General features: G+C 38.5%; 1 protein-coding gene and 2 long non-coding RNA genes across 10 annotated transcripts; all 3 read right to left on the minus strand.

Moving 5' to 3' along the window:
- Window positions 1-36,784: 36,784 nt before the first annotated feature.
- On the minus strand, window positions 36,785-40,307 carry LOC148126177 (uncharacterized). Its single transcript, XR_015742917.1, has 3 exons — window positions 40,065-40,307; window positions 39,620-39,741; window positions 36,785-39,166 (listed from the first exon to the last, which is right to left on the minus strand). It is a non-coding gene; the product is annotated as an uncharacterized LOC148126177 (long non-coding RNA).
- Window positions 40,308-40,504: 197 nt separating this feature from the next.
- Window positions 40,505-96,664, minus strand: ZNF644 (zinc finger protein 644). 8 transcript variants are annotated; one of them, XM_087930144.1, is made up of 8 exons: window positions 96,264-96,368; window positions 95,040-95,096; window positions 74,650-74,706; window positions 60,282-62,321; window positions 59,296-59,842; window positions 58,516-59,109; window positions 43,807-43,909; window positions 40,505-42,140 (listed from the first exon to the last, which is right to left on the minus strand). In XM_087930144.1, the coding sequence occupies exons 4-8, from the start codon at window positions 62,283-62,285 to the stop codon at window positions 41,948-41,950; spliced, it is 3,441 nt and encodes a 1,146-aa protein (XP_087786270.1). In that variant the 5' UTR covers window positions 62,286-62,321; window positions 74,650-74,706; window positions 95,040-95,096; window positions 96,264-96,368; the 3' UTR covers window positions 40,505-41,947. The 8 variants fall into 8 exon arrangements, with proteins under 8 accessions (XP_087786270.1, XP_026556097.1, XP_087786271.1 ...); XM_026700312.2 differs by lacking the exon at window positions 95,040-95,096 and adding an exon at window positions 55,914-56,036 and having other exon boundaries at window positions 96,264-96,367; XM_087930145.1 differs by lacking the exons at window positions 95,040-95,096; window positions 96,264-96,368 and adding an exon at window positions 96,573-96,664.
- Window positions 96,665-112,796: 16,132 nt separating this feature from the next.
- LOC113436019 (uncharacterized) lies at window positions 112,797-117,387 on the minus strand. Its single transcript, XR_003374012.2, has 3 exons — window positions 116,762-117,387; window positions 114,748-114,855; window positions 112,797-113,129 (listed from the first exon to the last, which is right to left on the minus strand). It is a non-coding gene; the product is annotated as an uncharacterized LOC113436019 (long non-coding RNA).
- Between the last annotated feature and the right edge of the window lie 23,592 nt (window positions 117,388-140,979).

A 140,979-nucleotide genomic window follows, 5' to 3' on the forward strand; every position in this document is an offset into this window, starting at 1 on the left:
CCGGGCCTTGAGCCATGAGTTTGACACCCCTGGCCTAGAAGAATAGACTGGAGACAGATCATCCCAGATAGGCTGTATTTATGTTGTCGCTAAGAGTCAACGTTGTCTTGACGGTACTCAAGGTACTTGAGCTGCATTCTCAAAGAAAATCAAACTAGTGGGAGATATTTATCATATGTGGAAATTCAGCTCTAAGATACCCTGAAAAGTAAAAACAACAATGGAAGAAAAATTTCTTTGAGTATTGTGCAGTGTCTAACTCAGAGGCCTAAAGTGCTCCCAATTCCTAATGAAGTCCAGACTAAACAAAGCCTTGTATTGCTACTAAGGGATTATAATCGCTGTTATTTATGATATCTCCCCAAAGAGACTCATCTAGCTCAAGCTTAGTGTTGCCGAAACATGGGGAAGAAACATTATAATAAACCCCAGATTCACTGAACTCAGAGACACACAATTTAGTGAAAATAGGATGTTTTCCTACCCGAACATCAAAATGATAAAATAGACCCAAATAATACAAAACAAATGCAAGGTAATCAGGACAGCTCAGCTTTTCCCATGTCATTATAGTTGTGTTTTTAAAATAATGGCATGGGAAAATACCCGAACAAAGCTGAATACCATACATGTAAGTACCCGCGAAAACTTAAGAAAACACACACACACACACACATGTGTGTATGTGTATACATACATACATATATATATATATATATATATATATATATGCCTGTGAGTGATGTGTGGACTTAAAGTTTTTTCTAAGTTCAGTGTAAGATACAGTTGTTAGGTTGCTAACAAGCCCATGGTTTAGCGATGTAATTATATTACCAATGTATGTTTATATGAGAGGAGATCTACTTGAATAAAACATTTGTGAGAATTTCTTCATCAATTGTCCCAGAGATATCAGATGTGAGGATTGAGTCTTTGATACAGGAAGATCTATCCTGTGTACAATTTTTATTTATTTTGTGTTTGCTTCTACTTAGCATTAAAGATTATTGCAGTCAACATTAAAGATGATTGCCTTGATTCATCGTTGACTGAACTCAGTTGCATACCAATAACCTCAGAAGAAGCTGTACAACTCCAGATGTATCTGTCAACATTCACTAGATATGATTTGGATAGTGCCTTTTGACCAGGGTGTATGGCTTTTAAAAACTGAAATACAATTCTGCAGGCATGATTAAATTAGTCATATAGGGTACTTTTTGCTTTCTTATAGGGCAGTGCACTTTACATAAAGCTGACCTTGTAATTCATACATTACAGTCAATACAAGAATGCAAGGACGTAGCCAAGCTTAATCAATATAATTTTGATCCTGGAAAAAAAAGGGTCTGTGTTCATTTCCAGGATCAATTCAGTACTGATAGTGACTTATAAAACACTAAACAGGTTTGGACTAGTTTATATCCCTATATCTAAGCCTGCCCTTGTTTTTAGGATCTGAGGCACAAGGGAGTATTTTAGGTGTCTTATTGTGAGTATGTGTAGATATATAGATATATGTGGCAACATGTGATGTAACCATAGCTGTAGGCATCTTTCAAATGTAGAATGTCATCGTCCAGGTAAAATTACAGGTGTCAATTCTGCTCACATTTGGCAAAGGGAATAAAAACAAGTCATCCCACTAGTAATTTGTGGTGCCCGTTGTAAAAAGTGGAGAGTTGGTTTAGTAGTAGTTTTAAAGGTTGTGTATATTCGTTCATTTAACAAGTAATTGCTTCTTTCACAAAAATGTGTACTGCTGCGGTAACGGAAGTTTTAAAATTTATAATAATTGTAAATAAAAATGTGGATTGCTCTATTTCAGAGTTCCCCAACATTTCCAGATTTGTGGACTGGCGGGGGGGGAGGGGGGATGGTTTTGCATGCGTACTTGCGTCCACCCCCCCATTTCCACAGCCCAGTTGCAAACCCTCATGGCCCTTAGGTTGGGGACAACCGGTTTTATGTTGTGTTTATTTACACCAGGGGTCCCCAAACTTGGCAAGACTTGTGGACTTCAACTCCCAGAATATTATTTTGAAAGGATGGGGTACAAATAATAGAAAACAATTTCACGAATGTTTACATTATGATCAAGCTATATTTAATCAATATAGATTGATCATACACTTGCCGGTGTATGTATATTCAATTTACAAACAAAGCATGTGTGTGTGTGCACGTTTATGTGTGTATACACACCGACAGACACAGACACAGACACACACAGACACACAGACACACACACAGACACACACACAGACACACACACACACACACACACACACACACATATATATATATATATATATATATATATATATATAATTTATCACCCTGTTTACCCCTTTTACTCCATTTAACACCCAGAAATTTAAGACTTGCCTACAATTAGCAATTCCTCGCCTCTTCTCCCTCTAGATTTCTGCAAACCAAACTCTTAATAAAGCCAATATTGTGTGTTGATTGTGGACAAGGTTTTAAGTTCTGGGTGATAAATAGGCGACAAGCTTTCATTAGGAAAGCTTAATTACAGCAGCTTCTTAGAAGCGGGGAAAAAGCTCTGTGGGCTAATATTTCTCAGGCAACTTCTCAGCCGAAAGGTGTTCTTTCATAGTTGCCAGCAGGGACAAAAATAAATATCCCCCCCTTCTTTCTTTTTAAAAAGGAGACGTAGGTTTCTTTGTGAAGCCTCTTAATATAGATTTAGTAATGAAGTGAGTGGAAGTTAAGAAGTGATTGGATTGGGCCAGGAAAGTGAGGAAAAAAACAATTTTCACACTTTCACACATTTGCTGATTATTTCTTTGCATCCAGAGAGCCAGAATAGTTTTATTTATATCATGTCATTCCTGGCATAGATTTAAGGCCTGATCCAGCACTGAGGGGGGACAGACGGACGGACGGGGGGTGGGTGGGGACCACAATAGATCAAAGACATTGTTTCAAAAAAATTTCTTTTAGCAGGAAGAATTGCTCTCATTTAATGCTGAATCCAACTGTTTGAATCCATTCAGAAGTAGAGAAATCTCTGTTCGCTCTTGTTTACACATAGGCCTACGTTATGTGCTCCTTTATATGTTCCTTTGTTGCCTGGTGCGTATGGGATCTGAATCCACATTAAAAAAGGTTTTATATAATCTGATTCAACACTCTTATTCATGACACACGCAAATCAACCCTTGACCTTGCATTGTTAAGTGATTAACATCTATATGTGAATCAGCTAGGGTTGTCTGTGAACAATTTGAATTTCCTAGTTAGTACACAAGCTTCAACTCGTTTATTTTACGCCGAGTCTTACTACTTATATAGGAAATAATTCTAGGACTGGGGCCTGGATTTCTGAAAGTTTAACACCTCCTTTATTTGTTTATTTGTTTGTTAAATTTATTTGCTGCTTATCTTGCCTTGGGGCTATTCTTGGTGGCTTGGCAAGATTACTAATCAGGAGAAATTCACACCAATTCACTGCAACATAGTCCCAAGCATTAAAATTGCAATTAATTGTTCACATAAAAGGTGGCACTCCCATTTGACTATTAATTAAACTATTGTCACGGTATATGGATACTGTAATAGGGTATTTTATTTAATCTCTGTTATTTTCTATATCACACACTGAAATTGTTTCTTTAGTTGTCTTGTATTTGCTGGGATAACCTACAAACTACATCGAGAGGATGGGGGAAATACATTCTCTGAAACCATGTTCATTTATATACAGGTATCCCAGGTATATTTATTCATGCCATATTTGTATGTTATTACTGCATTATGATATTATTGAACATTATTATTTTAGATGCAGTGGATTCTGCATAGATTTCAACTTACCTGAGGGAGCTACGTTTTTTCAATGCTTCTCATTAAATCTGATCGCCCAAGGTATTACAAAAATGGGTCTGTGTCATTGTCTTCCCTCTTGGTCTCAAAAGGCATCACCAACAGTTTCTGGCCAAGGTAGTCCCTAGCTAATTTGTTTTCTTGCCTACCATCTTGAACTGTCTCCCATCTAAACATACAGCTATTCACTCTATGGAGAAGATGGATGCTTTTGAAGATCATTCTAGTGGAGATAAGATACACAATGTTGACTTTTACTCAAATCTTCTGTTGAAGTTGGAGGAATTGTTTGTATGGTACTCTATTCCAGAAACCTCCAACTGTGTACTGCCATCCATAAGCGAGTCGACATTTCAACCCAGACTTCTTGAAGCATTCTTATTCCACCTCAGAAATCTTTCCCTAAGCTTGGAGTGAGAACATTCACTTATTTTGGAAAAAGGCCCAAAGTTCAGTAGTGGAACACTTATTTCATACTGGTGACTTATGACAAACCTCCCCAAATGCTACTTAAAACCCAGATTTGAAATTCCAATGGTCAACCATGGTCAGGGGATTGCATTTTGGACACTCCAGCAAGTAGCCTACATTTAATGGCCATTTGCAGTGTCCTGCTATCACATGATCACAATTTATGATTTTTAAAAAATTGGACGCTGGTATTTACTTCCCGTTTCTGGCAACAAAAAAAAGCCTATTGTAGATAATGTGGATTTGCTTAACAACTGTGGCTTTCACTTAACAACTGTAGTGATTCACTTAATATCTGCTGCAAAGATGGTTGCAACATCTGGCATGGTCAATAATGAACCATTTAACAACCGGCATGATTTAAGACTGTATTTCCAGGCTCAATTACAGTTGTATATTGAGGTCTATCTGTAGGCACTAAAAGCCAGATTTGATCCTTGAAGTATTCCGTTTGAGAATGGATCTGGTTGAGATTCTAGAGAGCTTCTGCCCTCTAAAATAGACAATAATAGACTACAGGTTGTAAAGCAGCTTCCTATATTTCTGATTGATACGAAAACGCAGAGCCTACCGTTATGGCCTTTGAAGCAACATGATGAAAGCCTACTATTATACCCTTTCCAGCGACACAATCCATAGAATAGAAGTTAAGTAAGGCTAGAGACACTTAATAACATAATCAGCACCCCACACTTTGGGTGGATCTCAAAAAAAAACTAAACAGAAATCGGCCTCTTTTAATTGGAAGTTAACAGAAAAGCTAAAGAGAGAGGTTACCCTGAGAAGGTTTCTTGTTTTAAATCCCAGGAAAAATTTCTGTCAAGAAAACTACACGGCCATATCATAACCAGGAAGTGAGTTCAACTCAAGGGAATCTTTACATTTTATATACCTCCAGTTAGAAGTAAAGTCCACTGGTTTCATTTGGACTTACTCTTACCGTCTCGGAAAGGATCTCATAAAACGTTGCCCTTGAATATCATAGGTTTGAGGCTGTCTTCCCACAGTCTTGTCACATTTTGATGGAAAAATAAACCTATCCTGTTCTTCACCTTTATATCATACAAACAGGATCAGGAGGGAAAAAATTAAAACCTTAATATATGTGTTGTTATGATTGTCTTTGGCAATTCTTGAGGCTGGTTATCATAGCTGCGGCAGTTAATTAGAAGTATTTCACAATTAGCTTGAATTATTCAAAAACCAATTATCTGACATGGCTATGAGGAATAGGAGAAAGGAGTCTTCCACTTTGGTGAGAACCCTGATCTTTGATAGTTTATCTGAAATATGAAAAGTCTAAGTTCACATGGGGGAGCAACTCTTTCATTCAAATTATGGGCAAGAAGCATCACAAAGCAGCATCTTGAGAGGACCAGAGTGGTCATCATTTTTGTTTTTAATCAGTGCACATTTGGTGAAAATTGGATGCCTGTAGTAAACATTGGACTGTAAATTCATGCAATATATTCGGTTATAGTAACTAGACAACCGTGAGTTCTAGTTTAGCCTTAGACAAGAAAGCCAGCTGGGTGACATTGGGGAAGTCATTTTCCCTGACCCCATGACGTCAAGTTTGAGTGACAAGCTGCTCCAGTCAATTCCTGTTACAACCAATGGATCAACACTCAGTTGAATGCAACCCCCTCCCCCCACCCCCCAAAAAACCACCAGATCCTGTACTTGCAGGAAAAACCACTATGAAGAAGAAGAAAAAAGATCCATAATAATAAATTAACAGCAAACATTAATCAATTAACAGTACTAATATGCTTTTAATGAGTTATTTTTAATATCAATTGATGTAATAATTGTTAATATTAATAATACATTAATAACAAAAATACAAATCCTCAAAGTCAAGTTGTACAAAGAAGCAGAAGCAACAGTAGATCATATCCTTCGTTCACCCAAGGAGATCGCACAAACTGATTAAAATACATAAAATAAACAACCACATAACACCATCACCAAAATAACTCACTGGAACTTCAGCAACCCATCAGCTTCTTACTGTATTCATTAAACACTTTGCAGTCTTTTCACCCTGCCCCTATCAATAATAAGTGCTTTTTGATAAGCTATGATTTTCAGTTAAATCTCCCACTTTAATTTTCAGTGCACTATCAGAAAGCAACACCGATGTCGTATTAAATGGGAAATTTAATTTATTTAGGCTTGTTACCACATTTTGTTTTGGTCCCAAGCCCATGTTTGCAAATCATGGCTTATATCTAACGATGATCGGTGAACCCAGTCAATTACTATTGAGTTATTGCACCGCAATTGAACAAACTCTGCTTCAGCATGTGCAAACATAGTAATTAAGAAATCAGGACCGAAAAAATATCACATGAGTGTGAACTACCACTTAAGAGCTGCAGAGCAAAGACCCATGATAGGATCAAGGTTAAGGACTATAATAGCTACAGTAAACATATTTTAATATGATGATTCTGTCTTTAAAATTATGCTTTCATCAGAAAGTACCGAACGACGCCGGCATTTTGGAGTTATTCTTTTCAGAGGCCTTTCTTGGGATGCCTTTTTTCCTTTGCTGCAGGGGACCTGAGATCTCCCCTGCTAATGCCTCTTGATCTGGTTGTGTAGTTGTAGCTGTTTACAGGAGTGTTTGGAATGAACCGTCCCTTTTGTTTATGATCTGGCAAACAAGCCTTGCTAATCCTTATATTTTATTTCCCTAACATATGGAAAAGCTATTTATTCCAGCCAATCACAATAAAGTGAAAGAAAAAAAAAACACCCCATTTTATGGAAAGATATATATCACAAGTTTGTTCATCATTAAAGATATGATTACCAGGGAAAAGCCTCCAAAAGTGGCACATTTATGATGCTGCGAACAGATGGGGACATCCATTTTCCTTGCAAATACTTTGGAAATTGCTCTACTGGTAGCCATATAAAAATGATATACAGATGCAGCAGCCACGGGACGGGACAAGAGGTCCAGATTTACACAGTAAAACCTTCCCAGGCACCCTGTCAGCTTTGATTGATCTGTCCTCTACAACAGAGAAACTTGTTGAGGTGCGGGAGAAAGCTGGCAAATAATTCAAGGCAAAGAAGCTTTGCGTGCCTCGCCCGATTGGGCTCCTGGCTACAAATCTTTCCTTGCAAAGGGGAATGGCTAATTTTTCTCTGACAAGAAGGTCAGGGTTCACGTTCTAAGAAAAAAAAAAAGGATGATGTGGGACATGGTGCTCTTTGAAATAGTAGGTGGCGTTGTTAGTGATGAAAATTGAAACTCGAGTCAGGTGCTCTGAGCAGCTTCAGTCCAAGATATTTGGCCACCTAGCGAAGACACGTAACTACCAGGCACAAGAGATTTCTGGACTTCAGATGGAAATGTATTTCAATACCAGCCAGCATAATCTATTACTTTCTGTGAGCTTGTTGGATGGAGAACAGATCTAAGGGTACTTCCAGCTCTTTCTCCCCAGAGGTGGTATTCAGCAGGTTCTGACCAGTTCTGGAGAAGCGGTAGCAGAAATTCTGAGTAGTTCAGAGAACCGGCAAATACCACCTCTGACTGGCCCCACCCTCATCTATTCTCTGCCTTCTGAGTCCCGGCTGATTGGCTGGGTCTTCTTTGATTGCCCTGCCCAGGAGAATGGAGCTGGAAAGCAGGTTAGTGGGTGGGGAGGGAATGGGGATTTTGCAGTATCCTTCCCCTCCCATGCCCACCAAGCCACGCCCAACAAGTCACACTCACAGAACCGGTAGTAAAAAAAAATGGAATGCCATCACCCATAAGTCCCTTAGAAACTTGCATGATCTTCCGTAATCACTCTCAGAGCCTCCTTTCCCCTTTCATGAAGGAGTTAGTCTTCTTAAAAACAAGCAAATCAAATCGTAGGGCTAGGTCAGCCTAGAAAATCCGATGGCCTTACTATTCCTTGAATTCCTGGGCAGGTTTGACTTCGGCTGGCCTGTAGACCTGAGTCTTGAGGGAAAGGATTCTGGGAGTCAAGAAAAACAAAGTTAAATTAATATAGTTAAAACAAAAAACTGGGCAACTTTTAGATTGCCATCCAGTCAAAATCAGGTGCTCTAGTTTAGGGACATGCACAAAATGTAGTTTAGTGCATAGAGAAAACCACGGATGGCTTGGACATTTGGATGGATTGTTCTGATAGAGTTCAGTGTTATCTGAACTGTTCAGGTTGATCTGAGCTTCAGTCTTAATGGCAAGAATGGTTTTCCTTTCTCCTCTCTCCCTTCCTATCCAAAGTGATCTATATGCCAACCTGATGGCTAATCTGTTTTCCTTTTTTCCACGCTACTCTTGGGCACCTACTCCACACCATCTTGACTGCATCTTTCTTTGCCTTTACCACTGTTGTTTATCCATTTATGCACCCACTCACTTTCCCACCAACCTATTACACTTTTTTGCCACATTAACAGATCACAGATCATCAGAGTTGGAAGGGACCTTGTAGGTCATCTAGTCCAACCCCCCCCACCCAAGTGGGAGACCCTACACCATTTCTGACAAATGGCAGTCCAATCGCTTCTTGAAAGTCGCAAGTGATGGCGCTCCCACAACTTCTGAGGGCAAGCTGTTCCATTGGTTGATTGTTCTATCAGAAAGTTTCTCCTTGTTTCCAGGTTAACTCTCTCCTTGTTCAGTTTCCATCCATTATTCCTTGTCTGGCCTACAGGAGCTTTAGAAAATAGCTTGACCCCTTCCTCCCTGTGGCAGCCCCTCAAATATTGGAAGACTGTTATCATGTCTCCTCTGGTCCTTCTCTTTACTAGACTAGCCAGGCCCAGTTCCTGTAACCGTTCTTCATATGTTTTAGTCTCCAGTCCCCTAATCATCCCGGTTGCTCTTCTCTGTACTTTTTCTAGAGTCTCAACATCTTTTTTATAATATGGTGAACAAAACTGGATGCAATACTCTAGGTGTGGTCTTACTAAGGCTTTATAGAGTGGTATTAATACCACCCTTGATCTTGATTGTATCCCTCTGTTAATACAACTTAGGATTGCATTAGCTTTTTTGGCGGCTGCTGCACACTGCTGGCTCATATTTAGCTGGTTGTCCAATAAGACTCCAAGATCCCTCACACATTGTCCCTTCCTTCCTTCCCTGCAACCCACATCCAATCGATGCATCTATTTGACCTCCCGTTCCTGCCTTTCCACCACTCACGACTTCGAGCACCTCTCATCCAGTCTGTTTTAGTGCTGCTGCACACAACTGGCTTTCTGTCTTCCCTTCTGCTTTCCATCCCAGAACACGCTCGCTCCAAATACCATACATAGATTCGTCATATATAACCTGGATCTCAGCTCAAAAGGATTCCACATGCTTTGGTTTGGGTGCAGATTATTTGATACTTACTGAATTGAGGCTTAGGATCCTGTAGGCACAGAACATTTTGTGCATTTGTAACCCAAATCAAATGTTGGGGCTAGTCTTCAGCCCTTGGTTCCTCCCCTCCATGCAGACATATATTTTCCATAGGTGTTATTTGATTGAAAATGAAATGCTGATGAGGTTGATTTGATTTGATTTATTGTATCTTCCAAGACTCAACAAGACCTACCAAAAAGACGCTTACTGCATTGAGGAAGATCCATGATGACTGAGGAGGACTGAGCACTGGGACAGAATCTTTCTCTCCTTTTGCATAAAATAAAAACCAAGGGGTTCTTAGTAGGAGCAATAAATAAACTAGCCCTTGTACCTGTTTCACTTCAGCTCTCCTCTTCTCCTCCCTGCCGCCTTTCTAGGTAAACATAGATACAGATAGCTCTAACCCCCCAATTGCCATTATCATATTGATGAAGTTCACCCGAGTGCAGTTTTGAGTTTAACGCAGACAGATCGGGGAACGGGAGCAGGGAATGATCTAAGAAGAGCACTGCATTCTTACCAGAGGGATGTTTCCCTGTTCCAGTTCATTGATGGAGTTGATTAAGTTTAAATGAAGCAGACACTGCATAAAAGTAAGGGTATTGACCAGTGGTGCAATGCCGGGCTGTGCTTGAAAAGGCCTGATACATGCAGAAAAGCAAGATTTGCTAAATGCTCTAATCTTCAATCAAATCTTACATCAATACAGACAAAGTTTGGTAATGAGAGATTCAATGAAGCATGCGGGAGAAAGAATTAATCCTCTTGGTCTAAACTGGGTTCAACTTTGAAGCCTGCTCCAAAAGGCAAGGCAGTTATCTAAATGCTAAATAAGAAACTTATTGTACTTTTCAGGGCAGCCTAATCTTTTTGTCTATTTCATCTCCATGATTTGTATGCTCATAGATGGCAAGTTGTCATGGTGATTATATCAAGGTACTCTGCAGCTCAGGGGCCTTTAAAAAAAAAAAGGCCACTGAAGCACAGGAGGGAACAAGAGCATCCCATCTGGCTAGATCAGCGGTGGTGTGTATACTGTGAGGATGGCATTGAGGAGATGGGAGAGGGCGGTGGAGAAGCGCTGTGTAGTAATACTGGATAAGTCCTTCTTGTTCCCCATGCTGCCTCAAGGAGGACAATGTGCTAGAAGGAACCACCCTACCAAGATCCTACTTCTCAACAGCTTTTCATCTTCCCTGAGTATAGTAAATCTTGACTCAGGATGCAGCTGGTTCTTAAGGATTCCAAGGGCTGGTCTTGTCCAATGCCAAACCGGTATTTCAACTGACCGGCTGACCCCACCCACCCTGCCCCTCCCCTCCCAGGAGTCTCCATGCGATGCAGGTAAGTGCAGGTAAGGAGGCTCTGGGAGGGGGGAAAACGGGCTTTCTGGAAATGGGCCTGTTTCCAGCTTCCGGTGGGCTTCCAGAGCCCAGGGGAGGCTGTTTTCACCCTTCCAGAGGTCTGGGGGAAGCCTCCAGAACCTTGGGAGGGTGAAAAATGTCCCTACCGGAAGTTCTGGTAGGCCACACCCACCATGGCCATGCCCATCCAGCAACTGGGCAGCGAACTGATTCGCTGGAATCCCACCCCTGCAATCCCCCAATCACAGGCATTTCTCACAGTGGTTTTTCTCAAGATTGGCATCTCTGGGACCGGTCCATCTGAGGATAGAGATGTGTCTAAATATCACTGGAGGAAATGGCCATAGCAAATAGAAGTACAGCTCAAAGGCAAGGATACAAGTTGGAATGAGAAAGCTCCTGAAATTAACTTCTACACCAACTTAAGACTGTTTATGAACCATCTCCAGAAAAGCCACGTAGCAAGGATTCTGAGAATGTAAACAAGACTCCTAAACTCCACCTATGTTTCTTCAGCTTAATATGAACCATGTTTTTAGCTGTATTTTTGATCCGCCAACAATCATGTTGGCATCTAATCCACCATCAACTTTAATCAAACCTGTCTGCCTTACAACATCTCAAACAGAAAGTGTGGTTTTTGCAGGCTTTACAACCAGATTTAAGGGAAGGGGGCCAGAAAACCAGCCATGCTGAATACACGGTCTTCAACTATTTCCTTGAGAGAAACGGAAGGAAAGATGGTGCAAGAAGACTGCAGAAGGGACATTAGCATCACCGAAGAAAGGCTGTCCTTTTAGTGGTGTCACATTTGATCAAATTTCAGGTGCCACATCTTCCCTGACTTTGTACCCTGAAACTAGAATCGTAATCCAGAGTTCCTTTAGACCAGGGGTCTCCAACCTTAGCAACTTTAAGACTTGTGGACTTCAACTCCCAGAATTCCTCAGCCAGCAAAGTTGAAGTCCTCACGTCTTAACATTGCTAAGGTTGGAGACCCCTGTCTTAGACTAAAACTCTGAGGGTGGCTGGGTACTCTAGAATTGATACTCCAATCTGTCCTTGTGATGTGGACAGACCGGGGAAACCTAGACTAAAAGGAAGTCGCAACCAGAGCAGTGCGTTGGGGAGGGACATTTTCCCTCCGTTTTGCTGAGGTCAGCCTAGGATTCCTTTGGGATCTGATCTGCTCATAGAGATTCCGCCAGTGCCTCTGCTGCTCGTGGAAATCTCTGGAAAGTAAACGAAATTCCCCACATTCAAAGAGAAAGAGCTGGCCAGAGAAGCAGCAAGAACTGGTGGGATGTGGAGTTCCATCTCGCGAGTCTTCTGGGCTCAGATGGAGTCGTCCGAGCGCACAAAAGTGGTGCCAAAGCTTTTATGTGTTTTACAAAAGTTGTTAAATTAAGGTGGGATTAAGGCTCCCTTCATCCAGGCTTTGGGAAAGGCATTGCTTTTAGACAGAGGCATGGATCTGAAAGCCTCGAGAGAAGTTAATCAAAGGGCTGGGGGGGGGGTGGGGGGGGCAGAAAGAAAGTAACATGTATAACTCTTTATTAAAAGAGCAGCTTGGAAGGAGGCCCGTAGCTGTGAACTTGAATAACAGGTTGAACTTTAATTTGTTCATTAACAGGATTTGCCCCTCGCTGAGAATGTTATGAGTTCCTTTAAAAGTCCCAGGGACAAAATGCAAAGCCACGGTGAAAGCGTCTGGCAAAAAGTTAAACGCCTCCTAATTCTGCTCATGGTCTTGTGAGCAAGTAAAAGAGACTGATGTGGGGAGGTGGAGGCAGAGGAGACAGGATCCGGGGTAAAAGCCCACCTCAACTGAAAGGGCCTCCTGGGTCGACATCTCATCCGTGTTCAAACGTTGCCCAAAGAGACTCATGCCAAATGAACCGGGCTCCTCCCGAAACAGGTGAGCTCCTTCCAGCTTCAGGCAGACATCCCACTATTAGACTTAGAATGACTTTATTGTCACTTTGAACGTACACTAATGGGCATGCATTCACATGAAATTTCATTGAATACAACCCTCAAAGGGTCACCACCTCCAAGATACGCTACATAAACACGACTAAATAAATAAATAAATACGCATATACCCACATAGCCATGTATATTATACAACACAAAGAAACAACACAGTCTATGTGATGACCCATAGTCTCTCAAAATAACCCCAAACATATATTAAAGTCCGGTAAAGCCTTCAACTTAACTTCACTGTTTTATTAGGCGCAGTTTAAAGTCACAAAAGTAATTAAGGAGGCAAACAGAAAACCAAAACAAACCGCATTGATGAGAGTTCTGAAGCAAGCCGAGATAACTAATTATAAACTCCAGGAAAATAACCGAGAAAAGTCCATGGGAAGAACGCCAGCAAAGATAAACCTCTTTCAAGGTGAACACTAATTGACTTCAGCAATTCTAACTGCGCAGTTGGAAACTTATATACATAGCTGCCACCTGCAAGCCATGAGGAGGATCATGGCAATCTCCTCTTGAGTAGACCTCGCTTTTCCCTGATCCTCTCCTCCCTACATGACCTAGGATGGAGAGGGGATGGGCCTGGATCCTCCTCTGACTCCCCAGCCGGCCTCTGCCCTTCCCCAGCCTCCTCCACCACCTCTGGAGCCACACTCCCACTTCCTGTTGGCTGTTCCTCCTCTTCCTCAGAGTCAGTCTCCACCAGGGGCATGACAGTCTAGTCCAGATGTGTACATGTACATGGCGAGAAAAACGGATCTAGAGAGTTTACCAGATGGATGGCATAGGGCAGGGCTGTTAAATTCCCGGCCTGCAGGTCACCCACTGACCATGCCCACACCTGGTTTAGAGAAGGGGGAAAAAGTCCTGATACGTCATGTGACACTGCCGTGACAACATGAGTTTCACACCCCTGGCATAGGGAACAAAGCTGTTACAGAATCTGGTAGCCCTGCTAGAGATACTTCGAAACCTCCTCCCAGAGGGGAGCAACCGAAACAGACCGTAAAGTGAGTATGTGGGGTCTCTAACAATGCTTTGAGCTCTAAGCCCATAGCGCTTACAAGCAGTATCCTGAATAACGGAAAGCGAGCTTCCTATTACCTTCTCCGCTGTCCTCATCACCCTCTGTATGGACCTTTTATCAGAGGCAATGCTGCCACCACACCAAGGAGTGATGCTCTCAATCATGCCTCTGTAAAAAGTGGCCAGGACAGAAGGAAATGCAATGCAAGAAATGCAAATGCTGGTTAGCGTGCTTCACTAAGGATGACGTGTGGAGAGACCAGTTCAAATTGTTAGTTATCTGCACCCCCAGATACTTAATACTGTTGACCATCTCTACAGCTGCATCCTTGATGCTGAGTATATGTAAGTAAATGGACAAGTTCTGATGCAGGAATGTAGCTCCTTCTTTTGATAGTGGAAGGTAGACTCTACAGAGAAATACGCAATGTTCCTGCTCCAAACATTCCTTTCAGATCCCCCATCTTATAGCTATTTCATAGACACAAAATGTTTCGGGATGTGCCCTTTAATTTACCCCCTACCCTGCTCAGTAAACATTTCAATCCTCTTCAAAAATTGAGGCTCCCTCAAGGCAACAAGAGTTTCCATCTTAACATGAGTGATGTCGTTTTCATTAAAACAGCCATTCAAATCCCGAATATCAGAAGGAAGAGAAATGATATAGCTTATGCTTGCAGATTGTGTATTTTGTCACACACACACACCATACAATTGTATCTCTTTGTGATACACAAGAATGGCGAATAGGAGATATTTTACAATTGAGGTATGCATATTTGTCACTATAAAGAGAAGATACAGAGACCAAATATGGCTGTTGTTAGGGAATATATTTTGGGAATGAAGAGATTTTTGAGGCATTGGGATATTTTCCTTTCTGGAGTAGCTTTTAGGGGTCATTAATTAAGGCTGTAATTGGGAGTAGAATATTGTATTAATTTTTTTTTGCTTGGGGAAGGGGTTTACTGTATTTTAATGCTATATTTTACACTTTTAATTACTCTTAACTGCCTCATGCCTTCAAGATGGAGTGCACAATAAAATCAGTGCAATGCCATAACTCTACTAACTTTAGCTATTATTTATTATTTATTACAGAAATATCTATACTGCTCTTCCGCAGGAATTCCCAAGGCAGCTTGTATTTACCACCAAAAAAAAAAAGAAAGAATGCAAACACACACTACAAATCAAACAACCAATATATATCTGAGCCATCAGAAATTTTAAAAGCTAACAACTAAAATAAAAATAAAGAATCCCGAAAGCTAAAAGGCATGGAGAAATTAAAATAAAATAATGTGCTTTATCCTATACCGGGAAAGCCGCAAAGAAGGGGACCCATGCAGACCTTCCCAAGGATAGAATTGTGCTTATTGGAAGGAGGACGTAGAGTGAGCAAAGGGTCCCTTTTCACTAAACCCCCAGAATCGACAGTGGAAGATCATTGCTGTGTCACTCGGCTGAGTTTTCTGGCAATGATCTTCCACAGTGGATTGTGTTAGCAGCCAAAGAACAGAGCCAGGGTTCCTAACTATGTATGTGTGCGTTGCGTGACCAATGAGGTTGTGCAGGATTTGCATCTAATATTTTTTAAATGAGATGTGGGTAGGTGGATCATCCGATCTGCAAAAGATGCTCAAGTATCCTTCCTTCTTATTTGGGGGAGGGGGGGACTAGGAAGCTGCATGGCGCGGTGTTGATCCTACTAGCAAACACTTGAGCGATTGAAAAAGATCACGTTGCATTCTCTCTCTCTCTCTCTCTCTCTCTCTCTCTCTCTTAAAAAAGAAAAAGAAAAAAGAAATGACATCATCTTTTCTCCTTTTTGTTTTCTTTTTTCTTTTCTTTTTCCACAGCAGGAGAGGCCCTGTCTTATTCTTCCCTTTAAAGTCCTGAGCGAAACACGGGTGTCAGATCTCTGATCTCATCTGCATGTTTGCATCGTAAACTGGGCCACTTTAAACTCTTCTTTCTTTTTCCCTCTCCTGTGCCACATCACACAAACAATCAATAAAACACGGGAGGTGCAAAAAAACAAAACAAACTCCACAGAAAGCAGGTGACTTTGTACTGATATGTTTGACTGTGAACTCAGAACCGGCTGTATTCAGTTATTGTTCTCTTCTTGATGTGTGTAGAGGTGTGTATGTGTGTGTGTGTATATCTGTCTTGTCGTCTGCACCCTCCCTGAATGGGAACACACACGCAAGCAGGTCACAATTAAATATACACATTTGGGTGTTGTTAGCAAGATGTCACCCTTGCATTCTATTCAGAGGGCAGCTGAAGGGGTGGATGATCAAGTCCTTCATACTTCATTGAGCTTACAGAGGAATTCAAACACACATACACACCCCTTTGATATTCAATTGCTTTTTTTGAGGCAGCTGTCCTTTTGCTGTGGTCTTCTTTTGCAACGCGTTACACTTCATTTTCGTCTTCCGTTTCTTACTCGTTGCAAATAAAAACAGTTGTTCAACTTCCCTGGGAGTCTTTCCTTTCTTCGTAAATAATGTTTTTTCTTTCTTTTCAAAAACAGCACAACTGAGAAGGGAGGGACACCTAGAAGTGCACACAGATGGGAGGAAAGACAACAGGATTCAGCGGCAGTCCTGGCTATCACTATTTTTAACCAAAGTGTACAACTTTGAAAACAACTGACAAATATTAAAGAGATATAAACTCAGTTAATATCTAGAACTGGGCAAAAGAGAGCAACATTTTTTTTAAACTGGCTTGCTACCAAATTTTTACCTAAGTGGAAGTAAGGCAGAGGTAGTATTCAGCAGGTTCTGACCAGTTTTGGAGAACCGGTAGCTGAAATTTTGAGTAGTTCAGAGAACCGGCAAATACCACCTCTGACTGGCCCCACCCCCATCTATTCTCTGCCTCTTGAGTCCCAACTGATCAGCTGGGTCTTCTTTTATTGCTCTGCACAGGAGAACAGAGCTGGAAAGCAGGTTAGTGGGGTGGGGAGGGAATGGGGATTTTGCAGTAAACTTCCCCTGCCATGCCTACCAAACCATGCCCACAGATCCGGTAGTAAAAAAAAACCTTGAATCCCACCACTGAACTAAATGCAATATACAATTTTTGATAAAAGAGTACCATCCATTGCTTCAAAAGATGGTGGGCGAGATTTGCCCCTTGCATTGATTTTCCATATTGCATTAGTTCTTAAGTTTGCAAAGTCTGCTGGCGTTTCCATGACTTATTTTAGCACAGGCACATTTCAGGTTCAATTGTTGTTTTTTGCACTCCACTGCTAGGATGAATCCTGATTCTCCCTTGCCCTGCTGAGCCAGAACCACTTCCTGACCTGGGGAAAATCCCTATTGATCTGGATTGAATGCAACAACCTGTTACAGAGGAGGAACGCCCCGAGTTAGGCAACCATGCTGTAGTGTAGAGGTATCCAACTTCGGAACTCTTAATACTTGTGGACTTCAACTCCCCGAATTCCTCAGCCAGCCCCAGGGAGTTCTGGGAATTGAAGTCCACAGGTCTTAAAAGGTCCCAAGGTTGGACACTCCTGCTGTTGAGCATAACCAAGACATTAAAAGAGAGAAGGGGCTCTTTGTTGGGAAAACTGGAAGTGCAGGAGGAATTCTGGGCCAGATCAAGATGTCTTCCCATCCGGATACTGACTCGGTGGTGTGTCAGCATGTGAATCTTATCTTGTCATCGGCAGCCAAACTCCTCCTCTTCTGGAGACCATGCTCTGCCGGGTGGGGGTGGGGGGTGGGAGGGAGAGAGAGTGGAGAAGAAGAATCTGGATGATCCTTGAATATGGAAGCCGGAGGGGAATTTACATATGCAAGAGATCAGAGAGTGGAGTGAGGAGAAAGGCTGAATTATTTATTTAGAAGAGCCTGAATCATCTCTCCATCTTTGTTCCAAAGGGAGGAGAAATGAAATTGCTCACTCACAATGTAAAAAGCACTTTTTAAAAAAGGAAAAAAGAAGAAGAGTAATTACAGAAAGGAATTTTAATGCAGCAGCATCCAATTAAATCAATTAACTCCCATCAACCCGCGTTTTCTTACATTTGAGCTTCCCAAGCAACTTTCAGAAATAAGTTGCCACACGGTTGGTTGGCTTTAAACAACCTTCCATGGACCTTGGGTAACACCAGCCATCCCTGTGGATGAGATGGAAAGGAAGACAAAATGGCAGCGAGAGCCTATTTTTCCTTTCTATGTACAGCTGATACTGCAAGGCAGAGAGAGAGGCATACTTTTTAATCCTACGCTTTGCTTCCTGAGTACTGGAACAATAAGCCAAATTCTAAAAACTGTACGTTAGTAAACATTTTTGAATAGAATGTTTCATTTCGGCTGCTGATAAAGAGGAACCAGAGGCTATAATCAGCACTAAAACTCTAAACTAGCAAAACAGGCTGTAATATTAACAGGTATAAGTAGCCTTTGGGTTTTCATTGTTAGATCTTTAGGAATCTATTTTAAAAAGCCCAGATAATTTGGATGCTAAATGTAATTACAGTTCCAACTGTACGGAGAAAAGAAAAAAAACAACCATACATTTTTTATACATTTTGAAATATATTTTAAAATGTTAAAAATGCACTGCCAGCTACTAAACAGAAGACCAGGGTATTGTTTTTTAATGATCTTTTTTTTTTAAAAAAAATGTTAAGTTTGGTTCTAGCAAGTCCTTGGAGGAATGTAATGTTAAGTGCATCTGCACTAGCAATTTAAATGATAGTTTTCATTGTCATGGGTTTCCTTGGAGGAAACAAGGAGTTGCAGTTTTTCAAGAAGGCTGAGAATTATTTGTTAAAACCCTTAGCAGATGTAGAGACCTTGTTTCCCAGGACGATATAGTAGCATCTCCTTTACATATCATGTCAGTGTGACATCTTATAATTATGGCATATCCAAATTATCTGAATTTCAGATGGTTAATTTTTTTTTTCAGATGTACCCAAAACCCTCTACAGAGTTCTCTGTAATATTTTTTCAACAAAAGCAAGACAGAAGAGAGGTAAGGAACTTTATAGCCTCCCAAATTAAATAAAATTCTATTTAATTCCATTTCTTTTCTTGAGAAGCAGAAAAACGTAAGACCCAAAAGCTATGCTTTAAAATTCCAGTGGATGGGTTTTGTATTAAACATGGGGAAGATCTTTTTAACCACATCTATATTCAGTCATGCAACAAAAGTGTAGAAAGAAGAGAGAAGATTTAGAAAAAGGGGAAAAATAATATTCATTTTTAAGGGGCAAATTTGGGCATACGGCTGCCTTCCCCTATTTAACCCGCTCCAAATACAATAAGATTGCAAATCCCATCATTCCCAGATAACATTGTCTTTGGTACAAGGTTGGTAAAGGCAGCTACAGATATGCCTAGGGATGTCGTAACTGGATGAACAGAATCCTATAAGTGTTGATAAGTCCAAGGCCATGTGAATTTGATCATTAGATATTTTCTCAAGAGATTTTTCTGAGGAAAATTAAAAAGTATTATTTCCCCTTTGCTCCTTTCCTGAAAAACAGGTCTTTCTTGTGCAGGCTAGCTAATTGTAAGAGTAGGGTTACATTTGATTTTTGTGGGGGTATACAGAGTGCTAGCCTAGCTCTTAATATTAGGGAGGGAGGGAGGGAGGGAGGGAGGGAAGAAGGAAGGAAGGAAGGAACCAGTGTTGACAAATTTCTCTTTCTATATCCCCAACGGTATTTAAGAAATATCCACAGTTTTGTTAATTTTACTCACTAAATGTATATTTTTGCACCAATTAATTAATGTAATAAGAGAAAATAAGCGCACCCTCCCCTCCTTCATTTATTCACGTATGCATATATGCTAAGTTTGCAGATACTTTACCTGTATTATCACTTAGAGGCAAGTAGGTAATATAAAACTATGCCAATACAAAATGTCAGTGAATTAGTTTGAAGATGAAATTGAGACAAGATATATTTCATGTGATGTGCGTGTCGTGCAATGAACCTTTAAAGTATACATTTGTGTTTACTACAACAGGGGTGTTTTTTTTCCTCTTCTTCTGGCAGAGGGAACTTCAGAAACTTCACTCAGATGTCCTGGTTTTCCTTTCTTCAAATACATTTCATTATGCCTGTACAAAAATAGCGCAACAAGGTTTGCATTTCACTGTGGTAGTTTTTATGAGTGCAGAATTCTAGCTAGACTGTATATATAGTTTCTTTAACCTTAAGGGCATTTTCCTAAGAAGGAGGAGGAGGAGAGAGAAAAATCCTGAAATCAATGCCCTTCTTGCATTTTAGAGAAGGATAATTTCTCATTAGCACAGCATGAATAATCAGAAGTGGAATTATGTGTTTTGGCAATTCATACTCATAACAGCAGTCTTTTGACTGAAGTAAATGTTAACACTAATTCAACAAGAGTTTGCCTGAATAAAAAATGAAGATAAGTGCCGATTTTATGCTATGAATTTTCTTCACCAGTTCAGGCATTCTCATATTTAATGGGGTAAATTCTGATTTAGTCATGTTTAGATGCTTATGGAGATTCTCAGTGATCCGGGTCATGGTGGCCCCAAAGTGCTTTTTCAAATGGCAATTAGATTCTATTTTTTTCTTGAAGAAACTTGAAGCTTCTTGGATGAGAAGCAAAACATCTTCAAGGAAAAACAAAGTCCATTTGCCCTTTGAAAAAGCATCTTTGGGACAATGTTTAGAATACCTCCACTGAAAACAGCATGGAATTAGGTTAATTACGAATATCTTGCTATTCCAATTTTAGTCAGACCAGCCTGTCCCATGTATGAAGTCTTTCTTTGGTAATAACAGATAACCCAAGGCTAGATTGATAAAATGCTATAATGGCAAACTATGATTTGTTGAATAAGCCACAATTCATTGAATCTATCCATAAACCAGGTTTATAATCCACAATGGTTTGACTCATGCTTTCTGAAACATAATCCAGTTTGTTTGATTTTGGAGTAGTAAACTATGCAAGCCTACCATTTTCTCGTAAGTGACCTTCACAACAGATTTGATTGTGTGTGTTGTGAAAGAAAGAGGTACAAGCTCGAATAAAAAGCAAGGAAGTACTAATTAAGAAAAGCTGTTATATGTTTCAACAATGATAACTTATATCTGATTTCTACAGAAAGTTCCTGCATGCATATTCTTTTTTTCCCATAATACAAGACTATTATCCTTTCAGCTCTTTGCAAGACTGCCCAAACAAATACCTGAAAGATTTATTTAATTCACTTCGAACTTTCAAACACTTCAGGTCATTCTTCGTCAGCCAAAACTTTCTAAAGCCAAACACATCTGGCATATTCCTCTACTATAAGCATGGTGAACTAAGTTTACCTGAAAATTTGTGTATAACTTATACACAAGTATATAGTTACATATAGATATTATGCACAGGTATAATTCCCTGTGAATTTGTGTATAACTTGAAGCAATATACTATGCGTTGTATCTTTTTATTTAAGAAAATCATTGGTTTCTCATCAAGTCTTTGGAGATTTTTAAAAAATGTGCATTCTGTATTAATAGCATACCCCTAAATATATTAGTTTACATACAGTCAAAATATTGTTTACTTTATGTGATGGAAGAATTAATTTCAGATGAAGTACATCTCTTGACTTTTCACTTTACTATCAGATTACATGCATGGGTTTTATTAAATTGTTTGTCTTTGATATAAACTAGCATCCTTAGGTATACTTTTAAAAATATTACTTATAAAGAAATAAGATCTGGAAAGAAACCAAAACAATTCCTTTCTAAGTGTTTAAAGGGGCTTCCTAACCCACAATTAACTGCCCATTTGTTTCCTTTTTCATCATTAAAAAAAAGGACAACTTAAAAATTGAAGAGTGGTGATAGCGGGAGAAATCTCATTCGAATTTTTTCTCTTGCTAATTTGCAATAGTCACTATCTCGTACAATCCTGGCAGTTTATAAACAATCCAGAATTTTTCTAAATCAGAGTTTCAGCCTTACCCATGCAGTTAACTGGCAAAGCCCAATCCTGTGCTTGCAAAAGGATGCAAGTAGAGCGCCCTCCTGTGGCCTTCGTCTGTAGCTGATGGTTGCTTAACGGTTGCCCATCCAGTTACAGCCACGTGGTTGATTTTAACAAAAGACGAGCAAGAAAAGACACAGCCGGCATTCTACAAGAATGAACTGCGATATCCTTTTGATGGCTGTAATTTATTCTGCATAGTCCCTGGACTGAAACGATCAATTAGCAGCCTGAAATGCACTGTGAAGTAAATTGTCACACTCCCTATTACAGGATGGTTATCATATATTTATAAGGTGCATTTTCTGCAATCAGAGCCAACAAGGTGTTGAGTGATAAAAGCAATTCTTGGGGAAAAGCGGGGGGGGCGGCAGATGGGAGAATCCTGGCATTGTAGAGGAAGATGAAATGTTTATGACAGTCTGATGTTGCACCTTCTTTCTATGGATGTTACATTTTACATTTAGGATTCAAAAGGAAAGTTAAAATGGCAGCCTAACTTCTTGCCAGGTAGAAATTTTAAGATATTTCAGGTGAAATTCTTGGTGAAGAAATCTGATTTTTGTTTGAGAAATTATGTACCTTTGAGAAAAAAAAATGTGATCAATCTAACCTTTTCAAACTTGTGTTGGCTACACACCATGGGCTTTATAGTCCAATGTATCTGAAGGATATCAATATGGAGAGCTTGGAAGTTACTGCATTTTTTAAAAAAATGTTGGCTTTTTTCCAGCTTATCGTACATGAACATCTACAAGTCAGTTAAACCAGTCAAGTGTTGGGTCAAATTGCAAAGCAATCCTTTATTTGAACAAAGCTGAGCAATACTAATGCTGATTAGAATAGCAACATTTTTCTGAAAGGTTCTGTAGCTCAGTTCTTTCTAAAAGAATCCCAGAGCAGCAGGCAAAAATTATACAGGCCCCTCCCTCTCCATAAAAAGAGCAACACATTTAAATCCTTACCCCCATCCCTTTCAGGTTGCCCATGTTTTTTTCTTCCAGAATTGTTGATTCCACAATTGTTATTGTTAAGTTTGATTCTTGCTTCAAGTTGGGTTTAATATGGCCTTGAATTCAGAGACTCATATTGCAGAGGGCCTAATTTGTGGCCTGGAAACCAATGTTTGAAATAGAAGCGTCGGTCAAACCAATTGTATTTAAATATAGAAATGTGGTCTGGAATTCAACGAAAACATTTACAAATTTCACTACATCCAAACTGGGGGAACCTGTGTCCGTCCTGATGTTGGCACATTGTACTTCCACAACTTTCACAAATAGTGAAAGATGCTTGGTTATTCTTCAGCTGGTTGTCAAGGGATGCAAGTTCCCCACCTCTGTGCTAATTTGTCGATTTAAATTCATGGTGGGTGCATCAATGTATGTGCTGTTTGTAAGGAAACCAAACATGGCCATTTGTTTGTCCAAATGGTCAAATCCTATCATGGCCAGAGAAAGTGACCAAACTGAAAAATCTCCCTTAAAACAAGGTACACTTTTGCTTCAGGTGGAAAGCAAACAAAAAGTGATTCTAGATTCTCTCAAAGAGAAACATATTATAAGTGGTAGTTTGTTTATCTATCAATCAACTATCCATATCTATGCATGAAGGGTCCCTGAGCTTGGTTGTATCCTTGCAGACATTTCATTTCCCAAATAATACTCGTCAATACTAGTCCTATCTATCTGTCTGTCTGTCTGTCTGTCTGTCTGTCTGTCTGTCTGTCTATCTATCTATCCAAGGGTGTGATTCAACCAGTGTAACAACCGATTTGGTGAGGGTTTGCTACTGACCTTCTCCTGCAATCCTGCACTCTCCATGTGTGTTAAACAGCTGACAGATGGCAATCCACTGTGCTGTGTGAAGCCCCTGAGCTTGAAAACCAGGAAATAAAGGTCAGAATAGAGCCCAGGCGGGCGAGCCCAGCAGCTGGTCATTGGAGCGAACCTGTTCACTTATAGATGATCCTTGGAGCTACCGGTTCAACCAAACCAGGCAGAATCGGTGGAATCTATCTATCTATCTATCTATCTATCTATCTATCTATCTATCTATCTATCTATCTATCTATCTATCATCTATCAACCTGTTATCTACCTATCTCCATCCCCCTCCCTCCCTCCCTCCTTCCCCCTCCCCCTCATCTATCTACCCATCTATCAACCCATCATCTAACTCCTCCCCTCTCTCTCGTCTACTTACCTACCTGCCTTAGGGAACAAGATCTAGTAGTAATTATTCAGATAAATAACTTTGTTGTTCTTTCTACCATGTTCCATCTGCCATAGGGGCAATCCTAAATTTTCTGTGACCATAAAAGCCATCAAATCTTCTGTATTTGGGGGAAAAGTATTTGTTTTGAGGTTGATATTTTATACAGCTGCCAGTGACTAAGGCGGCATTTTATACATTGGTGCCAGTGTCAGTCACCAATATGTTTTGCCATGGTTTTCTCCTACCCACTCAAAGTGCTTTGCTTGTGTGTCGTGGCACCCTATTTGTATGCTTTCGGTAACAGCTTGCAGAAGAAAATTAGTTTCTATCTATTTGCAGCTCCCTCAAGCTTCCATTCCCTTTGCACATAATGGGTGTTTTGAGATGTTTTCTTTAAAATAATTATACTATACTTTATTAACAGATTTTTATTGGCATGGGTAGGAGAGACATCTCCCACTTTTGAAGCCTTTTTGTTTCTACAGCTATTTTTTTAAATAAAAAACCTAGAGAGCTAGGTCCCTCTGCTTGGAAGTATTAAATGCTTTTGTGGGATCACATAGTGCAACAGTTATTGGTCATGTTGGCTGGACATTTTGATAGTGTAGCTCTAACATAGCTAGAAGTCACCAAGCCAAGGAAAAAGGCATTAAAGGATGTCTCAGTTATACGTGCCTTAACTTGTAGCGCTATCATTCAATAAACTAAGTTTCTGGAGGATTAACTTGTATGTACTTCTTAATCACTTGACAACTATATTGTACCATTTACACACGTGGATGAAATATTGAAAATTGTAGATTGCAAATGGAGTTTCTGTATCTTTCTAACAGTTTTTTTTCACAGCTGGCCTTATACATGCAACCAAGACAACTAATATTTACCTATAGACATAATAACATGCATATCAAAACTGCTTTAGGAGACATGGAACAAGGAATCCATTGAATAGATATATGAGAACTTCTGTGAAGATTCGCAGCCATCTAGGTCACAGTTGTCTCAATGGTGCTTTTTTTCAAAAGGGAACTGGACTGGGTTCTTTCCCCACCCCCCACCCCCCATGAAGCTTCTTGGATAAGAAGTGAAACAAGTTCTTCTTCAAGAAAGAGAGGAAAAAAACCCAGTCCAGCTGCCTTTTGAAAGAAAGCATCTTTGAGACAACATAGGAAAACATTTTCAGACTGGTACCTCATTGAACACCACTGTGGGAGTGGAATTATATATACAACCGCAATAAAATAAAAATAAAATAAAATAATCTGATCTACTCTAACATAAACTGTGGACACTTTTAGTCTTCTTTTTCATCCACATCATCATCTCCTCCTCCTCATTCTTGCATCACTAATATTTGGGGTGAACTGCCTCAAAATATGTAAGTTCCCTATAGCTATTTAATTGTAGAACTATCCTTGATGAACTAAATTAATGGTCATGACCATACCTTTTGATAGTTAACTCTAAACTATTTTATATCTGTCTACTATATATTGCAAACTAATTTCTCCAGAGGATCCCAAGTTATATGTAGCATAAATATATGCATTTATATTTATTCTGTTCTTATCACAAACTATCTCAGCCACTCTTTTCATAAAATAAAGAAGTCTTCAACATCTTTGTTTCATCTCAAACTTCTGATCGTTTTGGTTGTCTTTTTCTCTAACTTTTCTAGCTGTGTGATAACTATTTTTCGAGCTGGGGGGAACCTAAGCCAATTCCCAAGTCAGTTAGATTGCATACAATCATCAGAAGATTGGTTTTATTTTCTTTCTCTATTGAAGTAATCCCAACCAAATTGCTCCTACTGCTAATATTTTCCAGTGAGCTCACCACTTGAATTTAAGATGTGTTTCCTGAATTAGCACCAATTCCATTTCATATGGTTTTTGGTTTGTCACAATAAGCAAAGCTTGTGCTCCCTGATCAACCTGATGGAAAACTGAGGTAAAGAGTAGTTCTTTCACTCCCAATTGCTTAATACGTCCATATGGCAGGTAGTCAGGCCCACATTTACATAAAATGCAGATCTCATATGCCAGCAAACTGTTATTAAATTATTGGGTTTTTATATTATACCTTGAGTATGTCATCACTGTCAGTTGTTGAATGGGCAGAAGAGAAAGATGTGCTCTTCAGTGTACAGGAACTCTGGTTATTTTTAATTAGTTAGATACTTCTATCCAGTCTATCCATCAGCAGCTCAGGGAAGCATTGAAGATGGCATTTCCCCATTTCTCCCCAGAACCACCAGCTGACAAACCGGGCTGAGAATGATTGGCCCAAAGTCATGCAGAGAGCTTCAGTGACTATAGATAGTTGAATCTCCCTCCTCTTGTTGTTGGTATCAACCTTCTTGAATCAAGTGTATTTTAATAACAATAACTTCTGAATAGAAGAGGAGGTCAAAACCAATTCAGTGAAAATAGAGCATGCTCTAATGGACCATATAAGGGCCAAGGAGTAGACTGGCAAATAGTGCAACGTTTGCTCGCTCTTCTGCAACATCCATTTGCCCACATTTCCATTTCTTGGTCTCCCTAAGTATCTTATTTCATTTTTTTTAATCATATATCCTTCACCTGCTGTCTAAATGTTTTGAGGCTCACCAGTCATAGAAAGCTTAGTGTGAAAATGAGTAAGTGGCGGGGGGTGGGGTGGGGTTGGAGGGAGGGAAAAGTAGGGCAAATACCACTTTCCTAATAATGTCTCAAAGCATGTAGTGATATCATCAAGAGCTCTGGGAAAGGAGCTCTTAAAGGAATATCAATTAACATATTCATGGATGCTGAAGGAACACGGAGAAGCTGTAAAACAATAGCATTGTTTGCAGTAGGTATGGGTGCTCTTCAGGCAGTTGACCTGGGCATTCGAAAGGCATTCCTGCAAAGCTGGCTCAACCTCCAGCCTCTTTGAATGCTCACACCAAATTGCCCGCTTTCCTAAATATTCCTCTAATGGACTCATCAAGAGACACTGCCTTGCTCCTCCTGCCAACCACTCCCCCAGAGCGATCCTGCCCCCAACTCATTTTTCTCAACTCTGTAATCAAGAGCCCAATTTTGTCATTTGGAAGTACTAATTATCTAATCACGCCATGCTGCTGAAACGCACTTGTCTGCCCAATTAGCTAGGACAATTATTAAAATTCAGAGGCCTAATTATGTCTCTATTTAATGCTGGCAAACCCTGCGCTGCAGCAGTAATTAAAATCCCTCTCTTTTGCCTCTGCCTTAAGGGCAGTGGCTGATTAGGAACCTGTCAGAGGCGGTGCTCAAGCAAAGCAGCCGAGCATACGGTGCAACCTGACCCCACGTTGTTACGCGTGTCAACATATTAACCTGAATTCCCTTCAGCCCAAAGACTCACATGGGAGAGGAGGGGGAGGGGGACAAAGGGAGGATAAACTATGTATTGTTTTATTTTAAAAAGTTCTTTTTGATTAATACTATAAGAAACTCAAGATGAAGTTTGAACCACGGAAGGAAGTCAGAGGACTACTTCTCATTATAACTTATGAGCAAAGTGCTTCACAGCTCTAGATTTCCATTTTTATTTTCTTCTCCCTCCCCCAATTTCTCTTTTTTTCTTTCCTTTCTCCTTTCTTTCTCTTTGACTAGAAATTTCATTATTTCCTTCTCCCTCCATATTTTTCCTTCTTTCCTTTTTCTCCCTCCCTCCCTTCCTTCCCTCTCTCTCTCTTCTACTGTTAATTCCTGAGAGAAAGCCAATGGCACCTGAATGTGGAAAGACCCAGAACCGGAGTCATAAAACGTGAAAATATGGGTGTAACCTTTTAAGAAGTTTATTAAAAGTTTAAATCTCATATTAGGATAATTCCCTTCCTTTTATAGCAGCTGATTAACTTGAAAGTCATTATTAGACAAGGAGTCAGGCTGAATTAGATGGTGAACCTGTCAGCTCTTCAGCCAATGTTTGATCTCGAAGGAAGTTCCCTCAGGGCCTGTTTTAAGTCAGGATTTTTGAAAGGATCACATCTCTGGGATGTCGCAATGTACCTGATCAGAAGAGAAAATGCCCAGAGAACAGCCTTCAGGTGTGTGAGGCATGTATCAGATTCAGGTAATTCCAGAGTCGCCCTGGTACATGCCCTACATCTTCTCAATGGCCTTACTCTCAGGCTCTTTTGATGAATCCGCCTTCTGACTTGCTCTGTTGGTGTTGTCCTGTCAACATGTTTTCTTCTTGTCAGCAGCAATTGACTGGTTAGGTTCACCCTTGGACGGTAATTGTAACAGCTCATTGACAGGCTAGTGACCCAGCCAGACCCGATAATGGAAAACTATTGATTTTTATGGGGCTCAGCAGATCCGGAATGCATGGCCCATGTAATGCCATCAATTGCCTTGGAGTCTGATAGACAGAGGATCAAAAATTTTCTTTTTGGCTTGACAGTTTGCTGGTGAAAAACACAAACTGGACTTTGTAAGCTTGCCTCGGAAATTAACTAGCAACAATAAGTTCTCAGTTAAACAATAAAGATAAAGAAACACATTATTTTTTGCAAAGAGTAAGCAATGAAGTGGAAGGTTTCTCCTGTGCTACTTTGGGCAAAACATGAATATTTGTCAGAACATGCATAAAACAACCCTTTGGAACAATCAATTTAGCAGAGACACGGTATTGAAATTGACTAGAAGTGGTACACTGGATTAATTTGAACAGGAACACTTGGTAAGACAAAATTTACAGCCTATGAAGTTCCTTTTAACCGTAACTAATGGGCCAGTGCTGAAGCTTGCCTTATATTCATTGGAAATAACAATGGCAATTCATTGGACATAACAATGGGCTTGATCCTACCCCAGATAGGGTTGTTATTGTGGAGAAAATAGGAGGAGGATGGAATCTTATGTACGTTTGCTGTCTTGCATTGCTTACAAAATAATAAAGGTGGGATAAACATCAAATAAATAAATCACCTTGTTCACAAATCATTCTAAACAGAAACAAAACTTTCATATGAAGGTTGTCATTGTAATTATTGTTGTTATTTTAAAGTAACTATTTGAGTGAACAGCTGTGTATACTACACTAAAAGAACATGGAAATTGTTAGGGTCAACTCCATTGCCTCTTAATAATGTGCATTGTCTACAGACAACATTGCCATCTTTCTCCTGATTTTTTTCAGGAAAACATTAGCGGTTTATTGCAGTAGAGAATATCAGATTTTCTAGAATACACTCTGTAGACTAGAATAATCATCTTTTTGATCTTTGTGACCCTTAGATCTCCATTAAGACAAAAATAACTATGGTAGTGAACTTCCATTAGATGGGCTTGGGTGACGTTTATTCTCCAAATAACCACAGAGGAATTACAATGGCAGGTTGTAAGTTGATAATTGGTTTAGAAAATAACAATAGCAATAACACTTAAGATGTGTAAGATGCCCTACAGTGCTTTACAGCATTATCTGGACAGATTACAACACCAGCATATTGCCCCAACAATCTGGGTCCTCATTTTACCGACCTTGGAAGAATGGAAGGCTGAGTCAACCAACCTTGAGTCTGTGAGGATTGAATTCCAGCCTGTGGGCAGAGTTAGCCTGCAATATGAGTGTATCAACTGCACCTCTATAACAGACACAGACTTCAGAGGATAATTAGGACTGCAGAAAAAACAATTACTACCCACCTGACTTCAATTGAGGACCTGTATACTGCACGAGTCAAAAAGAGTCAAAAAAAATATTTATAGACCCCTCACATCCTGGACATAAACTGTTTCAACTCCTGCCCTCAAAACGACACTATAGAGCACTGCACACCAGAACAATTAGACACAAGGACAGTTTTTTTCCCGAAAGCCGTCACTCTGCTAAACAAATAATTCCCCCAACACTGTTCAACTATTACAAAGTCTGCACTACTATTACTATTAATCTTCTCATCACCCCTTATCTCCCATCCGCCCCCCACTTGTGATTGTAGGACTGTAACTTTGTTGCTTGTATCCTTACGATTTATATTGACTGTTTCCTAGTATATTTGATTGTTGATTGTACCCTATGACTATCATTAAGTGTTGTATGTTATGATTCTTGATTCTTAACGAATGTATCTTTTCTTTTATGTATACTGAGAGTATTTACACCAAGACAAATTCCTAGTGTGTGTCCAATCACACTTGGCCAATAAAAAATTCAATTCAATTCAATTCAATTCAATTCTATTCTATATTGCATTCTGACCACTGTGCCACCAGGCCTCATATAAAATAAAGAAAATAAGCTTCCAAATGTGGTCTCATTTACTCATTCAGATTGTCTTTATGTGTAACTAGGACTCACTCAGAGCGAGTAAGCTCTGAGAACATTTAGTCGCAAAAAACCTATAGCTTTTCCTTTAAAAGCAGAAAACTTTTCTCTAAAACAGCAGCCTTCAACTCTTTTCCCAAGACCCAGAACTTCCAAGAGACGGACTCTGCTCATGCGACTCAGATAGGAATTTCAGGATGCAGCTATCTGGACACACTTCAGCATGACAAACCATTATGAGACAACCAGGGTATTTACAGTCTTAACCGAGGGGAGGCTTTTCCTTGCTGGATTCACGTAGTGCAAATGGAGCTATGCAAAGAGACATCTGGCACAAAACCATTGTTGTTGGATCCGAAAAATGCCAACTAAAATAGAGGGTGAGCAACTCGTAGCCCCAAATCCTCTCTTTGATCATCAAAGCCTCCAAAAATGATGCTTGTGAGATTTGGCAGCAAATCATTTTCATTTTCAGAAAGATAATTGTTCAGGTTAAGAAAACAAAAAGTTAAATTTCCGGTTGGCTTTAAAAATAATGTATTTTGCTTTAAAACCTCTACTAAAAGCATTTTAAAAAGGCAAAATAAAATAAAATAAAATGTAATGACAGGGTTTCTGGTGATGTCACTGCCATGCCCTCTGCAACCCTCAGAGGCAATAGGCTGGCAAAAGGACAAGCTCCTGATGGAGGAAATATGTTCATTTGTGTCTTAAAAGATGGCCTATGTATTCATCCTTAACAGTGTTGACTGCTTATATCGGGGGATGAATTTCAGTCTTTCATGACGCTATTTACTTTTATAGTAGTGCTAGGTACTAATAGTAAAGGTTCTCCTCACACATGCGTGCTAGTTGTTTCAGGTCTAGTGGGCAGTGCTCATCTGTTACAAAGCTGAAGAGCCTGCGCTGTCTGAAGAAATCTCCGTGGTTATGTGGCCAGCATGACTAAACGCCGAAGGTGCCGGAAAGCTGTTACCTTCCCACCAAAGTGACCCCTATTCTTCTACTTACATTTTTACATGCTTTTGAACTGCTAGGTTGGTAGAAGCTGGGATAAGTAGCGGGAGCTCACTCCATTATGCGGTTCTAGGGATTCAAACCGCCGAACTGCCGACATTTCTGATCGACAAGTTTAGTGTCTTAGCCATTGAGCCACCAATGAATGGGCTGATCCTGCATATGACTTTTCATAAATACATCATGGTGAAAAGTGGAAATGCGAAAGATTTGATCCTCAAAAGTGCAATGCTTTAGAATTCAAAAATAATGTCAGGGTGAAAATTTGTGATAACAGCTATTTGTGAAGCTTGAGGCAATGCACATGTATCAGCAGAAGGGTTATTCAGAGGACAGATAGACCAGGCTTAAGTTTAACCCATTTTGGGGATTTGTTTTCTTGTTGTTGTTTTTTAATATGGCTGTAATTTTATTTTAGTAACTGCCAAGATTTCAAAGTGTATTAGATTGACATCACAGTGTTCATACTCTATTTTATAAAACAACACCTTGAGCAAGTGGAATTGTAAAGCCAGCATTTTTTTTCCACCCCTAATTAAATCATTTGCCATCTGCTCCATATTGCAAAGAAATTATGTTAGCCTGTAGGTATCTTAATTTGTTTGCTTCTGGTGGTGATAGTATGAGCTTATCTGGCATATTTCCAGGGGGGAAAAATCAGAAATTGCCTTGAATTTTTAATGAATATTTTGGTGATGTCTAAAACATTCATTATTAAGCTGTTTTTTTAATTTAAGGTTTCCCAGTAAGGATGGGATTAGAGAACAATGTCTAGCCTAGTAGGAATCAAAACTTGTCCCTGGCAAGGCAGTGGGAAGTAATATTTTACTTCCTTGGGTTCTTCCTTGTTTAGCCATGTCAACTATTAATTCAGCTGTGCCAGCAAAGAACGACAAGAGAGTCTTGCATGCAAACACATATAAATATCAATATGCAAGAAATGCTGGCCATTCAATATTCAAGTTGCAGTGCAGTTTTTTAATTGCTAATAGTGTTTCCAGCCAATATTTTCTAATAACTTTCAGTTGTCTTAAATTTCAAGAATATAGTTGTGAAGTTTATGATCTATATAGCTGCTTAACTGAGGGATGAACAGCAAATAAATACAGTAACAAGGCAGACAGTGAACTTGGTTTTTGTTGTTGTTCCCGTTTTTGCTACTCAATATTTAATTGTGTTTCTTACAGCTTCTGCAACGAAGTAGTTAGCTCTACATTTTATATATTACTGGCTTCTTCATGCAAAAAGGCATAAGAAAGGGAGTTAGAGTCAGTGGTGTTACACTACTGGCACAATCAGTTTAATTATTCTGGCACAATCAGTTTAATCTTATCAGTTCATATCTTATCAGTCTTTCCTTTTCACATTCCAATCAGAATGAGCAAAAATGAAAATTGTAGGGTTTTTTCCTAGTATAAATAGAAGGCTAAACTAGCTGTATTGGATTGAACATCAGAGAACATAATAATTTGTTTTTGTTAATTAAGAGATACAGCAACAATACAGTAATAGATAATTAAGAGGTACAGTTACAAGGGCAGTTACTTTAAATGTCTCCATATTATGCTTTTAACAAAACTCTACAAAAACAATTATCTCAAAATGTATTTTTTAACATCTTGTTTCTCCAATAAAATATCTTGCATCAGCAATAAAAACTATAGTTAGATATCTCTTAGCTTTCTTTTATTTTAAAGCTTTTGAGTGTCAGATGATCCAGATCCTGTGAATGGCATCTCAGTAGTAATAGTATTCTCTTTCTTTCTTTCTCTCACACACGGAAAGCATGATACATGATCTATGATCTGCAAGAAGATTCCATACAATAATAGCAATAGTACTCAGACTTATATACTGCTTTTTAGTGCTTTACAGCCCTCTCTAAGCGGTTTACAGAGTCAGCATATTGACTCCAACTATCTAGGTCCTCATTTTACCAACCTCGGAAGGATAAAAGGCTGAGTCAACCTTGAGTCAGTCAGGATGCTGGCAATCAGCAGAATTAGCCTGCAATACTACATTCTAACCACCGCACCTTCAAGAGAATGTTTCGTGTCCTATATTAGAAATATTTATAATGCAAACATTTTTCTAATTTCATATGATTCAGAAAAATAGTTCATTACTCTTAACTGTAAAGACGGATCAGCTTCTAGAAATTATACATTGCTATAAGCACTTGGTAACCTCTTTCAGATCCGGTTCTCTCATGTTTAATCATATCACTGGAAGAAGAGAAGGAAAGATTGAAAAGGGGCATTCATTGATCCAGTCAACTTTCCACTCTTCCTCCAGAGCAGGACTGAGCCCAAAATACAACCAGTCTTGCATAGAGATCAACTGTCTCAATCTCATCAGCCAATAATGGAAACTCCAAAACCCAGTTAATGGTTCCATTTTGTCAACTTAGCTCACCAAGAAAAAAAGCCGTAGAAATTGGAATGTGGATGCTGCAAAATGGGCATTAGCTGTCTATGCCTCAAGCAAGCCACATATCGCATAATTTAACTCAACTGTGCCACATATAAATTATAATTATTAACATTGGGTTATATTGTACAAACAGGTTCAGTAACTGAGGTCACTTGCTACATTTTATAAACTAAATTCTTTTTCTAGTGAATAAGCAAATGTCAAATCCTTGCTTTTCTGTCCCAAAGCAGGCTAGAAGTGCAGTAATGACAATTAGATGAAAGAGAGCAAGGTTTCTGACAAGAACTCCAAGGGAAAAGTACAGAACATATAAGAAAATATGAACAATAGGGACACTGAGAAATAAGGCTGGTAAGAAAGATCTAGCTTTGGGAAAGAGTTAGAATTCAAATCCTTTCAGGTGACATCATCATTATATGATGTCAGCTCCAATCCCTATTGGTAATCCAATAATATACTTCTAGATGCATATGTATGCAAAGAACTAGCCATTGAATTCATTATCATTTCGTTAAAAAAAAGCATTAATTCCGTCCTTTTTCCATCTGAACAGCTAATCAGTACTAGGTCGTTACTTCCCTTGGCTGCTACACAAGTCTCTCCATCTGAATGTGAGTTTCCTGACACCAAATCCATAAAAGGTGACAATAACTGCAAATGTGTGATTGCTTAAATTAATTGACATTCTGCACTGGCAATTGGATTTCAACCAGATCTAAGAACTATGTTTAGTTTATATCCTACAGCGCTATATCAGAAGATAGATTTTCCCCCTACAATAAAACTGATAAAACATGATATATTTATATGGCTAGTTATGTTTTAAGAGAGCCAATTTGGTATAATGGTTAAGGCATCAGGATAGAAACCAAGAAATGGTGAGCTCTAGTCATTGGGCCAGCCATTCTCTCTCAGCCCTGACAAGCAGACAATGGGAAGCCACTTCTGAAATCTTGCCAGAAAACTGCAAGGACATATTCAGTCACTAGGAAACAACTTGAAGGCACATTCACACATGCACACTCACTAACATACACACATTTTAACATCAATTACACATTTTAATGTCTAATTTCCTAATGCCTTAATTTCAATTACAACATCTCTCTTAAACAAAATGAGCTTTGTGTAAGTTAAGAATAAACTGGCATTTAATTATAAAAGGGCACTAGACTTACCTGTTCTATTCTCTAAAACAATGGATCCAACAGGAAAGAGCAATTCTTCTAGCTAGAAGGCAGGACTTAAATATTCTGTGGAAATAGCCCTGCTCAATTCAGTGGCCTATTAACTTCATCTACAAGAATAACCACTTTAACAATTATATATTAGCCAGTAACACTGAAGTGCAATGAAGAAAATGAGTTATAAGAATTGTGCATTTATATTGCATACAGAAGACAATTCTGCATGCTCTAGCACAGTGGTCACCAACTGTTGGTCCATGAGAAAAATTTGGTGGTCCACAGAGAAATGTCCCTCCCCCAAGCAATTAATCCAGGCTGTGCGGGAACACAAGGCTGCGCCGCCCACATGGCCAGGCCACCCACTGGCCCCCACCCTTCGTCCGAGCGCAAACCTGCAAAAAGCAGCGCAGCCCTCGCCGGCCATGACGAGGTAACAGCGACGTTGCAGCAAAAGGGGGCTGGCAGCACAGGCAGGCTGAAGCAGCGATGGAGATGGCCGGAAGGTGCAGGAATGCAGCACTACTTGCATTTGAACAGCGCTCCCGCACCTTCTATTTTGCCTCTCCTGGCCTGGGCTCTTCCTTGATGGTGGCAGGCTATAGGGACTGCCTGGGGCAGGAAAAGTACCGGCTGGTGGTGGTGGGAGGGGGCGGAGTCGGCAAGTCTGTGCTCACCATCCAGTTCAGAGGTCCGGAATGGGGCATCGGCCAGGTGCCCAGAGCCCCTTTCTCTTCCTCTGACCTGGGCTCGCTGCTGGTGGGTGGGTGGGTCTCCTTGGGAGATGCCCTTGCCAAGTGGGGAGAGCTCAGCACATGCGTGCTCCGGGGAAGCGTCCACAAGTCTTAAGTTACCAAGTTTGGAGACCTCCGCTTTATAACAACTAAGGTACACCAAGTATCCAGAGGAATCTTTCATGGAGGCAAGTGCTTCGTAAAGGTTCATGTCCCATGGCAAATTATTGTTCGGTTGCCAACACCATGGAAGTTGCAAAAGACAAATGTGTCTTCTCTCTCATGATTTCTAGCATCATTCTTTTGTTCTGTTAAGGCTTCACCTTGGGTATCAACTATCCTTACTGACCTTAGACCACTTTCCAAAATGAAAAAAAAACAAAACAAACGAGAGATTGGAAGTTCTGATCGTCATAAACACCCACATGCCTGCCCCAATTTTATAACCTGTTTTGTGGTGGTCATTAAGCAAACCCTGTGATTGTTAAACAAACCAATTATTAGTTTCATGAGCTGGTTTTGCTATAAATTGCAAGGAAATGGCCATGTTACCATAAACTCCTGAAATGTGGTCATGTGGCCAAAGGGGGGTTGAACATCAGAAAAGGCGCATATGTACCCACTTGAAGTTTTGTCAAAAGTTGCTAAGTGAATGGTCATAAGTCAAGGACTAGCTGTACAGCATTGATGAAAAATTCACCAGAACCATTCAAAATTTAACCTCCCCTTTACACTGTAACTACTGTCTACTTGTAGGTAAGCTGAGAATTTTAGGTGCCAAAATACACCCCCAAAATTGGGTTCAAATTATCTGCAAATGAGCTTATCCAAAAGTATATATAACCAGCTTTCCCCTTGGTTTTGTTAAAATCCCACTCATCCCCTAACATATTGGCACATAGGCCCATCTGTAGATAAGCAGGCCCTCAAATTTTTAACCACAATACCATGAAAAATGGGCCACCCATAGATATGTCAATTGTGAAAATTAAAACACAAAAATGTTGCACACATATACACACAATGCATTTTACTGTTGATAACAGAACCTTTGTAATCTGTTAAGACAGTTTCAGAATGTCCAAATACAATGTAAATTAGAGTTAGGCTTTAGCAATGCTATTACAATAAACTGTTTTTTAAAAAAAACATAAATTCCTTTCCTTTTATGAAATTGAACCAGAAAGGAAATAGGTGTTTTTAATGAGCCTGGAATAAGGCACGCACACCTGCATTGGATGAGGGCATTTATAATTGAGCATCCATTCATTTATGGATATTATCAGTTCATTATAGATCTAGTTGCATGGGAACATTCTACAGAGCACAATCCTTCGGCACTAGAAGAACGAAAGTCTATTCCTCCAGATGATGCAGAATTATATTTCCTAGCATCTCTCATCAATGAGCATACCCGTTGAGGCTGCTGACAATTATATTTCTATAATATCTGGAGGATAAGATTTCTCATTCCTACCACACATCACCAAAGCCGTTTAATGAATTGTACACTTAACATTAACCAAGAGCACAGGTCAGGAATTAAAATGTGGCCAGAATTCTACATTTTATAAACTCAGCAATACCAGTCATTTGATTAAAATAAATTAATTTTCTATTAACCTGTTAAATATTGCCACCTAGAGAATGCAGATAGAAAATATATTTACTCAAAATCTACCAGTTACAAAGGGTTTTTTAGAGCACAAGTATATATTTAGCTATATAGCTAATTATTTTGTATTGCCAAGTATGTTTACAGGAATGCATACTCCACCTTTCAATATGCTGAGAGTACTTCAGAGATGCAGATGAAGGAGGTTAAAATTTTGGAAGTACCAATTTGTTGTTATTTTGAATGGCCTAATAGACTGGAAAGAATGAATCCCTACTGACAAAATGGGATTGTGATTATGTTGCAAAGATAAAACTGGATACTACCTATGCTCCTTTGGGAGAGTTAAAATACAATTGTAAAAATCAAGTCACTTGAAAAATGTTGCTAAATTCCTCTGAAATGCTAGTGTATTTACACACAAACACCCAGCCAAATTAGGACGAGAAAAGCTCTAATATCCGTAGTAGATAAAATGGTTGAATGGGTAATCTATAGATTTGCATGCATTGAATAATTATGAAATATAATCACCATCATCAATGAAACTTGTATGCTGCCAAACTCTAAACAACTGTTTGGCTCATAAGAAACAAAGAAATTAGAATAAAACATTAAAAAAGGAGGGGAAAAAAAGACAAACAAAATGAAGTATATGCCGCCAGTTTGGACTATAGATAGTCCTCGATTTACAACCATAATTGAGCCAAAAATTTCTGTTGCTAAGTGATACACTTGTTAAGTGAGTTTTGTCCCATTTTACGATCTTTCTTGCCACAGCTGTTAAGTAAATCACTGCAGTTGATAAGTTAGTAACTCGGTTAACAGTCTTGGGTTTCCTCATTGACTTTGCTTATCAGGAGGTTTCAAAAGGGGATGACATAATCATCCTGAGACACAGCAATGGTCGTAAGAATGAACCAGTTGCCAAGCATCTGAATTTTGATCTCATGATCATGGGGATGCTGCAAAGATGTAACTGCGAAAAATGGTCATAAGTCACTTTTTTCAGTGCCATTGTAACATTGAACTGTTGCAACTTGAGGACTCCCTGTAGTTCAGGGCTGTCAAACTCCTGGCCCACAGGCCAGATGCATCATGCACTGGCCACACCCATGCCCGGTTTAGTGAAGGGGGAACGTCCCAATACGTCACTTGACGTTGCAGTGACAACGTGAGTTTGACACCCCTACTGTAGTTGAAGTTTATAGGTAATATTCAAGAGCAGCCCCATGCAAAGCATTGTTGTTGTCAAGCCACAAGTTGATTAGTTTATGAAAAGAGCCCTGTGATCTAGGAAAGGGCATAACCACCGCATCAGGTGGGAGTGGTGCAAAGGCCTTCCTAGCCACAGCTAACATTTGCTCTTCAAGCGGAAGCTGCAAGTTCAGGAAGACCCCCAAGTTTCATACCAACCTTGAAGGGAGAAATGCAACCCCATCCAAGATAAAAGATGGTGTATCTCCACATCTGGGCAGTTCAGACACTTACAGCCACTCAGTCTGGTAGGATTACATCAGAGATGGTTCTTCCCCATTCAACTTCCATGCACAAGGGCAGACCTGACAGCCTCACTTATGGGGCCTGTGGTAAAAGACAGGGTAGGGTATCATCAGCATACTGATGATACCAAATCCCCAAACGATGCATAACGTCACTCAGTGATTTCATATCGATGTTGGAAAAGAGGTGTGTGTGTGTGTGTAGAACCATGTGTAACCATCTCAACACAGGAGAGGCTTAGGGAGTGATCTCTCTCCTACAACCACCACCGATTGGAACTGGAGAAAGGAAGAGAACCATCATAAAATGGAGACTCCAATCTCCAATGCACGGAGCTGGCTCAGAATAATGTTAGACAGAAAGGCATAAGTGGACCAGAGCAAAAGTTACCTAGGTCCAGCAAAAAAAAAAAAAAAACCATGCCAATATCCACATACTGAAATTTTTAGAAACTGATATAGTGATATAAAGGAACCGGTTGATTAGTTGTTAGTTCTAGTTTTTGATCAGAATTGGAAAGCTGCCCGAACTTACCAGTTCAAAGCTGTAGTAACGTAACAAAATATATGAATTTTTGCTCTGTATAGACCATGCAGCATATAGTGATTGATAACACAGAGAAGCACATATGTTGCCATTAAATGTATTTGGTATTTCTGTAATGTAAGGGAGAAAAAATAAAATTTTCTTCCATTTAAAATTTAATTTGCTAAAGCACTGGGTCACCCGTAACTCTAGCAATTTTCTGCCTTGTAGTTTATACAATGGACAATGAAGAACTTTGTAGTTGTCCCACCCACTTCCCTCTTGTCCATATATATGATTTGTCTGCACTGTGATTTTTCATGCCTCAGTCATGTGAAACACTTTCCCTCTTGTCTTCATTGCCTGGTCTTAAAACCATTATCAAATTAAAAAAATGATTTGAATCAAATACATGATATTCATTTTGATAGGTCTATTACAGTTATTCCCCAACCTGGATTCCTTCTAGATGTGAACTTCGGCATGGCTGTTGTTGAGGATTCTGGGAGCTGATGTCTACCCAGCTGAAAACGGTCCAGGGTAGAAGGGTTGGTTTATTCTAATTATTGCAAGAAATCAAATCAAATCGAGCAGTATCTATTCTTCCTGCCATCTTAACGGCACTGCATTGCTGGAGTTTTATTCCTGTGGTTTCAAAACTCTTCTGGAAAAGTGGAATTTTTGGTGACATGCAATTCTGTAGAAGAATATGGGGAAAAGCAATTTATACAACACTAGATTCTGTACAGATATTAGTTCCCATATGAATGATATATTTTGAACATATTTCATGTTAAAACTTTCTACAGTATATATTTAGAAGAGATTAAATAATTTTAGATCATTTACGTCATGGAGAACAAGAATTACTTCACATTACAGACAAATAGCACATTTTCTTTTAACCTTTTATTTAGAGAGATATAGTCTTGGTATGGAGATATACCATGAGGAACGCAATTTCACTGGTTGTGAGGTATGTATATTCTCCACCAAAATACTCCTCACATCTCAACTGTTTTATAATTTTATTTACACGCAAAACAATATCAATGCATTTCCTTGTCTTAACTACAGTATTAATCACCCTACATGAATAAAAGGAAACATTACTTGCATTACAGAACCAGTTTTCAAAGAGGAATTTGCTTATCTGCTGAAAAGTGACATTTTTGTCAACAGCCAATATTAATTGTGATCAAGACACTTGCACCATATTTTTCTATCCTCACAGCACATTTATTTTAATAATTCTGTAAATAGGTCCTTAGCATGAGCATAGTGTTACAGTTTTCATACATATAATTACACCCAAAACAAATTCTAAAATTCAAATTGTAAACATTCTCTTCATATGTGGAAACTTTTCTATTTGTGTCCAATGATATTATGATTTATTTAAAAACAACTGCAAAAAGGCTAGTTTAACCTAAGCCATGTAGTGAGCAATGCTTTTAATACATTTCTATATTATTAAATAAAAGGCAACAAAATGACTTGTATAAGCAACATACTTTTAAGCAAAGCATAAAGAAACAATGTCATTAGCTTGTTCTACAATAAAGAAAACCATGAGTAAGTATGTGGTGCTACAAATGGAAAGGGTAAATACCATTACTGCTGACAAAGTTGGAGGTAGCATGGATGCACCATTTTATTGTCAGTGAGAAATGCAAGTGAAGTAAAGAATTTTTCCTTACCACAAATAATTTCCAGTATTATGTACATAGGTTTTAGAAATTTGTTTTAACAAGTTTCCCTCCACTTTTAGTAAAAAAGTCTTATGTGATTAAAAAACACATACACAGCTAAATAGTACTAATTGCCCTATTTGAATGGAACAGTCTCCTGATCTATGAAGTACATGATTTTTAATGCCCTAAATTTAATAAATTGCATTAGCATTTCTTGGTATTGTACAAAACACTACATACATACAAACAAAATAAAATATTTTACTAAGCAAGTTTTTTTTAAACAAAGCATTGATTCTGGTAACACTGTAAAATGCTTTCATTTCATAAAATGTATCTTAAGATCCCATGTGCAACAATTTAAAAACATCTTCTTATGTGTGATGGGTTTGTATCAATAGTGAACACAGTAATTGACCCGAAAACATAGTAAACTTTAAAAATACATCTTCCACCCTATATAAAATATAAAGACTACTTACGGTAACTGTATTAAGTACTCAATCGTTTGGATGTTAACTGTCATTCTCCTCCCACTCCCATTTTCTTGCTTCAAATTTTATAAACAGATAATTTAACTTTAAAAAAACTAACAAAAGGATTTCAAATGTACATCCAATGCTATATGAAGTGTTTCCATATTCTATGAAGCTGCTTCAGCCATCAGGAAAGAAAATGAAGTTTCAGTGATTGAGGCAGGTTTTTTAAGCAGTGATGTCACTTCCACCATGCCAGCCCCAGTCCGAGGAAGATTTGCATTGACAATGTGGCGTTGAAGATGCTTTATCCAATCTTCTTGAACAGATAAGGGTCCTCGAAATACTAGACCACAAAACCTATATGGTTTTTAAATGATCCAAACAAAGTACATTAACATTTGTAAGCAGCTCTGTATTTAATATAGTGATTGCACAAAGTAACATAAGATGATTTGCTTTAGCACACAGATTGTCCAAATATGGATTGTATGTATATTAATACAGTGAATTTTTATTCTGGATTTAGAGTGTACTTGATGTACAAATTGCTATAACTTTATATCCAAATTTCATCTCATTAAATATGGTTAATGGCTCATTAGCAGTGGTAAACTTTCTTCCCTAAGAATTTCATTTTTGGCTACATCAAAAACATGATAGATCTAGGTAAACTGTGAAACAAGGCAAAATATCCATAAGTGAAGACTCTGACATACTGGAGCATGGGTACTGTACATTAAAATGCCCAAAGTGCAGCTGTACCCATGAATCAATTCTTTTCCTTAAGATCAACAAAAATATCATACTTAGCAGAATATTGGGCATTTCAACTAACCAGCTAAAAAATAACCAGCGTACAAAGTTAAACCACATTTAGTGCAATATAGTACCTTCTTCACCATCTATTCTTTGTCTCTAGTGACAAATCACTTAGTATTACCTTTCCCAAGATAACACACTTCATTCATTTGTTTGTTTGATTTATATGGCTGCCCATCTTAATAAAAGCAATTCTGAGTGGCCATAACATAAACATAAAAATTCCAAATACAGAATAAAGAATACAAAAAGTTGAATAGCAACCAAAAACAAAAAAAATAACATCTCATGTGTTCAAATAATCTCCTTAACCCCTTGTGTGAGGAAAACATCCAGGCCAATCTAAACTTGAGGTTTTCAAAGGACAGACATTGTGGCACAAAAAGCCCATGTCAGAAATTCCTGTTTTCCCAATGAGAAAGTCCAACATACATACCTATTGTCACTGACAATGTAATAAATAAAAAGCTTTTAAAAGTAAATCTTTTGAGAGAAACTAAAGGGTTTATCTTATGTTGGATAAACACTCACGGTTGATGGAAGAGAAAGTGAGCAATAGAATGCAATAACCTGAGGTATTATAAAGTGGTACTGTTTCCTGAAGTATGATAAATTCAGAAGTAGGACGTTATATAAATAACTAGCATTTGAATTGGAATTTAAAAGTAATGATTTTAGTTGATTTGTTGGAAAGTTTTGTTTTGACATGAACCAGATACGTTGTATCTCTCTGCAATAGCAGAGTTCAAAGCATACTGTTTTCACCCAATACAAGAACAGTACTGCTCCATCCAATAAAGTTAAATAATGGTGCAGAAAACTTATACAAAATTACTAAAATTTTGGAAGATTCTGGAAGATATGATGGTGTTTAACTACTGTACCTGCTCATAGCATTATTAATTCTTTATATCCTCTTTGGCTCTCATCAATGTATTAACTGAAAATGGCAAAACTTCAAGTTTGCTGATTTTACATAGACGTGAGGTTTTTTTTTCAATGACATGTCTATACCATGTCAATATGCTACAGACTCAAAATATATTCCTATCTTCTTTTGCTACGGTTATATGTGTATTATTAAAATAGTTAAAGTCATTTAGTTAATATTCATCTCAGGTACATACTCAGAATATAGAGCTACTTAAATAAAAACCTCTAATAAACTATTATTTCGATTAACTTATTATATGTCTATATATACCTGCACCGGAGTATGTAAACTTCATCAGCACCATGAGGTAATGGTAGAATTTTTTTCTTGCTTCCAGATCTTGATCTTGATTTTTTTTGCTTACAATCTATGGCTATTGAGAGAGAAAAAGTCCATATATAGATATAAGTATATATATTGTTCTTGACAAACCTATTTCCTCTGAAAGTACATTTAAGATTTTTTGGTACTTTCTATTATTTTACAAAGCTGTAGAAAATATGCATGTTACAGTTCTTCATAATGCTGCAGTATGTTTTCTAGCGTCATGCACAACTAAATATATATGTTTGACCTTGTTATTAAACTTTCATTTCTCAACATACATAATTCTAAAAAGCACTTATACTTTTAAGCTATTATAACTGGTCACACAAACATCATGCTTTGCTTGTGAATAGGGCAATTTTGAAATGTTATTTACTGTACTGGAAATGTTATAACTTGTTCTCAGCATGCAATCATAATGCAAAAGGATCAATGATTAAATGCAAAGTATGTTCTGAGAAAATTCATAACTAGAGTTTTTGTATATATTAGTTTGAAGTGTTTTCTGTTCTTCATGCTAAAAGGAGTCTCATATATTGGCTATAGCTTAAAAGCTTGGAAGTTGTCGAAGACTTCAGCCAACATCTATAGTCATTTCTCAATATTTCTTAAATTAAGGTGACCCAGAATAATGCAGATTATTGCCTCACATGGAGGAGAGAAGAAAAAGAGAAGGAGGAAGAAGAACCCACAGGAAATTCTGGTTTGGCAAAAATAAACTGTTAGCTATATACTGTATCTAAATATAAAATGCATAATATACCTCCTAAGTTCCTTTCTCTCCAAATGATTGCCTATTCTCTTCTCTCTTTTTCCCCTATCTCCAACTCCACCCCAGGCGTCAACATCTAAAATGCTGTAAACAAAGCAAGAATACTACTTGCTAATTTCTATATATATGTGCAAACCTTCTTCAGGAAAAAACTGGTCTTAACACAAGACAGTATATTTTTTCTGCCAAAGCACTTACAAGAATCTATGAGTAATTTGTAATTTCAAACTAAAATCGGTACTTACTACTACAGACTAATTTTCAGACATTTTGTCAGATTAGTAGATTTGATAGAATCAAGTGTGTCAAAAATACTGTATCTGAAAATCTTAAGGACAAGCATCTTCCATGACTTAAGAAAAGTTAAGAAAAAAGAAAAAGGAATGTGAATACTACTTCTAGGTTATTGAAAAAAATAAAATATAAAAAATCAGAAATGTATTGGCCTGTACAGATATATATGAACATGCAGATTTTCTTGTCAAACTGAAATATGAATTATATTGATTTGTAGGGACAACATATGCAAATTATACTTTTGGACATTACTAAAAAGACAGATATTGACAAAAAAAGTAAAAGTATATGTATTTTGTCTCAGGGATGACAATGGTAAAACATTAAAACTAGGCTAAAGTATCATGTAAAATGCTATTTGAAAAACACAGAGGCACGTCCCACTACTGTGCACTGATTTATTCCTTACCTTTTCTTAAACTTGATTTCCCAAGATACCCAGCTTCCAAAGCAAATTTTCCACCCTGCTTCCCAACTCTCACCAAATGATTAGATTTCTACCAAAGCAAATACTCTAGGGATTTAAGATTACACTAGTTATCTGTTCTAATGCTAGCTTCTTTTACACAGATTACTGAGAGCTAAAATAGTTCTGGGACTCTGATGTGAAGCATTCTCCTGAAGGCAAAAACGTAGGTTTCCATAGGCCTTACAAGAAAGGGAACCATGCAGGGCTTAAATAAAAAACACTAGAATCTGATTTCAAATTCATATTATCAAGTGGTATTGCCATCTGATCAGGAATTCTAATAACAAATTCACATCTGCATCTGATCAGCAAAGCTTATAAATATGAATCTAATACATTGTATTTACAAAACAAAATGCTAACTGTCATTTATCTACCTTTCATATCACAGGCCACTCAGCTGTCTTATATTTTCTGTAGCAATGCCTGCCCTCTGGAATGAGGTCCCCCCCACAAAATCCAGATGGACTCCACTCTGTTGATATTTAGAAGTCCCACAAAAGTCTTCACCCAGACCTTCAGTGAGGGAGAGCCTGTCACTTCAATGTGCTTGCAGAGTTGGTGAGATATTATTTTCACTTGGTGAGTCGTTAATAATTGGTGATATTTTGCTCAAACTTTACTAACATAAATTATGCAAGATAAGCTAGAATAAAACAATTTATTAGATATTCATTGTAGAATAAATGTAAATATTTGACAAATGGGCTGAAACATCATTACACAATTTAGAAATTTAGTTTAGAAAAGCCAGCATAATGGGAACTGAATACAGCCATGTTGCAGTAACCAAGAGTTCACATGATCTTTGCCAATAGGACTCTGCTATTGGAAGTGGATTCTTTTCCACCATTAAATAAGCATATTCTATAGAGTTTTGACTTTATTGTTAATTCATGAAAAAAACTTAAATTATCTCCAGGTCTGTTACTATAAAAACTGCTATATTGATTTCTATTCTGTTTCTTGGTTGCCAAAGAATCAATGTATTTGTCATTGGACAGAAACAGCAAGCTGTGGGAAATTCAGTATCTGAAGGCTGTCTCTCAATGCATCTAAAGAAGATACTCTGTACAGATTCAAAGATTCTTCATATTTAAATCTGAGTTTAAATATTTCTACCTGATGACAAAATTTAAGAAATCTGAAAACATGAAGCTCTGATAATATTTCAATCGTATTTCCTTTGTGGATTTGAGAGTTTTCTTAAGGCCCACATAACCTCTGTCAACTCATAAAACATTTCTATGCCTGTTTTAGAGTTGCTATGAAGGGGGGAGGGGATTTGGAGGAGCAGCACAGCAGTTTAAAAACAAAAGTGCATTCCATTCTTATCCTGCAAAGATTGTAACTAAGCTACCGGAATTTCTGCCATGAAAATTCATAATTGGAGAATGTGATTGATGACTCTCATCTATGAACATGTTTCGTTGGAGAATATAAATTATGATACACCCAGAGGGGTGAAAGGAAAACATAGGTGATAGTGAAGTACATGTCTCAGAATCAGCTTCATACAGGTTATGCCGACATGTTCGCTCCTAATAAATCCTTTGAAGTTTTTGAAGCTTGGCTCGAGGCTCATGATTTAATTAGGGCAACTGCTGGAATCCTGACAGCCTCTTTGCTTTATATATTTTTATAAAATAAAGGTAGTCTTCCACTTAGGACTATAATTAAGCCTAAAATTATGGTTTTAAGTCATGCCAGTCATTGGTCAATTTTAAAACTTGATTTTATTTTTATTTTTTTGCAGCACTCATTGAGCAATCACCATGGTTGTTAAGTGAATCTGCAGTCAGTAAGTGAATCAATTATGCATAATGGACATTTTTTAGTGGAAACTGTAGGTAAATGCTGATTTCCAGCAAAAAAGCTGAGACAGGAGGGCGATGGCTAGAAGATCTTCAAATCTGGTTCATAAGTATCTTTTTCAAGATCCATCATACCTCTGAATGGTCACTAAGCAACTGGTTGTAAGTCAAGGACTACCTGTATGTGAAAATATGAATACATTTTTGCAGTAAAAAAAGTGCAAGAGATCTCTGCCAACAGAAGATATTTCCATCTATAGACTTCCCCAGGGTAATTCTAGTTGAAAAGTTATATTAACTTCCTTTAAACATAAATGAAGATAAACATTTTTTAAACATCATTATCAAATCTGCAAGACCATTCAACCCCATGACTCTGAACAGTGTACAGTATCAAAACCAGATGGAAACAAGCACACAACAAATAAAAAATGGTGAACATCCATAAAAGAACAAAACAAGTACTTTTTCAAGCATAATAGCATTCTCACAAGCCCAATCAAATGAGCCCAAGCAAAAACTGGTTTTAAATGAGTTAATTAGGGGCAATATGAATTTCTGGTGAGGCACTGTTCCAGAGAATAGGCACTACAACCCAGCAATTTAATTGACTGATCCCAAAGCATGCTAATTATGTCATATCTAACGGAACAGGCAGACACTACAGCTGAGATAGGAAGTTCCTCATATACTCAAGTCCTGTGCTACCAAAGGTCTTGTATGTGATAATGAGCAACTTGAGTTGTATCTGAAACCCTACGAGTAGTGTAACTCCTGAAACAGAGGTACTACATGGACAAACCATGGCCTGCCTGTAATTGTCCATTCTGCCGGATTCTGGACTAGCTACAATTAAAAAATTTTTTCCTTCATATAATTACTTGTTAGAGATATGACTCTTTGAGTCAAGTTCAACCCTTACTGATCACACAGATATCTCCACAAGAGAATTTTCGGCACCTGTACTATAAGGGGTGCTCAATGGTTTCTTGTGGGATGTTATTTTTGACTTTCCAATTTAGTAGCCCCAATCCAAATCTGATCCTCCTTAGCTTTTTAAATCAACTAAGGACAGATAGGTGCTGCCATCTGCTATAGACCATTCGTAACTACAATGAATTATTAATATATTAATGTTTATTTGGGAAAAATAATTATTGCAAATTAATTTTTTCTTCTACACCAGAATAGCAATCTTTTGTTAGGCAGTAAGAATGCATAAATATATTTTAAAATAAGCCAGATAACATTCTCTTGGGTAACTGAGAATTCTAGCCACAAGTTTCAGTGGGCTCCATTTGCGCGAGCGGTGGATGCAAATGGAGCTCCATGCATGTGTGTTTGCCCACCACCACACAGAACCATCCCCTCCCCACCACCCCTTGCATGGTTCGCAAAACAGGAAAAATTGGGGAATATTGCACTAGAATGATTATGAAAAAAAATCTACCAACAAATGCAGGTGTTGGAATGAACATCTACTATTCAGTACAATACCTCACAAAGGTATGTAGGTTGAAGTAGAGTAAGCTTACATCTTACTAACATGTTTTTTTAAAAATTAGAAATACTAGTTTGATTATTGACAATTATTGACAATTTCCTGATTTGGATCACTCCTTATTCTGAAATAAAGATTGATTTTAGACATTTGGACTTACAAAAAACCTAAGTAAAACCTATTTTGTCACTAGAGCTAATGCCTACCTTTGTGTGTGTGTGTGTATTCTATGTTCTTGCTGGATAGGACAATGTCAGACACGAACAATCTACACTTGTAAAGGTCAAAGTATTACTTTATTGTTCTAAGCCGATTTAACAGGAAACTCCCAAACTAGCAATTTTGCTTGGGAAAGACTAGATATGGCTCAGGGTAGCAATAAAGGAGAATATTTGCAGCTCAGGGTTCAAATGAGGGGGTCCTTGATGTTTTCTGAACTTGGTTAGTTAGTTTGGATAATGAAATGTCTGCAAGAAAATAATCAAGCTCAGAGAGCACCAAGAACCACTCAAGGCTCAAGATGTTTGAGAGAGGAATGGGACAAAAATTCATTTCAGTGATGATATAATGAAACAGTTGCAAGAAGACATGCAAAGTAAGGGAATTCTAGAAATATGTAAAGCTTTCTGATTTGCAAATATTTCCTGGATAAATTTTTAATATGGGTAATAATTATGTCCATCGTGAAACATTTTAGACAAGATTATTCCGGAAGTGTTCTGACATTTCTGGATTCCCCAGAACAGACTATTTCAGTGTCAGAATAATCCAAAATGACAGAACATTTGGCCACATTTAATGGGCAAAGCATGTTAAGCTCCTACTGAAACACTGACAATCCCTAAATCTCTAGGGATTTAGAGGGCAGAAATCGGAGAGCTAATCAAAATGCTATAAGTATTTAAGGAATGGGAAGCCTTGGGATCCAACAGATCCTCACTTCTGCCTTGGCCACAGTCCACCACATCTTCGTTTTGGAGCTGTTTGTGGTCAGAGTTTTCAATCTTGGAAACTCTGATCACTCTGGAAGCTTATGAAATATCAGAAAGAAAAAAACCAAACCTATTTATCAATCAAAGATCAGAGACCACCCCAGCAATACGTACAATCTATCCCTATGACTCCTAGAATCATAGTGCCAAGAATTATGTCTTAAAACACAAATGACATTAATTGATATCAATGAAGAATATATCTCTGAACCTGTACTTAATATATTTCAATTCTAGTTTAAAATGCTTCAGAATTATCAAACCTTTTCACATAACCTTCAACATAACATTAGTGATTCTCTAAATAAACAATCAATATTATACCCTTATATAATTTTGGGGATATGTAGTATAGATGTAATCATTCTATACTAATAATAAAATGAACTGGGAAAAGTACAAAGCATCACTAATGTTATCCCACTTTCCAAAGCAGATGAAATTTGGAGACAGATTGTGGCATGTTAATGTTAGAAATACAACTATGATAAAATAGAAATATCTGATACCAAGTGCTCCAAAATCCACCAAATGAAACTTTTTGTAGAATCATGTTATTTTGGAACTCAATATCCTGCTGAGTATACTCAAGTAGAAAATAAAAGTAGATATTATTTTATGAACAGTTGTGATGAAAAATAACATGGTATCGTTTGTGATTAATTGCCAGCTACTGGTCTGTAGTAGCAAATCATAAGTACAACTGCACTGTATTTTGTTCAAAAAATCCCCCACTCACTTTTTAAAAAAAGCTTGATCAAATTCTTCGATGGACCTCGAGTTCCACTTTTATCTTTTTTATTTATATTACACTCAGAATAATATAAAGTAGCTTACTTCACTTGAAATCTATAAGAGCTATTTTTTTTTCCTGAGTTTTAGTCAGCACGAATTAAGAAAATCAGGGTACATGTTCATATGGTGTCAGGCTGAAATGATCAGCCAAAGAGCAAGAACTTTCAGCTCTGCTAGTTCTCTCAATATGAAGCCAGCAAAACCGATGTCATCGGGACTGGAGAGGCCAATTCTTTAAGCAGCTGGCCAGGGACAGTGCAATGTTTGAGGCTGACACTGACAACCCTTATTTTAAAAGCTCATCGAACTGTAGCATCTCTATCTGCTATTGGTGTACTACCCATTAAGAAAAAAGGGGTATACTGATATTCTTAACAAGCCACAAAATAGACAGACTAACGTAAAAAAAAAAGTCAGTGTCTTGCCAGAAGCAATTGTAGCCCTGGAAAGACGTTCCATTCAGCATCAATGACTTTAATAGTTGATAGCTCTTCTTCTGTTGAAACACAAAATATAAAAAGCTCCTATAGCAACTGTCAGACAAAAAATAAAGGTCATTTATGCATACAAATATTTAACTGGGGCACAAAGTAACAAAATGCTCAAAGGGACTTATTTATGGCCATGGTATTTTCTCTAAAAATGTGCAAAGAAATCAAAAAGTAGTACAAATTGAAGAAATTATAAAAGGCAGAAAACCCAGTATGACCTTTGATGCAGAGAGCATTATATTTTCATCACAATCGATTTAATTTTCCCCCCTTAAATTGCAACTGAATTTGCAGATCACATTGAAAGTATAAAATAGTCTCAAAATATATTGATGCCGGAGGAAGGATAGCTCTGCTATCAGCGGAACTGATGACTACAGCAAAAGAGGAGCTGGCAAACAGATTGGTGCCTCATAATTCTTCTCTGGTGAGGAGTTGGGAGCACACACACACTCCATACAAGGCTTCCCTTGGGGAGACCATAACCAAAATCTTTGGTAGATTTTACAGTTCTGGGAGCAGAGGGGAGGATAGCTTTGACAAGTTGCAGTTCAGAGCTTTCAAACAGACACCGGGTTCATTTACTTCTTTTCTTAATCACTTTTGGAAGTTGCTTGTTAACTACTTTTTGCATATTAAGAACCTTCAGAGTGACAAGTTTCCTTACACTGGGTCCTGAGCAAAGTTTAAGGACTTAAGAAATAAAACAGCAAAAGGTATTCTTGGAATATTGATTTTGGAAAGTTAAAAATGGACAAAGGAGATAGGTGGATTGGAAACAAGATTCTGAAATTAATTATAAGAATCCTTCCAGGGTTGTTTAAAATCCTATTAAAATATATGAAGATTTTGAATCTAAGTATAAGAAATTGATTAGAGAAAAACACTACAAAAGGACTTTGAAGGTTGGACTCTAAGGGCAACCAGAAAAAACTAAAGATTATAATTAAAGAAGAGACTGACTAATAAGAGAATGGAGAAAAGTATTTAACTTTGAAAGAAGCCAGTTAACAGCTGTTTTACCCTGCTCTAGAAAGGGGTTTTTGCTCAAGTATTGCAGTGAAATAAAGTCCCTCCCCCAAGATGTGCATCATTAGTCTTTAAATCCTATTCTTCAATGCTACTACCATCAATGTTCAAAATTTACCAATTATAAATGTATCAATTAATTTAATATATTTCTGTGTCATCTCACATAAACAAATAATACACTTAAATACTTTACATGAGCTACCGTGTTTCTCATATAATAAGGCCGGGTCTTATTTATTTTTTTTGAGCCCCGAAAAAATGGCTAGGCTGTCTTTTCAGGGGGTGACTTAATTCCCCCACTTGCATCTTCGGGCGGGCGGGCGGCGATGGCTTGGATGTTGACCTCGGCGTTGGTGGGGAACTTCGTATCGGGGTCAATGCAGGCAGCACCATATCCGGGTGTGCAACAAAAGTACTTCCTAACGGCAAGCCCCCCCCCACCATTCCCCCCCATTTCGCATGTTTTAATATAGGCCTTAATTTGGGGGGAGGGGCTTAATTTCATTTCATGCCTATAAAACATGCTGGGAGTTCCTATTGGGGGAGGCCATATTGTTGGAGAAACAGGGTATATTCATTAAAAGATGGGAAAAGAAAAATTTAAAATAGCAATCCTCTTCATCCATACATGGTATTTATCACTGATACGATCCCCTGAGCTTTTGTTGAGAAAGTTAACTCTACAAGCTCTCTAAAATGATGTACATATTCCTGCTATAGTTATATCCCATTTTAAACGAAGAATCCCTACTAGTTCTCACAATCAAGGTAACACCTATGTGTATTTCCACATTGTTACAGTTCTTCTTCAATTGATTAGCTGAGCTTTATTACTTATATAAATTTACATATATAATATATAAATATAAAATCACAGATAATACATATGTAAATATTACGTATATATTAGTTATACACCCCATAATTTATTTTAGACAACAGTTCAGAATATGCATACCTTCTCCCAACTCTGATGTTAGAGCTGAACATCACTAGTATATTAAAAAACATCTTGCCTCCTCTCAAATTGTCATTTGCCCTCAGGAACTTCAATTAAATATTAAACTGCAATAGTAGCAAAATATAAGTATCTACTCCAAAACTTCCAGTATCCGGCAAGCAGGAATTATATTAGTGACTTCATCCTTCAATTTAGAAAATAATCTATAATACTGTTATCAACAAAATCAAAAGCATCTAAAGCATTAACAGCATTCTAAGACTTTCCCAGAGAAGATCATCAATTGATGAGGTTAAGGTTAACTATGTTCCAAGTCTGAAAAGGGCTGAGAGAATGACTGTTAAGAACTTCAGCAGTTATAGACACCTTATTCCTGAAGTAGTATCTATGACTTCCCAAGTGTCAGCTAATCTTCCAAGGACAGAAACAGGAACTAGTAGCAGTTTTTAAACTTTATGTTCCTTGCCAAACAATTTAGTTCCTGTTAGTAAACATAATAATTTCTATATGGCTCTGCTGGCACTCTTAAGGAAAAAAGTGTTCATATACTACACACCTGCTTATTCCAATACAGACAGTCCTTCACTTACAACCAATTGTTCAGAAACTACTTGAAATTATGACAGTACTAAATGAAGGCACTTATGACCTGTACTTGAAGCTATGGCAATGCCCCTATAATCATGTGATCAAAGGGGGCGTTGGTCTTACCTGATATGCTCCTTCTCAGTGTGCTGAGCAGAGAATCCAAAGAATGTGTTAACTCTGCCTTCCTGCCCAAAGACTGAGTCCTTTTAAATTTTGTAACCATGAATCTCTGGACTATGTCCCAGTTTTGACTCAGTCTTAGCCCAAGAGACGTGTTTAACAGGAGTTCCTCAGAGAAAAAAGGCAGAGCTGAATTCTTTGGATTCTCACACAGGATGGCTGGAAACAGCACAGTTTTTCAGGCGAGTGACATAGCCGCCAGCAAATCAGCTGTTTTCCGGAGAACAGCGCAGCTTTCGGGAGAGCAATAAAGCTGTTGCAGACAATTCGCTGTTTTTCAGTGAATGAGCCTCATGACTCTGCTGGCTTCCTCGGTCTGACTGGCATAGCCGCCACAAAGACTAAGACTGGCTTCCTGTTTTATCAGCACAGCCGCCACTACAATTAAGCTCCAAATGGCATAGCCACTAGAGTAACGTGGCTGGCGTCTTTTGATCCGCCCAGCTTGCCATTTGCAAACCCATCTGCACTTACAACCGTACGGGTGTCGCAACTCCCACCATCTGCTTATCTGCCCCATCTATGCTCTTTTGGCCACCTGCTGCCCTGCATTCTCTTGTCCCAACTCACCTTCGCCATCTTCTTGCTCCTATTGCTAATGAGGCGCATCCAGCCTGGGGCTGGTTTTACACTGCGAAAAAGCGGGGAAGAGACGAAAGCATCCCTTGAGCCATAGCATCCCTTTGCAAACAGATCGAGGGAAGGCCTGGATCTGGCTTCATTCTGTGAAAAAAGGTCTACAAGGCTGCACTGGGCTCTCTCCCCTCCATTTAGGGAAAAGCAACTTCCCCACCCAGGAATCTCTGAAAGGAGTGCTTCTCTGCAAACAGCTCCTGGATGGGCTGGGACTCCAAAAGAGGGGAGCGAGCTGAAAGCAGTTTTTCCCCCCCTTTTTCACAACGGGAGGCCAGTCCCAGCCCCATCGAGGAGGTCTTGGCAAAGAAACTGCCTCATGTAAAGGCCACTGGATGGGGGTGGGGTTTGGCTTTGTGTGAGAAAAAGGAAAGAAAAGCTGAAAGCAACTTCTCCCCCAACCCCCTTTTCATAGTGTGAAGCCAGACCCAGGCAGGTATGCCTCATCATCAGCAGGAGCAAGAAGATGGTGAAAGTGAGGAGAAGCAGTAAAACACAAGACGGCAGGTGTCTCAAAATGCAGGGCGGCAAGGATGACAAAAACTGAGCTGGGGTGGCTGCAGTTTCCAGGCTGTGGCAAGCAGCCATGGGGCCATGTGTTTCTGGGGTTGCTTACCATCTTGCAAGACGAAGGGCAAAAAGAGCAGAGATGGGGTGGAGACAGCTGGTTGGGTGTGTTGCGGGGAGGGGAGTTGGAAGCAACTTACCTTATTGAGGCTTGGGGCTGGCATGGACCAAGCTCATAATGGCTTGAATTGGGATGAGTCTTTGGCTAATGACTGGTAAAATTTGCTTAATGATGGCTACACAGATTGCTGGGATTGTGGTCAGTAAGTGATGCAGTCGCATGACATCCAGTGTTATGACTTTATAGCTCAGTAACCAAAATTCTGGTCTCATTGTGATCGTAAGTTGAGGACTATCTGTACTTGAATTTTGTTTGCTTTTATTGTAGCAGTCTAATAGTTAGGTTCACAGGAAATCCCACTACATTTAAAATCCAACACATAGTATGAAGTATTAAAACAAATAAACACACCAGATATAACTGTGTTGTTACTCTTACCTGCCTGTCCAACAGATTTAAATATATATATAACAAATATGAGAAAGTAATGGAGTTTTGATTGAACATGATGTACTGACAATTGTAGAAACCACATAAATGCCTGTGTTTACTTTGATATTAATTTATTTAAAGAATGAGTTGTAATAATTGGTAAAGATTCTTGATCAAAACTTCGCAAGTTTAATTAAAAATTCAGCTCCTTTTGCATTTAGCCAGAAAACAGAGCATTCACTCCTGAACTGTTCATATACATGAAAATAATGCTTGATAAAAAAATAAAATAAAATAAAACGATTCATGAAAAAATGGGATAGCAACATACGTTTAAACGTTGCTATAATTCTAATTCAACTTCTTCAGAGAATTTTAAATGTCAACTGAATTATATGGATTTTTCAAGTCTGATGAGGAAAATGTAGATAGACAGACTTGAATTTATATCTGTAACAAACATACCTGTCCCAGTCAAAAGTCCAGCACTCTTCTTTCGTGCATAAGCGCGTAAGTGGTTGGACAGGCTAACAGCACTTGTAAACGCCGTATTGCAATGCACACACGTTCTAAGCTTCACAGGCATACCTATCATTCAAAAGAAAACTATAATCCAGTTCTCTCTTTAAAAATGAAACTCTCAACTCGTTTTGAAAAACCCTGAATTTAAAGTTGTTTTAAGTATGTCCAGTGCATCAGTGCAATTGTTTCATAAGGAAGGATCTAGGTTATGGTTATTATTTTCTTATCTGGTACAAAACATCCTTCTGGGTAAGAAAAATGAAATGCATGATTTGAATCCCTAAGCTTTGCTGAATTTAACAACTATTATCACTTTGCTGCTGATTTTCACATTACAGATTTCTTTCCTAACCCAAAATACAATTCTGCAATTTGAATAGCACAGTTCTGTTAAGAAGTTTGAAAGCTTGCAATGTTCCCAATAAAGAGAATTAGAAAGTCTGGTTGACAAAGTGGTAATTAAAGTGTTTTACCCACAAGACTGTAAAAGGCTCAATACTAAATTAGGTTGCTGATGAGGGCTTGGAGAAAAAGGTGGTAAAACACACCACTGCACAGCTGTTAGACAAAACATTTTGTTCCGTGCATTTTATCTTCATTACTCTGAATGCGCAATCAATAATGAAAGTTAATGATTTGTAGTTTTTGCTAAAATCTTTGTGCTAAATAAATGATCAACAAACATCTTAGTTATCACAGAAAAGAACACATAGTGAAGCAATTCCAAACTACATCAGAAAAAAATAATACCGCCAATGGTTTCTTAACTGTATTTTCATGCACATATAAAAGTTTAGTCTTGGACAATGCTATAATAATTTTTTTCACATTATTCACATTTCAGTAGGTTAGAAAAATTTGGTGCTTGTAAGATATCATTTTTAGATATATGCAACACAAAAACCAATTTTCGTGTATTTTAAACTGCTCAAAAGCAAGGTTACAAAAGTTTTAATAACTAAGTAGCACTATAAATTAACAACCAAATCCTATATTAATTCGAATTAAAAATTACATTAGTAACAGTTGGTATTATACAATTTCTTTTTATTATTTTTGATTGAAGCCTAGAGGATAGAGCTAATCAGTATTAGGCAACATAATACAAATATCAAATATTTATTTTTAGCCAACTATTGTTATTGAGCTACCTCCTATTTTAAAGCAATTCATTGCATTATTCATGTATTAACTCATCTTTTTAGCCCCTTGTAGTTAGTTAATAAAGGTTTTCCTGTAAAGCTAGGTTATCTACCTAGGTGAAAGTAAAAGCATAATCAGCAGTCTCATGTACTATATCAGGTGACTTACTATATATAATTTCAGACTGCAAGTAGAGAATCAAACACTTGAATACTTTCCCATTTAAGACATCATTTTAATCGCAACAGGTTTTATATGATGCATTCAATCCATATAAACATTAGACATAAGCAGATCCTTCAACAGGAGTCTTCATGTCACTCATCCAACATACTCTCTTGGATCCAGAATATGACAGAACTCACATGCGAGAGAGTGTCAAGCTGCTAACTTCAGCCTTTGAGCAATGCAGCTTTTCGTAATTTCATGCCACAAATCCAGAGAGGCAGGTTGTTCACTGAAAGATCTGCACAGGCCTAATAAACATTTGACTTCACTACCTGCAATCTGTAGTGGTACAACAAGCAAATCACATGAATCTACTGATCATGTAATGTCTTCCAGTGACAGTCTGACTGCTGCATCATACTGCACTATTGAAAGACCCATAAAACAACACCCTGCATTTTCGCCGCAATTACAAAATAATTACTTAAACTAGAGTTATATTATAGTAGCTGGAATACACATTATGCAGAGATCTTGGCAAAGAACTCCAGCATTATCTCTGACTATGATTGAAAGACATATTTAAAAAGAGCATTCTAAAACTATACTAAGGACTCTGAAATAAAGACTGAAATTACTGACTAAATTTCTAGAGAATCTTCATTCAAAAAAAGTCTGAGATTCTGTACCAGAACCCTGATGGGAAACAGAGCTATGGCTACCACAGACACATTCCTAGGACACATATGACCTAACTATAGCTCACATGTAACCACACATCATCCATTTCACCAATCAGGCATATATTAATTTAAGGGAAATGCTGACATTTTTTATTACAGATAAAGGAACAACGTCTCAGCTATTTTTAGTTATTTGACTGTCAATACATTTTATCAAACAGTAATTATCATATATTCTCTTTCTATCAAACATAACAATAAACATAAGCCATAAAGAATTAAGGAGATGTTCACATGTAAAAAAAAGCATCTGTATTCAATTACCCTTCAATAACTACAAAGCAAAATTGTTTTCTATTCAGAACTTGGCCTGCACATTCAAAACATAGGCAATTTTAGGTAAGAATTCCCCCGCCCCATAATAACTTTGCAAAGAAAAAAGTTTCAGTAAGAACTGATTTTAGAATAAAGAAATACAGATAGACACAAACAAATGTATCGACAGATTTCAATTATAATCTAATAGAATAGCAGTTATAAAAACTGCTTACCTGACTGTACAGTCAAATCCATTTTTTGTGGTTGACCATCTTCATCTAATGGAAGAACACATTTTTGAACAAACCTCTTTCTTGCGGTTTGATTATGAATCTTTTGAGGGGAGATATCAAAATTTCTTTCTTCTCCCATCCTTTTATTTTTCAAGAGTTCTATCAGTGTAAGTGACTGGTTTTTTTTTTCATCATGCAATAATGATTTTGCTTCATCACATTCATTGAGGCAATTCAGCCTTTCTTCCTCTGATGCAGACACCGATATATCTTCAGTCTTTAGGCCATTGCGGTATGCTTCAAGAGGTATAACATTTTGAGACAAAAAGTCATCATCTGATGAAAGTTTCTGAGCAACAAATGGTCTGGGAATAACACGACGACTGTTCAATGCCTTAAGGATTTTTTCATATTTTTCTTCATTTTGCATCATTTCATTTAGAACACAGATTGGAGATTTATGCGCATCCCATTTGGTTTTACCAAGCCTTTTTAGGTGTCCTCGCACATGATTAGATAATCCAATTTTAGTGTCAAACCAACCTCCACAGAGCTGGCATGTGTGTTCTGTAGAACTTTCAGATTTCTCAATTGCTACAAAGAAAAATGAGTGATTTATCCATTTGCCAGATATTAGGATGCAGCTTACTTAAAACATACATATTAAAACATTCGAACAAAAGAACAAACAAATAACTGGTCAGGATATTATAAAATAAGTTAATATTCTTGTTAACACATTTTTTATATGCTGAAAACCTGTTGGAAGAAAAAGCTTACCTTTTCTCACTCGTTTCACTGGGGTTCCCGTCACAGTTCTTTTGAAATGCTGCATTTTATCACTTGTAGCTATCTGCTCAGGTGAGACAACATGGCGTGCCTCATAACTTAATCCAGCTCTGTGAAGATGCCCACGGACATGATTAGACAATCCAACACCAGTTTCAAAAGTTGCTGGACAGTATGGACAGTTTTTTTTCTCAAGTGATAAATCAGTCCAGTGAAAAACTGAATTATGCTTTGGCAATGTTGTACCTATGTTTTCCAAATGATGATGATCTTGGAAATCATGCAGATAATTGTTACCTTCGCCATCTTCATAATATTCAAAATAAAATCCATCATTTTGTTCATATCTAAGAGACGATTTACCACCACCTTCTTCTTCCATTTTACCTTTAAATAAAGGGAACAGGTTTACATGGTCCTGATTAATATCACTGTAAGAGCCATCCTCCATAGACCGTGTAGTGTAATCACACAGTTCAACATTATCCCATGAACTTTCATCGTCCGTTTCATAGCTGTCTTTTTTCCCAGCAAGTTTCTGCAAAACAACAACAGTCATTTTATGTAGAATGCCTGGAAAATTGTCCAAATCATCTCCTGCTACAGATCCTCCCCTTTTGGGTCTTTTAATCAATCTTTTTTACAGTTACATGCTTACTTTTTATAGACTCTGGGTCTTTTTTCATCACAGTTAAGAGAATCCACAATAAACCTTACTATGAGAATTATTTGAAGACAATAAAGGCAATAACCTGACAGATCTTGTCGCATCCCCTTTTAAGTGTAAAAAAAGGACTGTTAGATTTCACAATCCTATACATGCTTATGTGTGCGTGTATGTATGTATGTATATATACACAAACACATACATGGATAATTTTTAGATTTCCTGCATGATATAAATCTTTAGGATTTGGATCAGTGCTACTTCTATTCAAAATAAACCTGTCTGCAGAGCTTTGACTATACACACTTACAGCTGACTGTGCAACACTTTTCCGAGCCTTCTGTATCCTGGAGGGTCTCTTGTGGAGTTTTGCAAAGTGACTCGTCTGGAATGCAGAGCCAAATGGTCGTTTCAGATCTTGTTTTAAAACAGAAGTCTTTGGAAAGGCAGATGCTTGCTTGATTAAATGTTTAGTCCTGCTACCAAAATTTAAAGCTTCTTCTATGCTGAGCCTTTTTCTTTTATCTAGTCTAAGGCGACTGCCAAAGGGATCTATGCAAGCTGACGGATGCAAATATTCCACATGTTTTTTTAGAATGCTTCGGGCTGATGTAGTAAAAGGACACATTTTACACATATAGTCAACTGTCTTTTTTGAGGATTCCATATAGGGATCTTTCACTAATGTCTTTTTGTGTGTTTTTCTCTGGGTAATGTCTGTAGTAATCATTGCACATTTCACTACTGCCCCATGAGCAAGCCCTCGATGGCATTCAAGTTCATTCTCTGTCACAGCCATAAAGTTACATTCTTCACAGCAGTAGTATCTTTTATCTTTTTCATGGGTTTTAGCATGCTGCACAAAGGTTTTGGGACAATTGGTACCAAACACACATTGTGGACACTGTAACCGTGCACTCCTACCCTCATCCTGAAGTTCTTTTAATTCACGGATTTCCTCCATCAATTTCTGTCTTCTTTCCTGATGAATTATCATATGTTTAAGAAGGGAATTGCGATCCCTAAAGGTCCGGCCACATTCCCTACATGCATAAGGCCTCGAAACATTTAAATGACGAAAGTGCCTATTGCCATCCAAGTGATACATCATGTGCCTGTGCAGATGCTTTTTTTCCCTAAAATTCACATTGCACTTTGTACAGGGATAAAAAGATGGCTCATCAGAAATGAAATTAGATGGTGATTCCAAGTCATCTTGTTCACATTTGTTCAATAAAGTATTAGAAAGAAAAGTGCTACTGTGAACAGGGGAAATATCATCTGCACACTTATTACTTGGATTATAAATCAGTTGCTGGATGGCATCCACAACTTCGAATTCCTCATCTGTAGATTCAGGCTTTATTCTTGTTAATGAATATTTTTGTGATTCTATTACTTGTACATTCTCACTCTGCTCCAAAAATTCAAGATCTACTGATTCAGAATTGTCAGGAATATAATTAGATTCATTAAAACAGTCCTCAGTGTAGCGAGTTATTTTGCTAACATCCATCTTTCTTTTTCTCCTTTTCTGTATGCCAACTTTAGGTTGAACTGGTGACTCTTTTACGGTTTCTTCATTTGTCATAAGGAATTCTATGTACTCTTTCTGTGGGTCCCAGCTTACATCACTTTCTGATCTGAAGTCACCTGCAGCTGAGGAAATCCCTGTTAGTGATTTGCTACCATCCTCTTTTCCTAATGAATTTCTGCTATCCTCACACACATCCACTTGGCTTACTAAAGTGCTATCTGATTTTATGCTTTTTCCTATTGATGGCTCTACATCACAAGCAACTGAAGCAGAGGGAGGTAGATTTTTCATGGAATGTGATAGGTTCTTAGCATGTGCTGCTTCAGGTAACAAGAACAATACCGGACTTGAATTTGGGGTTGATGGTTTTGTGGGAAGTTGAAAATCAGGTACCACTGTGACAGATGAAGGAGAATCTGTTTGATGGCCCACAGCTTGTGCATTAGTTAATGAAATGCTGCCTTGTTTCATAATGGAAATCTTAGTTAAACTGGAGTGTAGAACTGGTCCATTAACAGAAGTTTCTGTAGGCAGAATAAAATTTTCACTAGAAACAGCAGGAGCCCCAGTATGTATAAATATAGGTGCTTGGCCCCCGCTTAAGGCGTTTTCAGATTTGTCTGTTGATAGATCTTCAGGCAAAGTCAATGTATTATTCTGAAATGATGTTTCACTCTCTTCTAATTTGGGAATGCCACTCTTCTCAGAGATGAAATTACTGTCATCTAGCAGTCCTTTAGCACCAATGATATCAGTGTTGATTTCTGCCTCATCCATACTGCTGACATTCTCCGTCCATTAAGCACTTTTCCTCTAAAGTAAAAATAAAAAAATCCATATTAGAATGCATATTAGCATAACAATAGTTTTAAGATTAAACTTGATTGTTTAAAAATAAAATGTACAAAAACATACTATTAATGAAGAGATTAATAATTTCAGAAGTGTACCTAGTTCTAAAATTCAAATTCAACATAGTATTATAGAGCAGAGATGCACAAATAATTCAAAAGAGATACACTGAGATGTACACAAAGCTTCATGTACTATATATTCACTTTGTCTGGAAGTATTTCTTCAGATGGATTTCACTCTATTGCAAACATTCCACAAATTAAAATCAAGGAAGATTTTTTGTTTATCAAAACACCATATTATAATATACATAGTAGCAAAGCATCATTCATTTTATATACTGAATGCACCACACATTTTCATCAAAAAATATTTTTAACAAGCTGTGAAAAAAGATAAAAATAAAAATTACAAATAAAGATGAAGTTTGACAAACACTTGTATATAAGATGATCATTTCTAGTCAACAGTCTACCTTATATTCATCCCAGTACTCATGTGTGTAATCACATTTGTAATCCCATTATATGTCAATATGAGATTAGATTTTTTTTAAAAAACTGTAAAATCAGCTAAAGTGCCAACCACTTCTAAAAGTTCCCCCACAAGCAACAGTATATGAAAAATATCTTGTTGAAATTTCTGCATGTAATAAAAAGAGCTGAGATTTTAAATGCTAAGTTGTTGAATCTTAAATTATAATTGCCACTGCATATGCAGTAAGTTAAGAAATCTTGTCCAGTTTAATACTTGCAGGCCCAATGAACTTTGGAAAAACCAGGAGATAAGAAACTTAAAAGGAATATAAAGGATTTGCACAGTATCTCCTATCAAGGCTACATTATGGATTTATACTGCCATTCAGAGCTACTTTACACATGTAAAAAAAAGTTTAATTACTAATACAGAGTGAAAAACCTGCAACCTTCCAGTTATTGCTACATTGTTAATGTACCAAGGACAAATGTTCATAAGGTTATTGAGAAAAAAAAATACTATTATTCAACAGTGTCTAAAGGATTATCAATTTCAATTTAAAATTATATTTGGAAAACAGAGAGTTGTTGATTTACAATCTTTCGTTGAAAAATTGTTCAAAGTTATGACAGTCCTAAACAAAATGATTTATGGCTGGTTCTCACCCTTACAATCACTGCAATGTAGGATCACGTGATTGCCACTTATAAGGTCCTCTTAGATTGTGGTGTCAAACCCGATCCCTTCGCAGGCCACATCAGGAGTTTGTTTGCCCTTGAGGGGGCGTGGCCTGGTCGTCGCAGCCAATTGAAGTGTGTGGCAAGTCCCAGAGTGATAGGGGCCTGTAACTCACCATCTCCAGGCTAACCCCGCAGGCCAACTCTGCGGCCTACTGCAGGCCAGCCTGCTTGTTTAACATGTCCGTCTTAGAGGGACTTTGTTTCAACAATTAACATGAAAACTGCATAGTCTGGCAGAGAAAGGATGAGTTACTAGATTCTTATGTTATACAGGTAGTCTTCAGTTAGCAATCACTCATTTAGTGTCTTTCTGAAGTCCCTACAGTGCTGAAAGAGACTTACAGTTGACTCTTGAGGATATGGCTGTTGCAGCGCCTCTGCATCCAATTCAATCACAATTCATGCACTTGACAACTGTTGCTGTTACAGTGCAGTCACATGATCGCCTTTTGCAACTTTCTCTGTGGCTTCTGACAAGCAAAGACAATGGGGAAGCTGGCAAGAAGTTGCAAATCAGTCATGTGACATCATACTTAATGACCACATGATTCACTTAATAATTACAACTGGAATTGCCATCGCAAGTCAATCAATTTTGCCTGTACCCATTCATGCCCTCCTCCTCATGCAGATACCTTAACACCAATAATTTCTCCTTCCTGGCTCAATCCTGCCTGAAGAAACTTGCTGTTTCAGCTTATCTGATAATAGTCTGCAATTTAATTTGAAAATATTTTAGATGATTTTTTTAAAAAAATATAGGAGAGGTTGTAAATAGATTTTAAATCCAGTATGTTAACAGTACATAAGCAATAGATATGCCAGAACTATGCTTTAAATCTACTAAAAAGGTTGAATTTACCAATTTCCATATAAAATAAAGTAATACATATGCAAGGATAAAATATCCATTAGATGAATGGATATGGCTCCATTAGATAAAATTGCTTAATACTTTTTATAAGTCTACAAAAGAATAAACATCAATTCCTAAAAAAGTATGTAATGTGTAATCAGTATAAAAATGACAATGCAGCATCCCAACTAGTAAATCATATGCGTAGAAATTCAAAAATGAGAACAAGCTCAAGCAGCAGAAAAAAATTCAAGTAAAATAAAAAATGAAATCTAAAGCATCACATTTCTATTCTTCACAATTCAAGTAGAGAAATTATTTTAATTTCTAGAATATTTGTGCTGTAAAAATATTTGTATTTTCTCCAGCTCATGAAATTCACAGACCTAGACAAATATATGCTCAGTCAATTTGAGAAACTATATTAGCTTTTCTCAACAGGAAGCAACGTTGTTAACTAAGTGGTAAATTCAGTGTTAATGAGTGGCTTCACTGTTGTCACCTCTGAGGTAAAACCTTTCATGTTCCATGTTCCACCCATCTGTTCTGGTGTTAGGGGTTCAAAAAAAGAACAGACGCTTCCCATTTAAAACAATTTTATTGGTGCCCCCTGAACAGCAGGGTGATAAACTAAGATTATATTAGCTTGTTATTACAATTATTATTTTCAGAATTAGTTCAAGAAAACTTTAACTCTGCATGAAAATACCAAGCTGCATTACTAATTCTGATACAATTGCTTTGAGTGCAAAATTGAAAAATACAATTTTTTTGGATAATTATTCAATTATATTCTGTAAATGTTATGTAAAATTTTGTTTACACACAAGGCTTATTCATTTGACATTTAACTGGATAAAGTGTTCTGAAGATCAAACAATTGGACAAAATAGCCAGAAAAAACATCAAGTTAAGAAAATAGCTATGCATTACTTTTTCAAGGATCAGTTAATTAATGTATCAAATTCGCTGTCTATATATCAAACTATTTTAAGTTGTAGTCTTCTTATATAAATTATTTTTAATTTATACAGAGAATGCATTACATCATTCATTTCAAATTGTTGATTTCAACAATTTAATCCCTCTTAAGGACATTTCCAACACTTCTGATTGTGCTTGGAAATACCTTGGAAAATTGGGGTTCAGATTCTGACAATTAAAAATTCTAATTTTGTTTATTCCATAGTAAATTTAGATTAAAGTTTCTAAGATTAACCATAGAAGAGATTACAATGCATTGTGTACTTTTCAGTTCAATGCTAACAGGAACACAAACCAATGAACTCAGTAGACTCGTTTATGTATAAAACCCGCATGTTTTCAACATTTAACATTCAGTTTATATTACAATTTAAAATCTGAATACAAAAAGTGCTATATTTAAGAAATTTAACAAATGCCATAAGATTTTATTATATAGTGAAAGCATTTAAATTAGTTCCACCCTAATTTGAATTATTGCCAATTTAGAAAATTAATCTGATGCTTTGATTCAAATGTGATCAGTTAATGTGGGGGACCGGATCTGACCCGCAGGGTGCTTAGATCTGGCCTGCGGGACCACCCTGTAAACAGCAAAGGACTGACCCGCACTATTTCTTCCAGTGAAAAAAGACCTCAGGAAGGCTGCATGTGGCCCTCCCAAGCTCTGTTTTCACTGGCAAAGGATTGGAGGAGGCTGCTGCAGCCGAAAACGAAGCTCGGGAGCTCTCAGGCCTCCACAGGTACACTCGACACGAGTGATGTCGAGCTGGCCATGCCCTGGTGCTCCAAGGTCAAACACAACCCTGATTTGGTCCTCAACGAAATGGAGTTTGACACCCCTGGGTTAATGGGTAGATTAAATAAATATAAAAACCTTTGAGTTGAATCTTCGAATTTAATATTTGAATAATCATTTCATACAGGTGTAGCATTAAGGAAATCAAGTTTTGCAGATATGATATAAAATAATCTAACGACCTCCTTGAAGTTTTATAAACTGTAAAACTAAAATCCTTCTATGTCTACACTGAAAGTACTTTTCCTTCCTGTACTTAAAAAATTAAATTAGCAAAACTCTGATGACAAATGATAAAGCACTACACATGACAAATAAGTACATTAAAGCAAATTACTTACTTCCCTTTCATTAATGCATTTTGAAATGCATTTCTCTTTATATACATCTAAAACGATACAAATATTTAAAATTCATTTTAGTATAGTCTCTTTTTTAGTCACTGAATTATAAATTATACATTCAAATCCAGTTATGACATCATATATGCATACTGATATAATACTTCCTTCACATTCTAAATATGCAATACCACCGACATATAGCTGGCTTATTAAGATTATTTTTTGAAATTATTTTTGTATCTATTTAGAAATAAGTCACATTGTTTTCAATATAAGCTTGCTTTCAGGTAAGGGGCCAAGAGTTCTTAAAACATTTTGCCATCATATCACCTTTTTGTGCAATTTTAATGTACAGCCCTAACCTAAAAATCCAAATACCAAAGTGAACATTAATGAACAATGAAAATAACACCATGAAACTTTGGGAAATGTGTACTTATTGCAACAAGATAATTAAAGGGTTATTCATGCCTCCTCTGGACTCTGTACCTACTCTATGAAGGTATATCTCTATGTTTGGGAAACTCTATTATAGATAAAGTTGCACTGAGTCAAGCTCAACTCCTGGTAACTGTATTGATAAATCAATTTTGTTTTCTTGGCAACAATATAGGATAGCAATGGGTTGCCACTGCCTTTTTCTGAACTTTTTTCAGTTTAGCTTACACGTCTGGTAGTCCCTGGTGATCTCCCATTCATATATTAATGACTGGCTCTCTTTAAGTTCTAAGTCCAGACAAGGCCAGTCAGTGCTATATCTTTACATTAAGCCCTTGATATGTAACAGATAAATATTTCATTCAAACTTTTTAAATTGAGAGTTTGCCCATTAAGATTTTTCTGCAAATAATCTTATTTTGAAGAACCACATACTGAAACAAATAACATAAAATCAGATTTAACAGACATTTGGGATAAGGGACATCCTCTTTACCCAAATGATATATTAAATCTTCATTTACTGAGAGCTATTGAACTGCAGCCCAAATTAGTTCAAATAGACAGCTCTATAAAGAATCGTCTTGAGATATTCTTTCTTTTTTCCCTTCAAAACTGAAAATAAAACTTTTTAGGTGTTTCTTTTAAAAATATTTTATTTTTATAGAAAATCTTAATGAGTTCTGCCGTTAGAGCTGCCTGTAGTCATATCATGTAAGCTTTAAAAAATGAAGCACAAAGGTCAGATCCATCTTCAGGATGACAGATTATCACTTAAATGCCCCAGGCTAGTCTTATTGTCTAGGAACTCACAAACATCACTATTTTTGCAAACTATCAGCACTTGCTATAACACCCTTACTACACTACATCTTGAAGTTACTACAAAAGAAATGAGGTGATAATTGCATATTAACATAATTATTCGGTAATCCCCTCTGAGCAAACTTCCTAGGTTATTCTATAATTCAGGTTAGATTCAACCTTCCTGTCATATCATGCTGCCCACTTTCTTTTGATGAAGATTTTTTTAAATAAAATGCACATCATTTTTCTTCTATGTACATTATTAATTGTATTTATTACAAGTAGGTTAATATTCACTGAATACTTCCTGCGTAGTGACAACCTTTTCTAAGGTATTATTATTACACAAGCTATAACGGTGTCCTCATTCAAATGCTAGCTCATTTAACCATATAACCAAATTAAATGCTATGCTGATGCCCATTAATACAGGTAAAGTTAAAAGATTTGTCAGATTCAATTAGAAATTATCATAAATTGGATTTTAAGAGCCATGAACAGAGGGAAAATAAATACTAGCATTGTTTGGTATGAAATAACTGATTACCAATGAAAGTACATATATACATATTCACAGTCATGCAAGATACCTACTTCTTGTATTTCCAAACAAAACAAGAACCCTAAATAGATCATTGCTTTCTCCCCATTTTCTTACACAATACTTTTTTTGGGGGGTGGGGGGTCATTTCATGTTAACACACTCAAGAACAAGATTTAGTTCTAAAGAAAGAAAAAATAGGAAAATGGTACATCTTTTGAAAACATGATGATCAAGGTTGATGGCTTTTGATATCATTCACCCAATTTCCTTCTCTTTATCTGAAATCATTCACACAAGTTCCCCAGCAATTCAATCAAAAGAAATAGATATTCTCTGATTCTCGTAACTGCAAAAATCCTCTAGACAAAATAGTAAGCCTGACTGCTGACCCGCTCACATATCTCACTGTTCTTTCACAAGCCTCTCTCCCTTATTTCCATTATATTTGGGAGAGCTTTATAAAACTTTGTTCATGGAGAAGAATGTTTATGTAAGGAAGCAGACAGAATGAAATAAGGTTACCAGCAGTTTCATTGTATTTAAAAAATAAACAGCTGTTCCATCTATTAATGTGTAGAAGCCTGCATACTTCAACTGAAGATAAAAGGAATTTAAGGAATAACAGATCCATCATCAAATCATTGTGATCCTTGCAACCATTTTTAATTTTTGATTAAAGAACAAGAACACAGAAGTGCAGAAAATTCAATATACATTCACTGTCATTGCAATACCATTTCTCTATTACAATAAATCTGAATCTTTTGGATGAAGAGGGTTGTCTTCTTCCCTGAATTCTCATCTTTCCCTCCTATAAATCACTAGGTACTTTCTTATTATCAATTTTTACTTTTTCTAAATTGTATGAATAACAATAAACATATAATTGTGTGCCTGTCCTCTCCCTGTCAATTTAAGCGATATCCCCAATTCCAGCCTTGGGTCACAATTCAGCCCTTAATAATTGTATGTCTTATTTAGGAACTGTGATGGCGCAGTGACTAGAATGCAATATTGCAAACTAACTCTGCCCACTGTCACAAGTTTGATCCTGACCGTTCAAAGTTGACTTAGTCTTCTTTCCTTCTGAGGTTGGTAAAATGAAGACCCAGATTGTTGGGGGCACTATGCTGACTGTAAACCGGTTACTGAGGGCTATAAAGCACTGTGAAGCAGTATATAAGTCTAAGCGCTGTTGCTATTATTTAGGCAGTGTCTTCAAAAGTATGATGGATGGAAAAGAATGGAAATCTGTTAAATTGCACCAAGCAAAGGAGTACTGCTTGATTTTTCATGATTGGTAAATTGGCTAAGTGCTGTCACCTTTAAAAAGATAAAGCCTCTTGAACTGAGCTTTTGGTGCCTTCACTATGGACACAACATTGTAGTTTTCTGATGAACAATATAGAAGTACAGTGGAACCTAGGGTTGTGAATGCTCCTGTTTGCAACTAAATCGGGTGGCAAACAAAAAATCCACCCAATTTTTGAATCAGGTCATGATTCAAAAACCAGGTAAACAAAATTGGTGCGAAAAGATTCCCTTTCCGTGCCGATTTCCCTTTTGGAGCCATTTTTTTTACTGTGCACATACGCAGTCAGTTGTGCTTCCGGACACGACCAAATCAGGCCGTGACCGGAATCTGGAAATGGATTATGGCTGCGACCTGAGGCTCCACTGTAATGTGCCACTTCTTTCTACTTTTCTCCAAATGTTTCTCACAATCTAAATCTGATATTCTAAAATGTACTAGTCTCCTATACAAGTACTGTCCTGACACTAACTAAACTAAATTAGACATTGCCATATCTGCATCCCAATAAATAACCAGAACCTTTAATCTATTTAAAGTGGGTTATTCTCTTTGAACATTAATAACACACATTATGTTCTATTAACAAACTTTACCTATCTGAAAAGGGTAAAACAATTACCTGAAATAAATTGATACCATGGACTTCTCAATTTAGAATAGTGAAATGTTACTGTTTTGTGTACTAAGAATTTGCATAGCTTGTACCTTTGTCACATGACTATCTTTATAATGAGTATCTTTTCAGTGGTAAATAACTAGCAGTTTCCTCTAGCTGCGATTCAACACTCATTAAAGCTGCTAACAAGTTTTTGCTTATTACATACGCAATTTCTGTTTCACTTGCAATTGCTGAGAGATCCGTTTAGTATAAATTTCAATAATTTAAGACCATGCCCATAGATGTTGCTCTAACAACCATTATTTATGTTAATCAGAAAAACACCTAGAACATAAACTACATTTTTATACTGGTAGTTATGTTAATACAGAAGATTTATACACCATTCATACAATGTACCCTAAAATTGACTTACTCCTCTTTAATTGGATTTGATGAAATCCTATGCTGAAAGACGAAAAACAGATAAAATTTGTTACTTATATATCACAATCGTGAGTTTTTTCAATGGCGATCCTTCTTCATATAATCCAATATTATGTTCAAATATCTTGATCAATATTTTGTCTAGTAAGATAGGTAGGTAGTTAGGTATGTTATTTTTGAGACAGCATTGACTCTCAGAGACTGCCCAGACAAGTCCCTGCAGTTTTGTTGGCAAGGTTTTTCAGAAATGATTTGTCCTTGTTTTCTTCCTAAGGCTAAGAGAAAGAAATTGTCATCCAGCTGGCTTTGAATCTAAGGTACAACTAGAACTCAGAATTTCCTGTTCCTAAATTGATACTTTAATCACTGCATCAAACTGGCTCTAAGCTTAATGTTTTTGGATACAGATCTATTTCTGCTTCAATCATAATCATAACACTGAAGCACTTAGCCAACCTATTTGAACATTTTCCCTTCCAACATAAAATATTTCAAAAGCATCTCCATGTTTATACACAATTGCTAATTTTGCATTTAATGATTCAAATATGTATGAATTGGGCCAGTCACTCCTTTTCAGCCCACCTCACAATGTTACTATTAAAAAGTGTTGCTACCATGTATGAAAACTCTATTTTATGGAGATAAATAACACATTTTCAAATCATCATCTAATATTGTAACTATCAAATAAAACCTGAAGTTTATCCTCCATTTTAGACAAACATGAAGGATTTCAAAACAAAAGGAATTTTCTCCCATTAAAACATTAAATACCTAAGCCCTTTAACACAGTCCTACCATTTCCAAGTCTTGATGTTTCTTTCTAAAAGTCTATCATATGCACAATAATTTATCTTAAAAAACAGGTACAACAAATGTACACTAAATTTTAAATATAGAATTTCAGTTAAAACAACTTATAGTAATTCAATATCTAGAGATTTTTTTAAAAAAAAGATGAGAGTACAAGAGTCAAGGACTAGCATTTGGGCAAATTATGTTTTAAGTTCAATTTCTCAGGGATACTTAAATGTTCCCTTTATTTCAAGAAACTGGTATAACAAAAACCTGTGTAGGGATACAGATAGTCAAAATGGTGTGGACTCTATTCTCCCCTATTAAAACCAAGGTAAGAATGTCAAGTCTTCTGGGAGTAGGAACCTACTGATTCCCGTGACAACTTCATCTAAGGAACTGGAACATCTCAATTAATTCAAAAGTTATACTGAGTTGCCTAGAAGAGATAAATGACTAAAGCAGCAAACTCTAAAAGTCTGCACATCAAATTATATGTAAAACTGACAGATGCACATCCAAGAAAGAATGCAAAGAAAGTGCAACTTCACCTTTTAATTCAGATTAGACATAGTTTTATTTTGCATCAGCTCCAGCGATTCTTTTTCTTGTATAATGTTCAGTTTCCAGAACCAAAACACTGCTTGCTTTACTTGAAACCAGGTAGTGCCACCAAGTGGTAGTCCTAGTCTGTGTTCCGCAGACAATACCATCTACCACTTAAAAAAACCTTTCTACAGATTGGAAGTGTTTCACTATTAATCATGAAATAAACTCAATCTAGTATTAGCAAGTATTATTAAGAATGCAGATACTTAAAAAGTAGGTGGATAAGATTCAGAAATTACAAAAATCATATTTAATTCACTATTAATTTTTAACATCCTTAATTTAAACTACTGTGGGTATTATTTCACCCTACCGCTATTTATAATGCTAAAATAAATGATCTAGCAATTTTCATTGAAAATGGATTTGAAACAAAAAAAAAATGTTGTAGGTTGTACTGAATGGAATATGTTTGCTTTGACGGTTGATAAGAGAGATGCCAGAACTCTTCCTGGGCTTGCACAGTAACTGTGCAATCTCAGAAAAATACACAGTTGAATTAAAAAGCTACCCAAATGACCTTGTGGTAATGACATGGCACAATTTGTCTGTGGCATTTTGATGGTTTCTTAACACAAACAAGTGTTTTTCTTGCATACAGCAACTGCTGTGCATAAACTAGGTAAAACTGAAGCTTCATTAAAGAGGCTTGACAGATACAATGATCATGTTCACATCTCCTTTGAAGCATCTTTTCATATCTGGATTCAAATAGTCTTAAAATAGTAGAACCATTCTACAAGCAATAATAGTAAAATAACAGCCTCATGAAAGCCAGTTTGTGTGGTAGTTAAGATACCAAGTTACAAACTATATTGAGACCCACCTTAAGCACAAAGCCAGCTGGGTCACTCTCTCTAAACCTTAGGAAGGAGGCAATGGCAAACCACTTCCAAAATCTTGCCAAGAAAATCACAGGAACTTGTTGAGGCAATTGCTAGGAGTCAACACTCATTGGAAGGCACTGAAAAAAGAACTACCACTCCTCAAAATTGTATGATATTGTTATGGCCTGCCGGTGGCTAACGGAGCTGGCAGCAGAGTCAGACAGTGAGGAGGTTGGGGAGGAACATGGGCCAGTCCTGGAGGCTGAGAAGGCTCGGACGAGGGCTCTGACTCTGTCAGCTGCCTTCTGAGTCAGACAGCAGTGAGGCGGGGGAATAGCTGGAGCCGGTTCCCAGCTTGGACATGCGCAGAGCTACCAAAAGAAAAGAACAATTACGAACTAAGGGTTGATGTGGGAGTAAAGGCACAGGTGAGATGGTGAATGGCCCCTCCCATAGGGATTAAAAGAAGAGCAAAAAGGGAAAGGGACTTTTGCAGGAAACAATTTGTTGCAGTAGTGTGAACATATGTCTGTGCATCTCAGACTCTGTGCCGAGCCCTTCCTTGTCAGTGCTGCATTTGAAAATATTTATTTGGCAGCTCTCCAAGCTAGATAAGGTCTGTGTTCCTAATTACACTCTTGAAACACTGTTTGCCAGGCATTTGGCTGAATGTGCATGCAAGAAATTCACCTTCATTTAATAAAAGGGGCTTTGCTGGGACACAGAGTCTGCTTAGTGCTTTTGGGGGAAGCCTAAGTCAGAACATATATGGTATCTGGAGCTACTCCTTTTATTCACAGCAGTTTTTCAGCATTTTAATCATTCAACAATCTAATCTCACACAGAAATAAGGCCATTTTTAGGAACAATGCCCACCTTTACAAAACATTATCATTCTCAAAATCTGGTTATGCTTGTTTAGATGGCTCCACTATTGAGATGGATGTAATCATTCTCTACTTGGGATTTGTATATATATTAGTTTTAATTAATCTCTATTTTTAATGTTGATTTTTATTTTTTTAAACTAAATTTAATTATTGGTTGTTGTATGCTGCTCCGAATCATTTTCATGACATGGGTAACGATATAAATTTGATTAATAAATAAACTAGCTATGTCCCAGCATTAAGATACTCAAATTCATTCTCGCATTAATTAATATTTTCTTTGCCACATGGCTTAAATAAAACTATAGTTCAAGTGATAATAACACACAAGGAAAGTGCGGGATAGGAAAATGTTTTTCATTTACCCTTAAGCGTAGTAGGAGGTAAAGTTATGTTTGAAGAAATAAAGCCACACTGTAGAAAGTAGAACACATCTTTTATTTAAATGAAATCAAAGCCAATCATAAACATGCAATAAATAGCACTTCAAAGCCAGATACCATTTCTAAAAGAGTAATGTGACATCAATGCATGTAGAGGAGACAGGGACTTGCATTGTGTTGCAGATCCTATCTGTCTTCATGAATTTTATCTCCTCCCCAAATTATGTGCCTCATGGGCCTTTCAGTAAGAAGTTTCCTTACTGGAAAATGTTAAGACCTAGACAGGCTGGTATGAGAATAAAACACTTTTATTTTCAATATTCATTTGGAAGGAGAGCAATTAGAGTTCCATAAAACCAATAACTGCATAACACTCAAACTAAAATAGATATTTAAATATTAGATATTTAGTGAACTTTTCTTTACTCACCAATGCTTGTTTTGTCCGTTTTTAAGCTTCAAGTCTGGATTCAAAACTCAGACAAGCCTATAACAGTAAATTAATGTTATCCATATTTTTTCAAAGCCATTATACCATATTCATTATTGAGAGACAAACTACACAAAGAGACAATTACCAAATTTTTCTTGTAACAAATATACAGTATGTCATGCTAAGACCCATACCTAAATTTTTACTGACTCTATATTAATGATTCAATTTACTTTCAAGTTTTCTGATGTGTTCCTTCTTTAAGTTTTAAAGAGAAATGCTACTGTTATTTATTTACCTTCTGGGATTTTTTATTGTTATTCTGTCTCTTACTGCTGAAATAAACCATTAAAATTACAGACTGATCATTGCCCAGTCAGTGGGCAAATGTACAAAATCAGCAGGGGATCAAATATTCCCCTCCCCACTGAACACATAAAGAACAAGGAGAACAAAGCTATCACTCTGACTTAACTACTGTTCTGACTTACAGAAGCTAGGTAAAATCACATAAAATACCAATTAGGTGCCCCGCCCAAGGGCTGTTTTGCTCTCCATTACAGGTAGTCCTCAACTTACGACAATTGAACCCCAAAATTTTGTTGAGTAAAACATTTAAGTGAGTTTTGCCTCATTCTACAACCTTTCTTGCCACAATTGTTAAGTGAATCACAGCAGTTGATAAGTGAATAACCCAGTTAAGTGAATTTGGCTTTCCCATTGATTTTGCTTATCAGAAAGTTGCAAATGTGATCACATGATCTTGGGAAACAGAAACCACTATAGCTATGAACCAGTTGCCTAGCATCTGAATTTTGATCACATGATTATGGGGATGCTGCAAAGGTTGTAACTGTGAAAAACAGTCATAAGCCACTTTTTTTCAGTGCTGTTGTAATTCTGAACACTAAACAAACTGTTAAGTTGAGGACTACCTGTACTCTTTTCTCTCTATACCAATGACTGCATCTCAAATAATTGCTTGGTTAAAATACCGAAGTTTTTATATGATAAAGTAGTCGCTGGTCTCATTCGAGATGGTGATGGTGATGAGTCTGCATACAGACGGGAGGTTGAACTGGCCCTTTGATGCAGCCAGAACTATCTGGAGCTGAACATTCTCCTCGACGCTGCTGCAAGAGCCCAGGATAGGTTAGACTCCTCTTGATGATGTCATTAAGCTGAGTCTGTCTAGTATAAAAGGACAGCCTGTGGGATTGACCCCAGCTTTGACTGTTTCCTGCATCTGTAAGCTGGTGTCAAAGCAGCGTGTTAATCGCATTTACTCCTAATTTTAACAACAGTAGGAAGTCGTTCGAGCTTCAGGCACTGCTCCCGGGACTCCAGTGAAGTGGTACCTTCAGGAGAGCGGGGCTCCGCTCTCTTGCAACGCCGAGGATTCAACATTGCCAGCAAGGGAGAGGCAAAAACATCATCGGGAGGGCTGTAAGTAGCAAAGTGTCATCCAGCCCCCGCCCCATGGCCTCTCCCCAACAGATTCAACCGGCCAGGATCATAAAGATCAGGTCAGAGATAAAGCGCCAGCCAGCTGATTGCCTGATTCAGGCTGACACTTTTTTGGGCCGCTCGCAGCAGCCTAAAGAGAGGCTCCATCAACGACTGGGGGCAGCAATCTTTCAGCCGCTCGGGGCCTACAGCAGCTTAAGGAGAGGCTTTATTTTAACCAGACACAGCAGCAGGTACGAGTGGCCATCTTGGGACTGCAATTCCCTATCGCACGTGGCAAGTGGCCATTTTAGGGGGCCTCACAATCTAACTGTCAGCCCTAGAGCAGCTATCCTTCATATTTCAGAAGCAAGGCCCCTCTAATAGGCAGCACATATTGAGGGTTGTTTCTAGCACCTCTTGTGTTTGACCTATTTTTCACCATGGATGTAGACGGGCCAGGCAAAACTTTCTGGCCCAGAAGTGCCTCAACCAACCAAAGGCACTCCAAGGGAAGGCTCCCAAAAATACATCCCAGGCCCAACTCAAGGCCGAAAAATGTAGACATGCTGCCTTAGAGAGGCAGTTCAACAAAACTATAGAACAGATGAGGGGGCAACTTAAACAGGCCTCTCAGCCAGGTGATCCCCAGGGTAGCCATGGAGGCCCTTCGGGCGGGGGGTGTATCAGAAATCCCAGATTCCCTTGGCCACCTACAATCTTGGTCCCCAGAGAGGCCTGAGAAACAGTCAGGGCCTCAAGATCTAAACAGGTCAGGGCCTAATTTTCAACAAGCTACTTGGAGCTTTCCCCCTCTTCCCTCCATTATCCAAGGTACCTCACGACCTAGACTTGAGCCTACCTTCACCCCCTCCACTGCGGGCCTTTGCCCTTCTGATCCTTCCTTGACCACCAGGCCCAGTGAGATTCAGGACGTGGTCTCCACTGCCATCTGACGGGGCTTGGCAGAAGGATTTCAACAAATCCTGAGGCCTTTAGAAAGGGCACACTCCCTATTCCTGGCCTACTCCCAGGTACCTTTTCCTCAACAAGCAGGCTCTCTTCCTCAGGAGCAAAAGGCCTATTCCACCCACTCTCAGTGGGACAACTACGGGGAAGGCGACTGCGCAATTCATATAAATGCAGTCACTCATCAGGGTCGGATCGGGAAGAAGGGGAGATCTGGGACCCGAACCTTTTAGAGAAGGAAGATCTGCACCCACATCAACCACCCTCGGCCACTCAGAAAATTAGAGGTGCTAAACAGAACTACTTTGAGGATGCAAACAAACCAGGTAGATGGTTAGCATATAAGCTGAGAAAAGAGAAAGAATCAAGGAAAATACTGCAGTTAATAGATGACCAAGGTCAAGTTTGCCATGGCAATAAAGAAAAGAAGGAAATTATCCGAGATTTTTATGGGAAACTATATAAGAAAGAGAACATTGAAGAGGAAAGAGTTAAGCAGTATTTACAGAATGCTAACTTACCCAAGATACCTAAAGAGACTGAAAAAATGCTAGAAAGCAATATAACAATGATGGAATTAACTGAAGCACTTAAGAAACAAAATAATGGAAAAGCACCAGATCCAGATGGACTTCTGGCAGAATTCTACAAAACATTACAAGAAGTGTTGAATCTTCCATTTTTAGAAGTTATGAAGTTATGTTAAAGAAGAAGATACCCCAATCATGGTTGGAAGCCTATATCACACTCATTCTAAAAGAAGAGACTAATCCATTGCAGATTAAGAACTATAGACCTATTTCCCTACTAAATGCAGATTATAAAATCTTTGCTTCAATATTGGCAGAAAGACTTAAAAATATTTAAATAACTTTATCCATTCTGATCAAAATGGATTTCTGCCAAAGAGACAAATTAAAGATAATATGAGAGTAATTTTGGATACTTTGGAATACTATGAGGCACACCCTGAAAAGCAAATGGCTTTGATACTTCTGGATGCACAAAAGGCATTTGATAATGTGAACTGGCGATTCATGTTGTTATTGTTGGAACAGATGGGGTTTGCCAGAAAATTTATTCAAGCAATAGAAGCTATATACTACAAGCAAATGGCAAAGGTAATGATAGAGGGAGAACTGACAGATTCTATTAATATAAGAAAAGGAACAAGACAAGGGTGCCCACTATCACCTTTGCTATTTGTGCTAACTTTGGAAGTGCTAAATAGAAATATTAGAGATGAAAAGAGTATAAAAGGAATGAAAATTAAAAAGGAAGAATTTAAATTGCAAGCCTTTGCAGATGATTTGGTCTTTATCTTAGAAGACCCTTTAGAAACAGCACCAAAATTACTGGAAAAGATAGAGGCATATGGCAAGGTGGTGGGTTTGAAAATTAACAAAGATAAGACAAAGATTTTGACAAAGAATATGCTATCAAGACAAAAGGAAGAATTGGCAGATCTATTGAAAATTCAAGTAACAAATAAGATTAAGTACTTGGGGATACATCTTACAGCAAGATGTAGTACATTAAAAGAGAACAATTATATTAAACTTAAGCAGCAGATAGCCCTTGACTTGGCGAAATGGGAAAATCTACAATTGTCATTAATAGGGAGAATTTCAACAATCAAGATGAATATACTACCCAGAATCTTATACTTGTTTCAAACAATCCCAATTAGGCTTGGAAAAGGCTATTTTGAAGATTTAAATAAAATTGTGTTGAAATATATATGGCAAGGTAAGAAAGCGAGAATAAAGTTAAAACTTTTGCAAGACGCTAGAATTAGAGGAGGATTAGGTTTGCCTAATTGGGAGATGTATTACCAAGCTACAAATTTGATGTGGGTGAAGGAATGGATAACATTAAGAAGTACTAGATTGTTGAGATTAGAAGGACATGATTTGTTGTTGGGGTGGCACGCTTTTTTATGGTACAAGGGAACTAAAATACAGGGATATTTTAGAAGACACCATATAAGGGAGTCTTTGTGGTTAAATTGGGAGAAGATTAAAAGACAATATTATTTGAAAATTCCAGTCTGATTTTCGACTATAGAAGCATTTTCTTATCCTATAATATATAAGAAGGAACAAACAGTTAGATATGGGGAAATATTGAATGAAAAGGGTGAACTTAAATTGATGCAAGAAGAACAAGGTATAAAGATGAATTGGTTTTCATATGCACAAATACACTCAAGTTATGATAAAGATTTCAAAACAGAAGGATTTTATGACAAATTGACTGACTTAGATAAGATTTTGACAGGTACTGATGAAAAGGTGATTAAAAAACTGTACGGATATTTATTAGAAATTAAACTAGAAGAACAAGAAGTTAAAGAAACTATGATTGCTTGGGGAAAGAATTTTGGATATGGGATTGATTTAGAGAAATGGCAAAAATTGTGGTTTCAAAATTATAAAATGACAATGTCAACAGCATATAAAGAAAATTTGTATAAGATGTTTTACAGGTGGCATTTTCCCCCAACAAGAATAGCAAGTATGTTCAAGAACAAATCCGAAAAACGTTGGAAATGTCATCAGATACCTGGCTCATATTACCATATGTGGTGGACTTGTGCGGATGCTAGAAAATACTGGACTAAAATCCACATGTGGTTGGAAAAAATGACAAAAAAACATATAGATTTGAAACCAGAGATATTTTTATTGGGCATTTTACCTGATACATATAGCAAAGATTTGAAATACATGATTGTAAGTGTATTAACAGCGGCTAGGATTGTATTTGCTAAAAACTGGAAAAATGAGAAGATACCATCGCAGGAGGAAATCATTAAGAAAATATTGGAATGTGCTGAAATGAGTAGATTGACATTTGAAATTAGAGAGCAAGAGGATAAACAATTTTATAAAATTTGGTACCTTTTCTATCAATGGTTAGATAATAAAATAGAATAATGAAATATGTAGAATCTTAGGAAATAATAAATATATAAACATGTTTTTTTTCTTTTTTACTATATCTATAAAAAAAATTAGGATAGATTTGGGAGGATTATATGAATTGTTATAAAATAATACTAAGTAAATTATAGTTATCTCTCAAAATATGAATAAAGTTATTGTCAAATGATTGATTAATAATGATACTAGGGTATTTAATTTCTGATTGAGAATATGAGTTATTATGCAATGTAACTGTAATTGATGACTATGAAATGGACGCACAAAAAATTTGTAAACCAACCGGCACACTGCTTGTATACTCACGGAAGAAACGTTGATGTTTTTATGTTTTGTTTGTTTATGTTTGTTTTTAAAAATTAATAAAAAATTTACAAAAAAAACACCCCACCCTCAGCCACTGTCTTTAAATGAACATTATTTAAGACTCTCCTTAACAACACCCTGGTTACAGCTCAGCTGTCCCCTGAGGTGGCAGCACCTGAACCACAAGGAGAACCTTCCAGGCATGGAGATTCCCTCTTCTCCAAACCCATAGTTTCTACGGAAGTTCTCCCCTCACTATTGCTGGACTTAGTCAAGGAATAGTATGCCTCCCCTGCAGCTGGTCCTCACCCCTCGACAGGCGTTTTTACAATGTGGGTCCTTCCCTGGTTAATGCTCTGGCTGTCCCCTCTGTGGACACTCCTGTCATTGCCTCCTTCTCCTCTGGCACTCCCACCAAGCTAGTGGACATTCTCAAGGCTGACAATAAGCACACTAAACAGACCCTTAAACACAAACATCAAGCAGCTGTATGGGCTGTCCGGGCTTTGACTACTGCGTCGTTTTTCACCAGGTCGTCAATCCATTGGATGCGCCAGCTACAAGACCGCATACCAGCATCCGATTTCAGGTCGCACCAGGACCTAAACAAGATTATAGTGGCAGCATAATTTACGGCAGACGTCACCCTTAACTCTGCCAAATTTGCTTCCAGGGCCATGGCCTCCTCGGTAGCACAAGAAGGCTCCTATGGCTCCAGAATTGGCAGGCAGAATCTGACCAGAAATGAAAACTGGCTTCTGCTCCCTATAAAGGTGAAAAGCTCTTTGGTGATGCACTAGAGCCATATCTCATCAAAAGGAAGGTGCTTTCCTCCACAGGAAAGAAGGCAGACTACTGCCCGGAACCTTACCGTTCACCTCCTTTCTGAGCCGAGACTAACCCCCGTTTTTCCAGGCCACAGAGGTCATATCCCCAGCGCCACAAACAGCGGCCCGATGCATCCGGCAGACAATATCCTGCTGGTAAATGGCCCTTTCGTGGGGGAGGGGGTCATTCCTTCTGTCGCTCTAAGTAACCCCTCATTCTCCCCACCTATCGGGGGTCACTTGGCTTTCTTCGCCTCCAGATGGGAGGAGTCAACAATGGAAGCCTGGGTACTCAACACATCAGGTATGGTTTACAACTGGAATTTCTCTCACCACCCCCTGAAAATTTTGTGTTCTGTCCAGTCTCATGGGACAGTTCAAAGAGGGTTCTTATGAATTCGGTCATACAACACCTAGTGGACATAAGGGCTATTCAACCAGTCCCCGAACATCAATGGGGATGTGGTTTTTTTCTTGTCTTTTCGTGGACCCTAAGACCTCAGGGGGGTGGCGTGCCATTCTTGATCTAAAATTTTTGAGTTTATCCCATAAAGACGTTTTAAGATGCAGACCCTGCATTCTATTCTAGAGAGCGTTTGGGAGGGCAACCTCCATTGACCTCATGGAGGCTTACCTCCATATCCCCAACTGGCCTCATCACCGCCAGTTTCTCAGTTTCGGTTACCAGAACTCCCACTTCCAATATCGGGTCCTTCGGGCTCTCGTCGGTGCCAAGAGTCTTCACAAAGGTCCTAGCAGCATTGGTAGCTTCGCTCTGGTCGGTTCCAGTGAGAATCCAATGCTACCTGGACGACATCTTGATACAGCCATCGTCCATCCAATCCACCCATCGAGACCTACAAGCTACACTGTGCTGTCTCCAGAACCACGGCTTTTCCATCAACACCAAGAAAAGCCATCTATCTCCCACAACCAGATTACTCCACTTGGAAGCGGTCATCGACAGATCCCTGTGCCAAGTCTTTCTATCTCCAGATCGGGGGAGAAACCTTATCGACCTCATCCGTCAGGTTCAACATCAACACATGGTTCCCATCGCAGCTGTCCACACTACTGGGGAAGATGATATCGTACATCAGGATCATCCCGTGGGTACCGTTTCACTCACGATCTCTTCAATGGTTCCTGCTTCCTTTTCAACGGGCAGGAATCAGCCACAAATCAGAGTATAGCTTTCTCCTCAGATCCGGTGTTCCTTCAAGTGGTGGCTTTCCCCAGCTCTCTGGAGGGATCATCCGTTCAAGGAACCAGAAAGACTTCTTCTCACCATGGATGACAGTTTTTTGGGTTGGGGGGCCTACATGGACGGCCAAATAGCACAGGGGATTTGGTCCCTGGCAGACAGAGCCCACCCTATAAACTGGCTGGGGCTCAGAGCCATATTCCTGGCTCTGAAGCACTTCAGGGCCATGGTAACTGGAACCCATATATTGGTGTTGATGGACAATATGGCTGCAAAGGCACACAAGAGGCAAGGGGGGACGAGGTCCAGGGCCCTGATGAGGGAGGCTGAACATTTGGGTCTGTGGGCGGAGAGATCACGGCAGATCACATCTCCAGGGTGGACAACTCCCAAGCCGACTGGCTCAGCCGGAGCTCAGTCGACCTCTCAGAATGGTGCATTCATCCGTCCCTTTTCAGAGACCTCTCCCTCAGATTCGGGACTCTGGAGGTGGATCTCTTCTCCACTCCCCAAAATGCTCCAGTGAACAGGTTTTTCACCAGGTTTCCTTGCCAGAGAGAGGAGGGGACCAATGCCCTTCGGACCAGATAGCCCAGGGGTCTCCTCTATACCTTCCCCCTCTTCCCATCATTCTGGCAGTCATTTGGAAGATGTTGGAGGAACAGGCAGAGCTAATTCTCCTGGCCCCCTATTGACCAAGGAGCCCCTGGTTTGCGGACCTGGTGAACCTGTCTGTAGCCATTCCCTGGAAGATCCCTGCCAACAGGATTTCCCTTCATCAGGGAGCCTTGCTCCATCTGGATCCCCAGTGGTTCATGCTGACTGTGTGGTGCTTGAGCAGCAACAGCTGAGAGAGGTTAATCTCCCTGACAGGGTTATCCTCACGATCCAGGCGTCTCATAGACCTTCTACGACACACATCTACAATGCCTCCTGGAAGGTTTTCTGTCACTGGTGCTTAAAGGAGGGTCTTTCTCCCACCTCAGCTCGAGTAGCAGAGGTTCTATGTTTCCTTCAAGATGGCCTTGAGAAAGGACTAGCACTTAACAGCCTACATTGCCAGGTAGCGGCCCTTTTCTCGGTTCTATCCTGGGAATCCTTTCCTTCCCTGTCACTCCATCCTTCTGTCTGGAGGTTTTTAAAAGGGGCTTCCAATCTTCACCCCTCTATAGTAGACAGGTACCCTCCATGGGACCTTCCAAGGGTGCTCCAGGCTCTGACAGAACCACCATTCGAACCCCTCAGGTCATTGTCTTGCATTTCTTGACCCTGAAGGTGATTTTTCTGGTAGCCATCACATCGGCTAGAAGGGTATTAGAGCTCACTGCGCTCTTGGTCAGACAGGATTTATGCACTTTTCATGATAATAGAGTTGTGCTATGCTTAGATCTTACCTTTATCCCAAAGGTCAATAGCTGGTTCCACAGGTTCCAGGACACTGTGTGCCAGATTTCTGTCCCCTTTCACACCACAACTTAGACCGCAAGTGGCACACTTTAGATGTTAGGAGACCACTTAAAATTTACCACCTTTCAGAAAACTGGGGGTATGTTTGTATCCTTTTCCCCATCGCACTTGGGGAACAAAGCCTCTCCTCCCACCTTAAGCAGTTGGATCAGGATGTGCATTCCACAGGCTTACAAGGAGGCAGCTCTTCTGGTACCCCAAGGCCTAACAGCGCACTCTACCAGAAGCGCTGCAACTTCGGCTGCCTGGGCCACTCAGGAATCCCTGGAGGAGATTTGCAGAGCGGCCACATGGGCATCCCCATCACCCTTCATCAGACATTACCATCTGGATTCCTTTGCCTCTGCGAGTGCGGCCTTCAGCAGACAGGTGATTCAGCGTGTGGTTCCACAGTCGGAGTGAACAGCCAGACGAGGACCCTCCCATGAACATGCAGGCTTTGGTATGTCCCATCTTGGGCTCTCGCAGCAGCATCAAGGAGAATGGGCATTGGTATAATTACCTGAGAACGCCCTTTCTATCTACGCTGCTAGAGTCCAGCCCCTCCCTTGCTTCATCTGGATTCTGGTAAGAAAGATTAACGTTCTAGATTCTGTTTGGCTTTCACAGACACTCACTAAGGTCTGTCAAGCATCTTCACCAAAGCTGGGGTCACTCCCACAGGCTGTCCTTTTATACTAGATAGACTCAGCTTAATGACATCATCAAGAGGAGTCTAACCCATCCTGGGCTCTTAGTTTATATTTTCTTAGCCACATTTCCACAGGCATTTTGTCAACAGGTTGGGATATAAATTTTGCTGATGGGTCGTTTTTGCTATGTAGTTTTAATCAGTAGTTATTAATTCAATTAATATTAATTTATTTTTCCAGCCTTTGTCTGGTATAGTTTATGGCCAGTATATATGCAGATGTATCTGTACAGAAATATGTAAATAGTTCATATGCACACATTCTGTGTGTGTGTGCATGCACATGTGTGGGTGCACAAGTCTAATAAGTAGGAAAGCTGGTCAGAGTACAGAATTTTTGTATGTCCAATCATATTTTGTGGGGATCATTTCAATTAACTATTCTATTCATGTTAATAAATACATTTCATATATTCCTATCAGTCTCATATCCTCTAGAGATATTTACAGGTTGATTTATAATTAGACATTCAACATTTCTTCCACACATTTACATCTACTACTATAAAGTATAAAATCTAAGCAGCTCTAATATCTTTGCACCAGAATGAAAATTTTCTGATAGCATCTCATAATTCAGAAATAATATGTACAACAATATGACACTGAAGCTACGGAACAGACTGAAATTATAAATCATCTTCCGCAAATAGGAATCTGTGTGTCATATTACAGTTTATAGCATACACAACAATCATGACCATGATGATCATACTGGGTGAGGAGACTTGCAATTATATCTAACACATCTGAAAGGTGTCTGTTTAGGGAAACTTCTACAGACAAAACAGGAACACAGTGTTATATGTCTATCATGTCATTATGTCATATGTGTATCATGTTGTTATGTTATTATAGAGTTCCTTCTTGAATACCTTGGAGATTTGCAAAAGGCATTGTTGTGGTCCTATTTCTTAAGGTGACATCTGATCACATCACCAGGAAACATTTGCTTCTTGAAACAGAATTTGTTACTAAGAAAGATTATCAGATTTAAGGTTGGAAATTATTAGTGTGTTATTTTTAACATATCCAAGTAACAAAGTGGCTCCCCAAAACGCATGCTGCTATCAGGAATGAGCCAAATGAAAGGTAATAAATTGACTTTTGCTGAGGGCAAGATCTAAACATCAACTGTGGAATGAATTGAAGTTGCAATTTTAAATCTAATTATTGTAATGTAAGGAATTATTGACTGTTTGGAATATAGATAGAAGCACTATATAAATCCAATCAAAGTGAACTGTTACCTGCTTGGAGTTTTTGGATTGAAATCACGTTTAAACCTAAGCAAGCATATGAACAAACCAACTGGTTGTGCCTGAGCAGATACACAGTAGTTGGGACTATCTTCTCCCAATTTATCCTAGCTGTAGTTTTGCATTCTCTTTGGGAGCTGAATAAAAGCTGCTTCCTGCGTATTACTCATTCTACTGAGTTCCTCCTGCCCCCAAAATAATCAAACAGCAGGAACAGGGAAACAGAAAAGCCCATGCATGCACCTCGGTAAGGTATAGTATCTATTGGTATAATTTTACAAAACTAGACATATATAATTATATATCCCCCTCTTCATTTAATCCACTTGCTTTGCAATTGCCATGGCCTCATCTCACAGCAATTCAAGATCAAGACTTCTCCGTAGCCGAAGTGGGTCACTGGGATGTGTCCCCAACTGATATGGGAAGACTGACTTTTGAAATATGTGTGTGTGTGTGTGTGTGTGTATTTTAATTAATCTAATTTTAATTATTTTATGCTCTTTAACATTTTGAACAGAACTGATAATCAAATAGATACATATTGAAATGGATAGAAATTTATACTATTTATTTAAATCTTGCCTTCCTTGTGTGTCTAATCACAATTGGCTAATAAAGAATTCATTCATTCATTTTACAAATAACACAGCATGCCTTCCTCCTCCTATTTTTCACAACTATCCTAAGAGGTAAGTTGGGCTGTGAATTGGCTCAAGGTCACCTGGCTGGCTATCATGTCTAAGGCAAGACTAGAACTCATGGTCTCCTGTTTTCTAGCCTGGTGCCTTAACCACTAGACAAAGCTGGCTCACGTTAACTTCATTTTTGCCACTCGCATTTAACAATAATTTGAAAACAATGATAAACGTATTAAGGTTCCAAGTAGATTTTGAACAATGTTAGGGTTGTCCAATAAAACAGGATTCATCTCTTATTTTTCACAATAATTTACTTTTCCATCCAACTTCTTGTAGAGAAGTTATAGATTGCAGAGCTTAAGATTAAGCTCTTGCATTAAGTCCTTGCATTTAACCCATATTAACATCATAAATATTCTAAAATATTTTATATAATTATATTTTTTGAAATAATAAAATAGAATTAGAATATTTCCATATTTCTATCAGAAATAAAATTACAAGCATTACTACCAGTTTAGTAATTACACTGCACAGTCACTTCCATTTTTCATCAAATGTTGACCAGGCTATATTTCTTACTGCACTCTCCCTTTAATCCTGAAAGTGGCAATGATAAACTTCTGTTCCTTTCCATTTTCCTATACTGTATCATATTTTGAAAATGAATTCTGTCTAATAAAGTTCCATCTATATTCATATTGGACTACAAAAGGGCTGGATCAATTCTAAAATATGAATACCATTGGGTTTTTTTGCAATTATATCATATCAATTATACAGTAAGTATACAGTATGTATACAGTATGTATCTCATACTGTATAATTGAAGAAAAAAACCCAATAAATTCCTATTTAAAACTGATTCAGCCCTTTTTGTAATCCAGTACAAATCTTGACATACTTCATTTTGCTTCACCTTAATTATTCTACAATTTCAAATATCGGTAAGATACAGTAACCTCACTTCAAATACATTTCATTTTTTTAAAAAATATTTCATTACAATTCATTGTAAAATAAAAATACAAAAAGAAATAAACATTAAAAAGCTAAGAGAAAGAAAAATTTCAGTTTTTGCTCAAAACTGAAAACAGTGGAACTTTGATTTTAGGTTTTGGTGATTAGAATCATTATGTGGTTAAGAGAAATAGCTTGAAAATTTTAGAAACGTAAGGAAAAAAGTTGAGGTTTTTTCTTTGCATTTTATTGCATTGAAAACAATTGGGAACCACTATGTTTTTCTGGTTTTCTCTTTGTACCCTCCCCAATATGTTTCAAATGAAAAACTTACCAAATCCTTGCACATGTAGACTTTCCTGTTTCACCAGAATATGTCCTATCGGGAACAACTAGCCTTGCCAAGTTTTCTTACAAAATCTTCATTTCATTCACATCTTACTATATAGGATGAATTTCATAGTTATTATTTGCAAAACTTTGCTGCACTTTTCCATATCACTATACTTGGGCCTATTCTGATTTTCACAAGTACTCTGCTAGCCTCTTTTCTGTGTCTAATCCAGATTCTTTAGACTTCATTCTGTACTGCAATATCTTGATAATGATATTGGCCTTAATGTAAAACTGAAGTTCTTGACCACTAAAACATGTTTGGTAAGCTAAAGTCTCATCCAGTCTCTCTAATTTTATATGTTACAATATTATTGTAGTACCATTTACTCTGAAGAGCTAGTAATACTGCAAGTCCAGTAGAATCACAAAGATTCTGTATACTCATTTAAATTAGTCTACCGTATATTATACCAATTACTACCAATCTGATCCATGGGAAATCAGTACAGGGCAGGAGATTTCTGATCATTGAAGTCTGCAGGGAGGTTATGGGGCAAACATTACCAAAAAAAACCCAAACATGTGTTAACTTTTCCATTCTGATTTTTTTTCTTTTGAAAGGATTGGAGGTGATAAACTTGATGCATTAAGCTTCACTGAGTTTATGCAACTATTTTGCACCTTTTTTACCATCAAAGTTTTTAGAAACACAGATTTCAATTGCATGATTTAAAGGAGTTCTGGGAATCATAAAACAAGAATCTGGGTAACATATGTGACCCACAACTTCCTAATTCTATTCTAATTCTTACCTATTGTTCTTTTTCCAGAGACAAATTAAATTACTGTGTTAGATCAACTATGTGCAATTTACATTAACAAAAACAAGTTTTTCTGTCAATCTATATCAGATGAAGCATGTCATTTTTAATTAGCAGTGTGCAAAAACTTTGTTCTAAATCACTTCATGTGTGAAACTGTAAGAATTTCTCATTTTGAGTACAAAATCTTTTCAAAGTGATTCAAATTATCCAATTTACATTCTATGCAACGGTTTTTACATTTGGAAAGGAATTTCACAAAATTTCACACTGAAGATAGTTCAAAACAAAACCCTAGTTTTAATATATGTAGAAAATTCCAATCATACCAATCCCAACTTCATGCACAATTTTGTGTGCTACTGAAGTCAGTATGGAATTCAATGTGCTTAATGTCCAAGATAGCCAAGTGAAATTATTCAAGCATCAGAGTTTCCATTTCTACAAAACTAATGTTTGTTTCATAGTTATAAACCATTAAACCAAAGCAGGTATCAAAAACTGGATTTTTATCCAGCAAACATATACCACTGATGCCTGTACCAATATTGGCTAAATCTGAGACACGTAGCTCATTAAAAGTCATAAATTACTGCAGCACCAGATACATAGGAGTGTATCATTTTTAGAAAACTATGAAGGTGTGGATATGTAATTTTTCCTCTTTTGGAGGAAAAAAAAATCCATACATAATAAGCATTACAGAATTTAATACACCAATTTTAGTGATATGCCCACTGACAAATCCTGCCAATTGAAAAATGAAATAATTCAGATCTGCCACATATACACAGTTAAAATGAATTCAACAGCTGCTGTTGTCATCTCCAAGTTGATATCTCTTGAATACATGTCTTTTGAGAATTAAAGAAACAAAAATGTATTTCTATCTATCAAGGGAGATTCCCAGTCAACCAGGTCATAGTTGTCTCAAAGGTACTTTTTCAAAAGGCAACTGGACTTTATTTTTCCTTGAAGACATTTCACATCTCATCCAAGAAGATTCTTCAGTTCTAGCTGAATGGTGGAGAATGGAACAATTTATATTCCTTGCAGTCATCTGCTTGTTAGCACTCTTTCTGAGAGTTGACTCAGGCCACTTGGAGGTTTATCTGTGCCCTCAGGGTCACCTGGATAGTGCAAATGTGCGTAGAACCTTCTTGGGACTGCTGAAAGTACTGTGTTGTAGATAGGAGATAGGTGGTATTGTATCCTTCCCTTCTGTTGAGAGAGAGCTGTTCAATTGTAATGTTGATGGCCTCTTTGATCCCTCTTTCAACCCAGTGGTCCTCTCTGTCCAAAGAGTGGACTTTGATGTACACATTCTGGACAGAGTGGACCGCTGGTTTGAAAGAGGGGTCAAAGAATATAAATCAACAAATATAAATCCTTCCATTCTCTGCCTTTCAGTCAGAATTGAAGAACCTTCTTGGATGAGAAGCAAAATGTCTTCAAGGAAAAACAAAGGAAGTCCAGTTGTCTTTTGAAAAAACACCTTTGGGATATCTTTATCTACTAAAACTGAACCAGGCAATCAACATCTTTCCCTTAACCATTATACCGCTCTCATTTAAAAATTATGATAATTCCGGAATAAAACTAGGAACATCAACAGCAGATATCTTTATCTGAGCTGACATGCCTCTTTAAGCAGAATGCAACTCTCATTCTAGCCTCTTTTTTAAATGCTATCATATTCAAAAGCTAAAAGAAGATATTTGTAAGTCATTTTGTGGTTTAAAGTGCAGTTTCATTGTTTAAAAAGACAGTTAATTTCAGAAAGCTGTTACAAGTCATTGCTACAGTTGATTACTCCAGTGGTTTATAGCAGGCGAGTCTTATGATTCCCAGATAGGAAAACCATTGGCATCTGGATACCAAGCTTGGATTTCACTTCCTTAGCTTTTATTTCTTCTATAGAAGAATATTAAATTTGGCACTTCTTACCAAGAAATCCTAAGCATTTAAAACAGTTTGAAATTGGACCTTGAAAAATGTGTGCACTTTTTCATTAAACAACTGAACACCGTAAAACAAAACATTTAAAACTTAATGGTGTGCTCTACTGTTTATTCACTAATATATCTGAAAGTCTTTAGCAACATTTAGCTATAATTAAACGAATTCCATAGGTGCGTACACCATTGTTATTTTCTCTTTACACAACAGGTCGTAGAACAATGTGAAAAATGGGTTATGATCTCTGACAGTGCTTTTTTGGGTAGTATAGGCATCTACTGAACCAAATGAAATTTGTATAGACAACTTCAAATGCTGTATTTTTCCCCGTAAATCTGAATGCACGTGAATGCACATTTGGTAGACATACTCTGGCTAACAGCTTACCACAACTTGCAGACAACAACTTGCCTGTAACAATCAATTGAATTCTCATTCTTCCTTCTAGCCTTGAAGAACTATTGGTACTTAGGGCCAGAAATCTGAATTACTGTATAAATACTGTATAAATGGTATCTCACACTTTAGGGAATAGCGAAGTTCTGAATTCAAATTTCAGAACATATCCTTTTTTTCATGCGTGTTTGAATCAACCTTGACTCCTGGCAACTATCAGGACAAGTCACTGCAATTTTCTTGACAAATTTCAGAAATGGTTTGCCACTGTCTCCTTCCTAGACCTGAAAGGTGATGAACCCAATTAGCTTGGTGTCCAAGGCAGACTAGAACTCAGTCTCCCAGTTTATAACCGGATGACTTTACTACAGCAAACTGGCTTTCTATCCCTGTTTTTAAACAAAGCTACATTCTGAAGACTTGTACAGGTGTTCATTTTCATTTTTTTCCAGGAAGTGAGATACAAGATAAAGTTATTAGTAAAGGCATAGAAACACAGAATATAACAACTATTCAGACACTTCCTTTTTTCTGTGTTAGGAAACATTATTGGTATCTGGTTCATAGGTCTTCCTCTTTACTCTCTGCTAGGTAGAGGTCTCTCTGGAGATTATATGAAAATGTGTTGTTTTATATTCTACATTTATCCCTTTGGTGTTTGAGCCTTAATTCAAACATGTACCTTTTCACATCCAATTTGGTCCCACTTAAGACAGATAACATTAATCATCAGATAGAGAGAAAATGATATTTGCAAAGTGCATGATATTCTCAAAAAAGGTATCTGATAATCAAGATCAGATCTAATAATCTGAAGGTCTGCACTAAATAATTAACTTAGGACTTAGTTGTTGTTTTAAAGAAACTTTGTATGAATGCAAAATTTATGTACAGGTTTTGATTCAGATTTCTTAAATGTAAATAATTTTTTTTTCCTTTTCATTTGGGCTATGCTTTAAAAAAAACCTTTAAAACAGTGCTTCAGCGACAGACAAAAATCCACGATCGTGCGCGGTTTCTGTCTGGGATCGCCGCTGAAGCGCTCCAAGCCAGCTGGTTTCGGGGCTAAGCCATCCCGTAGAGGTGATGAAGAGGGGGGAGACCGCCAGCAGGGTCGAGGAGAACCGCATCTCTCCTCCTCAGCTGGCCATTACTCCCTTTCCCGAAGGCGGTTGCAGCGGTGGTCAGAAATGGCCACCACAAAGAAGAACTCGACCGGAAAAGAATGTGCAGGAGGAAGATAAAAAGTGACAGTTTTGGCTGACCGGGTTAAATTGTAAAAGCAACAACCAAGGTACCCTGGAATTTAAACTTACAAAAAATAACATCGCTCCCAAAGAAAAGTCAGAAGCAGCGAAGGAAAGTGAAAAGGGAAAGGTTTGCTTTTTTTTTTTCTTCTCTCTCCTTCCCTATACTGACAACTAAGAGACTTAAATAAGAAATTGGAAAAATCCACTTTGACATCAATAGGCAATTAAGAATGTATCAAGCAGAATCCGAATGGAAGTTATGTATTATATTGAGTGTTATAACTTTAGGGTATATATTGAAGCCTAAATAAGAGTTAAATGGATAAACTTAAAAGATATAAAGGCGTCATACTCCAATCAGTAACTACAGGAGAAATTTTGTTTAATGAGAAAAGATAATAGATAATTGAAACAGGACAGACAAAAATATAAATACAATGATTTGAACTGAGATAATTAAAATAAAATTGAGAAAAATAAAAGAGGGGAGAAGCTATGCAGAAAATGTAAAATAGTAATAAGATATGGAACAGAATATAAAAATGAGCATGAACCTGAATTTGTGTCTGTACGAAGAAATGTAACCCGGGATTATGCTGCTTTCAAAAGATGTTTTATTTGTATTTTTTTCTCTTTGTGAAAACTCAAATAAAATTTACAAAAAAACCCCAACAACTTTAAAACACACAGGACCACTCACACAGTATCTGTCAGAAACTCTTCAAAGCAGCCACACCTTTTCCCAGGATCATTTCTGTCCTCTAAAATTACACAAGGAAAAGATGCAGTTGGTTTAAGGAACTGCCAGCAAGTACTGAATACATACCCACTCATCCTCCACAGAACCTTTTATTTACTTCAACATTGCTGAAATGATTCACACAGGATAATAAAACAGATACACGTGTCTATATTTCAAAAAATATATATTAGGGATATAAATATATTAAATCATATTTTAAATATGCTAAATCTTAAATAATTCTTCCTTCTACTACACAAACCTATTTCATTCTTCAAATTATAATATGGATTACTGCACTATTACACCCAGGAAGATATATACTTAACAATATCTGCTAATTAATGTTTGAACTACTTCAGTTACATTTCAGGGGCAACATCAACACTGCCATTGATAGAAGCTCCCTTCATCATTTGAAGCCAACAGAGGCATATTGTTCTTCTGTATTTCTCCCAGGAAACTTTTCAAGAAGCTGAGGGACTTTCTAAGATAAGACACAGAGTATATGAAAAGAAAATGCAAATGATGGGAAATCTGTTCGTGAATGTTGGACATCATATTTGTATAGCTGTTTCATGAAGGAGCTCAGGGCAAAATAAATGCTTGATCTCATTTTATCTCCACATAACTCTAAAGGAGTCAACTGAGAGAATGATTGCCTTGGAATATCCAGTAAACTATGTAACTGAGTGAGATAGGTCAAATTTCAGATTCCTATTATATTTTGGAGAGCTACATGAAAACAAATGTAACTGGAGACAACTCCAGTTATACAGTTTGGTTTAACTGTTTATAGTAATGACCCTGCAGTCCATCTATGTTTTATCTTGTATCACATACTCTTCCCTTGCTGCTCATGAATACCTCCCATTTAATTCAGTTGACATCAAGACAGACTGCTCAAATCACTTTTATTAGTTAAGCTCAAATGAATTTGTTAAATATATATATATTAATGTATATTCTGTACTACAATATGAGAAACAAATTGTATGCTGCATCCATATCTTACAGGAACTTAAAATTCCAGGCACAAGAAAGTAGTAAAAATAAACAGGAATGGAAACCATTTCATAGCCATCCTAAGGAAATCATTAGACACACTGACCTTGCATATTATTATAACAGCTACCAGGATAATGTATGCATATTCCTGGAAATGATATGAAATACTCTGATTAGAAGAATGCAAGCTTAATCTCTAGGAATACACATCTATGTCCAAAATACTTATACACAAGAATCCCAAAGGTGCTTTTTCAAGAGGCAACTGGACTTTCTGTTTTTCCTTTGAAGACATTTTACTTCTCGTCCCAAGAAGCTTCTTCAGCTGAGAGCTTCTTGGATGAGAAGTAAAACTTTTCAAAGAAGAACCAGAATGTCCAGTTGCCTTTTGAAAAAGCACCTTTGGAACAACCATGACCTGGATGACTGAGAATTTCCATAGTTGTACATGAGAAGTTTAATTTCAATTGAAACTGGAAACTGTTAATTGAGAACAAATCTGTACATTGCCTGCAACTATATCCAAGGTTTCAATCCTCTTAAAAATAAGATTCGATGTTTTAACTGTGATTTTTATTTATATTGTATGGATTTCTCAGCTAATGTAAATTTTGACTTTAATAAGTTAAATTAACAGTTTTGAAAGTGCTAAAATATTAAACTGTTGTGAAACTATCTTTATCTTGATTTCAATCCAAGGTGATATATAAGAATTAATGTGTTTTTCCCCAATGGAATAGTTTATCTTATACTACTAGGCAGATTTTTCCACATAATATTTATATTCTATGTATATTCTTCTCTCTAAAAATATTTTTACAAGAAAATCATGATATTCCAAAATCACCCGTTTGCTAAATAGTATAATCCACAAGTGAGCCACCATTACATCTCTTTGCCCTGGGTTTGGTTGCTCCGTTCTAGTTATTCTTATATTTGAAGTTAGCTATCCCAAAATGTTCTCAGCTCCATGAAACATCCAGAATAAACTTAAGTCCTAAATCCAAAACTCTTTAGAGCCATTAATACTGTCCATTAGTCTAAAAATTGTTACAATTTCCTAAAAATCAAATTGTTTTATTTTGGAGTATTTGCTCTGTTGAGAATATTTAGTTTTCATATCAGGCAATATAGAAAACTATGGTCTGTTGAAATCTTACCTATGCTATAGCAGCAGAATTCTTCTGCCCAATATTTTCACATCTTGAATCATTCATCTACCAAGGAGAAATATGCAGTAAGGAATTCCAAACATTAGTGTACCTATCCAAATTTAAATGTTTGTGTGAATGCCTATATTGAAAGTTACCTCACCAATGATACCCTAAAGAAAAAATATGAAATATAAAGCAAAACACCAAAACTTAGAAGGGCATCAAGTATGTATGTGTGTCTGCATGTTTATTAGTACCCAGTATATTGTCTTCTCTGACAATTTGAAAAGTACAGTTCTCCCCTGTATTACTTACTCCTACATCAGATTATGTGTATTATTTATTTTTCCATGCCTTAAAATAAACTTATTTTACCCTGCTTTGGAAAGTGCAAAACAAGCCAAATTCACACCCCTTGCCTGGGTCTTTAGTGGGAGAACACTGGGTGCAATAGAAAGTTTAGAAACTAGGAGAGAAGGAACAGGAGGAGACAAAGTACATTCTGTCCATACCTTATGTCCAATAAGTTAAGGTAATTTCAGGATCACCTGAACTCCTTAAAATTGGCTAGTGGCCACCATGGGCAGCAAGAATGGCCACTTGTGTACCTAGAAACGTACAGAGGGTGGAAAGGTCTGACACCAAATATGGAGAGTTTTCAAGAAGCATGGCTGTGAAATGTACGTTTCACACTCAGGTACGCCGGCTCAGGTTTAACGCTAATAATTATGAAATAATATCAAACAGATCAGGCCATCTCCCGGGGGTGGAGGGAGGAACTGGAGGCCAAGGATGGCCCGGGACACCTTCCACACTACAGTATCCTGCTTTACAGGAACGATATCCCCCCCCCTCCCCGCCTCAAACCAGGCGCTGCCAGGGTGACCTCATTCCCTCCGCGGCCTTCTTCGGGTCGCCCAAGTCATTCCTGCTCCGGGGCTTCCCTCTCGACTCCAGCCAAGGCTCCTTTTCGGGGGGCCAGCGGCGTCTCCTAACTCCGCGTTCACTGGCTACGCCGTTTCATGTGACCGCCGAACAAAACCCTCCTCAGCGCAGCAGCTCTTTGTGCCCGGCCCAGTCCCGACCCGCAACAGATTTGTGAAGGAAAGCCAACGGGGCCGGGGACTCTCTGTCGCCTTTTCCACACCCCGAAGTCTTCAAAAGACCGGCCTAGCTCCCAAGGCACCTCTCTGCCAAGCCGCCCTTTCTCCGGGCCTCTCGACTACTTACCTCCAACGGCCCAAGCCCGGCCTGGTCGAGCCCCTTTGCCGCACCAGCGGCAGCCGCCATGTTCTCTGATGCGACAGGATGGAGTCAAGACCCCCCTCCTCCTCCTCCTCTCCGCTCTGCCTCCTCCCTTTCGCGCGCGCATTCCATTCCAACCTCTTTTCGGTCCTGGCTACCCGCGCGAGGTTCCCGCTCTTCCGCTTGCCCCCACCTCACTCCCTGTTCCCCCCCTCCCCCATACCTCCCCCTCCCCGTTGAAAATAATAATACTAATAATAATAATACTAATAATAACCATAACGGAAAACTCACGGGCTCGAACAGGGCGTGCGTCAGACGGAATGGGGGAGTTGCGTGGAGCGTCATGACGACATCACGCCACCTCGCCTTGGATTCCCCCCTCATCCAGCACATCCTCCGCCCTACTTTGCCCGGTAGGACGCATGTGCAGAGCCTCTCAGCTCCCAGAAAAACGTTCCTTCCATGAGCAGTTGGAGGGAGCCTTCCCAGTTCACCTCGGCCGCAAAAAGAGGCGCTCGCCTTAGTGTGGAAGAACACTGCTGAGCTAGCTCTTGGACACTGAGCTAGTTCTTGGATACTCAAGTTTAGGGTGGCTAGCCTAACCGGTGGCTCATCTGCTCCCATCTTCCATAAGGTTTTCCTTTAAACGGGTTTAGGAAGGTGGTATATATTAATGGTGTTCAAGAGTGGTGGGTGGGTTTTGTTGTACACAAATATTAAGAATAAAGGAATAGAAAATTAGGCCCCCATCCACACCACAAATTAAATGATGTGGTTCCATATGCATTGTTCTCTTTAATTTCAATATGGACGTAAATGTCTTGAGTTTTTGCTCTTACAAAAAAAAAAAATCAACATATTAGGTGCCGAGTGCAAGCAATGTGATGCTTGACAATATCTGTGCCCGTGGACTAATTTATTATTAGTAAATTATAATTAGTAATTTATTATTAATTAATTAAATTTATTTATTTATTTATTTATTATTTTTGGTGCCTTTGAATCAGTTTTGACTCCTGGCAACTGCCTGAATAAGTCCCTGCGGTTTTCTTGGAAAGAGCTGAAGAAGCTTCTTGAGTGAGAAGCAAAATGTCTTCAAAGAAAAAACAGAAAGTCCAGTTGCCTCTTGAAAAAGCATCTTTGGGACAACCATGATCTGGATGACTGAGAATCTCCATAGATGTTTTCTTGAAAAGGTTTTTCCAAAGTGGTTTGCCATTGTCTCCTTTCTAGGGCTGAGAGCGAGTGACTGACCCTAAGTCACACAAATGGCTTTGTGCCTAGGGAAAGCTAAAACTTTATACTCTTCTAGTTTCTTGCCTCATGCCTTAACAACTACAGCAAACTGAAACTGGCTCTCTTAAATTTGTTTATACCTGGGAAGCTTTTTCCCTAGATGGTCAAAAGTGCTTCTGCATGAAATAGTGCTGTCCATATTCTCCAGGATATATACAGGTAATCCTCAAGTTATGACCTCAGTTGAGCCCCAAATTTATATTGCTATGTGAAACATTTTGTTAAGTGAGTTTGACCCATGTTATGACTTGTCACAGTTGTTAAATGAATCCATTGCATTTGTTAAATTAGTAACATGCTGTTAAGTGAATCTGACTACCCCAACGACTTTACTTGTCAGAAGGTAGAAAAAGCTGATCACGTGACCCCAGGACACTGCAAATATTATAAATATGAATTCATTGACAAGCATCTGTATTTTGAACATGTGGCCATAGGGGTGCTGCAACAGTTGTCAGTGTGAAAAATGGTCATAAATCACTTTTTTCAGTGTAACTTTGAACAGTCACTAACTGAACTAGTGTAAGTTGAGGACTACATGTTATTTGGATTCCATATGTACCCAGAAACCCTCACAGGTCATACAAAATAGGCATTTGGAGGAACGTTTTGAACTGTTCATACCGGTAGGTGTATCTGTCATATATAAGATCCTGATTATAATAGATTTTATTTATTGATTGATTGATTTGATTTGATTTGTCAATCACTTACAAGGTAATAGATATAAGTATAAACATGAGTAAGAATACAGGAAATAGGTACGAATAAATGGGGACAATAGGACAGGGATGGCAGGCACAGTGCTGTACTTATGCACGCCCCTTACAGACCTCTTAGGAATGGGGTGAGGTCAATAGTGGTTAATTTGAGGTTAAAGGAGTGGGGGTTAGAGGATGTAACAACAGAGTCTGGTAGTGCATTCCAAGCATTGACCACTCTGTTGCTGAAGTTGTACTTTCTACAATCAAGTTTGAAGTGGTTTACATTGAGCAACTGCGGTTCTCTTCGCTGATGATGTAAAGCTATTCAACACCACCGACAATACTGCGACCCTTCAAAAAGACCTCGACTGTATCAGAATGGTCAAACAAATGGCAACTTCAAATCTCAACAAATAAATGATCTGTCTTACATATTGGTAAAAAAAAATCAGAAAATAAAATACAAGCTGAATAGTCAAGACCTTGTTGATGATCCAAACTCTGTCAAGGACCTTGGAGTACTCATCTCTGATGATCTAAGTGGTAGAGTCCACTGTAAAAGGCATTAAGAGTTGTTAACCTAATCCTACGTAGCTTTTTCTCTGGTAATATCACACTACTAAGTAGAGCATACAAAACATTTGCTAGATCAATACTTGAATACAGCTCATCAGTCTGGAACCCACATTACGTATCTGATATTACTACAGTTGAGAAAGTCCAGAAATATTTCACAAGAAGAGTTCTCCACTCCTACTCATTGTAGAATACCTTATGCCACCAGACTTGAAATTCTAGACTTAGAAAACCTAGAACTACACTGCCTTTGATTCAATCTAAATATAGTATATAAAATTATATATTGCAATGTCTCACCTGGCAATGAATACTTCAGTTTCAACCATAACAATACAAGAGCACACAATAGATACAAACTCAAGGTAAACTGCACCAAACTTGATTGCAGGAAATACGACTTCATCAACAGAGTGGTCAATGTCTGGAATACTCTACCTGACTCTGGTTTCTTCCCAAACCCCCAAAACGTTAACCTTAGACTGTCTACTGTTGACCTCACCCCTTTCCTAAGAGGTCTGTAGGGGGCGTGCATAAGCGCACCAACGTGCCTACCATCCCTGTCCTATTGTTTCTTTTTATTTTTCTTATATGTATCCATTTCATGTATTCATAACTTATGTTTATACTTACACCTGTTATCTTATAATCGCTTGACAAAATAAATAAAATAAAAATAAAGTTTGTATCTGTTGTGTGCTGTTGTATTGTGGTTGAAGCTGAAGTAGTCATTGACTGGTAGGACATTGTAGCAGATAATTTTATGTGCTATGCTTAAGTCTAACCATAGGTGGAGTAGTTCAAGGTTGTCCAAACCCAAAATCTCAAGCCTGGTTATACGGGGTATTCTGTTGTGAGCAGAGGAGTGTAGTACTCTTCTCGTGAAATACTTCTGGACTTGCTCGATCGTATTAATGTCTGATATGCAGTGCGGATTCCAGACTGATGAGCTGTATTCGAGTATTGGTCTGGCAAAATTTTGTATGCTCTAGTTAGTAATTCGATATTTCCAACAGTTTACACTGCATGTTTGCCTATGATTAATTTGATTTTCTGATGAAGTTAAAAAATTAATGTTTCCTTCAATCCTCAGTGAAAGAAGTTTTACATAACTTTAAGAACTTAAATAAAACATTATTTGTAAATAAGCATCAACGGGGTGATTGGAATGTTGAATGCCCCACCACCATTGGTGCTTGCAGGTGAAAGCTAGAAGGAGGTGTAAATTATATTTGCATATGCCATTGCAGCATCTATATGATTACAACATTGCACACATATTATCAATATGATTTGCTGCATTCTCTTCTGCCTATCATACAGGTTTAAAGTTCTTATTTTAATGCTGTTGTATAAGATAATCAGAGGCACTGGAATAACAAATGATTTAATAAAGATTCCTGTGAAGTCATAGATATAATGATGTGCACTGAAGCTTTAAAGAACCAGTTGTTTTGAAAAATAGTCCTTGGACACAACAAATATTTCCAATTTCAAATGTAACTTGATGCTGTCAAATCAGTTAAACTTTATGCATTGTCCCAGCATTGTGAGAATTATAGCAGCACTGTTTCTTTCCATGTTTCCTGGATAAGAAACATGAAATAAGAAACATATTTTTCAAACCATAGGCAGGGAAGTGTATAAAGTGGCTTTATACACTTTTCTAAACACAACAGGGTAGGAAAGACCTGGAATGATGCTTCTATGTGGATGAACTGTCTTCTATATCCACACATTGCCAAGAGAATTAATGATTCTGAGTGGGATTAAATACTATATGTGGGGCACTGGACCTTCCTTAGAAGAGCTGCAGAGGGTTTCTACAAATGCTATTACATATTTATTAGGATGATTTGTACTCCAATACTGGAGACCCAAGATGGCTTACACAAAGCCAATAAAGCAATTCATTACCTAGCAATGGATGCAGTACAATCTGGAAAATGGAGAAACAGCAGATGATAATTTGTTTATGTAGCATGAGAACATCATAAAAACAGCAAATCAGCAGGTTAGACATCTCCTACAATAAAAAGAATTTTACAAGGCAACAAAGAGACAGTGAAGGTCAATTGCTCCTTGGATGACAATTGGATCCAGCCACTATGAAGATCTCACATGCTAGCTAAACATGGCATAACTAGGAACAAAACAAAGCAGCCTAACCAACCTTTTTATATATACCTTTTTATAGGTAATCCTCGGCATACAATTGTAATGGAGCTTGTCCATTAAAGTCATATGTTGTAATGGTGGTAAATCAGGTTGGTCCCATGATCAACCTGATTGTATAACCTTTTTTGTGGTAGTTGTTAACCACAGTGGTTGTAAAATTAATGTTGTACTCATTACATGAATGATATAGTCATTAAGTGAACCATTATTTGCTATCCCATGGTTTTGCTAAAAATTCAGAGAAACTTCTGGGTTTTTTTTCATCAAAACTCATAAAATGCAGTCATGTGACCACAGGACACTAAAAATGACTGTAAAAGCAGCCATATTGCTGAGCACCTCGGGGGAGAGGGGAGGCAACCGTCAGAACTTTGGAACTGGGTCATAACTTCCTTTTTCTTGGTAGGTTGTAATACTAAGTGACCGGTTATAAGTTGAGCACAACTTGTATTGGAGAAGGCAATGTTTAGGTTTTAGAATCTAAGGCATTTAGAGATTAAAGGTAATATTTAACATCATTGGATTCAGACACGAGTCAGAAGCTGTGGCAGTCATATAGTCCCAACAATTAGGCCTGTGTCTTTTGAATACTCACTTGCTATAATGTCAACAGAAGACATTCCCACTCCAGTGTGCCAACTGACAGGATACCTTTCATGATATTAACATGCCCATTCACAGAATCAAAAAAATTGCTTGTAGTTGTATTCTCAGATGAGGAAGAAGGACATTATATTTTCTAGCCACTAATATCTAATACTGTTTCATTCTACAGTAATTTACAGATATGCAAGATGACATTTAGCTCTTGTAAAACTATCCACATCTTATTTAATTTTCAGATAATACGGTATCACGTCCCATAATGTACAAAGTGCTAACACAAAAAATGTATTACCTCCCAATCGAATATATTAGACTTCTACTTTTGTTTAAAAGTTCATATAAATAAATAGGATATTCAATAAAAGTTTAAGAGACAGATATATATGCCATTGTGTACTTGAGCATATCATGCAACAACTAGCATAAATTTAAGTCTTTCTGATATGGTAAATACGACCATATTTCATTAAAACATTTTGTAATGTCACAATACATTATGTACAGTACAATAATTGATGTGTAAAACTAAAATTCTCAATAAAATTTACAAAGAATTAGTTCTGAATTTTCTTTCTTCAAATAAAGTGGACTCCCAAAAAAGATGTATAATCAACAGAACAAATAGAAATGAAAATAGTTTATAAATGGTGGTATAATCCAACTATGTTTCTTACCTGTATGATTTTCTTAGAAATTCTGTTCCTACGTTTTTATGTACGTAATACTTTTAAAAATATTTCATGCTAAAAGTAGATGATAACATTTAAATACAATAACCATAAGCATGTACAAATTTCAGTCTTTGTATTTATTCCATTTGGAATTACGTTTCATCCATAATTGCTTTTTTAGCCCAAACTAAATGTAGAAGTGGTCAGTTTAAATGTTCCATGTTCCCATTTAGTGATTCATTTTCTTTGAAATGACAAACCACTTTACCACTTCCACGTTTTCACCATGTTGATTCAGTGGAAAAGGGTAGAAAATAAGACTTCTGGTGAAATTATAGCATAAAGTAGAACCTTCCCCATAATAGCATCAACACCTTGCAAATGCTGCTGCTTGTTACTATGAATAATAAAGGCTATAAGTCCCCATGACTTTATAAAAGTATGGGAGCTTTGGAGCATTCATAGAAATGTGCTGTGCATTTCCATAGATCATCTCAATGCTGTTGCATCTCTCCATACATCAAAATGTACTAATATTTTCTTGAAAGTAAGTGGTATTAGATATGAAAATATAGAATTGATTGGTCTTTTTTAAGACTTTAATTTTAAAGTTGCCCCATTAACATAGGGAATATTGTAGGATATTCTGATGTTCTATTAATATAAACACACTTCTGTGGCAAGAGGTTAATTTAATTAAATGACGGCCGCCTGTAACACTCTGCTGACCAAAATGTTTTGGCCCGCCCCGCACCCTGTTTTGGCCAACAAAGTGCTACAGGAGGCTGTCCAGGATGAAAGTGGGGTGTGGAGGAACGTGTGTGGCCCCCTGTGCTCCATTTTGGTAGGCAGGGTGCTGCAGGAGGTGTCCGGCCTATCTTCCCCTACCCAGCTGGCCTGCAGAGGAGAACTATGATGCTGATCCGGCCCTCGAAGAAATCCAGTTTGACACCCCTGACTTAAATCAAGGTTTTCCAACTCTGGCACTACAACTCCCAGAATTCCACAGCCAACATGCTAAAGTTGGGAAGCCTTAACCTAGATACCTTAGTATTTTAATCTGGATATTTTGGTGTCCAATATATCCTTATTAATATCTCTGTTCCTCAAGTTCTGGACTACATCTCCAGCATTATCTTTGCTTGCTAATTTTCCTATTAGCCCCTAAACTGCTATCCCAAGTTTGGTTTATTTGATAGTTGTTTGTCTAGCCTATGAAGTAACCAATTAGGTTTCTTAAAGTCCTTTAGAGTAAAACTTTATCAATTGGAGGCAGCTGCATTAATTAAAAAAAGAATAAGACCAGTTTAGATTTGTCCATAACTATATGTCCCAAAGAGGTACATACTCAAATGGCATTATTATTATCTCCATCAGAGACTTCTATATTAATAGTCTCTTATTTTTACTGTATCCCTTCACAAGTTCCTAACACCTATAAACTGAATATTCCCTTGTTTGCATCAGTCTAAATAATTCCTGACAGGTCTGACTTTAAAAATAAGATAAAACACGGAATTCATATTACCACCCAACTGACATCTTCCACTATTTTAATTTTCTAATCTCAAAGGCTCAAGCACAGGATGTGTGGTGGAACATATTTCTGTACTGTCCTTCACACTTAAATTCAAATTTTCTATGCTTTAATGAACTGCTTTCAAACAGGAACATTAATTTTCAGAAAGGGAGAGAGAGATGATCCTCATAGACTAATCGTCTCACATCTTCCTGGACGAATCAGTCAGCAGAATAAGATCCAGAAGCTGCTTTACATACACTGCCAAATTGATTAGGTATTAGTCATTCATGAAGTTTCATTTTGACAAATACCTACTTTTCCCATTAATCGTTTCAAACGCTGTTCATCCTCTGAGAATACTGTATTATTATTATCCTGCCTACTACTCGAAGTCCTTTGGGAATTGGGTGGGCTAGAAACATTGGAAATAAACAATTTAGTATTACACACTACCCTTTCATAAACTTTGTGTGGTTACTAGTATGAAATAAATTATAATAAAAACTGTAACAATTTATACCAACAGGACAGTGATCAGTCACCTGCACACTACACAATAATATCATGGGGATATTATTTTTGCGGTTTTATTTCTGTAAGTTGCCTGGAATCAATGTGAGTTTGGCAGCCATATAATTTTTCTTAATGAATAAAAAATAAATAAATTATCACTGTCATTTAAAACACCATTAGCCCAAACCTTGAAAAAATATCTTTTTTTTCTGATACAGTGGGTTTTTTTGTTTTTTGTTTGTCTCTAGTCCAAAAAGGACATTAAATTTATAAGTCTCAGGGCAAAATACTGATACTGTGCAAAAAGTCAAGAGATTCTGTTTCTTTGGGAAAATCATGTTGGTTCTAAGTATTAATTGTGTAATACGTCTCCCTGTGGCAGATGGCATTCAGTGCTTATAAGTGCATGGCCCTTATCTGTTATTTCCCTGATCTGTTTTATACCACTTACTTTGTACCAAATCTGTTCATTCCCCACTTCTATTTTATTTTAATAAAACTGAGAAACTGTAATATTTCTAAGAACTGCATTTTGTGAGATCACCCATAATATGCTTCCAAAATTGTGAACGTGTTCATCAACCTAAATAGCTGCTCTAGATGGTTCTTGGTCCTTAAAGTGAAGAATTGTTCAAGACAGAGCCGAAGAACCACCTACAGCAGCTGTAAAATGCACCTGGCATTTTAAAAGCATGTTGCGGGTGATCTCACAAAATGCAATTCTTAGAAATAGATGGTGCAGGAGACTGGCAGTTTGGTTTTCAGGTTCCCATTTATTTATGTATCTTTAATTTTAAAATGTGAAAAAGGAAGTTAGAAGCTTGTGCAGCATATGTCAACGAAAGCATTTTTTTGAATGCACTCATTCACTTTCTAGGGATCTCATTGGGGATCTCATTGCTATTCAGCTGAATCTATGGTGATCTTGTGATCACTATCCTTCAGAGACCTCACAGACTTCAGTTTGAAACCAGCAGGAGTTCTATAGTCTAAAGATGCTGTGGATCCTTTAGCTAACAACATCACTCTTGAGACCCTTATTTTCTTCAAGCTGTAAGGACCATCTGTTTTGTTTTGATTGACAAATCGTCAGGTCTTTCTCCTACTGTTCAAGCTCCTTTCAAGTAAGGCAGTCTCAAATCCAAAAGAAGAAAAAACACTAGGGTATATCAATGTGTGTGTGGTGGAATAGAATTTCAGACTTAAAATAAGCCCCATCTTTTCCCTTCTGACCTAACTCCATAATGATCCTCAGTGGCAAGGTAAATATTATTAATTTATATTATTATTTCAGTTGTTCTTGGATTACGCTCTGGTTGACACTGATGAAATATGCTATTGTGGTGTTCTGAGGTAGCTAAGCCCCGGACGCTGTTCTCTATTCTGCTGAGCCCTTCCTCTCTGATGTCCTGCTTCAGAGTAAACCAACACTTGAGAATATATCAGACAGATAATAAGAATTTTATAGTCAATGAAGTAGACAGATATGTTGTCGGAACAAATCTTAATAGCATTTGAAAATCCCTGAGAATCTTATTTCAGTGAAAAGGCTTCAAAATTGTTTAAACTGAGAGAACCTTCCACCTACAACTTGAAAAGCACTGGTACCTAAATAAGAATAAAAGAAGACCTATAGTGGATCCAACGAAAGGCATATTTAACCTAGCTTTCTCATTCTTCAGAGACAAGTGGGATGTCTATGGGAAGGAACACCACCTGCCTGAAGTTCCCAAACAGCTAGTATTCCTTCAGTACTTTACTAATTGGTGGCTATCAACGGGCTTCTCCCCCACACTTGCCTGCTTTCTAGGTTCCCCCAATCTTTGGGATTGCAAGAGTCTAAGATCATTTCGTCACTTGTGACTTCTCGCGTCATCTACATTCATCTAGCCATCATTACATCACTGAGCCATGGTGGTGCAGTGGTTAGAGTGCAGTACTGCAGGCTACTTCTGCTGACTGCTGGCTGCCTGCCATTTGGCTGTTTGAGTCTCACCAGGCTCAAGGTTGATTCAGCCTTCCATCCTTCCGAGGTGGATAAAATGAGGACCCAAATTGTTAGGGGCAATATGCTGACTCTGTAAACCACTTAGAGAGGGCTATAAAGCACCATATATAAGGTTAAGCGCTATTGCTATTCCACCAATAGAAGCATACTGAAGATTTATATTAGTTTAATGATGTATGAATGATGCTATACGATGCTGTGTCACAACTGAGGAAGTTACATACCTATAGCTGTAGACTTTCCATACAGTCCTTCCTCCAAGTTGGAAGAAATGTCAGAAATCAGCTGTCATTAATGCAGAATTTGCTAAAAGATTTTGAACAGATCACAATCCAGCCTTTGTGTACAGATGTCCAGAGAAGAGAGCCTCTCTCCACCTCTTTCTTCTGAAGGCCATCCCTGACACTAGAAAGACTGAGGTAGTCCTTTTACTGGCAGAGGCTGGGAGGCTACGTTTCATGCTACCACACTAACAGCCTTCAGATGAATACTGTTCTGTTGCTATGGAATGGGAGAACAAAATGGCAGCCTTTTATACTTTGCCTCAGGCAACTAAATATCTTGGGCTTCATATCCTTAGGCTAATATTCCAACTGCAAAGTTTCTCGGTCAGGGTTAATATAGCATCGGTTATATATATTCTGGTAACTTTCTGGTTGGATTACTGCAATGCATTCTACGAGCTTTGAAGATGACTCAAAAACTTTGTACAAAGCAAAGCTGCTAGGTTATTAGCAGAAACCGGCTGCTCTGATCCCTGGGGTCCCAGTCCTTTGTCAGCTACACTGGCTGCCAGTTTTGTGCTTTTTTTCCCTCCCCCTGATGCCGGGAGAAAATGTGAAGCCTTGAATGTTTCAGAGCCAGGATATCATGAGAAACATCTCGTCTCATATTCACCTGTCCCAGATATTCCGTTTATAGCCCTTTTCAAGATATTCCATATCATGTAAAGTTAAGGACAGGCTTCTAAATTCTGGAGCCCTGCTGGTGGAATGGCCTTCCCAGGAAGGGAGGCAGGCTAGGCCCCATAAAGAGATTTTTTTTTTCAGTGCCAAGCAAAGACTTCATTCTTCCCTCATATTGAAAGGTTTTAAAGGTTACAGTGCAGTGAGGTAGTAGTTTTTACCTTTTACTCTCTTCTTTCCTCTATTCAGATTATTTAATTAATCTATGCAGAGAACTTAGCCTGTCAGTTATACTGAAAATATAACCTATCAAACAATACATAAGGGCAGCATTCATCTTGGGAATAAAGGATGCCTTAATGATTCTTCCAAAGTCAAGAAAGCTGGTATAAATACCTTTAGTTTTCAAATGACAGCTAATTCTCTGCTTGCAGCCTCTCAAACAATTCGGCTCCCTACTTTTAATGGCATGTGAACAGGGTGTGTTATACTGCTTAAAATGGAATAGAAATCATGTTTTCATTGCTACTAGAACTAATACTGTTGAGGATGAAAGCAACTGTCTCAGAAGAACAAGTATGACATCTGGTAAGTAGCACCAAAAATAAATCTTTAACTTCCTCTCATACCTGCCAACTTTACTCTAAGGAAACAAATCTTAGGAACACTGCAAATACATGTTCATCTGCAATTTCAAATCAAGAGCTGACCTATTTTTTACTTGCCACTTTGTTCTGAGTGCTCTGAAATTACTAGAATTGGTTTGAAAAATAAAAGGGGGAGCTTTTTTTATTTAAATAAGACACTTAAAAGAAAACCTTAGTCATCTTCTTTACAAGTTGGGTGTGTCAAACCTAAAATTTCTATTAACTACTATAACACATGGATTCCCAATATGTCAAAACCCATAACTGAGAAAAATTAAACAAAAAAATTCTTGGGAAGTTTGAAATGGAGCAATTCTCCTCAGTGATTCTTGTGGTAATTGAGTTCTACACTGCAGTTCTGTGAGCTTGGTGCCCACAAATGTGTTAGCAACTCCAAGAATTGCTATCCCATGTAGACACTGAGAATTCTGGAAATCATAATTCCAACTCATTTGGACAGGACCAGGTTGGGGAAAAAAAACTGCTATGGAATAGAAAGCACTTAGCCAAGCTTGTCTTATCTAGAAAACTAAGCAACTAAAAAAAACTGGGTTAGGACATGGATGAGGGCCCGTATGAAAGGTCCAGAAGTGTAGGTATGTAATGTCCTCGATTGCAACATTACATCTTATAGCATCATCCAGCCAATATATAAATATGTCCTCAGAATGGTGATGGAATGTTAGTTGGACACTTGAAGATGATGCAGTAAATCATAAAGGGTGAGATGACTGTAGCTTCTTGGAAGAAGCAGTGAATAAATTAGTTTAGCATTACTGCCAAGAGAACCATATGAATGTGAATGTGTAAGAATCAAGTTATGTGACACTGAGTCAAGTTCAACCTGAAACTGACTTTAGTCATTTTAGTACTGGGAAGCATAGATGAAATTTTGAGAGCATGTAACAGATATTTACAAAATGGATGCCAAGGACAAGCTTGCCTAATCATTTAACAATAGCAGTCGGGTGATGACTGCTTACAAAATAGTTATTTATCAGATGGTAAATTAGTAAGATTGCTTGTTACTTTCAAATCATATTAATTAATGCAATCTGATAAAGATGATGATATGGAAAAGCTATATTGGCTACAGTAACAAGCTGATGACAAAAGACGTTCTTACGGACACTCGTGAATATAAATACATTGGTGTCTATGTGTAAACTAGATGCTATATTTAAGTTTCAAAAACAAAGAAACTCTAAAGTAATTTTAAATAACCCAATTAGTTGTAATTCTCTCCAATAAAATCTCTTTTGCTGAATTTTACTTGTCATGTTTACATTTCTACAAATCTATTTCTCCCTCTCTCCCCCTCCAAATCTCTCTCTTTCTTTCTTTCTTTCTTTCTTTCTTTCTTTCTTTCTTTCTTTCTTTCTTTCTTTCTTTCTTTCTTTCTCTTTCTCTCTCTCTCTCTCTCTCTCTCTCTCTCTCTCTCTCTCTCTCTCTCTCTCTCTCTCTCATCTCTCATCTCTCATCTCATCCAATCATTTTGGCCAATGGTATCAGGAAATACTCAGTGTTTTCCATTTTATTTTAGGCTGCAACCCAATGACCTTTAAAAAGGCATCACGAAAGGCAGAGGCTTTTATAGATTTCTCTTCATTAGTAAGAGAGAAATGGTCTTTAGAAGAAAGAACTGCCCTCTCAAACTTCCTCTGCAGGGTTTATAGAAAAATTCCCAGGGCTTTTCCACACTATAACTTTAAGATTGCAAGACTCCCGCGCATAACCACTAGAAATGAAACTAGCTTAAGAAATCCTTCTCTGGTTTTCAAATCTCATGGTGATGACCTACTGTTCTCTCCGGGCTTCTTTTAGTGGATTCCCCAGCCTCTTTATTCCTCCTACCAATGGCAAAGAAACAATCTTTCTTTTCCATGGATGGCTCTTTCCTGTGATAGATCTTTGAATGAGCCTGCTTCTCTTGCCTCTTTTTACACTTAATCCCTTTCCACTTGTTGTCTTCACTAGTGGACAAGGAAGGGAGAGAAGGAGGTGGCAAACAACACACTTTGTCATTATTGCTTGCATTTAGGTTATATGAGACATCTTGCTTCCCTGGAATTCTAGCAAGATTGGGAAATTAACACCAGTATGAACCCATGGCCACAGCAAGCTTTGCTTTGCTTTGCTTTTGCAAAGGAAATCAAAGCCAAACAGGGGAGGAATAAAGTCCAAACACGTTAGCCTGGTTGGATTGCTCACAATTTGTTTAAATGATACCATATGAGAGAATTAAGGAAACTACCAGTTCATGGGATATACTTTGTAACAACTCTGGGAAAACCTCTGACTTTCCAAATGTTGCTAAATTCAAACCCTTCCGTTTGCATAACCAACAGTTAACGATGTAGGGTCTTATAGTTCAGCAATATTTAGGTTTTCCACCATGCAAAGAAAGTTATAACTTCCAGCTTTCACTGTAACATGCCGTATACCTTATGCAGTGCAATTGTAAGAGTTCAAAAAGCCCCTTGCATGAATATAAAATGCATTCCATTTTATATTTCCACTTTACATTTTCTTGCCAGCAGATGGCACCTTCTTATTATTATAAGGCAGTTTCTTTGTGACATTGCTCACTGGTACCACTCCTATTGACTTTAATTTGAATTTTAAAATGCATACAGATCTCATACTTGACAAAAACAAACTGTGTGTAGTTAGGCCATCAAGCCTATAATGTTTGCTTTACCATCCCCCCACCTCCCCCCCAAAATATCCAATACAATAGAGCCTACCCTAAGTGTCTTAGCCAGACATGCAAGGAATTACATCTGGAATCTTTAACATGCAAGCATGTAGATTTCTGCCCTATCATATACTGATGCAGTCAACCAAGAGAATTCACATTTCTCTAGCAAAAGCTCACAATTCTTCCTTTCTACTGTTCTTTAACACAAATTACATGCCTGCTTGTTTTAATTGGCATCTGGGAGTGTGTTCACACCTTGGATGACCCTTCTGGACTTAAATACACTTAGATTCCTGGCATTCCTTGTTCATCCCTCCCAGTAACACACACACACACACACACACACTGGATTACGGGAACATGCAACTATGGCCAGTTCTAAATCCAGCTTGGTTTTCTCTACTTCCTTTATCCCTTTCTTGACATAATTTTGCACCCAAATTGCAAATCAATGCCAGCATCTGGAGTTGCTCTGGTTTGCTGGAAGGCTGCACCTTTTGCCAAAGTTATGTATCCCAATGCTACACGGAACAGTGTTTCACAAGCGGGCCACCTTTAAGATGTGTGGATTTCAACTTCCAGAATTCCCCAGCCAGCCAAGCTGGCTTGAGTATACTGGAAGTTGAAGTCCACACATCTTAAAGGTGGCCCACTTGAGAAACACTGACCTAGAATACAATGGAAATATAGGAGTTACAACTACTAATACGTGAAAGCCATCCACAGTAATATACACCTTGTTTTATGGGAGATCCAGAGTTACCGATTTCTATAGATTAGGGCTGTCAAACTCCCAGCCAGCGAGCCAGATGCATTATGCACTGGCCACGCTCACACCTGTTTTAATGCAGGGCGGAAAGTTCCTATATGTCATGTGATGCTACCATGATGTTTGACACCCCTGTTATAGATGGACATAAAAAGATTAAAATGCAGTATTAGAATAGAAACCGCCATATTCTACTTTCATTCTTTACCTCTGTATAATCTTGAGGTTCATTCTGCTGCTGGAGAATATCATTGTATTCCTCTCAGAAGTATATGATTTTAAAATGTTAAAAAACCCAACTGTAACTGTGGTCAAAACGAATCAAATCTTGATTATGGTCACAGACCCATAAGGAGGATGGGATACACACAATGATTTTTAAAAAGCTAAGAAAATATGAGAACAAAGTTACACAAGGCTAAAAAGCATAAAAATATGTTTAGAAAGTGCTAAAAGGCATATATAAAAACAAAAAAACTACAAGCAAAATCCAAAGGGAGGGATAAAAGCATTAAATGGATAAGGAGAGCATAAAAGTTGGTATATGGCTAACCAAATCTATTACAGTGTAAGGTGCTCTTAAATAATAAACTAGAGATGCTCATTAAAACTAATTTGAGGCACAGGTCATCATCTGATGGATTTTGAAAACTGCTGCATGTAAAAAAATTGCATGTTGTAGCAGGATTAGTATCTGCTAGCAGCAAGGATGTGTAGAATTGTCTGCATACTCTGGGCTCACATGTAAATGGTGAAATGATGCTAATAGGAATGTCTCTGTAATACAGGGACCGGAAGAGGAGTACACACTGTGTGGTTTTTGTGTGTCCAGAGTCACAGGAGATTGTCTCTGGGTAAGGATTTTTTCTGTAGCAATAGAACTTAGACTGATAGAGCTTTACAGTCCTCTCTAAGCAGTTTACAGTGTCAGCATATTGTCCCCAACAACCTGGGTCCTCAATACAGGTCCTTATTTTGGCCTTCAAGTACAGCTGGGGGAGGGCATGACATCATGCACTTTAAAGGCCTTTTGGGGCTAGGTAAAGATAAAGATAAACATATGTGCTACTCGTTTCAGGCTCTAGGGGGCAGTGCTCATCTCGGTTACAAAGCCAAAGAGCCAGCACTGTCCGAAGACATCTCCGTGGTCATGTGGCTGGCATGACTAAACGGCAAAGGCGCATAGAACACTGTTACTTTCCCACCAAAAGTGGTTCCTATTTTTCTACTTGCATTTTTTTACGTGCTTTCGAAGTGCTAGGTTGGCAGAAGCTGGGACAAGTAACAGGAGCTCACTCCGTTATGCGGCACTAGGGATTCAAACCACTGAACTCCTGACCTTTCGATCGACAAACTCTTAGCCACTGAGCCACCGCATCCCTACTTCAGGGCTAGGTAATTCAACGTAAATAAACCATAGAAGAGGCAGTATTGTATTTATTGACAGTAAAGGTCAGGACACCGCTAGGGCCATTTGGCACTTTGAGTCTGCTACACGCTATGTGCTGTTTAATGGCCTGAGCATGCTCAGTAGAAGACTGAGAGAGAAGGATGAAATTCCAAGTTGATACTGCCTTCTTCCATGCAGACTGAAAATCATCCTTCAAAATTAGTAGAATGAGCCAAGGGGGGTGGGGAGATAGTTTGAGCCAAGGGAGTATAGTCACCCATGTGACTATACACATTTTCATGAGACCTGTCTCCAGTCTCAGGGCAGCATTAGAAACACATTTGGGGACTTGAAGAGCTGACCTGGAATGAGAAATTGAACAAGATTTTACAGGCATATTGAACAAGTTTTTACAAGTTTTTCGACTTATGATCACAACTGAAAATAGAATTTCCATTGCTAAGTAAAGCAGCTTGTTAAGTGAATTGCACCCAATTTTATGACCTTTTTTGGCCATTGTGAAGCAAATCACTGCAGTTTTTAAGTGAATCACGTGGTTCTTAATAGAACCCAAGCTTCCCCCCATTGACTTTGCATGCCAGAGGCCATCTGGGAGGGTGGCCAATGACAAAAACACAACCCTGAGACACTGCAACCATCATAAATACATGCCAGTTGCCAAGTGTCTGAATTTTGATCACACAATGCATAAATGTGATAAGTCACATATTAAAACATTGTAACTTCGATTGGTTGCTAAGTGAACAGTTGTAAGTCAAAGACTACCTGTAATAATTGTGCCTGGTTGGAGAAGGGGCCCAGCTAGGCATTGTAAAGAAGATGTCCTATTGGCTTGGCCTCAAATAGCTTGAGTGCTCCAGGTAGATATTGGCTAGCTCATGACTTGAGCTCCTCTGTGCACTTTCACCAATGTAGGCCCCATGGGGTTTACTGCTGTTGGCAGAGTAATTGTGGTCTAATTCTAACCATCTCCATACCTCCAAATGGAAAATGAAAACGTTCATGATTCATGATTCATTCTATTGTATTGTATTGTATGGTGTGTGGGAACCATCTTGCAAGGCTAACATGGTCTCAGATGGTTTTAGAAAAAATTGCACTGTCACAATATATATTTGAATGCACATTTATTGCTTAAATGTGCAACTGCTTAGACCAAAACAAGAGTCCAACAGATGCTGGGATGGGCCTGCCAATTGTTGCTTTCATCCAGGATATATTCTAAATAACATTCAAACCAAGTTTAACTCCTATGATTACTTGCTTTGATTACTGCATTCCTAAGATAATGGTTTTCAAAATTACATTTTCCATTTGAAGATTAAATAGTTACTCCTGAGTTACTTTTTCTTTTCTTTAATAAAGTGGGGTTCAAACTATCCTCAAAAGAGAAAATTAATATAGAAAAGGCTTACCGGCATCTTGATTAAGTATTATTAGTAATCATTTAGTATTCTCATTATTTTCCCAAGCTAATCAACCTCTATGTATGCTAGCATGCACGTTTTCTTCTCTTGGCTATCATAGTGCAGAAGGCTTTATTTTTTATTGAACAAAAGAAATGAGAAAACTATGGAAATTTTCCTTTGGATTGTCTATGTATTTACAGCTCCATCTGGAATAATTCATTCTGCCTCTGAAAGTTTAATATGGAAGCTTTTAATTCAAAGATGAACACATGAATGTACAATGTTCCATATACGGGGTCATGTTATCATGTTACCAAGAAATTAAACTCAGGATACAGCTACTTAACTCAAGAGAATGTGACATTTATATAGAAAGATATTTGAGATTCACTGGCTGCCATTACGCTGCACAGACAAATTAAACATTCTGCAATCTGAAATATTCAGGTTCTGTTTATTGATGCACTTTCTTTTCTTTATTATTGATCCAGATTTCAGAAGCATGTATTATAACTTAAAAAAAACAGGACCTTGATAATACTTTGCTTACCAGTATGTTCTTCAATATTCTGTCAGTCTTTCGCCCAAGAAACCGATGCTTTTCATTCTGTTTTTTTAATTTCATGGCCATCGTCACTGTCCCAGCTAAATTTTGAGCCTAGAAAAATAAAATCAATTATTCTTTCAACTTCTTCCACAACTGTCTATGGAGATTCTCAATTATCCAGGTCATGGTTGTTCCCAAGGTGCTTTTCCAAAAGGCAACTGGAATTTCTTGTTTTTTTCCTTCGAGACATTTTACTTCTCATCCAAGAAGCGTCTTTAGTTCTGACTGAATGGAGGGAAATGGAAGCATTTTTATAAATCCCATCATTCAGTCACGCCCTTCCACTTCTGTTTCATGGGGTTGGCATTGCCTGCTTGACTCTCTCTCCCGCCCCGCCCCCCAGAAATTGGCTTGTGCATTATCTTCTTTTACTTTCAGAAGAGATAAAAGAGTCTTCACTTCTACACATCAAAAAGGGTGTAATCAACATATCTGAGAATATTGATATTTCTCCCAGAAATTTAAATTCTATTTCTCCTAACCTAGTTTTCCTTATATATTCTGCATGCAAGGTGAATAAATAGAGTGATGGGATGCAGCTTCAGCACATTCTTGTCCCAGTTTTGATTCGTACACCTATGTTTTTAAGAACCAATGATAGTTTGTTGTGGTGCACACAACAATTAGCATGTCTGGCAATAAAACCCATTGAATTCAGTGTGGTTGACATACAGAACTGGCCAGCCAATTATTACATTTCTGCAATATTGACCTTACTGAACTCAATGGAGAATGTACTACAGGGGTGGGATACGAAAGGGTTAACTATCGGTTCGGGATTTACGAGCTTCCCTGCCCCCTGTGAACCATGCGCCTGTAAATCATCATAAATCATCATTAGCACGCTGCCTGCCGAGAAGCAGCCTCTGAAACAGCCCTCTTTTCTTGTTTTTTTAACTGCAGCTGTACTTCGTTCGGCAGCTGAAGTTGAAAAATCAGGAAATAAAGGTCAGGTAAGAGCCCGGGTGGGCAGGTGGGCAAAAACAGCAGCAGACATAGAACCGGTTCTATGTCTGCTGCTCTTCAGAGCTACGGGTTCTACAGAGGTGGACAGAACCGATAGAAACCCACCCCTGATATACTAAGTAGACATGTATGAGAACTGTCTGTACTTTATGTTGAAAAAAAAATACAGTGAGTGGCTCATTCGCAACACTAAATCTTAAATGAAATCATTACAAGGTCAATAAATAAAAAGTAATGTAATAGTAATAAAATATTTCAATCCAGTGCCTTAATATTTGCAAAGTACACATAGTCCTCGCTTAACAATGGCTGTTAGGACTGGAATTTCCAGTGGCATCATAAAGCATGACCTCATGTGACTGCACCACGGTGGGATGCTATGGTGAGCATAGCTTTGGGGAGCAGTCATAAGTTCCTCCATTCAGCACTCTGCTAAGTTCTTTTGGTCACTGAAATAAACAAAAATGATTGGCCATTTGATGGTTAGTTAATGGATTGTCGTTTGCTGGAATACTTCCTATATTTCATGGATGGACAAGCTTTTCTGGGACAAGGGCTACATCTGTTTGTGGGAGTTTGTGTGCCTGAAGAGGGGAAAACAAATAATGGATGCATCAAATAAATATTCAAACTCACCTTTATTTTCATCAGTTGGTTTCCTTCCCATCAACTTCTTATTCAGTTTTAAATTCATGACATTGAATTTTAACTTCCCTACTCAAAACCCTGCAACACCTATAGAGAGCCTAGATACCACAAAAGGTCTGAGCAGGGTTTATCCTGGTTAATGGGAAGAACATCCCAAGGCTGTCTAACCCTTATTCGTCATTGGATAAGTAAGGATGATTTACAACCGATGGAAAAGCACAGTAAGTGATGCTGGGGTGAACTATATCTTTGCTTTCTTTTCTTTTTCCCATTTCAGGCCTTTAATTTAGTTGCCTTGCTGTTTCTTTACTTTATTCCTGCACCATACATAATTTTTACTTACCTTGAAAGTAATCACACGGTGGCTACCTGCGTGGATGTATTTGCATATAGATGTATCAACCATCAGAAGGTAGAACAAACTTCTGGACAAGAGACAGGCATTTGAGTCACCTGGTCATGTTTCACCACAGAGAGTTGGATTACATTTCTTGTTCAATGATTCACAAATAGGTTATCTATCTGTAGAGCTCAGCACCCGAAAACGTTGGATAGCTCTGCTCCTTCCTTTTAGCCTCAGCATTGAAAGAGGCACCTGGGCCTTCTTATCCTCGATTCCTGCAGCCCTGCCTTCTCAACCGGTTCTTGCAAAGACAAGACCAAAGCTCTTTTCATCTGCCTACCTGCTGTGTCCGGGAACAGTTGCTTCGCCAAGGTTTTAATCTAGTGCCAGGGTTTCTTGTCTTAGGCACCTTGTTTGCTCGTTCTCGCGTGTGAGCCAAGCTGCAGCAAAAGAGAAAGAACAGCTGAGGTCCATAACAGGAAAGTACCAGGAAAACAATGGAACCTGAGGTGGTATATAATAGATGGCTTTTCTGGAAGGCTGCTAGTCCTTCAGCTTTTCATTTCAAAACACATGCAGACATACAATTCTGTGCACCGTTCCTCTGAAGTAAGCCCCCTGTCATCAATGGGATCTACCCCTTGCCAAGCATGCTTAGAGGTAGCCACCAGAGGGAATTTCCTCAATATGCTAAGCTATTGTAGAGAGCTAGGAGGCTTCACAGGAAGTTACTTTTAAAAAGAGGTAATGTTCCTTTAAGGGCTGGTATCAGGAAAAAAAAACAATGCTGGGTTTCAAAAGAGAGAGAGGTTGCTTGCTTCTCCCCACCCCACCCCACCCCCATCAAACAGATGGAGATTTCTTAAGCATGCCTCAGGCTGGAGGCTGTTAGCATAATTAGGAAGGGAAAATGTCCAATATGAGACCTGTATGAAGGCCATATTAAACCACTTAGTGTGTGGTGCATCAGGAGGCTTGTATTCCTCCTTGACCTTTTAAACAAATATGTTTTGAAACCTCTTGTTGAAATCGGTAGGCAAGTGCAGATGTTTACAGATGTTAGCCGGGACACGAAATGCCATTTGGCTAATGCCATTTCCCAGCAAAGGCGCCTCGCATTTCAATTCTGCACCACATGAGAATATAAACGCAGGGGTGAGAGGCTTCCAAGTCTTTCTTCAAAGGAGTGAAAAACACTGTGTTGATAAGAGGAAGATAAGAGGAAGAGAGAAGGGTGTTTCATTTTCTTTGGTTTTCCTCAAAATATTGTTTGAAGGATGCACCAGTCACACTGGGCCCATTTCATCAGATGTGGCTTTGGGTAACTAGACTCAAATTTGCATGCACAGGATTCTGAGAAGTTGACCGCAGTGTTACCAGATGTGATTTTCACATCTGTTGACATCATGACGCACATTAGAAGGAATCTTTGGTTTCACTCTGCCTGTGTCCCAAATCATGCAGTTATATACACATATATGAATATATACATGCATATGTTCACCCAAAGGGACATATTTGTACTGATTTTTTCAAATGCAGACATTTTACAAGCCTCTTTTCCCTAAGTGAGATAAGTGTTGGTGTACATTTAACACTTGGGGAGACAGATCAGCCTCAAAAGAGAAATAAAATCAATCTTTACCGAGAGAGAGGGAGGGAGAGAGGGAGGGAGAGAGAGAGAGAGAGAGAGAGAGAGAGAGAATGCAAGGAGCCTTTCTTTGCTATAAGTAATCATATGTAAAAACATTTGGTGGCAAAAGAAATAATAGAGTGTAGGAACTTAGCACCCACCCTTCTCCTAGAAAAACGAAATATCTTAAGAAATGTTTAAAAGGCAGACTATGTCCCCTATAAAGAGAAGTAGAAACTTAGAAATAGAAACTCACCTCAGAAGCAGAACCTCACCCCCCCACCATTAAAGGCCATTAAGGCCTGGGCCAGAATATTCTACATAACAAAGGCCTCCACCCATCTCACCACCTGGCTTGGGAAGGTTGCATCAGCCAGCACTCAGCTGAAGCCATGTGGTCCAGACAAAGCCTACAAAGTTAGCTAAAACCCCTGCCCCTGGCAGTCTGACACCCAATGAGATACATTTCTTACACAGGAACAGGAAACTCTAAGGTGGGGGCCCAACAGAGGGTATAAAACAATTGCACTCTCAGCATCTTGCCCCTTTTTCCTTCTTTTCCTTCACCCAATATCTTGAAGCATGTGATCGTCTTTTGCACTTTGGCGCTCCAAGCCATGTGGTCCTGTCCACCATTAAACCATCTATCCAAACAGCCTCCATGTTTCCAGTGTCTTTTTCCCCACTTGGAACTGAACCCAGAAGGATATTTCTTCCAACAAGAGATCATGACTAAGAAGGTCATTGCCTTCTTTCTTCCTAACAACGCCTGCTGCCTAATCATGACTTGTTCTTCTGGATTCTTGGGAAAGGAAAGGATTAGTTCTCCATCTGACCACATGGGACTCATCCAGGAAGGGAAATGCTCTCATCTCTGCAGGAGATCCACATCCGTTCCAGAACTAGTCCAATCTTTCTGGGCTAGCTGAATATGTTTTAAGAAGCAGATTAATATTCCCATCTAGTTAATTTGTACTTTCCTAAGAGTTATGAATGATTTTGCTTTAAAAAAAAATCAAATTTCAAAGCAATAGACCTGAAAAAAAAAAAATAGCATTGCTTGTCGCTCAATTGAACAAGGGCAATAAATAATTCAAGATCGTATTTCACAATACAGATTTTAATCCTTTCAACTGCAATTTTGGAAAACAATACCACAAAAGTGACGTTGCTGATCAAAAGCTTTTTTGCCTCTTTCCTTCCCTCCTTACACCCACATTAAAAAGATGATTTTTGTTTGTTCTGTATCCTGATGTGACGGATAGAATCCAATAGTTAAATTAGAATGATCTGGAATTAATAGCAGTACATAGTAAACAAAAAAAACCCCATAAACAACCTGCTTAAAAATCTACTCGGCAAAAACATTTCAAGTTCCAGAAGCAGAGGTGGGATTCAAATTTCTTAACAACCGGTTCTGTGGGCATGCCCTAATTTGTGGGTGTGGCTTGGTGGTCATGTGACTGGGTGGTCATAGCTTGCTGACTGGGCGTGGCTTGGTGGTCATGTGACCGGCTGGAACCTCTGGAAGTAAACAGTTCCACTGATTAATTGTTTCACAAGTTAGGAAACTTCTTAGTACTAAGTTGGATCTTTCTTTAATGATTTCCCACCCATTACTACTTGTCCTGCCCTCCTGAATAAGATTAAGAATAAGATTAGACAAACCTACTTTGAATTACTCAGAACTCCAGCCCTGGGTGTCATCAGAACATTTACTGCCAAATCCAGAAGTAGCTAATTGCTCTTATTAAGGAGAAAATGCTGGTGTCCAAATGCTACTGATTATCTTTTTTTTTTTTTGCCCCTGCTCATAAGATGCTTAAAAAAACCCTTGATAACCAGCTTTTATAGATATCCAAGTCAGATATTACTTTGAATCTATTCTCTTGTTGGAACCCTCAGGGTAAACTTATCACCTGGAAAACATTTTACATGGACAATTTGACTTTCAAGCGGAGTGTCAGAATATACCCTAGATGAAAATCTAAAATAAATTAGATGACATGCAGCCTTTCCAGTGCAGGGATTTATTGTTCCCACACTACAGTAATTTTGAAAACCGTTTTCCTTAAGCTACCAAGATGTGAGATATTATTAATTGCCTGAACTTTTAAGAATATCCTGATTGGTTGATATAAATTGCAGAAGTTGGGATTCATTTCTATGGAATAACGAGCTTATCACAACAACTGAAACTGCTGGCTTAATTTCCTTGCAGGACCCCAAAACACTTATACCACCCTTATCCCCAATGCATGTTGGCATTTCAGTTCAGTTTTTTAAAAAGGGAGAATTTAGCCAAGCCCCTACTAATACAGTGGTTCTGGGCCTCAGGGAAGCCTCCCAGGCAAAGCAATACAACAGCAAGGGGGTGGAATCAGCTGTGCCGTGTGATTTAGATTAGCTAGAAAGCAAGAAATCCAACAATTTCCTGCTTTCTAGCTAATCTAAATCGTGCAGCACAGCGGATCTTTGGTAAACAGCTGATCAGTGTGTGTGTGTGTGTGTGTGTGTGGGGAGGAAATACCTTGATCTTTGGAGCGAACTGGTTTGCTCCCAGCTGATCTTCGGAGCTACCAATTCACCCAAACCAGCCCGAACCAGCAGAATCCCACCCCTGAGTAGCCTGGGACAAACTTATCTCAGCAAGAGGGTCAGGTTTTAAATCAGCCTAGTCTTTCTTTACCCTTCCTCAACACTCTGGATCTGAGAATGCATCATTTCAGGCAAATGACTGGAAAGGATGAGAATTGATTGCACTTTTTTTTTTGACTGAGTGAAGTAGAAAGGCAACATATTAAAATTACATGCTTGTGGTTTTCAGTTCCCAGAAAACCTACAACTATGCCACCTTCGGTCCGATCTAAGTATAGTATACAAAATCATACATTGCAGTGTCCTACCAGTCAATGAATACTTCAGCTTCAACCATAACAACACAAGAGCAAACAATAGATACAAACTCAAGGTTAATCGCACTGTTGTAGAGCGGCGGAGGAACGAGGCTGAGCCAGAGTGAATGTTAAAGGCTTTATTCTAAGAATAAAGGGTTGCCGCGTCTGCCTTCTAACTAGGCAGGTTAGCTGGCGGCAACGGGGCTGACACTGCTTGACAGCCGCCTTTTATAGCCGGCTGTCAAACGGTGTCAGCCAATGGGAGCGGCTGGTGCTCCCACTCAAACAGCGGACCTGGTTGGGGACTCCAACCAGTCCCAAAGACATAACACTCCTTTCCCTACCCGGGAGCATGCATAGTCCTTCAAGTAGGTTGGTGCGTCTGCGCTGGCGGCAGGATCGTCGTGAAGTCCGGGCAAGCCGCTGGCTGGAGTCAAGTCCTCGCCCCCAGGCAGAGTCTCGGAGGTTGCTGATGAGCGGGCTCGGTGGGTGGGGGCACTCTGTGAATTAGGTAAGTCCCCCTGTTCGGGCTGACCTTGGTGAGTCGCTCGGTCTGGACGGCAGACAGGTTCGCTTGGTTGTTGGTTCGGGGTCCCTTGTTGGTAGACTGGGTCCTCCAGTAAACTCTCTTGGTCGACGGGTAGATCGGGTCCTGCAGGGAGCTTTCATCTGGGTAGACCGGTTCCGGCAGGGAGCCCTCGGTGCCGGGAGATTGGGCTGGGTAGACTGGTTCCTTGGTGGCTGCTGGGTAGGCATCAGCTGTGCTTCTCCATCACCTTCTGAGTTGGTCCACGTGTCTGCGCCACAGGCGTCCGTCTTCCAGGAGGACTCTGTAAGATCTTGGACCTGTGACTGACACAACTTGACCAGGTACCCACAGAGGGTCCCCTGCATAATTTCTGGCGTACACCAGGTCATGCAGAGCAAAGTCCCTGACCAAACTGTCAGATCCTATAGGGGTGTCTGGGCAGTAGTGGGGTGCAACCTGTCCAGGGTGGTCCTAAGGCGTCTCCCCATCAAGAGCTCTGCCGGGGATTTATTTGTAGTGGTGCATGGAGTCGTATGTTGGCTCAGGAAGTAACGGGACAGTTTGGAGTGCCAGTTTTCCTGGCCAAACCTGGCAAGTGCCTCTTTTGCTGACCTGACTGCCCTCTCAGCCATCCGGTTGCTAGCTGGGTGAAAAGGAGCTGTAAGGATGTGTCTGATGCCCAAGTTGGCAACGAACATACTAAACTCACAAGGCGTGAACTGGGGGCCATTGTCAGACACCAGCGTATCAGGAGCCCATGGGTCACGAAGAAGCGGGTCAGAGCCTTAACAATTGCTTGAGTGGTTGTTGAAGGTAGTAGGGCCAAGTCTATCCATTTGGAATAAGAGTCTACTACAACCAAGAAGGTCCTTCCATGTACTGGTCCAGCTAGGTCGATGTGGAGGCGAGACCAAGGACCACTAGCACTTTCCCACTTGGTAGGCGTGGCTGCTGGTGGGGCAGCCCTGGTTTCTTGGCAAGGCTGGCATGAGCTTACCCAGCTGGAGATTTGGGCATCCATGCCAGGCCACCAAACGTAGCTGCGGGCTAGAGCCTTCATCCTTATGATGCCGGGTGGCCTCGTGAAGTACCTTTAGGATGGGTACACGAAGAGTGGCTGGGATGACTACCCTTGTCCCCCACAACAGACATCCCTGTAGTTTGACAATTCCTGCTTACGGATTTTGAAAGGAGCAAAGTCAGAAGTGTATTGTGTTTCAGGACACCCCCTTCCCACCCAGTCCATAACTTGGGCAATTATTCTGTCTTTTTTTGAGTGCGCAGCAATGTCTTGGCTGTAACCGGCAATTTAAGTTCATTTACTTCAAAGATGGCATGAGCGGGTGCTGGGTCTTCGACTGGGACTGGCAGGGGGCAGCGACTAAGGGCATCAGCGTGACTCAAGTTTTTCCAGGGCGATGCACCAATTTGAATGAGTAAGCGGCCAGGAACAAAGTCCACCTGGTCATTCTAGGTGATAGTACCTGTGGGGTTTGCTTATCCCTGATAAAAGCCCCAGGAGTGGTTTATGGTCAGTTATAAGTTCAAAAATGGTGCCCAAACAAAAATTCATGAAACTTTTTCACTGCAGCTACTGCAGCCAAGGCCTCCTTATCTATTTGGCTGTAGTTTCTTTCTGCAGTAGAGAAGGTCCTAGAGAAGAAGGCAGTTGGTGCCTCAGAACCGTTGGGAAGCCTGTGGCTCAGAACAGCCCCAATCCCAAAGGGGATGCATCAGCAGCTAGGACCAGGGGAGTCGTTGATTATATTGGATTAAAACTGCATCAGATGTGAGTAAGGATTTGACTGACTTGAAAGCATGGGCTTCTTTGGGTCCCCAATGCCAGGGGGATTCTTTGTCTAACAGTCTGTGTAAGGGTTCAGCAATAGATGCTTTGTGCGGAAGAAATGAAACGTAAAGTTTAGTAGCCCCAAAAAGGCTTGGAGCTCCGTCTTGTTAGTTGGAGTGGGTGCCTCATGGATAGCCTTTACTTTGGATTCGACTGGGTGAATGCCAGAGGCATCTATCCTATACCCCAGAAAGTCCACTTGCCTAGTGGCGATGGCGCACTTCTCCTTTTAAGTTTGAGGCCATGCTGCCTAAACTTCTCTAGGACTGCTCTGACCCTTTGTATGAGCTGAGGTCTGTCAATTGCTGAGACTAAAATGTCATCGAAGTAAGGGACAACCCCTGGGAGACCTTGGAGAATCCTTTCCATGAGGGATTGGAATATACCGGGGCTACACTTACACCCGAATTGGAGGCGTTTGCACTTGAATGCCCCTCTATGTGTGACTATGGTTTGTAATTCAGCTGTCTGATCATCGACAGGGAACTGTTGGTATGCCTGGGACATATCTAATTTGGCAAAGATGGTGCGGGTTGAAGGTGTGTAACAGGTGTTGAATAACAGGGACAGGGTAGGCGCTGACCTGCAGATAACGATTGAGGGTGGTTTTATAGTCTGCGCAGATTCTTATGCTGCCATCTTTCTTGAGTGGGGTGACTATGGGGGTCTCCCATTTGGCAAAGTCAGTTGGCTCTAACACCCCTTGCTTCAGTAACTTATCTAATTCTAAATCTAACTTAGGATGGATGGCAAAGGGCACTCTGCGTGGCTTAAGGCGAAGGGGAATTGCCTGGGGGTCCACAGTGAAGGAGATGGGGGTGCCAGAAAAGCAGCCCAGCTCGCTGCTAAAAACATCAGAGTAGTCTGAGAATAGGGCGTCTACATCAGAGGTTGAGACAGCATGGATCCCGTTACACTAAGGCCGAGAGAAGGGAACCAATCTAGTCCCAACAGACTGGGGAGGGCACCATTAACAACCACCAAAGGCAAATGGCCTTTAAAACCTTGGAACTGAACTAAAAACTTGCCTTTTCCGATGACAGGGATGTTCTTGCCTTGGTAGTCCCGCAGTGCCAGGTGGCATTTTTGCAGCTTCTTCTTTGAGAATCTGGGATGAATCTTCTTTAGGGTTTCCCAGGAGATGATCGAAAGTGCAGATCCCGTGTCTACCTCCATTCTGCAAGGCTTACCTTCTAAAGAAACAAAAATACTGATTTTATTAGGAGTCTGGGAAGTTTGGTTAGCGTGGTAGCAGGTATAGCAGTCCTCCACTTGCCTTTGGAAATTAGCAGGTGGTGGAGGTCTCTGAGGAAGGGTTCGCCCTGCTTGGCAGATTCTGGCGAGGTGGCCTTTCTTCTGACAATTTAGACAGATGGCATTCCTAAACCTGCAGGATGCCTTAGAGTAGGAACCCCCGCAGGCTAGGCAAATGGGAGGTTGCTTGGGGGTGAAGTTGTTTCTCTGCCCAGCTCCTTCCTATGAGGGCTTTTGTTGCCTAAGGCGGTTAATGTCTGTTGAGTCTATGGGGTCTTCTTCAAGGGAAACTTCCTCTGAATGAATAGTGGAGCTGCTGGGTCTTAAAGGAGTTCCTTGAATCTCAGCTGCTGATTGGGCAGAGAGCTCAGCAGCTTGGGCTTCTTCTACGGCTAAAGCTAGGGTTAAATCCTTTTTGGCTAGCAAGCGTCTTTGAAGCCTAAGGTCTCTAACCCCACAGACGATCTGGTCTAATAACATGTCCTCTAGGTAGTCTCTAAAACCACACTGTAAGGCAGCTGTCCTCAGAGCTGCCATATACTCATTAATTGACTCCCCCTCAGCCTGCCTTCTAGTTCTGAAGGCATATCTCCTGGCTATCTGGGATGGTTTAGGTGAGTAGTGGTTGGAGAGGATCTCTTGGAGTTCATCCCAAGGTATGCTCCTGATAGAGCGAGGGCAACTAGTGCTGTAAGCGGTGTCCAAAAACTGCAGCCCCACAGTAGCTGAGGAAGAAGGATTTTTTCTGTGTTCAGCAGCATCTGTTAGACCAATAGCGTCGAGGAAGTAGATGAAACAGTTTTTATATGAATCCCACGTTTCCTCGGTTGGCTTGAAGGGTGGGAATGTCGGATTGGCATTCACTTTGAAGCGGCAGTGCCTGTCACCTTAGTAGTTGTGATTCAAAATTCGCGCTCTTAGAAGAGCGTTTGCGGCTGCGCCTATCAGGCGGTGTCTGTCTCCCCGGCTGAGGTGGCTTTTTGAATTTCGCGCTCTTTGTGAGCGCCGGCGGCTGCGGCTTCAGCGCCCGTGGCTTCGCTCTTAGTGGCTACAGCTCTTCTGAATCGCACATCTGGCAGCCTCCGATCGCATCCCATCCTCGTCGCCAGTGTTGTAGAGCGGCGGACGAACGAGGCTGAGCCAGAGTGAACGTTAAAGGCTTTATTCTAAGAATAAAGGGTTGCCGCGTCTGCCTTCTAACTAGGCAGGTTAGCTGGCGGCAACGGGGTTGACACTGCTTGACAGCAGCCTTTTATAGCCGGCTGTCAAACGGTGTCAGCCAATGGGAGCGGCTGGTGCTCCCGCTCAAACAGTGGACCTGGTTGGGGACTCCAACCAGTCCCAAAGACATAACACGCACCAAACTTGATTGCAGGAAATACGACTTCAGCAACAGACTCGTTAATGTTTGGAATACTCTACCTGACTCTGTGGTTTTTTAAAACCCCCAAAACTTTAACCTTAGACTGTCTACTGTTGACCACACCCCTTTCCTAAGAGGTCTGTAGGGGGTATGCATAAGCGTACCAATCATGCCTACCATCCCTGTCCCATTGTTTCATATATATATATATATATATTCTTATATGTATCCATGTATTCATAGCTATGTTTTTACTTATACCTATTATCTTGTAAGCAATTGACAAATAAATAAATACATAAATAAATTTTTGGTATCCTTCTTCCTCAACAGAGCTGACTGCATAAGAATAGCAATGCTTTTAGAGGGCAATTACAGAAGCTGCCTTAAACCAGATCTGCCTATTTAAATTGATAGCCCAGCATTTTGCCTGGTGGCCATTATAGGCTCTCTAATATTACACGCTTCTCTTGAAATGGCGTTGCCATTTCTGTCATCAAACCATCTGTCATCAAACCATCTAACCATTATTTCTGAAGTGTTCTCCAAAGTTTGAAGAGCTACAGTTTCTCTCTCATTGCTCTTGAAAGACCAAGAGGAATTTATTTTTTGGAAGGAGACATGGAATTTTTAAAAAGCCACTGAAGTAATTAGAGTTGATGACAGGTGTTCCATGATACCACCCCACCCCGCCCCTCAAATAAAAACATTGAACTCTCTGGTGTAGCTCAAGATTTATGGAGATTTAATATTATGGTCGGGCCAAGTGGCCAAAAATGCCAATTGCAGGAATGGTCATCTCCTTCAGTCAAACTGATACCCTTGTACACAAGGAGGAATTTGGCAGGCATGTCCAGTGGGAGAGAACCAATTTGGTGTAGTAGTTAAGGTATTAGGGTAAAATCTGGAGACTGTGAGTTATAGTCTCAATTTAGGCAGGAAGCCAGCTGGCTGATCTCAGGCCACTCACTCTCTCACAGCCTAAGAAAAATGTGGCCAACCGCTCCTGAAACACCTTGCCAAGAAAACTGCAGGGACCTCAAATTGAAATAAAGTAGTTGTCCTTACCATGATCCCTCATGTTCAGCAAATGGGAATGAAAATGATGTTAAAAGGACCTAAAGATGATTTCTCCAAACCTCCCCCCTAAGTTCTTCCCATTTGCATAACTGATTTATTTTATTTGATTTATTTGATTTGTCAATCTCTTACAAGATAATAGGTATAAGTATAAACATGAGTAAGAATACAGGAAATAGGTACGAATAAATGGGGACAATAGGACAGGGACGGTAGGCACAATGGTGCACTTGATTGCTGGTCTTGGGAGAAGGCAGATATCCTTAAAGAGATTCCCTATGGAATATAATCATCCTGGGTCATTCTTTTTGTTAATCTGAGCAATGGACATATGCCTATCAAATACTTATTTGTTCTTTGTTTGTTAACCAAAAGAAGATCCTTTCAGGGCCATCAACCTATTGTTCAGATCTGTTTTGCTCACCCGCTCTCCCTTTTCTCTGTGAAGCGTCTTATCAGACACTCTTTTTTTAGTCGTGACTGCAACTTTTGTTCCCTGTTTTCCCAAGGTTAATCTAACCTTTTGCTTTGGGTTGACATTTCTTATAAAATGAGAAGTAAATTCCACCCCTCCGCCTTGCTCTTATGTCCCCTCTTCTCTCTTGTCTTTATCCGTAGCTGAAGTCACTCAAGGAAACATTCAGAAAGAGGCAAGTATGGATAATAATAAGTCATTGTGTAAAAATGCCAACAGAACAAAGGCTCAGAACCAAGGTCATATACAATAGGAGAAAATGTTAAAGAAGATTAAAATAAAGTTTCTCTCTCTTTCTGATTCTTTTTCTCTCCCTCCCTCCCTCTCTTTTTCTGTCTGCCTCTGTCTGTCTGTCTGTCTGTCTCTTTCAATATTGAACAACCATGAAGTTGTTCCATAACTCACTGTTAAGCAGCAAGAAGTATATTTAGAGAGGTACTAAAATTATCTCAAAATGTTAATTTGCTAAATCCAAAAAGTTAATAGCCATAGAATGCTTACCTACCAAGACTAGAACTTTAAGGAAAAGAAGAAAAGAGGCATACTATGGGAAGAAATATTTCCCATTAGTTTTAAAAGTAGATGTTATATTTGATAGAATAAAGAAGTAGATTTTATATTTGATAGAATGTTACCAATTTCTCTCTTGTGATCTACTTTTTCATTGATATCTAATTTTATGGTACTACTCTAAAAAAAAGTGGTGTTATTAGCCATCAAACCTCAAAAAATACACTTTTCTCCTAAGGTTGCCACAATTGTGGCCACTCCTGTATAAGCAATTTGGGGAAAACATTTATCTCATTTTAGATATACACACATAAAATTTGTCTTCTCTTTGGGAAAGGTCAAACTAAGGAACAAACAATTCACAGATTACTGGATTATTCTATTGTTATAGATATAACAACAGAATCTTGAACACTGAAATTCTGCCAGAGCATCCCTTTAATTCTAAAGTAAACCAAAGTGAGGTTTTCTTGAGTTTCTTTCTCATCTCTTCTTCTTTCCCAGGATTGTCACTTAACTTTATGGTTCTTGCATTCCTTGGATACACTTTTACAAAATTGTATTCTTAATTTGGGTGGGGGGGGGGCTTTCTAAATACATGTTTCTTTTAGTATAACTGTTGGTGTGGTTTTGTTAAAACTTTATTTTTAATTCTGAAAAGCTGCTTTTGATTGCATGGGAAGGACAAGGATGACACCTGTCAATGACCATTAAATCAGCTACCTCTTTTTCCAAAACCATGCAACTGGAGCAGAACCCACTTCATAGCTGGAATAAAATGCTGCTAAAATGTCACTGCACAATTAAGGAGACACAAGTATGTGGTACATTCATGCTCCTGTGCTTCGTCTCTTCCTTTTGGGAATTGAATCTGAAGCTTTGCTCATCATTTCTTTTTAGAACTGGAAGGAAGCATATCAACATTTAACATTGCTAGAATTCTTTTTAGCATTTTTCAAATTATTTTTTTTAAATCATTCTTTCCTAATACAGCCCTCTTCAGTTTTATGGGACTAGAATTTTCATCACCCCCATGCTGGCTGGGGAACTAATGGACTTGAATTAATTCATTGAGAATGGTGTTTCATTTTAGTTTAGTTTTTAATATGTGTGCATATGCAAGCTTACAAAAAGGTAGCTTAATTAGTATAGATGTAAAAATATACAGACTGGGCTAAATTAACACAACTTACACACATTTGGAAATGCAATCAATTGCTGCCACTGCCAAGAATAAACTTGGGAGGGGAGAGTGGGAATAACACAATCTGACCTTAATATGTGTAGTTCTCCAAACTTGCACTGTAGAAATGTATATTTTTCAATATTCCTCTCTGAGTTGAAATCATGTCATTTATATGCAAATGAGACCACATTCTGCGGCTGTATCTTCTCTCCTGAAGCTCTGGGAATTATTTGCACTTAATAATATCTCATAAATAGATTTTGGCTTTAAACAGGTGGGGGAGTAGCAAATTGATCATATCAATTTGCAGTTGCAAGTTTCTTTTCATATTTTGAAGCTATGCATCTTTTAATAGAAAGTTTCACAGTTACAAGTAAATCACAATTTCATTTACACAAACAAAAGCTTTCCCCCATGTATATATTACTTTACCATCCAGAATAAGGAGGCTTTAAAAAATAACACAAAACCAAACACAATTCTAAATGTTGTAATGTTTGACATTTTATAAAATGAGCCATCCTCCCACAAAAGCATAAAAGACCACCATCTTCTAAGTTGCCAGGATAGTAATCTTTAAGAGTTTTTGAATGTTTCTATTGCATGGCTTACTTGCTTGAAGAATTATATGTTACTTGTACTAAACTCTTTCAGTTGTTCAAGTCGGGTCTACTATGAACTAGGAATGGTCAATACAGATACATTTAGGAAATCTTTCTCCAGAAAATGACATTTTCAGGGAACACAATACAATGGTTTTGCAGATGTTTCTTGTTGCTATTGTTATTGTCCAGATATATTTTATTTTCTTATTTATTAACTTATTAATCTGTTTGTATAGCACCCAGAGTTGCTGTATGAGGGAGATGGACAGTCTCCAGATATGATCACAAATAAATAAATAAATATACATAAATACACAAATAAATAAATATTAAATTTAGGTACCACCTCATCCCGCTCTAAGCTGAGACACTATTTCTACCTTTATTCCAAAAAGCTATTGTCTGCTCCCGTGGTTGGTTTTATTTTCTTTGCAGCACACTGTGGATTCTGGGTTCAGTTGCAAGTGGGGAAAAAGACATTGGAGACATGGAGGCTGTTTGGAAAGATGGTTTAATGGTGGGCAGGACCACATGGCTTGGAGCTCCAAAGTGAAAGAATGATCACACGCTTCAAGACGTTGGCTGAAGGAAAAGAAGAGCCAAGATGCTGAGAGACCTGTAGTTATATACCCTCTGTTGGGCCCCACCTTAGTGTTTCCTGTTCCTGTGTAAGAAATGTATCCTATTGGCTCCCAGACTCCCATGGGCGGGGGTCTTAGCTAATTTTGTAGGCATTTTTCTGGACCACATGGCTTCACCTGAGTGCTGGCTGATGCAATCTTCCCAGGTCAAGTGGTGAGATGGGTAGAAGCCTTTGTTATGTAGAATACTCTGGCCCAGGCCTTAATGGCCCACCCATTAACAAAGGTGGAGGGGTGACCTTCTGCCTCTGAGGTGAATTTCTGCTTCTGAGTTTCTACTTCCCTTTTAGGTGAAATATTCTGCCTTTTTAATTTTCCCTAGGATATTTCAGTTTTCTAGGAGAGGGATGGGTGCTAACTTCCTACAATATTTTACAGAAATAATACCTTTCCAACAAAAATTGCAGCCTTTTTCTTTTGCAGGCCTTGAATGTATTTGGTAATAGTTGCCACTATATCTAAAGAAGAGTTCTTTCTCTCCCTGCCTCCTTGCCCCTAACTGGGTAGGCAGTGTTTTTCTGTGTTCAAGGTAGGCCAATATTATGAAAACAGAGCAATATTTTTCTAGATCAGTTCCATGCTTCTTCTTGTTACATTTTTGCTTATTTTTATCTGAATTATCAGAATATCAACTCATGAGCTCTTATGTATGTCAAATGCTAATATTAAATTGAACTAACATAATCTCTCTTAATTTGCAATCCATATTCTTTTCACTTTTGGTCCTTCCCCTTTTTCTTTTCTTTTCTTTTCATTGTTTATACTGCTTGTCTGACCACCTAAATCAGGGCTTTTCGATCTTGGCAAGTTTAAGACTTGTGGATTTCAACTCCCAGAATTCCTCCTCCAGTCATGTTAGTTCAGGAATTCTGGGAGTTGAAGTCCAAAAGTCTTAAACTTGCCAAGTTTGAAGACCCTTGACCTAAGTACACGAAAATGCTATGATATTGACTCAACTCATAGTCTCCTGGTTTCTAGGCCAGCATCTTAACCATCAATCAAATTCCAAATCAAAGATGCCTAATTATTTGATTATTAACCTTAACTGCAGAAGATGTCTTCACCAAATTATAGTATGCTGGGATTGCACAACATATAAATCATGACTTACAACTATCATGGCTAGTTACACTTATTTTAGAACAAATCCAAAGAAAGAAGATTCATATCCTGATTGTCCATTCAGAGTGATTGCTTCCCAGTGAGCCAGCAGGAGGCATAGAAAAACCCACATTCTACAGGGAAAGTGAACAGGAAGGGTTGATGGGAGTTTGCCAGGGCAATGAGTTAAAGGTAGTCTTTAACCAATTTTCCCTTTTAAATCAAGAGCTTAATCTGAAAGCCTGGAAATAAAGGGAATACGGGAAATATAAGACTACCACCAGCAATGCCTCTAGAGGCAAAATGAAAAGGAACAGACAGAAAGAAGTCTGCAGATCTTGTGGTATGTTTGTATCACTGCCTGGCAGTATTTGGGAACTTATTTGCAGCAAGTACAGTCTTGCAGCAGTCCTTGAAGTGAATGGCCCCATTTCAGGTGACAAAAGAATTTGTCACATCAAATAAGAGTTTATAAGCAGAAGCAGGCAAAGAACATACTCTCTACAAAGAAGACAAGGAGCAGCACTACGGGTTGAGAATAGCAACTAGAAATAAAAGTTATAGAAGAGGTCTTTGTTTCCCTGCAATTCAGAAAGTATCCAGGGTCTCAGAGAAGAAAAGGATCTGAACCTTCAGGGGAAATAAACAAGACATTACAGAATTAAGGGAAGAACTATGTCCTGCAATAAGACCGAAGTGCTTTCTTCTTTTCACTTGGAGAAAAAGTGAAAATTAGATCCAAATTGGTCTTTTTGTCACTTTTCTCAGAAATATTGGAGTAGTTGATACCTCTCTATTCCAAAGCTTTGAAGCAAATGGGTGCCAGCAGGTTTGTGAAATGTATTGTCTGCCAAAAGCAAAATTGTGACAGAACGTCAACGTTTATTTATTTAATATATTTTAGAGGCTGTCTCACTCCAAGCCACTTTGGGTGGCTTACAAAAATTAGGAACAACGTTCTTAAGGTAAAATTTATCAAGTCCATTGAAAGCCATTGTTTCCTGTTCATTCACACAGAGATCAGGAAGCTATAAATATATCATGTAAACTTTAAAGATCTAGGAAGGAAGTATAACATTTTGGAAGTTCAGGTGGTGTTTTCATCCATTCTTGAAGTTATGGAAAGAGATGAGAAAGGAAAGCAATAAATTTTACTTGAAGTAAGTACAATGAGAGGAGAATTTTGGTTTCTGGAACCAGGTCCACAATTATCTAGATCAATTCTCCAACCAGTGCAGTGGCAATTTGGATTAGGGGAATTTTAAACTGTGGGGTTGGAAAATAAAAAAAACAAGAGTTTGGCATAAAGACTTGTGTGATGCTAAAAGAATTAAGGAAATGTAATGTAACACAGGCTTTTAGAACTAATTGTAAAATAGTAATAGATATCAGACAACAAATATAATTAATTTTTATTATTTAACATTTACTTTGGGCCAAATCAAATATAATGGAAAGCACTTTGTTGGCTATTTTATATTTCAATTTTGAACTATTTCATTTCAAAATAAACTACAAAATGTAAAACTGCATCTTGTTCTTAAAACAATGTGCCTCTATATTACTGAGCTTATCTGATGTGTGATATTGTATGGTCTGATATGTTATTGAAAGCATGTCTAAGCACTAAAAGCAAAAGTACTTTTCTGACAGTTCCCTTGAGTTCCTGATTTTTTTCAGAGAAGGAAAATTTTAAAAAAAAGTTTCCCTTTCATGTTCAGGTGCAGATTCTGTCAAACTCACTTTATAATTCAAATCAATATACTTGGTAAGACAAGAAAACATATAATGGTGCTGAAATAAAATTAAAAACAGGTATCAACCTGTACAGTAGTTTATTACCAAACTCAAACCAGTATGATGGTAAATGTGATTCTTGTTATATTGAATTTTTCTTTGTTTACATTATTATAAGAAAAATATAGTTGTGATGCAAATTATATAGACTCCTTTGTTGAATAACAGCTTTAGCATTCTACTATATCATTTGAGAGTTATATATATCACTTCTTTCCTTTCTGAATAAAGAATACCATGTAGTGTTACATTTTAGTTCAAGAAATATGTGATACTAATGATTTAAGTAAGCATCTTAGTTTGGAGTAATTTCTGTAGCAGCTAAATCATTGTCTCGTATGAGTTCCATGTAACCCTAGTAAAACTTTGTTTCAGTAATCATCTTTTAGAAAGACTATGAGACCGAGTGGAGCAAGTGGCCAGTTTTAAGTTTCTGGGTGTTACCATAAAAGAAGACCTGACCTGGGGCAATCACATTGCAGCCCTGGTCAAAAGGGCCCAGCTGAGATTATACTACCTGAGACTTCTCAGAAAACAACAACTGAATGAAAAACTGCTGGTGACCTGGTGCTGGTGACTAAAGCGTGTGCTGACCAGTTGGCACAAATACTTACAGAGCTGTTCAATCTATCTTTAACACATGCCATCATCCCACAATGCCTGAAGGCTGCAACCATCATCCCTGTTCCCAAAAAAACAAATATAAACACTCTCAATGACTATAGACCCATAGCGTTAACAAGCTCCATTATGAAAGTTTTTGAGTGACTAGTTTCACAGCACATCAGAGACTGTCTCCTGCCCTCCTTTGATCAACATCAGTTTGCTTATAGAGCAAACCGATCTACAGAGGATGCTGTGGCCATCACACTTCATAGAGTGCTGAGTTATCTGGAGCAGGGGTCCCCAACCACCGGTCCCTGGACCGGTACCGGTCCGTGGAACAATTTCTACCGGGCCGCCGGTTTGCTGGGCGCCGCCATCTTGTTTTGATGAAAAAGTGCTTCCGGTGAGCTTTTCTGTGTAGAAAGCGGCGTTTGGGTGCTGAAAGAATCCTCGCGCCTTAGTTTCATCGGGGGGGGGCAGCTTCGAACAAAACTTAGGCACGAGGATTCTTTCAGCACCCAAGGCAAGGCAAGCTGAGCGACCGTCCCGAAGCTGTTGTGAAGCCCATCGACACAGGTACAAAGGAGGAGTTGAAGGTGGTGGGGAGAAGCGGGGGACGGCTGGCTGGCCAGTCGCTCGGCTCACCATGCCATGTGTGCTAATGCCGGTACCGGGCCGCGGATGATTTTGTGATGCCGGTACCGGGCCGCGGCACAAAAAAGGTTGGGGACCACTGATCTGGAGAACAAACAGAGCTGTGTGAGGATGCTCTTTGTGGACTACAGCTCTGTGTTTAACACTATCATCCCAGCTATACTAGTAACCAAACTGTATAATCTGCAGGTCCCCACCCCCACGTGCTCCTGGATTAAGAACTTTTTGATAAACAGACCACAGTCTGTTAGATTTGGCCCCCACCTTTCTTCCACTATTACACTCAGTACTGGTTCCCCCCAGGGTTGTGTCTTGAGCCCCCTGCTATACGCCTTGTACACCTTTGACTGCTCACCAAGCCATGCAACAAACACCATCATAAAGTTTGTGGATGACACAACCTTGATTGGTCTCATCTCCAGAGAGGATGAGATGGCATATAGGGCAGAAGTAGAGAACCTGTCTATCTGGTGTTCACAGAACAATCTGTCACTGAATGTCCATAAAACCAAAGAACTGATTATGGACTTCAGGAAACATGGACAGAACCATGCCCCCCATCATCAATGGAGAACGAGTGGAAACTTTCCCTATGATCAGATTCCTTGGCATCCATATTTCAGCTGATATCTCCTGGTCCCCTAACACCAAGGCCATAGTGAAGAAGGCTCAGCAGCGGCTGCACTTCTTGCGGGTTCTCAGGAAGAACAATCTGGATAAGAAGCTGTTGCTGGCTTTCTATAAAGCCTCTGTGGAGAGCACTCTGACGTATTGTCTGGATTTGTGGTACGCAGGCTCCACAGCTGAGGACAGGAAAACTCTACAGAAGGTGATAAACACAGCTCAAAAAATCATTGGATGCCCTCTGCTCTCCCTGGAAGACTTAGCGAGGTCCCGCTGCCAAAGCAGAATCAAGGCCATTATAGAAGACCCCTCACACCCTGGCAATTATCTTTTTGACCTGCTGCTGTCTGGATGGAGTTTTAGGTCAATAAAATCCCACACCACTAGACTAACAAATAGTTTCTTTCCCTGGGCTATCCGAACTGCAAATAAACATGAAGTCACTACCTTATTAAGATGTGAAAAGATGTGAAACCCCAATACTACATTCAGATGTATAATAACATATTACAGTACAATCCATCTCTTGTGTATCATACTCGGCTAAGCATTACTGTCAGTGTTGGATGTATATTTTGTGTATATTCATAGATATTGTACTCTCAAATTGCAAATAGAGACGTGGGTACTCTGTTTTTCTTATCTTCATTTTTAAGTGATTTGGTTTTATTGTATTGCGAACAGTTGCTGGGGTGCATCCACAGTTTCGTTGTACTTGTACAATGACAATAAAGTTCTTCTACTCTACTTCTACCTTGTACCGCTGCACCATAGAGAGTATTTTAACATACTGCACCTCTGTATGGTTTGCCAATTGCACAGTGGTAGATAGGACAGCACTCCAGAGGGTTAATGTCATTGCCCAGAAGATCATTGGTTGCCCTCTCCCCTCTTTGGAAGAGCTTTATAGCTCCCATTGCCTTAAGGAAGTTCAAAACATTCTCAAAGATCCACCTCATCCTGGGAACCCCTTTTTTGAACTATTACCACCTGGCAGACGATACGGAATAATAAAAACAAGGACAAATAGGTTGAAAAACAGCTTCTATCCCAGGGCAGTAACTCTTTTGAATTCAGTGTTGGTGCAGTGTCGGGGGTTTTAATTCAATGTGTGGAGTGTGAAGGATGTGTGTTTGTGTTTATTTTCATGGTCATGATGTGCACTGAAGATGGTGTTTGATTTCATTGTATGAAGTGCAATGACAATAAAGTAAACTAAACTAACCTATAAAGGTATAGGAGTCCTTGGCTTGCAACCATTTGTCTACTAAGCATTCAAAGTAGCACCGAAAAAGGCAGCTTATGACCATTTTTCACACTTACGACCATTATAACACCCCCATGGTTCTAGGATCAAAATTTGGATGCTTGGCAACTGGTTCATATTTACGATGGCTGCAGTGTCCCAGGGTCACTGGTCGGTTCAAATACCAGTTCAATGAACCAGGTGCAAATTTAACATCCGGTTTGCCTGAACTGGTCTGAATCGGTAGAATCCCACTCCTGGGCAAAACCAAGATCCTTGTGCACCTTGATCGTTCAGCGGCTTTCAATACTGTTGATCAAGGAATCCTGAGTCTGCTCCAAGGGCTCAAAATTCAGTAAATTGTAAAATCAATTTACAATATTTTTCTTTCTTTCAGAGTGGTTTCAGTCAGTCTTGGTCAGGGGAAAGAGGTTGCTCAATAGGCTTTTTTGTGGGATGCCACAGGATTTTACTCTCTCTCCCCTCCTGTTCAACATTGACATGTTGGGCAAGGCCATTCACTATCTTACAGTTCAGTATCATCAGTACACCGATGATACCTAGTTATACAATATCTTTCAACCTTGGGCCTTCCAAGTGAAGCTGGCAGGTTTCTGTCTCTATTCAATTAATTAATAATTCTTAATACAATTGAGAAAGTCCAAAAATATTTTATGAGAAGAGTCCTCCACTCCTCTACTCGTAGCAGAATACTTTAGGGCACTAGACTTGAAATTTTAGACCTAGACAACCTAGAACCATGCTGCCTTTGGTCCGATCTAAGTATAGTACATAAATTTATATATTGCAATGTCCTACCTGTCAATGAATACTTCAGCTTCAATCAAAACAATACAAGAGCACACAATAGATACAAACTCAAGGTAAACCGTACCAAACTTGATTGCAGGAAATACGACTTTAGCAACAGAGTAGTCAATGTCTGGAATACTTTACCTGACTCTGTGGTTTCTTCCCCAAACCCCAAAATCTTCAACATTAGACTGTCTACTATTGACCCCACCCCTTTCCTAAGAAGTCTGTAGGGGACATGCATAAGCACACCAAAATGTGCCTACCGTCCCTGTCCTATTGTTTCTTTTTTTCTTATTCATATCTATTTCATGAATTTCTAACTATGTTTATACTTATACCTGTTATATAATAATTGTTTGACAAAATAAATAAATAAAATAAATTAAAATAAAGTAAAATAAACATACAGAGTTTGACTAACTTTCAACTGAAAAATTTAGGACAACTGAATTCAAGGAAAATTATGATTATTTTCAAAGGTAAATATAATGATAATCGTTTACATTTTATGATTATACTCAATGTTGTTGTTGACTATACCTGGAGGCTGTGCCAATGTGAATGGGGAAGAACTGTCTCCAACTTATTCCTATGAAAATTAGCAGAGTGCAGGGGACCAAAAGAACAGAGATGTGGTGGGGGAGATAGGCAAGTGGTGATTGCGGAAGTGCACCCATTATTGGAGTTGGGCAATGTAAAAATTTAATTAATAAGTAAAACCAGAAAAACAAACAATTGAGAAAGTTTCAAAATAGCGTATCTAAAAGATTCCCCATAAATTGATTTATGGAGGGAGGTTGGACTCTAAAAGAAACACGAAACCAACTAAAATTAATTAGTGGGGGGAACCAACACAACTTTTTGTTTGGCACAGCACAGATTTAATAGTCTTGTAGATTTCATATTTATTATAAGAAATGTTTAACTATAAATGTAGATACCAGAGGATGTACTGTAGTAGCAATTGTTTATTAAAAACTTTATTGGACATAGACTGTCAGAAATATATTCTATCATTCATAACTTCAAGAACTTGCTGGTGGGTTTTACTCTTATCCTGTGGTAGAACATGGAAATTAAAGCCTCTTAAAATAAAAAGAAGAGTGTAAAGTATATTGCAAAAAGAACTGAAGCTGTTCCCTAAGGTATGAGAGACAGATTATTGATGAGCAGCATATGAAAAATGAAGGCAATATTACATAAAGAAAAAAGTTGTAAGAAGAAACTTCAAATTTATCTTTTGAACATTAATCACTTTTAAGACTGAAATAAAAACATTAATAACTACTAATCCCACCCTTGGGCAAGATTTTATTTAAGAAGAAAAAGAAAATAACTTGGAGAGTTGTTTTTTTCCATGGTACTATCTGATATAAAATCTACCCAAAATGTAAGTTGGGAGGATAATATTCCATTCATTTCATCTAAGAGTCAGACTGATAATCCTTATATATCTACTAAGAATTAAGCCCCTCTTATGCCATTGAATTTTCTCCCAGGTATCTAAGTAAACAGTAGCACTAAATCTGTTTATATTGATCAATTATTTCCATTATGATGGTGGAAAGCTCTGGTAGGCTGCAAATCATTTTAACATCTAATTTTGAAATGATGGTCACAGATGACTGAAGAGAAGAACAAGTAATAGGCAGGGGTAGGATCCAAATTTCTTAACAGGTTCTGTGGGTGTGGCCTAATTTGTGGGTGTGGCTTGGTGGTCATGTGACTGGCTGGGCATGGCTTGTATGTAAATATTATAAATATTTATGTAAATATTGATTTTTTTATATATAAAAAAGCAACTTTTACCCAAAAGCAGGCAAAGCAGGCAGGCAGATTGAGTTGCTCACAGAATCACAGATTCACTTAGAGATCTATTGATCTACAATCGGCTACCTGAGCCTGCACTGAAAGGTAGAAGCTTCAGTCCTAAGGAAGGTTCAGCTGTGCTTTTAGATTAGCTAGAAAGCAAGAAATCCAAGGATTTCCTGCTTTCTAGCTAATCTAAATCTCCCGGCAGAGCTTAACAGCTGATGATCGGGGGAAGAAAAATTGCAACTTACCGAACCAGGCAAGTTGGATGGCTCGCATGCCAGATAAGGAGTGGGCGGGGAGGGGCAGGGCCAGCCAGTGGAGTGATTTCCGGTTCTCCAAACTGTGGACAATCATAATACGTGTGTGTGCAGCATTTGCAAGACATCATTAGCTGTGCCGCCTGGACAGCTGACAAGCGCTGCACACGCATGCACAGCATTTGAAAGTCCTCTTGTTTCCTGCTTTTTCAACCTCAGCTGTGCCACACAGAGCAGCTGAGGAGGGAAAAGCAGGGAATAAAGGACAGCCTAGAGCCCGGACAGGTGGGTGGGCCAAACACCAAACCGGTTCGGTGTCAGCTGCTCTTTGCAGCTACCGGTTCTATAGAACCGTGCTGAACCGGTAGCATCCCACCCCTGGTAATAGGTCTGACTAAAGAAAGAAGAAAGAACAGAGATTTGAGTCTGTTTCTTTGGCTATTTTGATCACTGAATTAGTTTCTTAGAACGTGGATCTGTTAACACTCAAGAAATTTAATTTAATTTTCAAAGAATCTATCGATTGCACTTAAGTTTCTGCATACAAACTGGAGACATAGTAAGATTCAGTTAATGACAATGGAATATTTACAAACATTTGAGCAGTACTTCTTAGAGCTATACATTTCTGTTTTTATGATTGACACATATATAACCATAAATGTCCAAAGATAATTGCATCTGCTGCCTTTCGTTTTTTAGTACATCCCCCTCCCCGCTTTAAGTAAAACCCACGGGGAAGGGCTTTTTAGAAGTCACCAGAATTGCATGCAGAAGGAACAGCTGAGAAAGAGACATACATATATCTACAGTATGCTCCTGTTTTTTGTAAATACCATTCTATTCTATGTGGTAATATCCTAATGTCCAATTAAAATAAACACTTTATATTATTCTGAGTCTATTTCTCCAATTAAGATGCAAATATATTAGACTGATTGAATCCAAAGATTTTATTCTGCTCATGAAAGAGGGGTTCTGCTTTGGGGGGGCACGGGGGGCGGCGGGAGGGTTTCCTTTTTTCATAGAAAACTTTTTCTATAATAGAAAAAACTCATTCATGAAAATATTTGGATCCAACCCATTCTTAATGTTGTTGAATAATAACCAATTTGAGATAATAGTATTTAAAACTATAATGAGAATAAATTACACTCACAAACATACATTTAGTTTTAAAATGCAAAGTCAATGCAAGTAATTGACAGATATAAAAATCTGGAAAAAAGTTTTTTTTTTCAATAATAATTTAAGAATAAAGCTATTGTGATTTTTATTAG

Source organism: Pseudonaja textilis, chromosome 3 (genome assembly GCF_049901715.1).
Source record: "Pseudonaja textilis isolate UNSWEBS1 chromosome 3, rPseTex1.2, whole genome shotgun sequence".
Taxonomy (NCBI): domain Eukaryota; kingdom Metazoa; phylum Chordata; class Lepidosauria; order Squamata; family Elapidae; genus Pseudonaja; species Pseudonaja textilis.

What these genes read in the sequence shown, in the direction of transcription:
- ZNF644 (XM_026700312.2), bottom strand. Translation starts at nt 62,285, where the DNA reads ATGGATGAGGCAGAAATCAACACTGATATCATTGGTGCTAAAGGACTG. An exon ending in AGTGAAACGAGTGAGAAAAG is followed by an intron (nt 59,110 to 59,295) that starts GTAAGCTTTTTC and finishes TTTTCTTTGTAG; the next exon opens with CAATTGAGAAATCTGAAAGT. An exon ending in TGGACTTTTGACTGGGACAG is followed by an intron (nt 43,910 to 55,913) that starts GTATGTTTGTTA and finishes CTCTCTCAATAG; the next exon opens with CCATAGATTGTAAGCAAAAA.